The following is a 121,896-nucleotide window of genomic DNA, read 5'->3' on the forward strand; positions in this document are numbered from 1 at the left end:
GGGGACGTACACTTCCACACCAATGCTACAATAACCAGCTCTAATCGAGTCAGGAATCTTTGCTCGCGCGAACGTAAAGAGATAGGTGTTTGTTGGTTGAACAACATCGTCCTTTTTGAAGGTGAATCGTTTTACGGCTGTGACGGACTGCTGAGAGAGTTCCTCGACAATTTGATCTTCAGTCATGTCAGACAGGCATCGAGCTCTGTCCCGTACAATGCCTCTACACGAGTTAAGTGTTTTGTACGCTGAGACAGCGACCTTGATGTTGACAAATTCTTGTATTTTGTGGAGATTCAAGGATTGTTGTTTCCGGGTACATTCTATCAGGAGAGAGCCAGATCGGAGCTTTGTAACATTGGCAACCTCTCCGCAGATACTAGCGATACCTTTGGAGATTGCAAATGGGTTCAGTTGCAAAGGTTGCTTGTCACAAGCTTCAATGATCAGGAAGCGTGGCCAGTAGTCAGGTCGGAAGGGCGTACTCTCGTCAGACGAGGAGTTGTCAGTATCCATGTGTCTTCGTTTTGGGGTATTGGGGAGCCATGTCGTAAGTAACGTGGTTCTGCATCCCCTCTCCCCACCCACCGTGGAGTGTCAACAAGGACGATCTTATATTGCAGCGGATCTCCAAGCTGCAAAGACCGGGGATAAGGGGGTGTTATACTCCAGCGAATTTGACATGAAATGCTGTAGCTGCCTACCAGATTAAAGGTCAGGGTGGTTCTGTCCATGACAATCAATTGGAGACGTACAGAAATCGGAGGTCAGCATCACCAGATTGGCCCATGAGCCACCGCCTTCTGTGCATGGGTCTGCAAGGCTAATTTGTTTTGGAAGAATATCAGTTAACATTTTGAACATGGCCAAAAGTGTTTTATGATACCAAATTTTGTATAGACATTCCATACACAGGGCAAGGCGTGACCAGCCGATTAGTAGAATCGGGCCTATTCTACCACCCGCCTAGGCAAAGTTAGGGTCGAAGTGGTGTGTTGGATTATTGAACACTATTGCCGGTTCCGTCATCCTCAACCACCAGACTCCCTCCCTCTGCCGACACAGGGATGCAACCCACGGCAAACGGGTTGCCCAATTTGGTCGCCTCTTACAACCAGCAATGGGGTGCTGTGGACCTATTCGACCCCGGGTCCACACGGGGTTGAAGAGCCATTGGCGTTACCCAGCACCCACAACGAGGAGGTTGCTCTTCAAGGGTGCCCACAGGATTAAATATGTACAGGATTACATGTACATGTTTCAAAATATTCAATGAATTTTCAAGTTCACAAAACTTTAGCTAATAAACGTGGGAATGTGATCAAAACTTTCATGACATTGACCTCAAGCATACAAGATTTGATGTCAAGTTTGTACAATTCGACCAGTTCAGACGTTTTGAGCACACAGACTTGTTGGCTAACAAACTTCTTCAGTAAACACCTTAGGGGTTGTTGGTTTTACACAGTTTAACACAATAGAATGTTAATCCAGAAATGTTTACTTTTAATTTGAGGTATATTAAATTTTCTATCCCGGGTTATTCGGGAAACTAAAACGTCAACCGGGAAGAAGTCTGTAAAAGAACTATGCGTGAAACCAGCAAACGACAAGACATGTGCTGTAATATACAATTGTATTCTAAAATTGTCTGAGTTCATAAATCAATACAAATCCTTACATAGGTATCACTATGGCAGTACGCAATAGGGTTGCAATACAATATGACAAGAGCAGTGACGATAACAATAAAGGCAAGAGGGTCATATTCACCTCTCAGCAATAGTAGATTGTGTGTAGGTTGAGGTAGGGTATTTGGGCATTACACGCAATGCTTGTCTTCTGGTGACTTATAATGTAAGAAAGTGAAAGAGGTAATAGCTCCCCACACACACACACCGCACCCCCACCCCCACCCCCTCTCACATACACGAACACGAGTTGCAAGAAAATTCTACGTTGAAAGCTATGGAATTTTGTAAGGACATTCTCGTGATCTCGCATTCTCGACCTTTGGAAACAAACTAAAAATGCCATAAGTGCAAGAGTGCGAGATCACGAGAATGTCCCTTACAGTATTCCATATAAAGCAGATCTTTCTATACTATTCCATGCATCAAGGAGGGCTCTAGTAGAGTTAATTCCCTCTGTGAGGCAGATGAAATCTTGAAAAACACTGAATACAGCATTCCACTGTCCATGATGAATGTACACGTACAATGTATAAAAGTTGAAACATTGTTAAACAATGTACAACTCAGCCTCGTAACCTGATGCATGCACGCACTTACAATATATGCACACGTGTGTGATATGATCATCTACATTATTAGGTGGAAAGCAGTTCTCTCCAGAGAGATGCCTTCAAAAGAAACGAGACAAGAACAGCAAAGATGTTAACAACCAACTTCATGCTGCTTGCTGCGAGGGGGACATGTGCCAGGTGAGGAACATCTTGACAGAAGGAGATGTAGACATAAACAGTAGAACGGGAAAATTCAACAGGACGCCAGTGATGGTGGCAGCGTACGAAGGACATGGGCACGTCTTTGACTTTCTTGTGAAGAAAGGTTGTGATTTGTCTCATGTAGACACTAAGGGTAGCAACATTCTTCACATGGCATGTAACGGTGGAGATACAGCGACAGTGAGGTATATCCTATCACAGGACAACGTGGACGTCAACAGAAGAAGACTTGACAAGTGGACTCCTTTGATGAACGCTGCATACTTTGGACATAAAATTGTGTTTGAGTTACTCGTGGAGAGAGAAGGTAATGTTTCTCTAAGAGATGCTAATGGTGACAACATCCTTCATGTAGCCTGTTCTGGGGGACATTTTGAAATGGTAAAGTATGTCCTCTCTCATACCAAATTGGACATCAACAGTAGAGGACATGATAGAAGGACACCTTTGATGAAGGCAGCATACTTTGGACATAAAAATGTGGTTGAATTACTGGTGAATAGAGGAGGTAATGTTTCTCAAAGAGATACTAATGGTGACAACATCCTTCATGAAGCCTGTTCTGGAGGATGTTTTGAAACGGTAAAGTATGTCCTCTCACTAAACAAACTGGACATCAATAGCAGAGGACGTTATGGAAGGACACCTTTAATGAAGGCAGCATACTATGGACATTACAAAATCTTTGAGTTACTCCTGGGTAGAGGATCCGATGTTTCTCTAAAGGATGGTTCCGGTCATGACATAATCCAAATAGCCTGTTATGGTGGACATTTGGAAATGGTAAAGTACGTCCTCTCACAAGACACAAGATATGTCAACAGTAAGAGGACATTGGTGGACAGTTGTGAGTAAGTTACAGCTCAACATTGGATTGGTAATACCGCTGCCATTTATCAAAGAAACTTTTTGATGTTCGATAAATGGTAGACAAACGGGTGGTCAGTTAGCCTGATGCGGTTGACAACATGTCTTCATATTAACATTTGATGTCTGTCTGTTCTACTCTCGATTATATTCAAACTATAGATCCTGAATATTCAGTGAGTACGTATGGTTTTAGTCCCCAAAGTCGATTGTAATCATACTGAGGTTAGAACGTCAGCGATACTTCCGCCTAACAAGATTGAACACATTCAATGCTGAAAGTTGCCCACATTGTTGATGGCATCCGCGGTGGCCAACTTGGATGAGAAGTTGTACCTGTAACATCTAATGCAAAAGCCTTATTTATGTCAAAGGCATTTTCGGTGTAATGTGGGTGTCACATTAAGGCATTGAAAAGAGCTCAGTTACACACTGATGACATATTGGTGCTTGTCATCTAAAAGGGGTATACGAATAATACTCGAAATTGGGTTGTGCCTAAAAACTGGTTTCGATTTTCAGATGTTTAAATACTTGAAGACAAAACATTTTAATTTCTGTCAAATTGCGTGGTGTTGTTAGCCAATCAGTGCATTTGTAAATGAAATCTATAATATTTTCAATGTTACTGATTTCCTATATATGAAACAATTTTGTCTCTAATACCTGGATGTTTTGTTCACTCAAGATTCAACATTCTTTGCTTTTATTGTTTTTAGTCCTCTCGGCCCAGGGTACGATGTGTATGTAGGCCGAACATTATCGTCGTATGGTTGTTCAATGTGATATAATACAAAACATATTATCACTTTAATTTACCCGCATTTATTTTCAGTTGCTAAGCAACTGTTGGCTATGCTACGGACAATATTACTTTAAGAAGGGTGTGTATGGTAATATTATGAAATGAATGTATTTCTGTTATATATTTATAAAAACATTCATATTTTATAAAATACAACAGACAAAGAAAACTTAGTTTTCGTCTTCAAATTAAATTTACTGTAGACACACAAGACTTGATGTAAAGTTTCGTGTGAGAACCTTAATGTTTAAATTAGTATGCTTTTCAAATTTATGAGAAGAAAAGGTAAGTTTAATTTGATATTCATCCTCAACACATTAAGAAGCAGCTAAAGTGCATTAGTTTGGATTAATTGTAACTTGAACATTCTATCTATACTTCCCATCAAAAGACTCACTTAAAACACTCACCATATGTTATATGTATATATATATATATATATAGTTACATCGAAGATGGATTTCTCAACTAACTTGGACGAACCAACTGCAAACCTTACGCAGATGAATTGCACGAGGATCATGCATCAAATTGCTGACAAACATGTGCAAATTTCGTGCATGTGAACAGCTGCGTTTTGGTGTAAAATTGTGGTAAGAATTCGCCAATTTTCAGTAAACCATGCTTGTCGTAAGAGGCGACTAACGGGATCGGGTGGTCAGGCTCGCTGACTTGGTTGACACATGTCATGTTCAATCGATGCTCATGCTGTTGATCACTGGATTGTCTGGTCCAGACTCGATTATTTACAGACCGCCGCCATAAAGCTGTAATATTGCCGAGTGCGGCGTAAAACTTAACTCACTCACTACCTTAAATAGTATGGAATATTTGGCAAAGTTTAGTTTAGAACAGTTGCCTGAAGTAAGTGGCTATATTTACACTAGTGATAGTTTTGACGGGAAGTATATTTCACCTGGTTGATATACATCTGGCGCTGGCAATAACTTATGATGTGATATATCATTATGAATTGTGATGGGACAGGGCGGTGCGGTTTCCAATTGTTTGAAACTGTTTCTGTATCTTATTTCCACTCGTCTCATTAAACATAGCTATAAAACGCATGGTGTTTTCCCTAGATTTTGTAATGAAAGCCGATTGTGGGACGAGATATAGTCCGACTGACACATCATACTACGATCTGCGGATACCCCCTGATCTGGGGTTGTCAACCTTGAATATGTGGATTGTATCCAATCTTCAGACCCTTATCTTAATCGAGCGGTTAGTTTCGGTGACTTGGTTGATTCATGTCGTCTTATCCCATTTGGGGCGTAGAGGTAGCATGGTGGTTAAAGCGTTCTCTCGTTACACCGAAGACCTGGGTTCGATTCCGAACATGGGTGCAATGTGTGCATCCTATTTCTGTACCCCACTCCTTGATATTGCTGCAATATTGTTAAAACTATGTGAAATTCCCAAACTCTTATCCCAATTGTGTGGATTTTGCTCATGCTTTCAATAACTGGATTGTCTGGTCCAGAGTGAGTGAGTGAGTTTAGTTGTACGTCGCACTCAGCAATATTCCAGCTATATGGCGGCGGTCTGTAAATAATCGAGTCTGGACCAGACAATCCAGTGATCAACAGCATGAGCATCGATCTGCGCAATTGGGAACCTATGACATGTATCAACCAAGTCAGCGAGCCTGACCTAACGATCCCGTTATTCGCCTCTTACAACAAGCATGGGTTACTGAAGATCAATATTCTAACCCGGACCTTCACAGGTGTCTGGTCCGGATGTTAATAGGGCAGCATATATCGAATGTTTCAAGTAGCGTTTGGGAAGCTAGTGTATGATTAACAGCATTTTGTTAATAACATAATAACATATTTACTATATCGCAGAATTTCATGCTCTAGGCACCTGACCTTCAATTGTTATTAAATATAAATCTACATACATCTAAGACAATGTGACGTACAACAACCTTTTTAACCATCGAGTTATGTGTTATCAATTTATATCCTCTCAGAGTAGCAAATTGCTAGCATGACCTTCGTACTGTGTTCAGACTGAGGGATGACCGATCTAGCCAGTCGTGCAAATGAGACTGCCTCATTAAGAGTTGTTGGTTGTTTCATTAATGCAACGCCTAATATTGTCATCCTCCAGTCCCCAGACGAAGGAATGTATAAGCCACATGTCTGCCGTTTGGGCCTAATCTGCCAAATATGAATCTATAGTTTCAGTAGAGCATAGTTTTTTATCCTTAAAAGTTTCTAAAAGGACCAATCGGTCAGTCGGGTGAATGTATTTGACCTTAAACAATTTCGCAACCTCATTAAAAATAATAATTTCGTCCTCTGCCGATCACATCATATCTTTAAACCAGAAATACGCCGTGTCCTTTAGAAAGAGTGGGAAAACTTCAATTTTCCGAGCATCAATACACTTTTTAAAGTTTAAAGAACAAGTTATTCTACAAATGCCAAGCTGGTATTCAAGCTGGGAGTTCACCTGTCCATCAATTAATTAAAATATATCATCAAATATGCCAAGCTCTAGATGACAAGGACCAGTATTGTATGATCTTTTGTGATGTTTCGAAGGCTTTTGATCGTGTTTGGCACAGAGGGCTTCTACATAAATAGGAAATGTATGGTATTAAAGGTAGATTAGAGTGGTTATGTAATTACATATGTTATCGCTATCAAAAGGTCTTTGTTAATGGAGCCCTGTCTAAACCAAGCTTACTCCAAGCTGGCGTCCCACAGGGATCAGTTTTGGGTACGTTTTTATTCGTTGTTTATGTAAATGATATTGCTGAGGATTTAGATTCCATAACGCAACTGTTTGCAGATGACACATCATTAGGCAAGGCTTCTGGAAATCTTAACAGAATAGAAACCTCATTGAACGTAAATCCTATAAGGTTAAACGATCAGGCAAACAAGTGGTTGATATCATACAACCCACAGAATCAGTACTTTTCTCACTTAAAGAGGATATTTGCTCGATTAAGTTATTATTTAACGATAAGATTGTTAAAACAGCAAAAGATCATAATCATTTGGGAATAGTGAGTGAGTGAGTGAGTTAATATTTAACGTCACATCGGCAATATTTCAGCCATATCGTGACGAGAACATTTTACATTGTAATGGAATATGTATATATTATAAAACCTGTCATCGAAGGACAGTAAAGCAACTAGAGTATCACAGATACATTTGGGAATAAGACTCTCATCGAACGGTAAATGGTCCTCACATGTATGTAATATTGTTTCCAAAACCTCGAAAACGATTTACTCAATAAGAAAACTTAAATATCTTCTTAATAGAAATACGCTTCTAAATATTTATACAGTTTTTATAAGACCTCACTTTGAATACGCATGCGAAGTCTGGGATGGCTGCGGAAAAGAACTAAGTTTAAAACTGGAAAGGCTCCAGATGGAAGCTGCAAGAATTATAACAGGACTTCCCAAAATATTTAGGGCTCCTTGCCGCAAGGCAGGAGACGTATTGTTATTGTTAAAGTTTTTATTATTATTTATTATTCCGCCGTATTTTGTACCAGCCCTACAAAGAGCACCGCTGGACAGAATCGCTTGAGAAAAATCACCAAGGTGCCGATAGTGCTGAAGTTTATTGTGCAAAAATCTCAAGGCTCTAGGCCCAATAGCAAAGGGGTAGATAATTCAAAATTATTCAAAAATTTCAATTTCCAAAGCAATAATCTCCGAAACTACAAGTCCAATGACTACCACATTTCTGGACCAGCTCTGGAATTCGATTACCTTCAATTTCAACTGCAAGACCCATGGGGCTAGGACGCACCGTTTGGCCGCCATATTGGATTTAAGGAAATTTCACGTTTTTGACGGGTAGGCATTTCCACAATCCATAACTCTGAATGTGTGATGTCTACAGCTTTGCAAATTTGCACATATGAAGTATATACCTGAGATATGAATATCCTCGAGCTACGTTGCAATTTCTTGATTAGTTACGGATATCTAGATTTTTGCTTTTGCTGTTTATGTTTTACTAAAATGTACCTTTAAACAATCGCAGCGTCATTACTATTTCAACTACGCAGCTAGGATGTGGCATCATGCAGAAACTTAATGTGTTGAGCATTTTTTGTTCTTGGATGCATGTCAAAATGTGAATCGTTTGGCGGCCATATTGGATTTCGGCAGATGCTGGTGACACTACTCTAGAAACAACGTAACTGCTCAAATTCTGCACAGAAAGACATGAAAATGCGTACTATGCATAAGCGTACAATGCTTAACAGTTTTTGTTCTTGGATGCTTATAAAAAAATTGGCCGTTTGGCGGTCATATTGGATTGAAAATTGCACCGTTTGTTACGAGGGAGGAGTGCAGAGAAAGGAACAGCCAGGTGTTCAAGGCACGTTCACACACAAAGTTATTTATTCATTAACCTGTGCTGTGCCGTCTCCATCCGTTCTCGAACACCTGGCTGTCCCTTTCTCTGCACTCCTCCCTCGTAACAAATAGTGAACTGTGTCAATATTTTAATGATAGATTGTTAAACAACTTTTTTATTTTTAGGACAAAAATTCTGCAAAAACCTCAGAGTTGGTATGATGTTTTGATTATGATCAGCGTTTCATTGAGTATTTAATGTTTATTAGTTTTCAAGTTAGATTGCAATTCATCGGTCCGCTTTTGAGCCAAACGGACTATAAACGATACTGAAGTAACAAATTATTTGTGTAAGCACCCTATCTTTGGCTTATTGGAGATCTGGAATAATTGTTCGAAAGACATTATCGAATCATTCTTCCCTGATCATACAGTTTATACGAGCTACAGAGACTTTAACTGCTCTAGGGGGCGTGGCTGGCTGTGTCCACTCCTCATTGATATGCGGCTAACGTGGTGTTATTGTCGATTACACAGATATAATCTTTCTTGTGTTTGACAAGAGGACATTTAATTCTCAACGTGATATCATACTTGGTTTTGTCTATATCCATCCTAGCCTTGTGACCGATGATAGACTACATAAAGGAATTGAGTATTTAGAGAGAACACTATATGCTATGATATATGACCACCCTGATTGTGGCACAAGAGTTGTGTTAACAAACAGTTAAATGTGAATCACGACTTGTCAACTACATGTAACGGCATTTAATGCAGACCAAGAGTATAACAATGTTATGTTGGCACAGAGCTAATACCAATGTTAATAATAATAAGTAGATCTGTTATGTGCCAAAACACCCATAGCGCTACACAAAATTAAAATACAGTGCAGTAGAGGTGTTATATGTAATTCAATCTTTTGTAAGGGGTATGTTTTTAGGCAGCTTTTAAAGATTGTCAGTGAATGAGCGTTCCAGGTCATGGTAAAAGTTGTAGCTGTGGTCTAAGGGAGGTAACTCTGGTCTAGCTGAAGGAAGCGCTAGAAAAATATTTCAACAACCATCACTCGACGGCTTTGCAATGCCCGAAGAGTAATGCGCTTTTGCTAACAATTCGGTCTTCTGGAGTTTGCATGGATTTTAAACTTCACAGGTGACCTGTATCGAGGTGTAAAGTGTATTTCCACTATATATACCTGCTCTCGATTCACAAATTCAGTTCCAACAGCCCGAGTGTAACAGTGTAATGGATACTGATACAAACTACTGAAGTACCTTAATTGCTGTGAAATCACAAGTTCACTTGCGTGAGCGTGTCAGTGAGTGAGTGAGTGAGTTTAGTTTTACGACACACTCAGCAATACTTAAGCTGTATGGCCGCGGTCTGTAAATAATCGAGTCTGTACCAGACAATCCAGTGATTATCAGCATGAACATTGATCTGCGCAATTGGGGGAACCGATGACATGTGTCAACCAAGCTCAGCGTGAGAGAAACAGCGTTGTGGATATTGGTACATGCTACACAAATACAGAGTACGGGCGCTTCGTGTCACATTTCAACTTGGCTGTTGTTTATATTTAAATGGAAATGGTATCTACACTCACCCGAAAATAAACACCATAAACAACCACATAAACACTAAGTACCTATCCCACACCCACATCTACACAGACGCATCCATTAATACTTACAAAAACACAGGCATAGGCATACATGTACAACAAACTCACCCTTTAACAATAAAGTTACGCTATACTAACCATACTACCATCAACACTGCAGAACTGACAGCAATCCTCACTACACTCCACTTAATACCCTCTCTACAGCAAATACACTTCCTTATACTATCCACATCCTTCAGTCCTATTAGACAAATACACTATATGCACTCCAAATCACGTTCAGACATAATTAACAATATCACACTGCAAACCGACTCACTTTAACAAAAATATGCATTTGGACTGTAGTGTTACGGTAATGAATTTTAGCTGGAACTTGTATGAGTATTTTACGTTGGTTTTACACCAGTTGAACCACCAAAGTGAATGCTGTAAATGAATCTTACGTGCACTAACGTTCTATATCGAATTCGACTGGGTCCATTGTAATTTTTGTATTAGATCACTGGAAACGTTTGTTTTGTTGTTTGAGATAGAATTACTCCTTTAGTCATTTATTGTGAATCATAGTGAACTTTGCACCTTTTTCAGTTAAGGTTGCCAATTTTTTGGTTTTCTTGTCAATTTGATCAACGGCTTCTTCTGCCTTGAGATTCCTGTTTTACCCGAGACACCAAATGATATTCTTAAATCCAGATCCAGGAATGCAATTCAAGCTTTGCAAGCAAATTATCTAATTTTTCAGAATGTCCAGTAATTCCAGTTAAAATGTTTTCAAACAGCACCATCAATTTGTCAGAACTGGTGATGATGTCATCAATTCAGTAAAAAGAAATAAATTATTAGCAATTGAACGTGCATTATTCTTTTTTCTTCGAATTTCTAATCAAGCCAACAGCTGTTTCCAAAGCCATAAGTGCAATTACCCATACCATACAACACAATCCTTTGTATCTAACCCTCAAACATAAGAATTCAAAGTTTACTACTTAAGTATCTCTCATTACTGACAGTGATATGATCCATATCAGCTATAGCCTCTACTGCTTTCGACATCTGCATGACAGGTACCAAATGGCTAGAAATTATCCAAACCAAGGAGCTCTCATCGTTGCTTGCAACTTTCATCTTCTTTTATTTCACTTTATTTCGAAACAGACTTGGAAGCACTATCAGAGAGCTTTATTTCGAAAAAGACTTGGAAGCACTATCAGAGAGCTGAAGAATAAGAAAATTGTCTTTGTTCTATAATATTCAAAACAACAAAAGCCCATTCTACCTAAAAGAAATAATTCCTCAGTAAATGGGCTCCAGGAGTCATTATAATCTAAGAAATTCAGACAATATCTGCTTGCCAAGAACAAGCATAAAAGTTTCTCACGAGTCTTTCTTCCCATCGACTATTAGATTGTGGAACAATTTATCCATAGAGGTAAGAAATTGTACTTCACTTTCAAAATTTAAATCGAGCATAATAGCATCATATAAATCAGCTCCACTCTACTTTTCTTATGGTATTAGAAAATTTAAAGGTCACATGCAACCAAAAAATCAAACATAATTAAAACACAATTATCACTTATTCATGACATATAATATACATTGCTGGTTATGAAAAAACATATAAACAAAATTATAAGCGTACAATCGCAAATCAAAAGTGCAATATTGTGTACTTCGGTTTACTTCCCAAGAAACGAAGCAGCCGGGATACCGAACCCAGTCAGAGCGGGTGGGTGTGCACTCAAGTGTAACGGCTGGTTCATTTGCAGATGCTCATTGTGTGTGTATATATAGAGATGTTGGGTTTTGTAAATACATGCTCATTTTTTGTGTATAACATTTTGCAATCAACAGACATCATAACATGTCATGTGTTCAAGTGTCACACCTGCCTGTCAGTGTAATTACATAATGTGACAGAGACCGAACTCGGGCCATAAATCAATGCATTTTGTTTATGGTGTATAGCCTGATTGGTGTTAAGTTCAAATTGCATGTGGTCAGTGATAGCAGCTGTGTATTGAATATTGTCATCAGCAGACAGGCAGGCAGACACACAGGTCTCAATAAAACAAGACATTGAGTTTTGTCTGTGACAACGACATATCTATATCACAGTTAGAAATTCTGTCAACGCTAAATAATGACATTGCTTTTAAGTATCGAACTGAGAAAGTGACTCGGTAAGAAGAACGTGTGGTGAAATAGACAAATGAAATTATATAAACAGTTAATATACTGTCATAACATATAAAAAGCTCGCGCCTGTGAGATATCAACAAAACATTAGAAAAATAGCTCACACCAAAGCCTGCACCGAGTATTCACCGGACAACCCGCTCCCAAGTTGCGCAAACCTATTTCACTGCGCACATGTGACTTTTAACATATTACATACGCAAATACGTCATGAAGCTAGTAGATTAATTAAGTATATCATTTAACTTGCAATTTTCTTCATCAGTCCTTTCGAACATGTCGGCGGACGTAGCACCAGACAAGAACAACTAGCCAGCCTTCGTTGACTAGAGATTCCCTACAAGGGAAGGGACGTAACTCTGTGTAATCTGCCTGACTACAGTCTGTACAGAGTAGGGCTTATCACTGATACGGCAACCCATGCGAAAATGCTCTTCACTATTTCTTAGAATGTTCATTATACAATCAACATAGAAAGATCATGCTTAAAGCTATTCAACATGCATGTGGTAGTAATTCAGTGATTACACTATCTGTTGTTTTAAATGGCATTGCAAACCTGACAAATCATAAAAATGACATTATATTCAAAAATGTATATCAGTAAAATACTAAACGATTCCAGTAGTATTCTTTCTATACACCTTTTGTATTATAACAAAATATTCCTCTGAACTGTCAATCTTTTCTCTGTCTCTGTTTCTAGTAACTGTTTGTGATGTAATTAGTTATTGTAAGTATCTTTGGAGAGGGGTTTCATGAGCTGTATGGACTTGTCCCCGATCCTTTCCACATAGTGAATAAAATATGTTTAAACTAAACCTATATGAATGAAACTTTCAAGCTATTGTCTCCGCCTGAATCAGACGGGGGATTGCAATTGTGGTGAATTGATGACGAAATAGAAGGAATATCAGGGAGTACAGAAACGTGCCGATGTAACTGTTCCCCGTCCGTGGTGGAAAGATCAGAAATAGGGAGAGTAGGGCAGGGCAGGGGTAACTCGGACGGCAGTGGAGCTATGTCCAGTCGGGCTGCATGAGTAAAAACTGTAGAAGTGACGGGACGAAATGGTACCTGAATGACAACTGACTTAGCTGTACTTGAATCCTATGCACCAGACATTACAATTCCAAATACCTGAACATAACATATCCTAACTGCTAAAATGGAACCTACCGTCAAACATCAAAGCAAGTGAAATAATAGGTAGGAATGACTATATGAAACACAACGAAGGGATTCCTCTAAACATTTTGTTCAAGAAAATACCCTCAGGCTTCACCATCTTGTAACTGCGTTCTGGCGTCAGTAGACCCCACTACAGTTACCTACTAATAATGGCAGTTCCACATTGTCAGGGGAAGATGTGAGCTCAAACACGGTCCGTCGAGGGATGCTAAGTCCGGGAATGAGAGGTTGGACGAAGCTAACCACGTTACATTCATCTACTGGCACATATACATTCAAAGATGATCACAACACCAAGTTCCATACTCACATGGGTTTACTTTGCCTCAGCCCATCTCCCTGACTTCAGCTTCAACCCAAGAGAGGGATGGCTCATCTGATAGTGGGAAACTCATGAGTGACGGCGATTGGCTTCCGTCAAATGGAAAGCGTGCATCCCTCCACTCTTTTTACATGGGTCGAGCCTAAATTGATCTTGATTACATGTTCCAACATACCGTTTTGATTCGTTAACAGTTGCATCTGACTTTAAACTCATGTTTGTCGTAATTGGTACTGATGTAATTTTTTAATGGTTTAGGGATGCATTTTTACCTTACAAGACTCTTCACAGGTGAGTATCCTTTTACAACCAGCTCATTCATCATGTCGGGACCATTTAGAAACAAATGGAAAACGCAGTTTAATTAATTCATTTACTGACCCTGTTGGATAACAATGTTTTTATGAATATGTCATAATTAAGCCTATAAATTTAAATAAATTGGAATAGGTCGTTCAATTAATGGAAAATACATTTGATTATATAATAAAATTCAAAAACTATCAGGGTATGTTCAAAATGTTGATTAAATTATTAAGCTTCCTATATGAGCTGTTAACATATGTACATGCAAAGTTTTCGGTCACATGAACTGAAAGTTTTCATTGAAATCCAAGTACACATTTGGAAAAAAGAATTTACATAACTATATCATGAATGAAGTACGTTGACCATCATTCTGCTCCTTTATCCCTGCAGAAACCTTTTAACAAGTCTTTAGCAGTCAAATTACAGGCGATCGAGCGATGAGAAACGTTGCCCTCATAACAAACAAACAACAGTTTCCAGTCGAGTGGTTTTAGTCTCGTCATGTCTTCCATCTGCTGGCGGACACATGTATACGGCTAAACTCATCTTCGTTTTGAACTAGGATTGGAAGGAGCAATTCTCAAATAACATGCATTGTAGAGAATTTGTACACAATTTTTACCTAACATTATCGGTCTAACTTCGTTGTCTATTTTTGTGCAACCAGCAGGAGTGAAACATCTGAATTTATTTTTTCACATTTATGAAATTAAGACTCGGCCGGCTGCTAAACCAATTAGTACAATAGGTCTTCTGGAAGCCTGACGTGATGAGGTTCTGAAGTGCTCACCACTTTAAATAAAGAAGATGCGTATACTAGTAATGATTGTTGTCTAGGATTCGAATCCAGTCAGCCCTTGTTGTATCGCCTTTACACCGAGCACTGGACAGGATACCAAGAAGAACCATTTTTAACCATATGTTTTTGTAGGACGTAGTTGAGCAACGAACGTCTGACCTTCTCCAAAAGCAAATGCTCTCTCCAGTTGACCAACTGGCGGTCGAATTTATTAAACTCAATTACTCATGTGGCCAAAATATAGTTTAAAGCGTTTTTGTTCCCAATCCGAGCATAAATAAATCGAAATTTCTTGAAGAATGTGCCAGGTTGGGTTAAACCTAACTCACTTACACACCACAATGTTTATTCTGATAGTGATTTCGTGGTAAAATTTCATGAGCCCTTAAAAATATGCACAGAGTATTCGACTGCAATTGAAGCAGTGTATTCTCGTACAAAGTATGAAAAGACAAGGATGGCGGGGAAACGGTTGAGTAAACGGCGAGTCCACGATTCTATTCCACGATTTTATTAAATTGTACAACAGCCAATGATATGTTCAGCAACAGGCCCAGCCCACGTCTCATCTGGACTATCAACTCTGTGTCAACAATGAAAACATTTACATCGTTGAAGTCAAAGGAGGGCCGCCTTGCTCTCATCGTGAGCACAATATGCTTCATTGAAAGGTGACTATAATTAGCACGGTGTTATGCAATATAATTTAACGGCAGAAGTCTGACTGTAGAAAGGTCAAAGTCAAGTCAAGTGTGATATGTTTGTGCATTGCAGAGTGACTGACTATTAAATGTTGGGTGTGACGTGACAATGCAAAGGAGAATGTGAACTTACGTGAGTTATGCGTCAACAAGCGACTGAATCATTTCAATAACCATAAAACATCGCACACATAGTTTTGATGATGAATTCATTGTGCGTATACTGTAGGTGAAATATACTTTGTTAAAACCGTCACTTCCATGCTCCCTTCAACATTTAGTGAGTTTAGTTTTATGCCGCAGTCAGCAATATTACAGCTATTTGGCGGCGGTCTGTAAATATTCGAGTCTGGACCAGACAATCCACTATTCAACAGCATGAGGGTCAATCAACGTAACTGGGATACGATGGCATGTGCTAGCCAAGTCAGCGTATCTCACCGCCCTATCACTTTAGTCGCCTCGTATGGCAAATATGGGTTGCTGGAAAAGAGCTCTAACTCCGGATCTTCAAGGTCTCATCATCGGAAAACACGACGATTGGAGAGTTGTGCCAAACATGTGAGGTGGCAGTTTAGCCAAAGGATCATTGTCTGTACCTTTTTATTGAGGGTTAATGAGCTTTGAGAAGGGGATATCTTTCCGTTATGATTATTAAACACAACATTCACTCCATTGTATCAACTGATAATACATGAAAAAAGTCACAATTATTACATGTTGATATATATTTAATCAGTGCCAAGGTGTGTTTGTCGACGAACGCTGATTGCGAAGTTTATTCAATACAGAATATTAACTACGATCCCTAAACACATGTTCGTGATAAGCTCATCATCAAAGTCTGAATAGCAATAAACTGAATTAAATCAAGAAGAATTCATGCCTGCCTGATTTTTCATTTTTATGAAACATACTGTTGTTTTATACAGCCAGCTATGATTGTGCTGCATGTTAATTAATTTCAGTGTTTCAAATATTTCATCATTTTGTTGGTTAATGATAGCAAACGTAAAGCGTCAGTTCAAAAGTTCATGTAATACTTTCAGTTCATCTATTTCGTGTGTGGTCGAACTGAGACAGTTATATATCTAATCAACAACACCTGTGTTCAAAGCACATTACATACAACGTACTCAGGGGTTACTTTATATACTGAAAGGCAAATGAAACGTCGTAATATTAGACATCACATTTTAGTTTCAATGGAGTATTTGAAATGTTTTTAAAATATACACCGGAGGTCAAGTGTGAGGAAAACATGAATCGTGGTCGTATTGCCCAAGAAAGTATTGTTTGATACTGAGGTTTGAAATGATTTTTTTGTGGAAAGGGAAGCGTTCGCACAAACACAACATCGAGATGTACGTGCATCATGCATTCATTCAGCCATAAATTCCCGGCTTGAATGGCAATCGTTCCCTTGTTTTCTGAACACAACAGCTATGGCTAGGTTTACGAGAGATCGACGACAACAAGCCATTGGACGTCTAGACGCTGGTCAACGTGCTCGAGTCATTGCTAATGGCTTCAGCGTACGAACAATAGTACGTCTTAGACAGCGAAACAACACCACCAACAGCACTGATGACCGTCCACGTAGTGTAACAACATGTCGCTAGGACCGTCATTTCGTCCATCAACACCTCTCGTTGTTTGTTGTAAACATATCTTATTTACTGAGAAAAGGATTAGGAACAAGTTCTCCAAATTTGAATACCCTCTCCTTGGTATGTACATAGGTAATATACATTTCCGCAAATAAAGATGACAGATAGTGGACAAGAAAGTAAAATAAGTAAAAAGAGATAGAGCTTATACAGAATAATCTCAATATGCTATACAAATTGTAATGTCTCACTAACGAACGATTGCACTAACTTGAATACTTTTGCATTTTCACATGATGATAGGTCTGCACTTCCTTCTAACAAAAGTTTAAGGTCGACTGAAGTACCTGCTGATGAACAAATGCGCTTAACTGATAACATGAAGTTAACTCTTTGTTGTTTGTACAATGGACATTCAAACAGATAATGACACGAGTTCTCAATAAAATCACCACATATACAAATAGGATCAGTTTTCATTCCAACTCTGTACAAATCAAAGTTCAAACAACTGACAGAATAACGGAACTTGGTATGAATAATATTTAATTTTCTTTTACCACACGAATAATACTGAGGTGCATGTGCATGGTTATTGGTTATACATTATTTAAAAGTTAAAACACTTTTTGAATTACGAACGGTGGTTGGTAAGTTGTTCCAAGAGCATATTGTAGATGGAAAGAAGGATTCTTTCGAATGTTTAAGTCTTGGAATATGAATCGATATATTTAGAGAACTGGGTACATTATACTTTCATTTAGAACCAACATTCAAGGGAAGCAGTTCTTTTAGGTATGGAGGAGCCATTTCATTTTGAATTTTATTCATCAAACATAGTTTTCGTTTTCGATCTTGTAATATTTCCCATCCAGTTTCAAAATATTCTCGCTGCTTGTAATTGAATCTGTTCTAACTTATTCATTTGTTCAATAGTACACCCGTACCAGACTTCACATGCGTAATCAAGATGCGGCCGAATGACCATGGTATAGATCTTATTAAGAGTATCCCTACACAATAAATATTTTAATAGTCGCATGGAGGTAACTATTTTTGATATTTTTTGTATCATTGTGGGTAAGATTAACTCCAAGATGTTTATGATTATCAACAATTTTAATTTCAACACCATTAAAGTTAAGATATGTTATATTGATATCATTTTTCATCGAGAATAGGACAGCTTCCGTCTTTTCCGGGTTGTACTTAATTAGCCATCTTTTACCCCAAATATTTAACTTACATAAATTAGCATTTAGATTCATTTCAATAATCCTGTTATCTGGTGAAGAGTAACCCAAAGACGAGTCATCAGCAAATAGGCGCGTTAAGCAATCTAATTCATCTGCTATATCATTAACGTATACAATGAATAAAAAAGGTCCAAGCACTGACCCCTGTGGGACACCAGCGGTTAGAGTCCTCAGCTTGGAAGCTGACCTATTGACAAATACACTCTGATTGCGATTACTTATATAGCTAGCTAATCATCCCAACAGCTGTCCGCTTACACCATAGTTTTCAAGTTTCAACAGTAATCCTCTGTCCCAGACACGATCTAACGCTTTTGATATATCGGAAAATACCATACAAAAAAGTCTTTTTTGTCCAATGATTCACAAACCCGATGGTATATTTAAATTAATTGATGTACAGCGGAATGTCCTGGTTGAAAACCAGACTGATATTTATACAGGAGCTTGTCAGCATGAAAACAATGGAACAGGTGTTTGAAGACAACTCTTTCAAATACTTTACCAACACAACTTATAAGGGATATTGGTCTATAGTTGGAAGCTAAAGTTGAATCACCTTTCTTGAAGAGAGGCATGAACTTTCGATTCAGATGGATACACACATGTTTGCAAAGACATATTGAACAACAAATATAAAACGTTACTTATTTAGTATGCAATGTGTTTCAACAGTTGATGACATATTCTGTCACGACCGGACGCCTTTTGCACATGTAAACATTTAATTACATCTTCAATTTCAAATTTGGATATAGACGGGGTGTCAAAACTTGCGCCCATTCGTTTATTGAAATATGGTAGACAAACAGTCTTTTCATCCACTGATGAAATAGATTGGAAATACTCAGTCAGTCTTTCAGCTTTTTCACAGTCAGAGAAACAAGATGGACTTTCATGATCATCAGTATATTTAAGATGGGGTATGATTTAAGAGGGGAAATTTATGCCTGAATGCATGCATGATGCACGTGCATCTCGATGTTGTGTTTGTGCGAACTCTTCCCTTTCCACAAACAAAAACATTTCAAAACCTCAGTCTCAAACCATACTTTCTTGGGCAACACAGGCTATACGACCATGATTCATGTTTTCCTCAAACTTGACTTCCGGTGTATATTTAAAAAACAAAAGGTTCAAATGTCATTTCCAATATTACGACGTTTCTTTTGCCTTTCACTATATTTACATGCTATGTAATAAATAAAAGCGACATAGCCATTTCCAAATTTACATGAAACCTCTCCTAACAGCAGAGTCTATAATGATTTGACTGTACCATGAGCATGAGTTACTGAATACGCCCAAATAGTGACGATACCTGTCGTTTGCGAAACGTTGGGTGTATGCTGACCCGCCGGTGGCATCATCATAAACGCATGAGAATTGAATCAGGCATCATTATTGTCACAGATGCGTCAAGTTGGGAAAAGTCCTTTGCATGTCTACCGTTCATATCTACCATACAACATTTAAAAAGCATTACTCGGGCCTTGAAGTTGTAAACTTGTAACAACGTCTGGGCAAGACGCTCTTGTTAAAACAGCATGCTCCAAGATTATGAAATGTAAACACTAAAGCCTGGAGCTGTTGGAATATTGTGTGACCTAAAGGTAATGTTGAGTTTTGGGTGAGATTAGGATGGAAAGTGTCACATTCCCCGTTCCCTAAAGCGACTGTAATTCTACAAATGTCTTAAGTCCATGTTAAAATATGGATTTGCCATCCCTTAGCGCTACAATCTTTTTGTGGAACAAGACGTGTTTTGATGCATTTTTCCTGTTGTACTGATTGCCTCTGTGGAAGCACATGGGTGAGACGATATATTCGCTGAGAACCAACTCCGCCCAGTGGAAGTACATGGATGAGAATATCTATTCACTGAGAGCCGAAGCCGCCCATGAAGCCGCACTGATGACGTACAGGGCATCTACTATCGTCACAATTATATCTCCTACGTGATACCACTGGCTTTTTTAAGTAAGTAAAAGTCAGTACTTTATATTAAAGTTATTTGGCAGACTTGTTTTATGATTTTAAATCTATCTTTAAGGTATACTATCAAAAACCAATGCAGGAAAGATATATTTGATAATGAGTGAGAACGGTTTTACACCGTTTTTAAACTTCTGCAGCAGTATCTAGGCATACACGTTTCAGAAAAACGAAAGGGAAAACATAATGATTGTGCATGGTCATAAAAGCACCGTCTCTTAATCATGAGAAATCTAATGTTTTCGTCCGATTCCTTAAGCATGTGTGTGGCAGTCACTATCAAATAGTGACGATACTAGGTGTTTCAGAAATGTGTATAATTTGGAGTTCTTGAAATGTGCTTATTTGGTGTAATTCGTGCTGCTTTGTAGTACAGTGTGCCATTAAGTACCAAGGATGTCAATATAACATTTGAATCTGGCTTCTCCAGACTGACTGACTGACTGAGTTTAGTTTTACGCCGCTTTTAGCAATATTTCAGCAATATCATGGCGGGGGACACCAGAAATGGACTTAACACATTGTGCCCATGTGGGGAATCGAACCCGGGTCTTCGGCGTGACGAGCCAACGCTTTAACCACTAGGCTACCCCACCGCCCCGGCTTCTCCAGAAGAGCGAGGCTTTGTCTTAGCAATTGAAACATATTTCAGTACAAAACTATTGAAGATAAGATCAACTTTGGGTGGAATAAGGCTTGATATTCAAGGTACAGCAACCGTCACAAACCAGATATCCACTCAAACTGAATGTGAACTACCATCATTCCTTCCAGCAACTGAGACTGAAACTGTTACGATTGTGAAAAAGTGTCCAACGAAATCGTGTGTGTTTGATCCGATACCTACATGGCTCTTAAAACTGGGTATAAGTAACATTGCACCTGCTCTAACTAAGATTGTCAACCAATCTATGTCTGGAGGTGAATTTCCTAGTCTTCTCAGGGAAGCTTTGGTCACGCCAATTTTAAAGAAAACAAGTCTAGATTCGAATATCTTAAAGAATTACCGGCCCGTATCGAATCTACCCTTCCTCTCCAAGTTGATTGAACGTGTTGTGGCATCTCGCCTGCAGCATCGCCTGAAGCTCAACAACCTAAGGGAACCCATGCAATCTGCCTACAAACGTGGCCACAGCACGGAATCCGCTCTGCTCCGTGTACAGAACGACCTTCTCAGTGAAGTCGACTCCAAAGGCGAAGCAGTCCTGGTTCTTCTAGACCTATATGCGGCCTTTGATACCATCGACCATGGTATCCTCCTCTCCCTGCTTGAATCGCGCATTGGCATCCAAGGTAGAGCTCTAGCTTGGTTTAAGTCCTACCTCACGGGCCGATACCAGGCTGTGATTATACATGGCTCCAAATCAAGCCGTCGTCATCTGGAGTACGGAGTTCCTCAAGGTTCAGTCCTTGGACCTCTGTTGTTCACCATATACACTCTGCCAGTTGGAGATATCGCTAGGAGGCACAGTCTATCATTTCATCTGTACTCAGATCATACTCAGATTTATCTTGGATTTAGACCTCTTGTCCCCTCTTCAACCGCAGATGCTTTTCAATCAATCTCAACATGTATTGAGGATATTCGACACTGGATGGCTGAAAAATACTTGAAACTTAATGATGATAAGACAGAACTTCTCATCATCAGCTCCAGAAATATGATTCCTCGGTTACAAAGCCCAGGTCAACAAATCGGGAACTGTTTGGTCCAACGAAGTGAAAAAGCTAGGAATCTTGGCGTTCGTTAGTTATGGACGAACACACTGACGCTGTATGCAAAACCGCATACTTTCATCTTCGTAACATCGGGCAAATTCGGCGGTATATCGGCACTGAGGCAACAAAGACTCTAATCCATGCATTCGTTACCTCACGCATGGACTACTGCAATTCCTTGCTATATGGTTCCAGTCAAAAGTGCTTAGCCAAGCTACAACGAATTCAGAATTCGGCAGCTAGACTTATTTGTGGAACTAACAAGCATGAGTATATCACACCAATCTTGCAACACCTTCACTGGATTCCAGTTCAGTACCGCATTGAGTACAAGCTTCTCATGTTTGTGTTCAAAGCCATAACTCATCAAGCTCCATCATATCTTAAGGACCTTATCCACAAGTATGAACCAGCCAGATCGTTGAGGTCTTCAGCAACACTTCAACTGACAGTTCCGAGGACGCGGACAGTTCAATTTGGTGACAGGAGTTTCATCAAGGCGGGTCCCCACTCTGTGGAATAAGCTTCCGCAGAACTTTCAGACAATCACAGACTTTGAGACTTTTAAGCGAGAGATTAAGACCCTTTTATTCCAACGAGCCTATGGCCTGCGCCTCTGAGCAATTATTGCATTCAGTCGCATTACAAATCTATTCAATTACGTGGTGCCGTTCACATTACATTCATTAGAGCCGACTAACGGGATCGGATGGTCAGACTTGCTGATTTGGTTGACATGTCATCGTATCCCAATTGCGACGATCGATGCTGATGATGTTGATCACACTGAATTATCTGGTCCAGACTCGATTATTTATTTGAGTGCGGCTTTAAACAAACAAACCTGCCAAGAATATCATCAAACTATACGTTCTTTTCATCCAGTTTCCCAGTAGAATGCCAGCCTCAGTGCGCTGCTCAAAAGTCCTCCCAACAAAGTAAAAGGTACGGATAAGCTATGTCCAGTGCTGGGCCTGATATTCCAAGTAATGTACCTGGAAAGTAGATGAGCACAATACAACCATATTTATCTTTGTGAGACAGTGTGTTGGGTTTTGAACAGTTTTTCCATTTGCATGAAGACGTGTCAGCTTAATGTGGGAAAAAATACGCTTTCATTGTTTTGTGGAACCCAGGATTATACTTGTTTACAAACAACATCATACAGCTGTAATATTGCTGAAATAAATATGTGCTCATGATATAGCCACAATTGTACACTCGACTCTAGTTTTAGCAGAGATTTCTTATGGATGTGGAAAGGGTTTTGTCGCTTCTATTGGTAAGGAGCTGACAAATCAAGAATGATAATCAGGGAGGATAACTTTCTGCCACACATGACATGCAATTATATATTTTAGAAGTATTCTATCAATATCACGTCAGGAGGCACCAGAAATGGTCTTCACACATTGTAAACGTAATGCAAAGTTAACACACTTGCAACACGATACTGATATCCATATGAGGCATTACCATATGTTCAACATTTATGCTCAATATGAATGAATGAATGAGTTAATGAATATGTTTTGACTTTCAGACATAACCGTTCTTGTAAAACCATTTGAACTCAACAAATATTTGACAAGTGAACCATCCTTCTCAACACAGGAAGTTCCTGGCGCTTCACAAGGCCAATATGGTTGCCAGAGAACAAAGAACGGATCGTCACCAAGACTTCCTTTACGATCAGCAAAGGCTGTTTGAGACCGATACTAAGCTGGGACTTTAATAAAGAACACAGTTTGTTTCCGAAAAGAACCCGCTGCGTGAAGTCCTCAGCTAGCGCCCTGTCGTTGTATTGTTGGAATATTCCTTTGGTTGCAACTGTCTTACCTGCTTCTTGTTTTGTTGGAAATGGAATAGACATATTTGTGACCCGGAACGTGAACATTCCTGGTGTCACGTATAATGATCTTCTCTGTCGTATAATGATCTTCTCTGCCGTTGTACAAAGCAAACCTAGCGCTAAGACTGTCAATGTTAAAATAATGGAGTTTCTATCATCCCAATGTACAACGGCATGCTTGATATTTTCATTGGGCTATGATAACATTTCAGTTAACAAACATCGCATGATAAAAGTCCTTGTAACTCTAATCCACATTGATTAAATTACAGTTCACGATCCAAGCAAAGCGTGAAAAAATTATCAATGTTTGCATATCCTCCATTCATATCATTTAATTTAATTAGTAATATCTTTACACTTCACAGATAAGAGGCAACGTTTATTCAAAGAATCATCAATTTGTTTGATAAACAACATGTGTGTCCTGAAATACTAAAAGGTATAATACATAATGAGATGTCCCATGTTGGAACCTATTCATGATTCTCCAATCATATCGTGTTTGTCGTGCACGCTCTATTTGTAGCTATACAAACCTGACCATGCTTCCAGTCCACACGACTAATTAATATATGAGGAGTCCATATCTGTTTCTCTATATAATCATAGTGAATATTTCAATATCAGACATTTGGCAGTTGCTGAAGTGTAAGGTAGGAGCTAATGTCGAGATGGTGTAATGAACATGTTTGCACACTGTCAGAAGTTTTGATATATGTTTTGTAAATAGATAAGTTTTTATTATTGGTTTTAATCGTAGTATTTTTGTTCTTTAAATTTCGGCTAAACTATCCTACAATCGCCAGCGGCTGAAGGGATTGTGTAAATCCAGCTAGGCTCCATGCAGGTAGCGAAAGTAATGTAAGTCCCCATGGTTCCTAGTATGGTGATCTACCTGGCGATGCTGGCGATCTATAGCCCGTGTTTTATATTGTATTGTCTTCTTTAATTACACTGTTTTAGTTTTACCTGCTAGTTTTATGTTCATATCTGTGATACTCTAGTATTTTTACTGTCCATCGTCGACAGGTTTAACTCTTCACAATGTTTTCATTTTTTGAATTATATAAATTGTTTTCGTCACGATATGGCTTAGATATTGCCGATGTGACGTTAAATATTAACTCACTCACTCACTATGAGAATTTTTTGTTATTTAATGCCACGTTTAGCAACATCTATCGATCTGTAAATAATCTAGTCTGGACGAGAAAGCCCATGATGGACATCATTTTTAGCCTGTGTTAACCAAGTCAGCGATCCCGAATAGCTGAATCCGTTGGGCCCTTCCTAACCCGTATGTTAACGGGTACTATCAGACGTATTATTTATTCGTCTTGGTATTCTTGACGTACTAGACAGTTATACCAAATTGATGCAAATGTGTGCATAAAACAGACAATATTTTCAGCATTTTCATGTGGAGACGTTGCCTCTTGTCTAGTACATATGATATTATTATACAATTTGTTTTGATATTTTTTATTTGTGAAGAGGTGGCACCCATGTGAATGTGCCACTAAATGTCGTGATGTTTTACCAGGAAACATTCAAAATACCTCTGCGACTCAATGGAATTTCAACGAAAGACCCTTGAAGATTGATGATTCGTCTTCAGCAACCATCGCTTGTAGTACAAGGCGAATAACGGGATCGGGTGGTCAGGCTCGCTGACTGGGTTGATACATGTCATCGTATCCTAATTGCGTAGATCGATGCTCTTGCTGTTGATGACTTCATTGTCTAGTCCAGACTTTACAGACCGCCTCCATATGGCTGTAATATTGCTGAGTGCGGCGTACAAACTAAACTCATTCACGCATTCTCTTACTGCTGAAGGGACCATGCAACTGACGGTTTTAACAAAGTATATTTCACCAACAGCAAGCACACAATATATTCATTATCAAAACTATGAGTGCGATGTTTTTTGGTTATTGAAATGATTCTGTTTTACGCAAAACTCACGTACGTTCACATCCGTGAAGATTCGGGTCAGAAGTGATCTTCTTGGTTGACACATGTCATCGTATCCCAATTGCGTAGATTGATGCTCATGCTGTTGATCATTGAATTGCCTGGTCCGGAATTTACTGACAGCCGCCATGTAGCTGGAAAACTGCTGAATGCGGCATTACCAATGGAACGAAAGTCGATTGTAATTTTCTTTATAAGATGATGTCACTGTCATGGTCAACGTCAACGTCAACGACAACGATACTTCCAGGTCGGCCATCTAACCAGATTGCAACGATAATGAAGACATTCAGTGCCATATGCTGCCTGTTGCCCACTTTGCTGATGGCGTCCGCGGCGGCTAACCCAGATGAGAAGTTGTACCAATTGAAGTTCCGACTGACTCCAACAGTAGGCAGGAACCAAGCGCAGGACATTGGCACCATCAAAACACTTCTTAATGATATCCCTGGCATTGACGTCCTTCATCTTTTTAAGGTAATTGCACCCCGAAATAATTATTTCACCACTTATGTTTCGTATTAAGAGCTTTTTAGAAGGAGTTGAGGTTTAATTATTTTACCCACATGGAATAAAACTAGCTATATTTCTCTTAGTCTCCCATCCCCTCTACCCCTCACCCTTCTCTTTCACACCTCATGCTGTTGATCAATGGATTGTCCAACCAACCAACCAACCAACCAACCCCCTCTCTCTCTCTCTCTCTCTCTCTCTCTCTCTCTCTCTCTCTCTCTCTCTCTCTCTCTCTCTCTCTCTCTCTCTCTCACACACACACACACATACACACAGACTTTGATTTTACAATAGAAAGATCTAAGTTTAAAATTTTAGCTTAGTATGGAAAGATCTTTCAACATTTAAACATTGTACATTATTTTACTTTCAGGAGCTAGCCAATCCCTACATCCTTGCAGGTAAGACATTGTATTGGCTTTGTGTGGTAGATGCACCGATTTTCTTGAAAAACAACGTTGATTGCTATATTCTAAGAATGGTATCTCTACCGATCCCATCCAGCATGCATTTTATGTAGATCAATCGTGTTATTCCAGGACAAGCTGAATAGCGAAGGATATCATATTGGCGTATGAACATCAGAACTGCTTCATTCAAGAACGACAATTCTATTACTGAAGCGCTTGATAATAGCTGTTTTTAACAGAATTGAACCTGTTTTACACAATATTAATGATGATGATTTGTCGAAAACATATTCTAACTAATGTCAGGTGTTCACCTTCGATTTCATCATGTATATTTCTGAATATGGTTTAAGAATGGGATTTTGTTCCTGACTAGGCAATTAGAATAACATTGTATTTCAGCTTATATAAGTTCCAAAACATATCCCAAACTGAGAATTGGAGGAGGTTCCTGCAAAGCTATAGCTTACGCAGTGTCTGAACCTTGCTTTTGTGTCAATGAATATGCTGAAAACATATGAAGGACCCGAGGAGCGTCAGACGTAAATATCCCCAGTGAAGTGAAATGTAGGTGAGGTGAGGTGAAATTGGGTTTAACGTCGTGCTTGAGAATATTTCGCTCATATGACGACGTGCATGCGTGTGTATGTGTATGTTCGACTGCTAGTACTAGTCCAGACTTACGCTGGTTTTATAGTGCTAGCCCACTGAGATACCATGCCGCAGTGAAGCATGAATATCCCACTCAGACACATTATACTGACTCCGAGCCGACCAGTCCTTGTTGTACCCATTAATGCCGAGCGCCAGACAGGGACCATCAAGTACCATATTTTAACGTCTTTTGGTATGACGCGGTCGGGGATCGAACCCGCGACCTTCCGCTCTCCGGGCGGACACTCTAACCACTACACCACGGAGGCGGTCAAAGTGAAATGTAAGCCCATTGTTTAAGATTAAAGCTGATTAGTTATATATTATTATATTGTTTCGAAACTCGATGTCATTTAAAATTGCATTACCTTTAAATGTAATGCGCATGTAAAATCCTCAAACCAAGCCTACTTGCCAGCTTGTTGGAGAGTTGTTATGTTAACAAACGCACCTGTGTGTATTTGAAGCTCAAGCCGTTCATGTTCCTATCCTTTAAAAACATCAAATTAGGCAACACAATTCTATTATCTACGTTCTTTGTAATGTCAAACTGACAACATATATTTTTCACGATATTTTTAACAATAACAACAAAAGTCATAATCGATTTAAAAGTACTGTTTTTTGTTTTGTTTTCATAATTACCTCAATAGGATTTCTGATTGGATGCTCGTATTTTCGCATAGATAACGACAGGGGAACGAGTCTTCTTGGTTGTCACGGAAAGAGGCGAGTAGATCAGTAGCAGTCATTCGGCAAAACTCGGCGTTTTCTGCTACATACCTGAAACACTCGATCTCGTTGTATGGGCCGTAACATACGTGGGACGTTTTCGAAAATAAACAGGGTATTCCGTGCTTAACAATAATTAAGTAACCTATTTGATCGGATGACAAAACTGACCGGAAACAATCAGAATTTTAATACTTTTATGGTCAGATACACCGAACTTATTTCCGAATACGGAGGCCTAGGCCGAGGTCATATTGAACTAAGACATTGTACCACATAGTAAATATATAATGTCAAAGCCGGAGAATAATCAGATTGCACAAGGTGTAAAGGGCGCAGTATTGAAGTATCACTGAAAACAATAGAGGTAGCTCGGAGTCAGTATAATGTGTTTGAGTGGGGTATTCATGCTTCACTGCGGCATGGTATCTCAGTGGGCTAGCACTATAAAACCAGCTTAAGTCTGGGCTAGTACAAGCAGCCGCACATACACATATACACGCATGCACGTCGTCATATGAGCGAAATATTCTCAAGCACGACGTTAAACCCAATTTCACCTCACCTCACCTTTTTTATAATGGTAGCTACGCCCCTGGATACGATGAAATGTGTCAACCAAGTCAGCGAGCCGGACCAGCCCATCCCGTTAGTCACCTCTTACGACAAGCATACGTTACCGAAGACCACTTCTAAACCGGATCTTCACGGACAAAAAAATAACTCAGCAAATAACTCTAATCTTTTCAATTTCAGTATTTTTTATTTTCAATGGTATGGTTTCAGTTGTGGACGTGGAAGATGACTGCCGGTGGCCTGCACTGACCGATGTACTGTTCAGCATGGATGACCAGTTCTCAGCTGTACCACTCTATGGCTGTGACAACTTTGCCAAGGAACTGGGTGTGGAGCTGACCGGTTTGACCAGAAACTTCGGAAACGGGACGCTGCACGTCACAGAGATGCTTTTCTACCAAGCCGGTAATCACCACGAAAACAGTAAATTGTATCCCTATTTTGGTTTATATAAAATGTTATGGTGTTTGTTCCGAGTGACATTTGCCACGCCTTTCCGTTTGCTTATGATGCAGAATGCGCTCGTATGGCATGTCATTTTGTTCTGCATCAATTCCTCACTCGTCATAAAGACCTGAAACCTATAGCCACAATGTTTAGCTTGCAGACTCTAACTATCACCTGATGTATGTGTCCCATTCCATAAGGCAACCTTTGTGACCAAAAGCATATACCGACGCAAAATGAAACCAAATGATTAACTTGAACTCCAAGGACAAACGAACGATTTTAGAAGTAAATATGTGCACACATAACTATGACTGATGAATAGTGACATTCAACACCTGAACTTGAAATGAAGGAGGCAAGTGAGGCCGCCTCAACTGTTTCATATTTAGAAATGATTTAGGATGATTTCAACTTTACAGTAGTCAACTTCCCTTTCACGTCGAGCAATAGTCCAACAGCTCCAGCCTTTGGTGTTTACATTTCACTTTCGAGGTACAATTGAACGTGCTCTTTTTATCGGGATTTCAAAGAGCATCATGCCACTCTTGCTCAGAAGTTGTTTGATCAACATTCAAGGCCTCAGTAAAGCTTTCAAGAAGTTCTATGTAAGACATGTGGAGGAGATTTCCAAATTTGATGCATCAGTGACAAAAATGATTCCGATGCAATTCCCTATTTTGGTTTGTATAAAATGTTATCGTATTTGTTCCGAGTGACACTTGCCACGCCTTTACATGTGCTTGTAGGACAGAATGCGTTCATCTTTGCAAGAACACTTAGTATCATGACTACCTGATTCATATATGATCTACTTATGATAAACTGGCGGCAAAGGAACAGTTTTTCACTTGTTAAAAACGAAATTACAAAACATAACACAGAGCTGAAACTAAATCAGTGCTCTATACAGTAAGTGATACACTTCCATGGCACAGTAGGGTTGGTTGTTAAGAAAATGCGAAAAAAGGAACAACACTTGCTTCTTTGGCTGCTGAAAGTACACGAACAGTCTGAAAAAGTGTACATGATACGGGCAGCATGTGAGCCTCACACACTGACAAGAAAACACTACTGAAATCCCTGAATCTGTCACAGAAGGGAGCTGCTTAGGCCCACGTTTCTAGAACCTTTGGTTGTTCCCGCGTTGCTGTAACTAACCTGATGCAACGATAGAGACGGACCTGGCAGGCAGCAGACATGCCAAGGTCAAGAAGCCTCAGGTTAAATGAAGACCAGTACTTTGCATCTCCAGAATCTATTTCTGACAGTGCCTTCATCAGGACATCCGGTGAGTCGACAGACAGACAGGCAACCAGTGGCCGGCCCATATCATATAGAGGAAAGCTGTGGACTGCACAACACCGTTGTCAGAGACTAAGATGGAATCGGATTGTAGCGACGTGACTGGCAAAGGGTCGTCTTCACTGACGAAACCGTGTTTAGTCTGTTCAGAGCTGATGGAATACGCCATGTTGACCCCTAAAGGGGAGAACGAAAGAACGTAAGTTGGAAGGGGTGTTGGGATCAGATCAAAACATCACTGATCATTGCTGACCTAAACCTGACAGCGCAGCGTTTTACATGGATGACATTCTTCGTCCAATTGTCTGCCATCTTGACAATACTTACTACATTGTGTCCTTTGTGAGCATGGTAACGCCATACCCCAGCATGTTGCCGTGGTCTGCTCGGTCCCCTTGTTTCCGACAGAAAACCTCTGGGATGTCATGGATCGTCGTGTTCGGCAGCGACAACATCTTCGAAGTCTGATCCAGGTCCTCAAAGAAGAATGGCGGCATCGCGTCATCAGACATCTTACTTGCTCTGTGCGCTGGAGTGATTTGTAGCATGGGGTGGTCATGGACGCTATTAGTGTCACGTTGATTATTTAATTAACTATTACAGTGAAGCCTCGTTAATCCGGACGGTTGCGTTTCTCAGCAAATTCGTCCGGATTGCGAATAGTCCGGACTACTGAATCAAGACCCAACCCTTACTATTACAAAAACGACACGAATCTGGATAAAACAAATAAGCATTTAATGTAAAGCTTATAAAACAGTGAATAGCAAGCACAACAATAAAATATAGTAATAGCAAAAAGTCTTTCATTGTTGTTTGTGTTCAGCACGGGTGAGGTAATGTCTAACAAGCGGTTCGTGAACACGACTCACAGCGTCCGGACTGTGAAGCAATTTACTGTTTATTTTACTGATTGGTTACAGCTACTTACCGTCCGGTTCCGGAAACCGAATTTCCGGATTATCGAGGCAAATTAAATAGGCATAGATTGGTAACAAGCTAAAATCGTCCGGGAGGCGAGACATCCGGATTATCGGAGTCCGGACTAACGGGGCTTCACTGTATTTAATTGTCCATTTAGTTGAAAGTTTGTAGTTTCGTTTTCAACCCCACCTCAATTCGATGAAGTTGCCATGCCATTATCAATTACTGTATACTTGCCATTGTAAATGTTGATTTTGTGGAATCTTACTTAATGCAACTATGGGGGCGGAGGGGTAGCCTAGTGGTTAAAGGGTTGACTCGTCATGTTGAAGACCCGGGTTCGATTCCCCATATGGGTACAACGTGTGAAGCACATTTCTGGTTTCCTCTGCCTTGATATTGATGGAATATTGCTTAAAGCGGCATAAAACCACACTCCCATTACTCATGCAACTATGGCAAAGTTTCTTTCGGCCATCAGTTTATGAGTCGTACAATGAAATCAGGATTTCGGATGATTACATGTTTCACTTAAATTTACCATAGACATCGCTATGGGGTCGATTTGTGGAACAAAGATGTACGTTATGAACTGGTTATGAAGTATGCTACATGTATTTCTTTACCAAAGGGCACACGACCGATGAATACCTGGACATCCTGAAGGATCTGCTCACCACAACAAACAACGTGATTGGACATAACATTGCAAATATGACGTGTTTCAGAGTACTGTCCGACGTGCCAGTCAGGGTGAGTCGTGAAAAGATACCTGGTGTCCCGTGTGTGGTACTTCTTATCAGTTGAACATAGTATGTGGTGAGAGAGATGTCTAGGATCAGAGTGATGGTTAAGATGAGAGGGATGGTTAGGGTGAGAGTGATGTTGATCGCCAAGGCGAAACTAAGGGTAAGCATGAAGGCAAGGGTGTGGTTTTGCTGAGGAAAAGGGTTGTTGTTATGATTGGGGTGAGTGGTAGAATGTGGGTGAGTGAGGCTTCTAGAAACTTCCATACCTGGTCATGATACTATCAGTGGTAGTTCTAGTTTGTGTTTTATCTCTTTTCAGATGATCTATTTGAGCAACGTTCATCCATCTCAAAACGAAATGTTGATAAAACAGTTCAAGGTAGCAGAAAGAGCACAGGTCACCGTCAGAGCCTACGACAACCTGAATGATTACGTTTGCTAGAAATATGAAATATGTAGACTGTAAATAGCCCAGAGACAGAATACACGCGTTTCGTTTACTGCTATTTTAATATTTGCTTTGCACCACTATTAAACAGAATAATGTAAAACACAATTTATCAACACGAAATAAATAAAGAGAATTTTATAACATTAGTTGACGTCGTTGCGTCTTCGCTTGAAACGTCAACCTTGACCTCAGCTTAGCCAATCAGCTGGGTAGTGATCGCATTCTTAAATCGCGACAGCTACGCTTCCTGAGAACAAGATCGCCGTTGCGAAATGTCCCAATGTGATGAAGTGGTGGAAAAGGACAAATGAGAGGCTATCACATTTTTTGATTTTGTAACTTGTGAATGGATCGTTTGTTCACGTAATTAAGTGTACATAATAATCATATAAGTAATTTTATTATAGACTGACTGACAGAGTTTGGTTTTACGCCGCTTTTAGCAATATTCCAGCAACAGCACGGCGGGGGACACCAGAAATGGGCTTCACACATTGTACCCATGTGGTGATTCGAACCCGGGTCTTCGGCGTGACGAGCCAACGCTTTAACCACTAGGCTACCCCACCGCCCCCCTTTTATCATAGAAGTGATCCTAAGCCTATCTACCGCAATCAGGCAATTCAACATGCAGAATTGTGTCCCTTGCGGGTTTTAGGAGCCTACGATTGGAGTGCTTGTTTGTAAGCATAAAACACACATGGCTACAATGTGTGAAGCCCATGATATTGCTGGAATATTGTTATAAGCGGCGTAAAGACATACTCACTCACTGACCTAATATCTGAAATAATATACCCGGTAACAGAATCGTCTTGTTAGTTTCACTGGTGTGACAGCTAGTCTCAGTATAACGAGGACAGTTTTACTTCCTGTGTGAGTTTCAGTTTTCCAGTTTTTTATCATCTCGCATTAGGCATTATGTTCATGTTATGTTCATTAGGCATTGTGTTACCATGCGTGTCGCTCTTAATCTGCCCATTTTAATATGGAGTGGTGGGGTAGACGTAGCCTAGTGGTTTAAGCGTTCGCTCGTCACGCCGAAGACCCGGGTTCAATTCCCCACATGTGTAATGTGTGAAGCCCATTTTTTCTAACCCCCGCCGTGATATTGCTGGAATATTTCCAAAGCGTAAAAATATCTCAGTCAGTAAATACGAGCTGGAGAAATGCTAACATCTCATATTATACCTTTCGTATCCATATTACCACCACAGCATGATGATAGTGATGATAGCTATTGTTTATCAGCCTAACCTAGTCAACATCACTTATCACAGTTTGCATGTAAAGTATCCAATAGTCTGTCTCACAGTTCCTGCACCACGTTATTTCCCCTCCACTGAGCCCTCCCTGCAGTACTAAAGCCCGAAATGAAGTTAAGATTTCCTCAGCTTCAGGTTATGAATGTCCCAACTCAACTGATTTTCAATTTAAACGGAATTGCTTGTTCTATGAAAATAACATATATTCAGAGACTAAGCGTTAGTCTAGATATCCAAGTGTGTTAGCATCATGCAAGCCACATTATTTGGGTTCAGTACATGCACCCGCCTACAGTGTAAGCATATCGCTGTACAAATGTATTAATCCTGAATGCGACGTTAAAATGCCCCACCTTATATGTACATATAACGTTGTCATGACGTAATTATGTATAGTTTGTGTACGATGTATAATTACGTCAACACGGTGTTTATTCTTCACCGGTATGTACTGGATACTCAAAGTTCATTCATGAGACCAGTCAACAACTTGTTGTCGCCAGGCTCGCCGCTTATCTCGGGCAACGATAAAATCTCAAACACTTCCTTGTGGTTTGGCGAGCGCGAGGACAAAGAGTTATACACTTCGCTGGGGTCATACATGCCTGTGTGTGCAACAGTTATTTCACATTATGGACTGCAGAGCTGGCGTTGCATAATGGTGTTGTGATTCTTTCATGTAAGGGCAGTGTGTGAGTGTGAGTGAGTGAGTAAAATTTACAAATGATAGTGTATACTTATGAAGTCATCATGACTGTACGTTCAGACATGTACGGAATAACTGTAGGGGAATGTCTAGCCTTACGTGAAGAAAATATCGTAGCTGTCAGATGCAACAGGTTGTTGTGCAAGGCATGGCGGACATCAAGAAGGGGAATTTCTGGATTTACGTGACGAAAATATCATAGCTGTCGGATTCATATATCATCTTTATCAATATTGCAATATTCCAGCAATATCACGGCGAGGGACATAAGAAATGGATTTCACACATTGTACCCATGTGGGGAATCGAACCCGGGTGTTCAGCGTGACGAGCGAACACTTTAATCACTAGGCTAACCCACCTGCCCTGATAACCCGCGATGATGAATGGGTTCGATTATATGAATTGTATTGACAGTATACCCTGAATAATCCGGACATCACACCTCGGACACGCCGATTTCGGAAATGATTTGGTTTCTTTTATGCATACACACAAACAGCAGCAATACGTCATTTATAAGGACATTTGTTAATATGTTGAAAAGGATCACAGTATATATCCTCCTAAACATACACATTTCTATACACAATCATTAATACATCACTGTTCTACTGCAACCATGGAAAGGAAAATGTGTAAAGAACTACACACTATTAACGAAATGTATGTACATACGACTTTACATACTCACATAGCAGATAGGATTCGGGCTTAGATGTTGCTGGTAAAACTTGCATAGCTTGAGACACATGCACGCGCACACACACGCACACACACGCTCACACACATACATACATACACACACACACATACATACATACATACATACACACACACACATACGTACGTACGTACGTACATACATACATACATACATACATACATACATACATACATACATACATACATACATACATACATACATACATACAGACACACACATACATACATACATACATACATACATACATACATACATACATACATACATACATACATACGCGGCTCTGTGGTAATGCTACATGTCACGAATACCTATTTACGTCACACAGGAAAATGCGTCACTGTGTTTCAAACAGGTCACATGATACATACTGCTTCAAGGGCACCGTGGCTCGAGCATATCAGCATAAAATCAAGTCCGCTAAATTATTTGTAAAATCCCCTGTAATAATACATGTTCAAACAATGTTTAAATGCAGTTAATTTGAATGTAAAATACCAAATACTGAATTCACAGATGTCAAGGCAACAATCAATGCAAAACAACGCTTAGCCAATGACATACTTGTTTACATCACGTGACCCGTCTAGGCACGTCGACCTCGACCACATCATATGGAGATATATACAAAGCAGGACGCGGAGTAACAGTTGAAATTTTAAAAGTCTGAGTTATCCGTTGAAGAAAGAGAAATATGGCGATAGCTAACATGATGCACCATGGTAGCCCTACAGACAGTTTGCATAGATTGCCTTTCCGACTGGATCGCACTGACTGTTTGGACGATGATTTTGAGACGCTCGCTGAATGCACACGGGTCATGAAATATGAGAGAAATAGGCGGGAAACTTTCAAAACCTGGCCGGCGTGGAGTTGTCAAAGACTGGAGTGTTTGGCTAAAGCTGGGTTCTACTACACGAAGATCAGTGACAGAGTGCAGTGTCCATTTTGTCTCGGTGTCCTCAAGAAATGGGAGACTTGGGATGAACCAATGTCTGAGCACAGACGACATTTCCCGCATTGTAAATTCATCCAGGGTGAGGATGTTGGGAATGTGCCCATAGAAGACAATACAGGACTATTGCAGAAACAAATAGCACCTACTTGTATCGGAAGTGAAGCCACAGCTTACTTCAAAAAGGAAGTAAATCGGTTGGCATCATTTTCAAGATGGCCACCAAATTTAACTCAAACACCTGAAGTTCTGTCTAGAGCAGGATTCTACCACGTTCCGTGTGAGGAGAAACCGGACAGAGTGAGGTGTGCCTATTGCCAGGGGAAACTGTACAACTGGAAACCTGAAGACGACCCTTGGACTGAGCACGCAAAGTGTTTCCCGTCCTGCCCCTATATAACGCTGTGTGTGGGACAACATGTCACCAAGTCAATGTTCCGGGAACATGGAGTTGTCGAGTGAGTACTGCAGTTAAAATATTTAAGAGGCTGTAAGAGGTTATTGTAGCCCGGTTCGGAGGCACAGCAATTCGCTATGTAGCCAGTTGCGCACGTTCTGAATGCATTGTGATTGTGGGTTCGAACCCCGGCCGCCCTGTTTGTCAGCAGAGTTCTAATTGTTTAAGACCTGCATCAGTTTTGGCTTTTCTCACCTATCACGTTCACAAAATAATATTGAAATACTATTAAATCCAAATCACTCATAATTTCTTTTTTTTTCTTAGTACCCAGTTTGAACAGCAGTTTTATTCCTACAATGCAGTTATATATTAAAGTGCGGTGAATAAGTATTCAGTTTGGACAAGTGTATAAAAGCTATGATATTACTGCTCTAAATGTTTAAGATAATTCAGGAACATAATGCTCAACATAAGAGTGAATCAGGAAATAACTGTGATTGTCATGTTCAGTTAGCTTGGAGAATCCATAGGGCATAAAAGCCCAAAAGTAAAAATAGATAATAATAATAATAATAATAATAATAATAATAATTAGTCCATTTGTATTGCGCTAAATCCACACCGACAGCATGCTCATCAGATCTGATAAAGTCAGTGAGTGAGTTTAGATTTTAAGTCACAGCATTTCAGCCATATCGTGACTATATCAAGTTATATCTTTATAATAATTATAGGTAAAGTATAAAAACCTGCCAACTAAGGACAGTAAAACAACTAGACTATCGCAGATATAAATTTTAAAACTAGTAAGTGAAGTAAACATTGCAACCATACATGACGAGACAATATAGAAACAGGACATAGATTGCCAACAACTGAAGGTAGATCACCATACTAGGGACAGATGGGATAAAGTTTGGTGTAACTTTGTCAAAAACATAGTGACTGGGTTGGCTGCTTTGAAATATAAAGTGTCAAAGCCAAAGTGTCTCGATTATTTGTCGAAACAGATTCTATCGGCATCAATGTCAGAAGAATAGTAACAAAAGTAATCTAAAAACCCGTCAATTCCAAATCCTCAGGGAGTAGAATGTTGATGTGAATCAGTGTAAAAATATATGTTTCAGTCGAAGCACGTCAGCAGACTGCGAGACACAATGTCATGAAAAATCAAAGATCATAATCAAAGCAAAAGTAGGAATCGATCCCACGATCATATTAGGATCCTTGTATCTCAGAGGAACTATCCCAAACCATGCAAATCATGCATATGCCTTCTCATTGTATTTTGTATTACTAAGTGAAACATGAAAAATTAACATAATGAAAGGTGACAAGATAATTTTGTTGTAATGACTTTATCAAGTTAAATTTAATATGCTTTCATTTAGGGAGAAACACAATGCCGAAACTGGGAAAGATCAACAAAGCTCTGCTCAGGAAAATATTTCCTCACCTGAGGATAACATAACAAAACTCATGAAGTGTGAGGCAGTTCTAGCTGTGCTACAAATGGGGTTCTCCCAACATCTTGTTCGAGAGGTTTTGAAGAGCTACTGCAAATCAAGTAAAGGAAAATATTTCTCTGCACAAGACTTGGCGACTGATATTCTTGACATGGAAAAAGCTCTTGAGACAACAAACATCATTTCCAAAACTACTGCTTCTACAGAAAGGACACAATGTAACAGAACACAGACTTCTAAGACAGACACCAGAGGAATGTGTGGTCTGCAAAACAACTCAACATCAAACAATTCTCCTGTGCTGGAAAACATCATGGACGAGAACTCACGAATTAAGGACCGATACCTGTGTAAAATCTGTATGGAGAGCCCAGTGAGGGTGACCTTTATGCCCTGTGGTCATCTCGCATGTTGTGGGCCCTGTTCCATGGCAGTGTCCAGTTGTCCCATCTGTCGGACTCCAATACAACGATGTGTTCGGACTTACTTCTAAGACTGTTTATTATTTTTGTGTTAAATACTGCAGGTTTGGTCCCTGAATTGAAACTTGAGTGAGTGAGGTATTAACACAGTGTTCATTGTTATTTTGCTTTTTGCGACCGGTATCGATGCAGGTCATCCTCTGCTGTTAAAGGTTTATGTTTACAAAAAATGTTCAGCTTTTACATAATAAACTCTTTAATAAAACATAATTTCTCGATGTTATATGTTTACACCCTATACACTCAACGTGCATATGTAAGGTACACACAGCTGATCTCCTGGATGGTGCTGTACAACATATCACACATAATGGCATAGCAAGAGGTTACATACAGGTTGTAGGGTTTGATTAAGTTAAGGTTGGTAAAGTAACTGATATACGTCCTGCATGATAGCCAGTCAATAAGAAATACATCCCATAATTATTTTCCAGGTCATTCGAATATTTTCTCCTGCAATTTACAAAATCATTTCTAATGGAAATGGCAATAGAAATATCAGATTTCCAAATATTTCTCAATGATAAATTACTTGTTGATTTACGGATTTCTTTACATGAAAACCGTTCAGTGAATTTCTTAGACTTTGTACACATGACAAACACACACACACATACACACACGTAGTACTTCACACATTTGAGCTCCCTAGCTTACAGTGACAAGCTGGTTATGCATTGTGATTAAAGACTAAAACTCTGAAAACGGTATCGAAAGTTATTGATTTTAATATTTCCATCAAATGTTATATAAGCAAAGCCCACTTGAGGTACATGCAAATACTTCTTCAAAACCCCAGTTCATGGTCTGGATATCACAAAGGTGTGATCAAAACGAGGCTTGAATGTTTCTCTTGACGTGTAATGTAGGGAAGAAAGTGAGCGAGTTAAAATACAAAGTTTCATTGGCATTGTGTCAGGCATATATCGACACGTAACGGAAGAATGCAAAGGATTATCTTTACACTATAGTCCTTCAGGACAATGCAGTGTCAGTCGGGATATTTTATAGTGAAGCGATATGAAGAGTCTATGCTGTAATTGATGTTATTTGGCCTCATGTTGAGATATCTTGACTACAGGATGATTTAACAACAGTTATCTATTGACACTATTCACGTGTATAACTCACGGACAGTTTGCTTCAACATGATATTCTTTATCTTTAGGGACAAGAAAAAAGTGCATCATCATCAGATAATTTTTTTATTAAAACCCACTTTCATGAACTTGTACTACCAAACACCCTTACCATATCTCAGTGTCAGAATGTTGACATCTGTTTATTTTCGGAGATCTCGACAAATGCTACATATTCCGCCTAGAAGGGGAAATATATTTCTGAGAGGGAAAATACATTCCTAATACCCAAAAGAGCAAAAAGATGTTTGTTGATATTGTTGAACCTCAGCTGTCAAGGCGGGCTGTAAATAATCAGGTCTGGCACAGACAACCAGTGATTGATATTCTGACTAACATGTAACCGTCGGGGTACCATGGCACACTATCAGCCGGAAGCCTACCGATCCAGCTAGTCGTCTCGTACGACAAGTATGTGTAAGTACCGAGTTCAACCCTGAACCCCAGTCGGTATAAAAGACACCATGTACGTACATGTGTTTCCAATACGTGCACAATTTGACACAGCAAAAACTTTTAGCTGACACAACGAAATTAGCAAGCATATGAGTATATGTACCATGTTAGGTTCTAATGTATGGCAACTGCAGCAAGTATGCACAAGCTTCACTTTCAGAATTATATTAACGCTGTCTGATCATGATGTAACATTGCTAAATACATAGTTGTACTCCTCAAACCACTTATCCTATGTTAAAATATAACAGAACATAATCGATAACATAATTTAGCAGACAAATATGTAACGGTATTGCACCTGTTGATCCTTGAAGATGAGCGACAGTTTCGCCTGTGTATCTATTTGTCTCCGAGATGCGGCATTACTATGTATCATGGTCATTGAGCAGTGAAGAGCCTATCACACATCAAATTCCGCATACCCATTACTTCTACACTTACGTCATAATATGACCACAACATATACATATATATATATTTCCACAGTTTATCCAAATAAGGAGTTCATGTGTATTGAGCTTGTACGTGTTTGTGTGACACAGCGATTTGTTTACAGCGGGCAGCTGGTTAGGTCTAGCAGATACTAGAGCTATCTAGATCAGTGCGCTTCGGTCTAAAAATAGGAAAGTCGTATTATATAAATTTCATTGAGCGTATCTTTACTACAACCAGTCAGACTACTACGGCTTACGTTGCAGGCATGACTATGGCTAAAGGAGTAGGCAACTTAGCTGACACTCAGTCAGGTAATATATCTACACAGCTAGAATGTGTCGACTGCATGGACGATGATTTTGAAACGCTCGCTAAATGCTCACGGGTCATGAAATATGAGAGAAATAGGCGGGAAACTTTCAAAACCTGGCCGGCGTGGAGTTGTCAAAGACTGGAGTGTTTGGCTAAAGCTGGGTTCTACTACACGAAGATCAGTGACAGAGTGCAGTGTCCATTTTGTTTCGGTGTCCTCAAGAAATGGGAGACTTGGGATGAACCAATGTCTGAGCACAGACGACATTTCCCACATTGTAAATTCATCCAGGGTGAGGATGTTGGGAATGAGCCCTTAGAAGGCAATACAGGACTATTCCAGCACCCAGTAGCTCCGGTCTGTGTCGGAAGTGAAAACAGAGCGAACGTCGACTTTAGGAAAGAAGTCAATCGGTTGGCATCATTTTCAAGATGGCCACTAAATTTAAGTCAAACACCTGAAGTTCTGGCTAGAGCAGGATTCTACCACGTTCCGTGTGAGGAGAAACCGGACAGAGTGAGATGTGCCTATTGCCAGGGGAAACTGTATAACTGGAAACCTGAAGACGATCCTTGGATTGAGCATGCTAAGTGTTTCCCGTCCTGCCCATATGTAAAGCTGTGTATGGGACAAGATACTATTGTAGATATGCTGCATGAGCAACGAGTTGTCGAGTGAGTAATACAGTTGTATTTCATAATTTCATTTATTTAAACTCATTGTGACTAGCAAATGCTTGTAAATATGTTTCGGTATTAATGTTTGCACACATTTTAATGAGAGGAAATGAGGAGACGTAATACGAAGAAGTTGATTTTTAATATTAATTGGAAAAGGGGATCAGACACTTCAGCAAAGAAGTAGGCAGCTCCATAGGGCGAAGTATTGTGCTCCTTTTCTTACTGAAACGTTTCCTTGTGCATGTGGATCGTAATCTCTGCTTGGATTGTCAAAATGAAAACAAGTGAGTTTAACCAAGTTAAACTTGGTATATCAATGATCTGACAACGTTTAATAGCTGTAAAATAGCCAGTTCCTATCCACTGATTAACCTACCTGCACTACACATATGAAAAAATGTAACCTTTTTTATTACTTTTTTATTTATAATATGTCCAAGTAAATATTGAGTACGTTTTCTACAATATGACACTTTTTATTCAGGGGAGAAGAACACGCCAGAATCTCTAAAAGATCAACAAAGCTCTGCTCAGGAAAATATTTCCTCCCCTGAGGATAACATGACAGAACTCACGCGCAGTGAGGCAGTTCTAGCTGTGCTTCAGATGGGGTTCTCCCAACAACTTGTTCAAGAGGTTCTGAGGAACAATAGCAAATCAAGTAAAGGAAAGTGTTTCTCTGCACAAGAGTTGGCGACTGATATTCTTGACATGGAAAAAGCTCTTGAGACAACAAACATCAAATCCAAAACTTCTGCTTCTACAGAAAGGACACAATGTAACAGAACACAGCCTTCTAAGACAGACACCAGAGGAATGTGTGGTCTGCAAAACAACTCAACATCAAACAATTCTCCTGTGTTGGAAAACATCATGGACGAGAACTCACGAATTAAGGACCGGTACCTGTGTAAAATCTGTATGGAAAGCCCAGTGAGGGTGACCTTCATGCCCTGTGGTCATCTGGCCTGTTGTGGGCCCTGCTCCATGGCAGTGTCCAGTTGCCCCATCTGTCGGAATACAATACAAGGACGTGTTCGGACTTACTTCTAGGACTGAATAAACTCTTGCTGTTAAACACTGTTCATGATTCCGTCAGTGAAGCTCGAGTGAAATTACTTTCATTTACCACTTAATCATCACTGTCTCGTCTGTAGTGACAAGTCCAAATATACATTTATGCTATGTGTGCACAGTAAAATCGGTACCTTTCACATATGCAACCTGAAACAAAATATAGAGTTATAGTAAAAAATATTGCAGACAGCCATAAGCAAGTGAAGATCGAGGAAATACATATTTCAGAAGTGCGGATACAAGTGCGATTGCATGGTAGTGATTTTGGAGGAGGCGAGAGAGTTATTCTCATTTGTATGAGGGACATAGCAGAAGTTTGACTTGGCACTATATAACTTTTTTTCATATTTTATTTTATGCGCACATAAACAGTATTTAGAATGAGGCTGTGAGTGAAGCACTGGTCAAGAGAACAGATGGACGTTTCAAGCAATTGTCCATTTTACATAATATTTACATGCCTTTACTTTTCCAGACTTTCCATGTGGAGGTTGTATATTTACATCAAGTCTCCCACTTTTTGTTTATTTGTTTGTTATTATATATATATATATATGTTTACAATGCATTTTTACTTGTTACTAATAAAGTTTTGTTAATGATATAAGTTTCATTCATTTCTGACAGGCTACACTGTTAGATTTAAAACTCCCCAAAAGCGAATAACTATTTAGTAAACCTGTTTGTTGGATTACTGATGTATATCGGTGTAATTTATAGTTACAGACTGTCGCAAATGTATAACATTATTTTTGTTAAGATTCAATAGAATTTCATAACCTTGTGTTTTGTCTGTTGTGAGGAATGTACATTTGAGTGAGTATGGTTTTACGCTGCTTTTCGCAATATTCCAGCAATATCACGACGTGGGACGCCAGAAATGGGCTTCATACATTTTACCCATGTAGGGAACCGTACCCGGATCTTCCGCGCGACGAGCGGACGCTTTAACCTCTGGGTTACCCCCATGTACAATTGTCTAATGTAAAGTGATGTGAATGTTACTATATTCTATATTTTGATGATTTTGGAGTTCATAGGTCTCAGGATACATTTATATGTATTCACAATGACAAAAGCTATATGTATTCACAATGACAAAAGCTTTAACAGGGTGGTTTATGAATTGTTTGTATTGTTCAGTAACGTGTGGTAGTAGTGCTATGAACCGTTAATTTTATTTCGTGGATCTACGTGCCGTGAACGGCGTACTATTCTGTCTATAATGATTGAGTATGGTTTTACGCCGCTTTTAACAACATCCCAGCAATATCACAGCGGGAAACACAAGAAATGGACTTCACACATTGTACCCATGTAGGAAATCGAATTGCTTTAATCACTAGGCTACTCCACAGACCCCTTCTGCGAATAAAGGCATACTCATAGTGTTGTATGAGAGTCATGTCCCAAGCTTTCCTTTTGAGATAAATAGATATGTTTAAAATGAGTTCCATCACGCTGGTAGTTTTTACGAACCTGGGCCTCCTTTCACAAAGCACTAAGGTGATCGTAAGTAACTAGGTAACCTTAGTGCAATGTTAAAGAATGGGAGTTAAGGTTAACCTTAGTAAAGGTTGCTTCGTGAAAGAAGCTCCAGAAAGCTAAAACAAACTTGATTTTATCACTTTTGACGACTTTGTGTGGTAATTCAATTAACAACATTAAACATTTGTTACGGTCTTGCACAGATCAGTGGTTTTCTATTAGTGTGGTGGTGAAATGCAGATATGCAAAAAATACCACATAAAAAAGAAACATCCATTTTGTAACTGTTATCATACATGAACGTTATGTTACCCTTGAACGTTCCACAGAATCATTTGTCTAGATCCTTAAGTTTGCTGTACAACAATTACGTGCATTATAAACTACGCATTATGTATGCCATTATTTAATGCAAAAGTATAAAAATATGTTTTCTGGTGTTTTCCGTAATCACCGTTTAACTGTTGAGGATAACATCGAAATCTGTGTAATTTGACATAAGGCGTCGTGTCACGCCCTTGAAGAGATGTGGTGTCAAAATCAGTTCAGAGATTAAGTATCGTGTGTGTCCTCTATTGATGCAGGCTTGACAGCGACGACGCAGAGGACGACACTAAGCGATTGAGAAAGCTTAGGAATGTTGTTCTATATTTGAAATAACGCTTCTCCCAATTCTTCTACCATAAATGGTTGATTCTGGGCTTGACGCAAGAGGACCCTTCCCCACCCCAATACCATAACGAATCCGCCACCAAACTATGACGTCACGCGTAGACGGCCGATCCGAGGCAAATTTAAATAAGGTAGAAAACGTCTCCATAGAGATGGGATTGTGTTTGATGGACACCAAAATGTCTGGCCACTTCATTTGGGGCAATTCTCCAGCATAACCAAGACATGACGTACGCGCATTTTAAGTTGACATAAACGTGTGTTTTACAACATTCAAAGGTAAGAGAATAATTAACCGTTCTTCAGTTGTCTACATCATATGTGTGAACTTCGGGTGTAAAAAAACATACAAATAGTGAGTAAGATCATTGTGACATTGTCATCATCGCGCGACACGTGATATCAAATCTCATGCAAATTGCTTTGCTAAATGTATGGTTGGGTTATTTATATAACTTTTCAAATAACTTTTATTGAACAGTTTAATGTTGTGCACAGTACATCAACTCATGTATGTCTCATGTTCGCGTGTGTATCTTTAGGAAGTGTTTTCGTAGGTTCGAATCTCGGTTTCACCTGATTGTGTATACAGATCTCTGTTCGTCAGTTTATTTGTAAACGGTCAAGACCTGCTTGGTCTAACAGGCTGTGACAAAATGTACACATACAAAGCCTCTGTTTGTTGTTTTACGCCGCACTCATCAATATTCCAGCTATATGGTGGCAGTCTGTAAATAACAGAGTTTGGAACAGACAATCCACTGACCAACAACATGACCATGAATTTACACAGATATAGGATACGATGACATGAGATCACCTTTTATCCCGCATCTTAAGACAAGCATGGGTTGCTGGAAGATCAATTCTTAACGGGTGACACGACATAGCATTGTTAAACCACACAGAAGTTCACCGAGCCAGTCGCTATGAGAAACCACCTAATTGACACAATATCAACCTTTACAACATTTTCAACCGTTTGGTTGTGGTTTAACTCAAAACAACAGCTGTACGCGGCACTCCACTGCAAGGGCAAAGGCCCCTGTTCAGTCGTAAGATGCGACAAACGTGATCAGGCGACCACACTCGCGGTGGTTGATGCATATCACGGTATCAACGTTACGTAGATCAATGCCCTTGGTATCAGTCACTGGACTGACTGGCCGCGACTCGAATGTGTACAAACCACCGTCATAACGCTGAATTATTGCTGGAGTGGTGCGGTAAACAAAGAACGTATACATATATCATTTGACTGACTGACTGACTGAGTTTGGTTTTACGCCGCTTTTAGCAATATTCCAGCAACATCACGGCGGGGGACACCAGAAATGGCTTCACACATTGTACCCATGTGGGGATTCGAACCCGGGTCTTCGGCGTGACGAGCCAACGCTTTAACCATTAGGCTACCCCACCGCCCCTATATCATTTGAAACTGACAGTGTTGATTATCGGTGACAATTCAAATTACAGTTGCATTAAATAATAATATAAACAATTCCGAAGAATATTTTTCCAGAAATACAAGTAAATGAAGCAGATCTAACCAAGGCGAAGTTTGAGTGAGTGAATGAGTGTGGTTTTACGCCGTTTTTAGCAATATTCCAGCAATATCATGGCGGGGGACACCAGATTTGACTTCACACATTGTACCAATGTGGGGAATCGAATTCCCGGGTCTTCGGCGTGACGAGCGAAGCGAAGTTTGAACTGGACAAAACGAGCATAGTCCCAGAGTTACGTCCCTTCAATTTGTCATTTCACATCGAGTTGAGGCATTTTATATGAATGGTGATATCACGCCTCTTCAATCCACCTATGAAATGTGGCGAAAGACTGTTAACGCTTTTAAAACTTATTGAATTAAATGAAAAATAATTCACATGAATAAAATGTTCAATGACATTCGTTATATCAAAAGTGGTTTTAATCACTCTGTCGGGCGCTCGGCGCTAAATGAGTATCCTGAGAGGACGATTTCTACTTTGCTATTCATATCATGAAATTGAAATACACTCATATTACCATAAACACCCTTCTTGTTAATAAAGTGAAATTCTAATAGAAGTGATGTCAGAAGATGTATAAGCAAACGGCTGTATAAAAGTTACAGATGAAGGAGTTTTGACAAGATTGGGGTTATCTTGACCCTTTTACATAGATTAAGCATTAAATCACATTGATAGATATACAACACTGTTTGACTTAAAAAGTCATTGTCCCCAATACGAAAATAGAGAATATTGAATCTTTAATGTATATACTGAGAGTATAATATTTATAGACACAGTTTTCATCAATCAGCATAATCAAAATACAATGCATTTCATTGTAAAATGTACTGATTGGTTATCTACAATACGCCTTTGGACAGAATTTATGATTTTTAAAATATTAAAACTATGAAACCCGAAACCAGTTTTCAAAGCGCACTCAGAATATACTTGTCAATATTCCTAATACCATTTTGCATGACAACTTCAGATAGCAAGCTCCCATCTGTCATTAGTGTGTAAATCAGCTCTATGCAAGACGTTATCACGCACGCACGTCACATCAAGAGAGGGCAAAATACTTTGACGGAAATATATTGAAGCTACGATCGTTCATTTCACAATGTGTTTTATTGAACAAACTTTATTAATAGCAACTTGTAAGAACCGTCGCACTCACGAAATAAAGAAGTGATAATGCATAAAATCATAAATTTGTTCAATATTATACGTTCCAACTTCTAAAATGTCACTCAAACAAGTTAACAGAATGTTTTGGTATGTTAAATATTACCACATATTTCTTTTACATTCTTTGTTTCTGATCTTTGCAATTGGGATACAGTGACATGCATCTGCCGAATCAGGGAGACTGACCACCCAATCCCATTTAGTCCACCGTACTGTTGCATTGTACATCTATTAACTTCTTTGTTGATATCCCCATGCCTTGTAAGAGGAGATACTTTACCATTTTAGAATGTCTCCCCAGAACAAGCTATGTTAAGGATGTTGTTACCATTAGCATCCACTAAGGGAAACATCACCTCCTCTATCCACGAGTAACTCAACCACTTTTTACGTCCAGAGTATGCTTGCTTCCATCAAAGGTGTCCTTCCATAACATCCTTTGCTGTTGATGTCCAGTTTGTTTAGTGAGAGGACATACCTTACCATGTTAAGATGTCCACCAGCACAGGCTATATGAAGGATATTAAATCCTTTTGCATTAGTTAGAGAAAGATTAGCTCCTCTGTCCACCAGTAATTCAAACACCTTTTCTATGTCCATGCCATGCTGCCTTCATCAAAGGTGTCCTCCGGCAACTTTCTCTGCTGTTGATGTCTATGGTGGTTTGTGAAAGACATTCTTTACTATTTCAGTATGTCCTCCAGAACAGGCTATATGAAGCATATTATTTTTTCTAGAATCTATTTTAGAAATATCAGCTTCTCTATCCACGAGTAAATCAAAGACTTGTTTGTTTCCCGTCAGAGCCGCTATCATCAGAGGTGTTCTCCCATATTGTCCTCTGCTGTCAACGTCCACGTTGCCCTGTGATAGGATGTACCTCACTATCACTATATCTCCACCGTAACATGACATGTGAAGAATGTTGTCACCATTATCAGCTATTAGGGAAATATTACCTCCTCTATCCACAAGTAACTCAAACACTTTTCACGCAGAGTATGCAGCCTCCATCAAAGGTGTCCTTCCGTGACGTCCTCTGCTGTTGATGTCCAGCTTGCATTGTGAGAGGACATACTTTACCATTGCAAAAACGTCCCCAGAACAGGCAATATGAAGGATATTATCCCTTCTGAATCAGTCAGAGAAACATCACTCCCTCTATCCACCAGTAATTTAAACACTTTTCTATGACCATGTTGTGCTGCCCTCATCAGAGGTGTCCTCCGGCGACTTTCTCTGCTGTTGATGTCTATGGTGGTTTGTGAAAAGACATACTTTACTACTATTTCAGCATGTCCTCCAGAACAGGCTAAATGAAGCATGTTATTTCTTCTAGAATCTATTTTTGAAATATTACCTCCCCTATCCACGAGTAAATCAAAGACTTGTTTGTTTCCCGTCAAAGCCGCTATCATCAGAGGTGTTCTCCCTTTTTGTCCTCTGCTGTCGACGTCCACGTTGCCCTGGGAGAGGATGTACCTCACTGTCGCTATATCTCCACCATTACATGCCATGTGCAGAATGTTGTTACCCTTAGTGTCTACATGTAACAAATCGCAACCTTTTTACTCACAAGAAAGTCAAACACGTGCCCATGTCCTTCGTACGCTGCCTCCATCACTGGCGTCCTCTTTGTATCTTCCCGTTCTACTGTTTATGTACACCTTTCCTTCTGCCAAGATTCTCCTCACCTGGCACATGTCCTCGCAGCAGCATAAAGCTGCTTGTTTACATCTTCATTCTTCGTTGCCCCTTTTTGGCATCTCCCAGAAGAGAACTGCTTCCCGCCTAGAGATATACATAATTATAACAAGCACATATATCATGACATATTTTATCAATTACTCTTTCAACATTTAGCTCTTAATCAAGTAAGAAGTTAGTTGATTGGGCGAAACCAGAAATTCAGATTATTGACAGCCTCACAAAAAGAAAACACATATTTATTATCCTTTTTTTTGCGTCATATATAAAGTTAAGAAAACACTCCAAGCTCCAACAAATTACCTTTTACACAGATAGCTTTCCCGGACCGAGTCCTTAAACATTGTAAACCCAGAACGGCATGACATGGATTCACAGGCTCCGTAAAACCTGGAAGTAGAAATAATATTATATATTAATAATTTTGGTTGATGTGGAATTTACGCCATACACGGATACACGAACCGATCGCTTATAAATCATGTCTAACTTGTGTTTCTATTACGTGGTTAGACATAAACTTTATACAATTAATGAGGTTTACAGATCATTGCAGAATCATGCAGGGAAATAAAATGGCAAGATACAATAGAGTTGACGTGCAAAATTCAGTGGCAGTACAGTTACAAAGGCAACAAAATATGTAAAAGCAGTTATTAAAAGCAAGAAAGTATATAATATGCATATTGTATATTTTCGGGTTAATGTTAATATGTTGCGTAGTCTTATTCACTTATGTATGTACGCCATTAGGTTTGTACAGTTACAAATATATTTTATTCAGTCATGCATATTATCAAGTACGTATGCTGTCTACATTTTCATTTATTTACTGCATTGATCTATTGGTGTTGAATATATAACAATTATTCAGTTACTAGTATGCAAGCATTATCATTTGTTTGTTTTATCGACTGTTTGTAACACTAATCAATAATAAGATATGTACTACCATAGGTGAACCTTTGACTTTTAAACTGAATATAAAGTAATTATTTGCAGTCACATGGATTTATTACTTATTGAATGTACTTCTAATTATCAAAATCCATTATGATCCTTTCCTTATTAATACGTCTAGATGAATCAACACATTCTGCCCAATTTTTTTATTTTTTTTTATTCCACTTTTTTGTTGTACAGCAAATCATACATGTCATACATAATATGTCATTTTAAGATATGCTTCATTGAAAAACAGACTGTTTATGGCAACACGAGCAATGTCATCTATCGAGAAGCAGTTTCATCAAAAGAGTAACTGGATAAAATGGTTCAAACAACCTGCTTATGGCAACTGGACCAATGCCATACATCGAGAAACAAAGTTTCAGCAAAGAGTAATTAAATAGAGTGGTTCAAACATACCACTTATGGCGGCTGGACCAATGTCATACATCGATAGACAAAGTTTCATTGAAAAGGGTAATTGAATAGAGTGGTATAACCAATGTCATACATCGATACACAAAGATTCATTGAAAAGGGTAATTAAATAGAGTGGTTAAGAAACATACTGTGTATGGCAACTGGACCATACATCGAGAAACAAGGTTTCATCGAAAAGAGTAATTGAATAGAGTGGTTAAAGAGAGACAAACTGCTTTATGGCAACTGGACCATACATCAATAAACAAAGTTTCAGTTTAATAGTAATTGAATAAAGTTGTTCAAAACATACCACTTATAGCAGATGGACCAATGTCATACAATGATAAACCAAGTTTCATCGAAAAGGGTAATTGAATAGAGTGGTTCAAACAACCAAGTTATGGCAACTGGATCAATGTTGTGCATCGATAAAACGAAGTTTCATCGAAAAGAGTAGTTGAATATATTGGTCAAACAAACAACTTATGGCAACTGGACCAAAATTTAACAAATTTGTTGTAATCACAGTTAGAGTAAACTATGGCTTGTGTTATAGTAATTTGTTAACTCCCTCTGATCGAAGCAAAGGAAAGTTTTCCTCGTTTAACATAAACTTTGAAAATTGTGTTTTATTACGAGACAGATTACGTTTAAAGGGTCATTTCTTTTTTAGAAGGAAAGCCCAACAAAAGTGTTTCTTTAGTAAACTGTATACTGATTTCCGCCTTGCTGTTTACCCAGTTTTGGACTTCAATCCAGATTGAGTTCACAATTTCACAATTCCATAAAACATGACAATGGGTGAGTGGAGTGAGTGAGTTTAGATTTTACGCCGCACTCAGCAATATTCCAGCTATATGGCGGCGGTCTGTAAATAATCGAGTCTGGACCAGACAATCCAGTGATCAACAGCATGAGCATCGATCTGCGGAATTGGGAACCGATGACATTTGTCAACCAAGTCAGTGAAACTGACCACCTGATCCCGTTAGTCGCCTCTTACGACAAGATAGTCGCCTTGTTATGGCAAGCACATGGGTTGCTGAAGACCTATTCTACCCCGGATCTTCACGGGTCCATAAAGCATGACAAATATCTGCTATAAACTTATGACAAGTTGTACAGATAGGAGAGTTTTGGTATCCAATCTTAAACAAATATTTTCCAACTGGAAGGATTCGGTTAATAATTTTATATTGAAACCACCGTAATTGAACACTATCAGTTGATCGAAATGGAATTTCATTAATATTCCTCCATTCCATATCTGTATATTGTTTTACTATTTCTTTCTCCCATTGTTGATTGGCTGAAGTCTTCTGGAACTTGGATCCTAATAACACATTATAGTAATATTTTGAGCCCTTTTGGTATTCAGGAGCAAAAAGAATGTTAAATGGTAATAATGGTGCTGTTAATGGTTCATTATCGTCATAATCAAGCTCGTTTAAATATTTATTCAAAGCCTTTTTTACCCCGTGAAATGTTAAATAATTGGAGGAAATATTGTACTTATTTTTGAAATCTAGGTATGAAAGAGTTTGACCATCCTGATCTATCAAATCATTGATATATTTTACTCCGGCTGTCTCCCATTGTTTAATAAATATGCATTTTTTATCAATCTTAAGATTATCATTATACCATATATACTGTGAGTACGCATCTTTTCGTGTTTTCTTATGCTTATTCAGGAATAGATCCCAGGATGATAAAACATCTCGCCAGAAGGGTATTTGATTCGTAAAGAAATAATTGATGTATTGTGTTCGAGAAGGTAAATCGTCTAAGACATGAAATCTTTTGAGAAGCAATTACATCCCTTACAAAATGGAGTATTGAACCCGTCCGGAATATTGCATATTACCCTGTTCCTTTTAATCTTATCGGGTTTTCGTTCCAAATAAATCGAAAGCAATTTGCTTGGAAATTTTGTATTACAGTTTCTGGTGGTGTAGGAACGGTAGAAAATAAGAGATTAAGTTTTGGTAACAATAAGGATTTCAGCACTGTGTTACGTCCAAACGGCGTTAACGTTCTACATTTCCACATTTTCATTAAATTTTCAATTTCTTTAAATGTTTCGTTGTAATTAGCATCTACCATATTTTCAAGATCAATGTCAAATTTGATACCCAGTAACTTAAACGTTTCAGTCCAGTCCATTTTACAGTTCTTCAATAGTTTCATTCGGCTACGTTTTTTGGAACCGATCCAAATCAACTTTGTTTTATCAATGTTAATTTTTAAACCAGAAAAACGTGCAAAAAAGGTTAATGTATTCACGACTGCTTGCAAGCTCCTTTCAGTACCATCTAACATTAAGGAAGTATCATCTGCGAACTGCGCTAATAATTGTTCATTAGATCGAATCTTTAATCCTCTGATAGATTTATTGCTTTTAAGTAATCTGGTTAATATTTCAGTGCATACTATGAAAATATATGGAGAGATTAGGTCTCCTTGGCGACAACCTCGACTTAGTTTGAAAAAGGGACTAGCAAAACCATTTACTAATACACAAGATTCAGAATTTTTATAGAGCAGTTTTATCCATTTTCGAATAGAAGGGCCGAAATTAAAAAAGCGAAAACGTTTTGAATAAATCGCCGTCTAAAGAATCGAAAGCCTTTTCGAAATCAATAAGCATTAACAAGCCTGGAATCTGATAGGTATCCACATATTCCATTACGTCATACACTTGTCTTGTAACCTCTCCCATATATCTACCCTTTATGAAGCCTTTTTTGTTCCTCACTGATCAATGTGGTTAAAGTCGGTTTTATTCTCTTTGCTAATAGCTGCAGAGGCAAGTTTGTTCACAATATTAAGTAATGAAATGGGTCTCCAGTTCTTTAGAAACTTTTTAGGTCTGCCTTCTTTTGAATACAAGTGATGATACCCTGAACTTGTGTATCTGATAGAGCTCCGTTTCTGTAAGCACAATTTAGCGATTTTATAAGATACACATTTAAATCCCGCCAAAAAAAATTGAAAAATTCTGCAGTGAAACGATCAGGGCCCGGGCTTTTTTCATTTTTCACACGCTTCAAAGCATTAAGAACCGTATGTTAATTCGCCTTCTAATGTTTCTGCCAATTCATCACTAACCTTGTGGCTATTCGGAAATAAATCTTCGAGATCTATTTGAGAAGTTTCCTTTTCACAGTAGAGATTTTGATAAAACGTTTTAGTTTCAATTAAAATGTCTGAAATATTAGAGATTATTTCTCCGGATTTTGTTTCAAGTTCAGCAATAGATTTATTTTAAAAATTCCTCGATTCCAACTTTAAGAAAAAAATTGTTGGTTTTTCACCTTTTCTATCCATTTAGACTTTGCCCTTATAAAACTACCTTTTGCTTTAATTTCGCTAATTTCTTCTAATTCGGAGTTTATTTCATTTATATGATGCAGTAATTCTTCTTTTTCTTCAGTATTTGTCGATTCATCTAACTCTATTGTCAAAATTGCGAGTTTTTCAGATAATTTCTTTTCGTTTTTTTCTCTGTCCTTTTTTTTACTACACGAATATAGTATGGTTTTACCCCTAACCATACATAATATCATTTCCCATAAAAGTTGATCTGAAACTCCAAAACCTTCGGGGTTTTCGTATTCCTCACAAGTTTCGTGTAATGTATTTTTTACTAGTTTTACATATTCAGGATCATTTAATAAAGAATTATTAAACTTCCAATAACTCTTACCTCGTTTGACCTCATTTGAGTGCAAACTTATCTCTACGAGAGAATGATCAGTTCTAAAACCTGGATCTATGCTGGTATATTCTACTGAAGAGAGGAGATTGTGAGAAACAAGGAAATAATCAAGACGTGATTGTTTTAAAGGGGTAGGCTGACGCCAGGTATACCGCCTTTCAGTTGAGTTATGTAGTCTCCAAGGGTCTTTCAAATCCTATAACTCTATAATATCCTTTATGTTGGCTCTGTTTTTAGGGTTATTTTCATTTTTATAATTAAATTGATCAAGAATAGGATTTAAGGCACAGTTCCAATATCCACAAAGAATAAAGAATTCCGAGTCAGATTCATTTAGATTGTTGATAATTTGTTCATAAAATTCAGGCGTATCTTCGTTTGGGCCGTATACATTTATAAGCAGATATGTCTTATTTTCAATTTCAATATCAATGGCTTTAAAATTTCCACGTTCTGCATCAGGATATTCTTTACTAACATAAAATTCAAAATTATTGTTGAAAAGAATTGCCGTTCCTCTCGCCTTTGATTTGAATGAGTTAAAATAACATTCCGAGTAACCCCATTGTTGTTTGATAAACTGCTCTTGTTGTTTTGTAAAATGAACATCTTGTAAAACAATATATGGACGCTTTTTCTTTTTGAGAAATCTAAATACTTGTTTTCTCTTAAGACTATCGCCAATGCCTCTACAATTCATGGATTTTTTTTTTGACTCTTTCGAAACCCATTATTTATTATTCATGATTCGCAATTGATATGATATGAATAAGATGGTAAAGCTTGAGATGCTGACATTTTGATGACTTCCAGAATTTGTGTATTTTTCACAGGTTAACAAAACGTAGTGGAATTATAGTTAATAAGAAACCAACAAATAATAAAACATGCTTCATCGGAAGCTGTCGTTTGGGTGGTCAACCCGTACCCGCAACAAAGTTCAAAGTATAATTAGCGATTACTATGGTGTTATAAAAAATAGAAAAGGAGCCGTGCACTTTACATTACAGTACTTTAGCGCATAAATCAGGTTAATTTACACTGAAAGTGACTCTTTGGAAAACAAATCTAACAAGTTACATGTAGTAGCTTCGGCCCCCGTGTGCAAGCAGTGATAACCATGGTTTGCACGGGCTGCTTGTGAACTCTTATATAACATTGCTTCAACGGGTATACATGGCAGATTAAGAGATAACCAATGCACAAACCACTACTACTAAAAAACAAGGAGGTGTAGCTGGTGTAAATGAAACGAAGGCACAATGTTCCCTTGTTTGTGCTATCTTGTTACACGGGGACCAGATTAGTGTCAAATATCAATCATAACACGTCTGATAAAATGTGACTTGTCACTGTTAAAATGTCTAGTCAGTGATTGGATTACTAAAGGCTACTAAAGGCTGACCAATTATTACTTACTTGCGTCTGATCCTTAAGGAAAAACCTAGATCCAGATTCCTTCGTAATATTTGTATTACATCTTGGTAGTCGACAGATTAAGCTTTTGAAATTGTATTCAAAACTCACACAACCACCTTGCTCAACACATCGAGCTTGACACACTTTTATGCCAATATTCGTAGTAGTGATATAGCGACCTGCTTCCCGATCACGTTGTGTCGAACTGCAAAATGCAAACATCAAGTACAGTGCTAAGATCAGAAACAGGTTCCCGAAGTCACGTAAACGTAGCAGTGCCATCTTGCTGTATTCACAGAGGAGCAGCGGACGGCCTTTATATATAACAAATGCCGAATGAATCAATATGTATTGATTTTCGCCGTATCAGCACTTTTCCAGCTATTCGCTGGACGTCTTTCCTGATAAACAGTCAGCTTGAGTTAGTTAAATGGCGTTCTTTTACATACACATTAAACTTAATCATACACTCAGGTATGAAAGTTTCAAATGGCTTTTTTGTTGTTTTTCCCAAATTACTCTAAACATATCCGATGAAGTATATCTGACAACATCATTGCATAGCAAACAGGGTATTATACCACACAGGATATAAAATTAACATACCAATTAGTGACATTAAGGGTGGCAAAAGAGTTGTATCTAAGTGCTCATTACGAGACATATTGAGATATACTATCTATCAAAAGTTTAGACTCACTAAAGCACTCACTATATGTTATGGAGGTATATATAGTTACATCGAAGATGAAGTTCTCTACTAACTTAGGGTAACCAACTGCAAATCTTATGCAGATGAATTGCACAAGGTTCATGCATCAAAATGCTGTAAAGAATGTTCAAATATCGGGCATGTGAACAGCTGCATTTTGATGTAAAGTTTTGTTGAGAGTTCGCCAATTTTCAAGTTTCATCATTTATTGAAGTCATGACAATCATCTTTTCAACGTTACGAATTTGTTTTACAATACATCAGTTCATGTGTAAACAATACCTTTAAACAGTATGGAATATTTTGCAAAATCTAGTTTAGAACAGTTGACTGAAATACGTGGCTACATTTACACTAGTGAGTCTAAACTTTTGATGGGTAGTATAGTTATGCCGAAGTATACTATCGAAATAAAGAAACGCATATGCGTTTTGTATTTTTTTAAATCTATTAATTACCTGCTGTGTTCATACAATCGTCAAAATATGTAACAAAAGTGTTGATAACGTGATTTTACACAATTGCACAAGTAAAATAGCAATGTTTGATTTTGATGAGATTTTTTACAAGGATGAAAAAAGCATGCACTGTCTGGCAAAAAACATCCAGATTACTTTCGGAAATCGTCATTCGTTTTGAAGGAGTTTCAAGGTCAAATCACTACACCACATCTTGACGCTGCGGCACGGAACATTGTCATTGAAAGAATCCACGCTGGAGATTACCAATCTTCTGTTGCCAGGCGTCTGAATGTTAGTCTGAGCACGATATCACGGCTTGCACCTCGTTACAACCAAACTGACCATCCACGTACAGGCAGACCTCGAGTCACCACTGCAGCCCAAGATCGGTACATCCGGGTAGTACATTTGCGTGATTGTACTGCCACGGGTGAGAGCACAGCAGCCAGGGTGCAGACTTCGGAGGATATCCGGTCAGACTGTACGGAACAGGTTGAGAGAGATTGGAGAGCCAGGAGATCCGACGTCGGGACCGTGCTACGTCGTCACCATTGCGCTCAACGTCTCCGTTATCTAAATTTATCCACTTGGTTGTATAGACATTTCCTTCTTCTAAACTGATGTAAAAGTTCACGTACTAAAAGTCTATTTGTGGACGAGTTATACATGTGTCTGTGTTCTGCGTTTCTTTCCTTTTTGAATAGTATATACACTCGGTAGAAGTTATGCAACAAGAATAACATCTGACACGGTAATTGTATTGATACAAGTGATGCATCATGTTTGCATCGACCTTTTGATGGTTGGTGCATTTGGCGATTCACCTCACTTTGTTGTTTCTTTTACTGACAGACCAGTAAAGATCCTGGTTAAATTGATCTTCAGTAACCCTTGCTTGCTCAAAGAGGCGACTAACGGGATCGGGTGGTCAGGCTCGCTGACTTGGTTGACACATGTCATCGTATCGCAATTGCGTAGGTCGATGCTAAAAGTGTTGATCAATGGCTTGTCTGGCCCGGACTCGATTATTTACGGCACCCGTGAAGAGCCACCTCCTCGTGGTGGGTGCTGGGTAACGCTAAGCGCTCTTCAACCCCCCGTTGTGGACCCGGGGGTATATTTGGTCCACCAACCCGTTTGCCGTGGGATGCGCCCTCTGCCGGTGGAGGAAGGAGTCTGGTGGTTGAGGGCACTGGTTCCAGGTACAGTGTTCCTTTGCTCAACACACCACTTCGCCCCTGACTTCACCTAGACGGGTGGGAGAACTGGCCCGGTTCTATCAATGGGCTGGTCACGCCAAGCCCTGTGCTACATCTATGCACTATTGCACAAAATGTTTGAGAATTATTCCATGGTATTTTTAAGTCTTGGCGAATTTTTTAACACAAATTTTAAATATACAGTTTCATGTATTTTTTTGCCTAGAGTCGTATGCCCAGAAGGCGGTGGCTCATGGGCCAATCTGGTGGAATCATTAATCTTTTAATTTTTCTGCTGGAGTATATCATCCGGGTATCCTTGGTCCTGCAAGTCGGAGATCCGCTTGTTTTTAGCATTGTCCTTGTGATACTCCGTGGTTGGTGGGGAGCTCGGATGACGAACTTTGAAAAATTAACCATGGCTTACGAAACCACCCTAAAAAAAGAAACGTCCACTAGACACTGATCCAGTTGATAATGATAAAAGAATGTCCATGTCCATTGAATACTGGCCACGATTTCTTGTTATTGAAACTGTTGACAAGACTCCATTGAAGTTGAACCCTTTTGCCATATCTAAGGGTATACAGGGCATTGCTGGTGATGTCAAGAATATTAAACGTTTACGGTTCGGTGCTCTGTTGGTTGAGTGTGGGAAAAGGCAACAAGCCACCAACCTTATGAGTACAGAATCACCGTCACGGCTCATAAAACATTAAACACGAGCAAGGGAATCATCAGAGACCGTGATCGATTGTTTGCTGATATGTCGGAAGTTGACATCGTCTCTGAGATGAAAGATCAAGGCGCACTCTATGTCAAACGTTTCACAACCCGGAAAAACGATGCTGTTATAAAAACAAATACCTACCTGTTTTCATTTTCGTCACCAAATGCTCCAAAATATCGCAGGATATTGTAACATCAATGTTGACACGTACATTCCGAACCCTCTAAGGTGCTTCAAATGTCAAAAGTTCGGTCATGGCGTAAATACTTGCACATTGTCTGTTGTATGTGCTCACTGTGGTGAAAAGATACATATAACAGAAGATTGTGACAGTAATGTCAAAAATGTACCAACTGTGAAGGGATCATCCATCTTACTCTAAAACTGTCCTGTTTGGAAACATCAAATGGAGATAAATAGAATCAAATTTACCCAAAACATTAGTTTTGCCGATGCCAAAAACTAGTTCAAAGCTCAGAGCATAAGGAGAGCTATGCTTCTATCACCATCTATCTGCATGCTGTCAGACAAACTTGACCTGGGTTAAATCCGAATCACCTCTGATATTCTCACCTGCAATATCTACCCAAACAACAGAATCAGTTCCTACGTCTCAAAGCCAATGTGAAACAACCTCTTATCTTGACGCATCATCTAAGTCGACATCAAAGTCTACACAGCCCCTTAAAGACAAAAGTAAGAAGCCAGATTCTTTGAAAAAACTCAGTGGCAGAGCCCCAAAAGGGTCAGAAAATCAAATCAACTTATACAACAAATATGGTTCCCTTGAGGACATGGATGAATCCGAAACTGTCCGTTCTAGGGCGCACAGCTTGTCGCCCATCAAAAAAGTACGGGGAAGTTTCCCAATAAATCCTCCCAAAAGATAGTTTATCACAATCATATTATACAGTGGAATTGTAGAGGACTGAGGACTAAATTCAGTGAATTACAACTTTTAGTCCAGGTTTTAACACCATCAGCGTTCTGTCTGCAGGAGACCTATTTAAAACAGACAGATTCTTTTATCCTGCGTTCTTTCAATGAATACCATTGTTTTTCACCTCTGGGTGACAGGGCCACTGGAGGATCTTCCATCCTAGTCAAACAGAACGTTATCCATAGCCCTGTTACACTACTAATCTTCAGGCTGTTGCAGTGCGACTAACTTTGGACGTTGCGTTTATGCTCTCTCTATATATCTCCGTCTTCAACGTTTCCCAAAACCGATCTTCAAGCTCTATATGACCAACTCCCTAAGTCCCGTATTATTATGGGAGATTTAAATGGGCACAACCCACTCTGGGGTAGTGCAAATACAAACGCTAAAGGTAAATTACTAGAGGAGTTTTGTTCAGATAATGATTTATGTATTTATAATGATGGTTCCAACACATATTTACACCCTGGCACAGGAACATATTCTGCTCTCGACTTGTCAGTCACAAATTCAGAACTACTAAATGAGAGAGAGAGAGAGAGAGAGAGGTTTATTCAAGTAAAGGGGCCACAGGCCCATTATACAAATGTACAAAGTGCAAGGTCTAACAAGCGCCATAAAATATTCAATATTAGCACAAGTGCTAATCAGCAGATACAAGAGGCTGTAGGGGTACTATACACTCAAGAATGCATTACGCTTCTTTAAAGCTAGATACACAAATTTTCCAAGATTATTAATAAGAAGTATATTCTTCGTCGTGAACAACTGAGACAGTTTCTGTTGTGACGGGAAATTGTAATAATAATTTGGAATTGTCATTTCTTTAAGATTATTATAAAATGGACATTCTAGGCAAAAATGAAATTCGCTTTCTACAGTAGGAATAATACACAATGGACACAAGCGTTCATTTCGCTTTAGACCAAGGCGTCTACCATATTCAATCATTAACATATGACTGGAGCTTCTAATTCTACTTAAGGCAATACGAAATACTTTGCATTGAACGTGATTAATGTAGAACTCTAAGCAAACTTTGTTTTTGATATTACTCAGAAAATCAAGTTTAGAAAAACACAGCATATCACCTTTCCATGATTGGTTATGAACGTCAATACATCTTTGTTTGAACAGAGATATGAAAGTAGTGACATTCCCAACATTCTGGTAAAACCAGGCATATCCAAAACCATATTGATTTAGAAGTCTTTTTACACTTAGTGCCCAACATGGGCGTCCTTTCTCTGCAGTTCGATATTGATATTCATACACTTTCTTTAAAATAACATTATCAGCTTGAGATACCAGTCTTATCCAATATTTAATAATTTTACAGTAAATATTAACTTTAAGGGAGTGTCTACCAAGCTCGGCATGAGCGAATATATTCGGGGTGCTTCTTGGAAGATTGAGAACTTGTTTGCAAAATTGGTCATGGATATTAATAACATTAGGTGCTGTGTGAAATCCCCATACTTCGCTGCCATACAGTAAGATTGGGAGAATTTTAACATCAAATATTTTGAACAAAACATGAATGGGGAGATTTGAGAAATTAGGTATTGATGATCTGAGTATACCAAGAACTTTCCATGCTTGTTCTATGAGGGTTTTTGAGTTATATACCACGAGCCTGAGCTGGATAAATGAACCCCTAAGTACTTATAGGATGAGACAGTATCAATAACATTATTTTTTAGATAAAATCGTTCGCATTTCTTAAGTCTGCCACCCTTTCTAAACACAATAATTTTACTCTTTGCTACATTGATTTTTAGTTTCCAACGGTCACAATAACCAACTAATTTGTCTAATCTCTTTTTGGAGACCACCAACAGAAAAGTCAAAGATTACAATGTCGTCAGCAAATAGTAATATAAACAATTCAATTAGTTCCAGATTCACACCCCTCTGGTTATCTAATGCTAGGCTCTCTACAATATCATTTACAAAAAATGAGAACAAGAAAGGGGATAGTTGGCAACCCTGGCGGACGCCATTTTGGCACTCAAAAAATGCTGTATATCCTTCATTTGTAGAGACACATGATCTTACAGATGTGTACATGTTTTTCAATAATCTGAATAATTTCCCCTTTAACATTTCCCAACCACAGTTTATAGAAGAGACTGTTCCTGTCAACCGAATCAAACGCAGCTTTCAAGTCAATAAAAGCACAGTATAATCTTCCTTTATACAGAGAGAGGTATCTTTGAACGATCGAATTCAATATAAATATATTATCATGGGTTTGGAATCCATGTCTAAAGCCTGCCTGTTCTGGGGCAAGGAAACTTTCCCGCTCAGCCCAGAGAGTTAGTCTAGTACTTATAATTTTTGAAAATATTTTGCCAGATACTTCAAGTAAGGTTATAGGCCGGTAGTTGGCTGGATCATTGACATTACCCTTCTTGAAAATAGGAATAATTACTCCTACTGTCCACTCAGTCGGATAGATACCCGTAGATAGGACACCGTTAAATAAAGATTTCAACATGTCTATGCATTCTCTTGGGGCGCTTTTGAAGAATTCAATAGCAATACCACTTATACCTGGGGATTTGCCACATTGCATACTGTTTATGGCATCTACAATTTCCTGATAACTTATTTCGTTGTCTAGATCATCATAATTTGCAGATTGTTCAATAAATTCTTCACTGATAGACAAAACAAATTGATTCACCTCATTATAGAATTCCTCATACTCCACTGAGAAATGCAGACCTTGGAAGAGATCATGAAAGTGTAAGTTCCAGTCTATAGGTTTTATCTTATTTTTTGTAAATTGTGATTTAGGTTTGACAGTTTTCCAAAACAATTTATTATCTTTAGTACATAGTGCACTGCATAGTTTATCAGTAAAGTCTGCCAAAGATGCTGACTGCTTAGATGCACATAGCTGTTTATAGGAGGACCACGAATCGATGTACCGTTGTCGGTCACAAGAACCGTTACTGGCATGGAAGGCACGGAGTAAGCGTCGAGCTACATTTCGTGCTGCAAGGCATTCATCATCGTACCAGTTGTCTCCCTTGTGTATATGTGATCCGACCAGTTGGCGTTGCTTACAGTGTTCGGCGCATGACTCGACAGTGGCATGAAACAAAGAGGAAGCACTGTTGATATCATTGTTTTCAATATGGCTATTAAAAATTTCCATAACATTTGGCTCTAATGATTGCCAATTAGTAGCGTATTCAGACAGAGATTCTCCCTTTAAAGAGAATTTGATCTTTGGTGTTAGATTATACAACTTAGTGGTAGTGTTTACACCCATATCAAACAGCAATGAGAATGTCACTGGTAAATGAGTCAATTCTACTTCTTCAGATATTTCAAAATCATTGAACAATGAAAAGGCATTATCAGAGCATAAAACATAATCCACGACACTCTGGCCACTATTAGCAAAACATGTAATTTTTCCAATATTGCTATCTTTAAAGAACCTACCATTGCATATTCTAAGCCCAGTGTTGATACAGAAGTCTAGGAGGGCGTGGCCACGTCTATTGATAACAGCATCCTGGGATACCCGTTGTGGGATGTCGTCGTCAGGGACATAGTTGATGTCCTCGTCTATAGGCAGATGTGTTGGGTCATCGTTGTAGATATAGTCTTTGTATGAACCATCGCCTGTCCGTGCATTGAGATCGCCCTGGACTATAACTCTGCAAAGTGGATCTGAAGACCGGAAATTGCTGATTTCTTCCTCAAGTATATCAAACACTGCCTCATCAGCATATCTGCTAGAATTAACTGGAGAGTAATACACAACACCGAAATATAATGTTAGAGCCTGATTAGGAGGCTTTATATGAAGCCAGGAAATGTTTTCACTACAGCTGGGTATGAAGGAAACAAACTTTGAAATCGTGTCCGATACCATGATTACAATGCCACCGGAGTTCCTGAATGCTTGTTCCTGTTTCTGTCGTGTTGTGTTGTAGATAGTGTAGCCAGGAAAGGAAAAGACGTCAGAGGGATTGGACCAGGTTTCAACTAAGGAGATGATATCATAATTTTTCCAACAGCTAGTAAATATCGATTTACCAAACTTGTTTTTGATGCCCTCTATATTCCAGAATAGACACTTGCATGTGGTATCCCCTGGGCCTTGGCCACACCCCTAATGGGTAGAGTTCGGGTCTGCAATCCCTGTTCTAGGCTTGAAGGTTTTGATCAGGACGATATTGTCTTGAGTTTCATTAAGACGATAAAGTTTATTTTCAATTTGTAGCTTGTCTGATTTAAGAGTTGCAAATTTACCTTCTTTTTTTTTGCATCAATCATGTAACTTTTCAGGATTTTCCTGGCAGCCCGTACTCTCTGTGTGAAGTCCTGGGATACAGACACGCCGTGGCCCTTGAGATGCTTGGTTGCCTGGAGGATGCTATTCCTCTCTTTCAGATTCCTGCAGGTGACGAGAACTGGCCTGGCTCCAAGAGCCCGGGATGGGAGGCGGGTAACACGGTCAAGCTCTGTGATATCAGTCATGTGCATAATATCATGTAACAGTTCAATTACTTTCTTTTCAGTATCCTCGTTTGATTCACCTGATGTTTCTTCCAGATTGTAGAAAATGAGATTGTTTTGCTTCGAGATATTTTCCAAATATTCTAATTTATTAGTAAGTGACGTGATAGTTGATTTCATTTGGTAATTCTCCTCAGATATAGATAGCATTTCCTGTTCAAGACGTTCAATTTTGTTATTTAGTTTCATGAAGTTTTCATTCATTTCCATCCTCATCTCCTTAAATTCTTTTAATAGTTCGTATGAACATACCTCTCCCTCTATCGTCGTTTGTCGTGTTTTAGGTGGACCGGGATTTGTCTCCACATCGTTGCACAGGAGCAGTAGTAGAGACAGCAGCAAACTTAGCTTGATACAGGTGTGTGCTCCTGTCGGCACGTGCAGCACGTGGACACGCTTGGCGGCTTGTCGCGCACGTTTGGACATGAATGTGATAAAAACTAACTGGAAGCAGCCAATTCTGGCTCTAAATGCTACATTATCACATCCCATATCTTACTTCTAGGCCCAGATATTAAACCGCTCTGTGCTGCTGTGTGCAAGTTGCTGTGCTGCTCACTATCTTCGTTAGCTAGTGCAAGATTTCGCGGAGCTCGACTCGTATGCGTGCGACCCCTTCAACTCCTAGGTGGCGCTAAATGAATTTGAATGGTCAGTCCTCGATGACCTCTGTGGAAGTGACCATTTTCCTACTATACTAAAACCTGTAACTCCATCTGATGTACCTCCATCATCAAGGCGGAATTTTAAGAAGGCTAACTGGGCTTTATATAAAACACTGTGTGCTACAAAACTGAAACCTGAACTTTTTATTGACGTTCTTGATGCTATCAACTGTTTTTCTGATGAACTGAATACCATAGCTGATGAATGTTCACTACTAACCCACAAGTACTTAGCCCTACAATTATTGCTGGTGTCTCTTAGAGATGTCTCTACCCTGCTTAGCATGCGTTTGTATTCATATGAAGTATGTAAACTGAGAGCCAACACTATTAATTCATAAGCAGTTAGTCTTGCAGATATTACTGGTACACTGTATTGTCTCTATCCATGCATAGTATACGTATGTGTTTATACAAAGTATGGAAACTTTGACTCAATACTATTAACCCAAAGCATTTAGCCCTTCAGTTATTTCTGGTACACAGTAAGGCTCATCATTTAAAACCAACAATTTATAAATGCATTTTGTTGTCCATATGATAATTGTTACAAATTTGCATACCTATGCCTGCTCTGCAGCTATATTCTCACCCACTTGTTGTCCATATAATATAATATTTATTACAAATTTGCATACCTGTGCCTGCTCTGCAGCTATATTCTCACCCAAATTATTATAGATATCACCAAGAAAGCATGTATCATAGGCCCAAGGCCTCTTTATTGAATAAATCTGTCTGTCTGAATGTATACCACAGTCCTCTGCAAATCCACATATCCGAAAACCATGGTTCAACGATGAGTGCAAACAAGCTAGGAAGGCAAGGAAAAAAGCAGAACATTATTTCCGTCGCCATCCTATGGTGCATAATTTAAATAAATTTAAAATGTTAAATGCGAAAGCGCGGCGTTCCTTTAAACAGAATAAACGCCAATCTTAGCAAAATTATGTATCCAAAATAAATTCTCAAACGCCCATGTCCAAGGTATTGTGTTGATCTGTCTCTTGTTTGTGCACATCTACCCTTTTCAAACTAGAGTTATGAAACGTATGAAGATAGTGTAAAATGCATATTCGACACTGTGGATGAGCTCCCTTACACTGGTGTAACGCTATTGTGTGGAGATTTGAATACGGACATTTTCAACAAGCCGAATTCACGACGTTCAGTGTTATTGAAAAGGTATCTATCAGATCGCAATATGATTCCAACATACCAGGATATGAACAATATACCATCAACATGGCGAAACAAATCTAACACACAGAGTTCAACTGTAAGCTACATCTTCATTCCAGAATCGATACAGTCATCACTGCTAGAGACCGTCACCAATTACACTATTCAATATGATGTATCCGATCATGTTCCAGTGATGGTCACATTTATGAATGATTCATTTCTCACTGGAACAAAATCATGGAAATGTAGTTCTCTCAAGTGGAGTAAGGCCAACACGACAGATGTAAAGATGTATGAGTCTAAAGTGGCTATACAGTTGGGTCGGATACTGTTATTGACAACTATCCGGATACCATCACAACATGTCTACACTCAGCAGTAGCTGCCTATATACCCCGTGGTGTGTAAAACTATACCTTAAACCCTACTTGAAAGGATCAAACCTGGACTATTACCACTTCCAGATGATACAAGCAAAGCGCCACTGGGTATCCAAGGGGAAACCAAGACAAGAATAGTCTTACATAGACTATCAAGACTCAAAGAGAGAGTTCAGACAACAGATGAGGAAAGCGGAGCGAAAATGGAACAGAGAGAAATATGTTGAAATTAACACAGCTAGTGAAGTTGATATTGCCGAGTTTTACAGAACTGTTAAGAAACAGAGAAGGAGAGTTGCATCAAATGTACAGAGCAGCATTAAGTATAAAGATAAATGTGCCTCTACTCCCTCTGAAGTATGCGACCTGTGGTCGGAGTATTACTGTGACCTACTTTCGCCATACAAAAGCAAAAACTTCGATGCTGACCATTTTGAATCTATGAACAATGCGGTCGAAGAGATAGAACGTTCTGATGTCCCATCGTGTGACCCAATATTGGAAAATGGTGTCTCTATATCTGACACTCAAACTGTAGTGAAATCACTAAAGTTGAAGAAAGCGCCAGGACCAGACCTTATTACTAATGAACATATCCGATTTGCAGGTCCATGTCTGTATGGTCATCTGGCTCGCTGTTTAACCTCATAATTGAGATGTGTTACATACCCAAGTCAATGCGGATAGGAACTATTCTCCCGTTATATAAAGGTAACAGGGACAAGACTGACCCAGCAAGTTATAGGGGGATCACGTTAACTTCAGCCTTCATTAAACTGTTTGAAAAGATATTGTTAGACAAAGTTGAAAATCATGTACAAGTAACTAATCCTGAATTTCCAAACAAACTTCAGTGTGGATTTAGAAAAGAACACTGGGCAACCATAGCTGTTCACATACTGAAAGAGACAATAGCGTATTACATGGAGAGAGAATCGAATATTTATGTTGGATTCTTGGACAATGAAAAGGCATTCGACAGGATTTGGCATAATGGACTTTTATTCACATTGTTTGATATGGGCGCTAACGGACGGGCGTGGCATTTGATTAGACACTCGTACAAAGGAGCGTCTGCTTGTGTTCAATACAACGGCATCACGAGTTGTACTTTCCCAATCAGACAAGGAGTGGGGCAAGGAAGAGTGTTGTCTGCATGGATGTTCCTCCTTTACATCAATGATCTGATCACACAACTCGACAACTTTAAACGGGGAGCGTTGATTGGACAACATCATATGCCTTCAGTGGTGCTAGCAGACGACACGACCCTGATAAGTACAACTAATCATGGACTGCAGGTTTCACTCAACAATGTACATGATTACTCGTGTCTGTGGAGGTTGTGCTACAATCCAGCCAAGAGTTGCGTTCTTGTGTTCAAGGGCGGAGAGAAGTATATCAAGGAACCTTACTTTAAACTGAATAACATCCACGTGCCTGTAATAAATAGTACAATATACGCAGGATCTTTAGTTCATACCAAAAGCCAAAGTGAGTGAACGAGTCGAGCCTGTTCTTCTGCTAGACGGATAACAGCATCTCTCAAAGACGTTGGTCTTAGCGCAGGAGGGTTGAACCCAGTATTCTGTGCTAAGACCTGGCAGCGTATTATCTTAGCAAGTGCCCTGTATTCATGCGAACTGTGGGCTAACATCACAAGACCAGAAATAGAAGAATTAGAGAGGTTGCAGAGATACTTTGCACGAATCATTCAAGGATTCCATGTGCGGTCTCCAACTGCTGCTACCACACAGACTCTCGGACTCTGCTGTATGGAGGCCACGATTGACAAAAGGAAATTGAGCTACCTCGGCAGAATATGTCGAGCAAGCTCAACCCAAATGATCAAGCTACTGTTTTATTTCAGATGTGGACTGTTCTTAAGTGGTAACTTCAACAAAAACTCTGTTATTCATGACTTGATTACTATATGTGCGAAGTATGAACTGTATGAATATCTGCTTCATTACATAGATAATGGATTGTTTCCATCAAAATATGAGTGGAAAACTATATGTAATAAAGCAGTGTTTACCAGAGAGACGTCAGTATGGAGAAAGCAGTTATCCATGCAGCCCGACTTACAACGGTTTACTGCTATACACACGGGATATTTCCTATCGTGGTAAAAATATGCATACTATTGAACGGCAACTGCAGTTGTGTTTAAACAAGATAAATAAATGGTGTCTTGAAAAGGGCTTTAAATTTTCTCAATCCAAAACTAATTGTATACATTTCTGCCGTAAATACAAACCGCATAAAGACCCTGAACTATCTCTAAATGGCACACCCATCAAAGTTGTGAAGGAGGCCAAGTTCTTGTGTATTATTTTTGACTCACACTTAACGTTTCTACCACATATTAAATCCCTTTAAAACTAAATGCCTGAAGGCACTTGACTTGTTGAAAGTCGTTTCCAGTTCTGAGTAGGGAAGGGATCAAGCTCCCCTCCTACATCTATATCGATCACTGGTACGTTCCAAACTTGATTATGGTTCCATCGTTTATGGTGGAGCCTGCAAAAGCAACCTCAAACTATTAGATTCTGTCCACCACCAAGGTCTAAGACTTTGTCTTGGGTCCTTTAGAACTTCTCCTGTTGACAGTCTCTACGTCGAGGCCGATGAGCCATCTCTTACACAACACCGTATAAAATTATTCTGGCAGTATGTAACAAAACTATATTCTAATGAGTCAAATCCTGCATTTAACTGTGTTTTTAATCCTCTTTATGAGGATCCGTACAACAAAAAGCCTTCTCTTGTTCCGCCTCTTGGTTTGAGAATTAAACCATTCATTTCTGCTGCTGGCATTCAGCTGGAAAATATTTCTCCTTCCTGTCTTCTTTCTTCTCTTCCTTGGCAACTTATGAGGCCTGAAGTTGACCTAACTCTGACAAAGTTTAAGAAATCTGTAACTAATGAATTACAATATAAACAAGAATATAATCAATTAAAAAATAAATATAATACATACAAATCCTTATTTACATATGGGTCCAGGGATGGTGGCGCGGTGGCATGTACCACTGTCATTGGATCCAGAACAATATATTCTCGACTACCAAATAACAGCTCTATTTTCACAGCAGAAGCTAACGCCATATTAACAGCTCTTAAATATATTAATAAACACCGTACATATAAACAATACATAATATTTTCCGATTCTCTTTCGTGTCTTCAGCCTATTAAAAATCTTTCTTGTAAACATCCACTTTTATTAGAAATTATTGAATTGTATAATGAGCTTGTTACTTGCCAATGCGACATCGTCTTTTGTTGGTTACCCAGCCACGTTGGCATTTCTGGGAACACAATGGCCGATCTTGCTGCTAAGGCAACACTCAACAAATCTGTGACACCACCTCTGATCCCAAACTCTGATTACAAAGCTGCTATTAGATCTTATATCCGTGATCTGAGGCAAAAGAAGTGGGACACCCAAGTAGGTATCAATAAATTACATGCAATAAAACCAACTATCGGTTACACCTACTTGGGTTGTCAGTCCTGATTTGAAGAGGTCATCATACGACGATGTCGTATTGGCCACACAAGATATACTCATGAGTACCTATTAAAAGCTGAGGATCCTCCGTATTGTATCCCTTATGATGAAAGAATCACGGTCAAGAATGTCCTATCACAAGGGATATCTATTTCAAAGTCAAAACTATGAAGGATCTTTTTAGTACTATAAGTTCTCATCTAATTATTGTATTTTTAAAAGAATTAGACTTGTTAACTGATTTGTAAATAGATACATATTTTATTATTGGTAGTTTAGATTAGTAACTGAGATTGTTAGTGGTTGTACCCTCAAAGGGGGTTGAAGTATCGTAAAATTATTCTCCTCCTGAGTAAGTCCCGAAACATTCAAAGGAAATTTAAATTTACCAGCTGTTTTAAATGTAGTATTTTTGTCATTTTAAGTTTGGCTAAATTTGACTTCAATCGCAAGCGGCTGAACGGATGATATAAATCCATCTAGGGTCCATGCAGGTAGCAAAATTACTGTAAGTCCCCATGGTCCCTAGTTTGGTGATCTACCTTCAGTTGTTGGCGATCTATAGCCAGTTTTTATATTATATTGTCCAAATAGTGCTATTAGTTTTAATTTTCCACACTAGTTTTAGTTGTTATTGTTATATTCTAGTTGTTTTACTGTCCTTCGTCGACAGGTTGCTATACTATACATCTATTCCATTTCAATGTCACATATGTTCTCGTCACGATCCTCCAAATGTTTTGACTTTTCATTGTATAAATTGTTCTTGTCACGATATGGCTGAGATATCGTCGATGTGACGTTAAATATTAACTCACTCACTCACTCATTCGATTATTTACAGACCGCCGCCATATACATGTTGCTGGAATATTGCTGAGTGCGGCGCAAAAAAACCTCACTTACTCTTTACCTGATATACTACTTTTGTGAGTCTTGTTCACTGTGGTATTCCTACTGTTGCATATGAGTTATTTAAGGGCAGCATTTTTATTATTTTTTTGTGCTTGTCATCGCCCGCCCGAGCCTTCTAGGTTTAGAACCCCCGACCCCCTATAAAAAAAACACTTTTTTTTTCATTCCAACAACCCCGCCACAAGTCCAAAGAACGCGAGAAATTGTGATAAGAATTACAATAAATGAGAATGAAGAACATTCTTCAGATAATTTTGTCTTTATTAATTTTTTTTAGTTTTTTTTCCCCGACCGACCGACCGACCCATGTTCAGAATTTGGTGGCTACGTAAAACACGTAAAACAAATGATGCCCTAATCGTTTTGTTCAGATTTAATAACATTGTTTAATCTTTTGAGGGGTAACGCATACAACAAGAATTCTCCCATTGAACGCATGAGCAGTTTCGTTGTTAACTTACACGGTGTTCTTTTATGGTTAGGAGTGGTAGGGTAGCCTAGTGGTTATAGCGTTGGCTCGTCACGCCGAAGACCCGGGTTCGAATCCCCATATGGGTACAATGTGTGAAGCCCATTTCTGGTGTCCCCCGCCGTGATATTGCTGGAATATTGCTAAAAGCGGCGTAAAACCTGGTTAGAGTGACAGGGGAACAGACACATCATACTAGGCACTGTGAATAGTAGTGAATGAACAAATAAGATGGGCTAAACGCTGCTTTGAACAGTGTTCCAGTTGTATCACGACTTCTAGGCCTAATGCGTGAGGAAAGGCGGAGTGAGTGAGTTTACTTTTACGCTTCCTTTAGCAATATTCCAGCAATATCACGGAGGGGGGCAATAGAATTGGGCCTCACACATTGTACCCATTTGGAAATCGGACCGGGTCTTTGGAGTGACGAGCGAATGCTTTAACCGCTAGGCTACTCCAACACCCAAAGAGGAAAGACTGAAGTGATGCAAGTCACAGGCATAGCCAAGTTATTATGATGTTAAGGACATCTTCAACAGATGTACCACTAGTGTTTGTTTGTTTCTTGTACCCTTTTCTACATTGAGTGGTGTGTGACCTCTGTGTGTGTGTGTGTGTGTGTGTGTGTCTCTGTGTGTGTGAGTGTGTGTGTGTGTGTGTGTGAGAATGTGTGTGTGTGTGTGTGTGTGTGTGTGTGTGTGTGTGTGTGTGTGAAAATGTGTGTCTGTGTCTATCTAACCACTTGTGGCTGAGTATGTGTCTCTGCTCGTGTGTGACTGTGTTTGTATTTGTTTCAATGTGGTTCTGTATGGGTCTGTTTATAGGTGTGTATCTGTGCTCTCTGTCTGTGCAACGTATATTGGGCCGCTGGTTTCATGTATCGCATATGTTAATCAGCTTAACAGCCGAGCAAGTATCATGGCTAGAAGTGAGGAAAGCATGCTAGAAACTTGATCGGAGTTTAAGTGGTCTTCCTCAAATCATGCATGTCGTAAGATGTCGCTTACTTGGTTGAGGCATGGCATCGTATCCAAAATGCGTAGTTCGATTCATTGAGCATTGAGTATATATTACACTCTCTCTGTCAAGCAATTGTTCAAATGACAAGTTTTTAATCCTCACACACAGAGATGTTTTATGGAGATTATGGAGTCTACTTTGATCGGTCTTGTCAGACTGGTCACAATTGTAACATGGTTTCTTAGCAACAGGCTCCATAATATCTTAAATAAACTTCAAATACTTTTTCAGATAATATACAGGTAAGACGCAGTTACCCCCCTTACTTGTCCGACTTGCTCAGCCGTGCATAGACACGGCCTCGGTGTTTGCGAAGTCACGACGACCCAAACACCCTTGGGACGGGTATATCGCCTTGACACTCGGACAGTACATACAGGTGACAGTGGCACCTAACTTAACTGTTGGTGTCTAGGAGTCTTCTATATCTATATATTTGTCCTTAACCAGGAAGTGATATAGTCAGACCTTAATCGGGTAGGTTACAACATGCCGATTGTATGCCGAGTCAAGTCTTGCAGAACTGGCCTACTTATTATCAAGTGAAGCATTACATGTTAAAATAGAATTCGGTCTGCATTTTGTATTCACTACAGGATATATTTTATGCTTTTAGCTAAATGCAGATGTTCGAGTGTGTGTGTGTGTGTTTGTGTGTGTGTGTGTGTGTGTGTGTGTGTGTGTGTGTGTGTGTGTGTGTGTGTGTGTGTCCTCGTGTGTTTGTCCTTTCGTCTGTCTGTGTGTGTGTGTGTGTGTGTGTGTTTAACCTCTCGGGGTGTGTGTGTTCCTCTCGGGTGTGTGTCCTCTGTGTGTGTGTATGTGTGTGTGAATGTGTGTGTGAATGTGTGTCTGTGTCTATCTAACCACTTGTGGCTGAGTATGTGTCTCTGCTCGTGTGTGACTGTGTTTGTATTTGTTTCAATGTGGTTCTGTATGGGTCTGTTTATAGGTGTGTATCTGTGCTCTCTGTCTGTGCAACGTATATATTGGGCCGTTGGTTTCATGTATCGCATATGTTAATCAGTTTAACAGCCGAGCAACAGAAAGCATACACTTGAAGTTTGGAACAACAATTAACACTTATCAGAGGGGTAAACAAAGTCCGCAGTCTAGACTACCAGTTTTCCGACTTCCATTTTTATGGAAGTCGCGGTGGCTGAGCGGGTTAGGCGGCTGACTTTGTTTGTGTGCTGGTGATATCGGGCCTGACTCTTGAGGGTGTGGGTTCGAATCCCGGATGGGACTCAACCCAAAAAAGTACTAGAATGTGTACTTTACTAAGAAAGTGTAATCCCAAATATAACATATGTAACAATTTCAAGTGTTACTTGTCTGAAAGGAGTGGGATTTTGGACGAGCGAGTGAGTGAGTGAGTGAGTGAGGTTTACACCGCTTTTACAATATTACAGCAATACCAAGCAAGGGGCACAAGGAAATGGTCTTTACAAAGCGTACACATACAGGGAATCGAACCCAGGTCTTCGACGTGGCGAGCAAAAGCTTTAACCACTAGGCTACCCCACCGCCCCACACGTGCACTAGTGCTTCGTATGGTTCATGGTAATGGGTTATGGTATGGTATCGCATGTTGTGTTGTACAACAACGCCTAAGTTTCCAAAATATCGAAAACCCATTCGCGCCCTTATTGCAGTCAACCACTTTCATTTGCCGAATGCACGGTTGTCTCGATCTACAAACTTAGGCCCTCTGCATCTTTACTCATAGTTTCTGTTGTGTCGAACATCGGGTAACTCGAAGTATTTACGCTGGTCTCTTCAACTGCGACTGTATATTATAACTATTATTTCCGCCTCTTCTAGGACAGACAGACAAACAGATGTTTCATAGTAATTTGACTTTGGGCATCTGGAAATGCATGCATAAAATATTCACCCATCACTATTAAAGTGGCTTCGCGCGCCAGTTGTTTAACAGCGTTGGAAAACCTATTATATCTCAAGTATACACATCACATTATTCCTCCATAATACGCATATTACAGGTTGCTGTTCAACCGCTTCCTCCCACCAACCACAAGCATGCTTCTTTCAACACCAACACTGCTGCTGATCGTTGCCGTCATGCAGCCCGTGGACAGAACGTCCAGGAACGTCAACCCCCTTCACGGCATCGCTTACGTCTCCGTGACGACGGACAACCTGACGGCGTCCACTCAGTTCTACACGCAGGTGAGCATGGTCATGTACTACGTTAAACATACTAATGATTTGAACCCTAAAGTTTTAGTTTAAGGTCCTTAAAATGCTAGTTGTTACATTACGCGGAAAATGCCATAATACGATGTTATTGTATGAAAATATGAAGTTTGTGCTCCGAAAAATGAAACTATTGCAATCTTTTTTCAATATCAGTAATTAAAATGTCATCCAAGAGGAGCCTCCTTTTCTGTTGTTCTAACATACGACTAACAAGTAAATATATTCTGCTACCGTTGTAGGCACATTCCATTTGACATATTTGTAGAGATTTCGTCAATAAGGGATGATAGCAATGCTAAGTCATCATGCTACGTTAATAAGAGACTGGATTGTTTAATAATACTCTTAAAAAAGTAAGGGAATTTCATTTAAATTTAAGACTGAAAAAATTGGGAGACAATCAATGTTAACATTCGGAGACAATCAATGTTAACATTGGGAGACAATCAATTTTGACATGATAATATGAATGTTTTGAGAGTGCATCACCACATGCAGTTCATTATGACCATAGCTGTTTGTATAGTATTCGCTCTTGTAAGATTATTAGTGTATGGCTTGATATTTGCATTTTTACGATTTTAATTTTCAAAAAAAAAAACTGGCTAGAAACAAACACTTAACAACTGTGTGATGCATAATGATTGTCAAAATTAATGGTCTACAGTTATTTATCGACATCCTTGAAAACCGTCAAAATCAAGACACCCCATGCACGTGTATGGGTTTACTGCGTTGTGCACGTGCATCCCATGCGTTGTGTTTAGGGGTGGTGATATAGAGAAATGGTGGCGCGTTCATAAGATATCTGTGTTTGAAAAGTTTGTTAACGCTTATACTTCCTATCCAAATTGAAAGTTCAGGTTGCCCTATTTTTGTAACGAGTATTTTATGTTTCATCCACTACCAAAACTAGATTTGTGCTATGATCATTTCAACGTGGAATAAACTTATTTATCATTGCACGCAGGTGCTGGGAGGGATGCTGGTGCCAGAGTTGACCTTCACCTTCAGCGGAGATTCTCACTACTACCGGATGTTCCAGAAGGAGATCCTCGACGCCAGATCACAAGGGGTTGACCCTGCCCAGCTGGGAGTACCGGATATAAAGGATAACGGCACTTACGAGGTCAGTACATAAGGGGACGGGATTCAAGAGGTTTGTGTGTAAGTCATAATAATACTGCCCAGGTCAGTATATAGGCTATTGCGATACACACGAGGTCAGTAAATAGGGGATAACTGCACATCAGAATGTAGGTTGATCGGCAATGACACTCCTGGGGGTGAGTGAGTTGAGGTTTACGCCGCTGTTAGCAACATTCCAGCAATATCACGGCGGGGGACACCAGAAATGGGCTTCACACATTGTACCCATGTGGGAAATTGTACTCGGGTCTTCAGCGTGACGACCACAAGGCTACCCAACCGCCACTTTTACATAGGAACCACGCATAATGATAACTTACGTGCAAATGGAAATGCTGATAGCTTCAATGACAACAATAACATCCTGTGTAATTCCGTATTTTCACTTTTATCATAATTATGCTCTTAATTGATCAGGTGAATAATTGATTAGACTTTGCATTTGTTTATGATGGGTACCATAGACAGAGGAGATACGCTCGCCATTTTCGCAAACACCTGGGATCATCACTATTTGACAGTGCATGTTTCAATAATGAGAAACTTATAATCGATTCTGCTTTTTACAGCGATTTTATGAGTGATTTAGGGAACTGTAGTGTACACTTTTGACTACAGGTGCGCGGAAACTTCATCGTCTTTGACAACGGCATCATCCAACTTGTGACGTATGCGCTCAAATCATCATCATCTGATATTGTCTTCGACATCCGTGATCGTCGCACCAGCGCTTGCTACATCGCAGCCCCACATATATGTTTCTGGGTCAAGGACGACGTGGATTTCAACCATTACATTGCAGAACTAGAACGGAACTCACGTGATCTTGGGTTTCATCAGGTCAAGGTCAACAGACCAGTGAAAATTCACAACGAAGCTGAGAGACTAGCCGTTCCCGAAAACCAGCTTGGTATAACTTTTGACAGTGGAGACTTTGCTGGTTTATCATTCGCTTACTTTAAAGGTCCGAGAGGTGAGCAACTAGAACTGGGCCGGATTACAAACCAAACACGGTACCACCTTGGCAGTGATTACTGCCGACGGAAGGGTGTAGCTACAGCCTTCTTGGACAATCACCCTGACAACAAATGGAAGAAAGCTGCGAGAGTCAGTGGTCAGCTTTATGGGTTCTTCCATTTCGGGACAAGAACAGATGACCTTTTGAAGTCCATGAACTTCTACTCACATGTCCTCGGTTCAGAGCTGGTTGCAGAACCTCTACAGGGGATGAGCCTTGGAGGAGATGAACTTGAAAATATGATGTTTCAGAAAGAGATTCTTGAAGCATCATCCTGGGGAATTGATCCTCGAGATCTGGGGATTGCAAATGTTTCCCTGGCAGGAAATGACAGACTTCATCTTACTTTTAACCTGTTTGATAACTACGCAGTTGAAACTCTGGTGTATACAGCAGGAGGATCTCTGTCAGATCCCAAGTTTAATCCCAGATACAACTGGAGCAGTCCTGCCTACATCAACAACATGAACATGGCCTTCTTCGTCGATTCCAACGTTGATCTGAACAACTTCCTACATAGTGTAGAACTGAAGGCTGCCAGGAAAAAATTCTCTCAGTTTAAACTGAATAGGGCGGTTGATGTGCCGACATTAGGGGCTAGCGTTCCTGCAGCACAGTACAGTGAAGAGTTCACTGATGGAGCTCTGAAAGGTTTCAACTACGTGTATGCTAAGGGTCCAGCAGGGGAACAGATATCCTTTGTTCAGTTCAAGGGTCCAGTGGAAGCCAAACTGAAGTCAGCCCTGTTGCGGTATTCTGCTGTCAACACTGCCTTCAAGGAGACGAATCCGTGGGCCAGAAAAGAATATGACTCGTTTTGTTCTAAATATCCAGGAAGCCCTATTTTCGGCTAAAGTATAATTCAGAATCAAAGCTGGTTTATCAAATATCAGATGAACTGAAATATTTCAATAGAAGTTAAGCAGGGACATTTACTGGACAAGATGAAGTCATTGCCTTTATGTGCTTCAATCATTTTTACAGCCCTACAATCCTGGGACTCAAAGCCGATGGCCCTTGCTTTTACTTACAATTGATCATCATGAAGATCTGGGACAGAATGTATCATAAGTAACCCACGTTTGTTGTTGGAGGTGACTTACACATAATTTGGAAAACAAAAGGGTTTGGAGCGTTATCCTCTCAGACAAAATCATTTTGACCACAATAGAAGATGCCTCTTGTGTCCACCACTATAGCAGGCGCCAAATGTGTCCACCACTATAGTAGATGCTGAATGTGTCCACCACTATAGTAGATGCTGAATGCGTCCACCACTATAGTAGATGCTGAATGCGTCCACCACTATAGTAGATGCTGAAGTCCATCACTATAGTAGATGCGTCCACCACTATAGTAGATGCTGAATGCGTCCACCACTATAGTAGATGCTGAATGCGTCCACCACTATAGTAGATGCTGAATGCGTCCACCACTATAGTAGATGCTGAATGCGTCCACCACTATAGTAGATGCTGAATGCGTCCACCACTATAGTAGATGCTGAATGTGTCCACCACTATAGTAGATGCTGAATGCGTCCACCACTATAGTAGATGCTGAATGCGTCCACCACTATAGTACATGCTGAATGCGTCCACCACTATAGTAGATGCTGAATGCGTCCACCACTATAGTAGATGCTGAATGCGTCCACCACTATAGTAGATGCTGAATGCGTCCACCACTATAGTAGATGCTGAATGCGTCCACCACTATAGTAGATGCTGCATGTGTCCACCACTGTAGTAGATGCTGCATGTGTCCACCACTATAGTAGATGCTGAATGCGTCCACCACTATAGTAGATGCTGAATGCGTCCACCACTTTAGTAGATGCTGAATGCGTCCACCACTATAGTAGATGCTGAATGCGTCCACCACTATAGTAGATGCTGAATGTGTCCACCACTATAGTACATGCTGAATGCGTCCACCACTATAGTAGATGCTGAATGCGTCCACCACTATAGTAGATGCTGAATGTGTCCACCACTATAGTAGATGCTGAATGCGTCCACCACTATAGTAGATGCTGAATGCGTCCACCACTATAGTAGATGCTGCATGTGTCCACCACTGTAGTAGATGCTGCATGTGTCCACCACTATAGTAGATGCTGAATGCGTCCACCACTATAGTAGATGCTGAATGCGTCCACCACTTTAGTAGATGCTGAATGCGTCCACCACTTTAGTAGATGCTGAATGCGTCCACCACTATAGTACATGCTGAATGCGTCCACCACTATAGTAGATGCTGAATGCGTCCACCACTATAGTAGATGCTGAATGCGTCCACCACTATAGTAGATGCTGAATGCGTCCATCACTATAGACACGCGAAGAATCAGATTCTTCGGATCCCTCCCCGATAGAGCATGTTTGGGACGAGATGGGTCGACGTCTACGCCGTTTTCCTCATCCGCCAGATAACCTCCTTGACCTTGCAACAGAACTTGAGAGAATCTGGCGTGACATCCCACAAGCCTTCCTTGCACGTTTGATAGGCTCTATGCGTCGTCGATGCACTGCTGTTCTCAATGCCGATGGTGGACAAACCCGGTATTGAGCTTGTGACATGGTCGTTTGACCCCTGTCCCGCTTGTGGACGTCATTGTGACTGACTTTTCAATTGAAATTCTCCCGACTTGTTATGGTCTCATGATCCCTCCATTAAAGTTTATATGTACCTTTGACATTGTTCTCGTACTTATCAACTGGGATAATATTTTGACAATGCACAGTTTCTTTATGTGGCTAGTATATGTGTGGTTACTTCGAAGATAAATTTCTCCACTATCTTGAGGAACCAACCGCAAACTTTATGTAGATGAATTGTACGAGGATCATGCATCAAATTGCTCAAAGGCATGTGCAAATATCGTCCATGTGAACAGCTGCGTTTTTGTGTAAAGTTTTGTTAAGAATAAGCCAATTTTCACTGATTTTCATCATTTACTGAACTCATAATAATAATCTTTTCAACGTTACGAATTTGTTTTACAATACATCAGTTCATGTGTAAACAGTACCTTTAAACTGAATGGAATATTTTGCAAAATCAAGTTTAGAACAGGTGACTAAATTAAGTGGCTACATTTACACTAGCAAGTCTAAACTTTTGATGGGTAGTATATATGATCTTGTTTTTGTACTTGCGATGAAGTGTTCACCATCAAGTGTATTCTGCTTAAATGTGCGGACTTTTAATTGCAAGGGATTCGCAGTATAAAGCGACAAATCTGAAAGATCTGTTTTCCCGCGTGAGCGGGCAGCTCATTGTTAACTACCTGTAGGAAGTTGAACTGTATCCTAAACTGTAGCTACACATGTATGCAATGTGAATGACGAATTGCTTGTTTTTTTAATTTGGTGCTATATTATTTTCTGTTTGTAAATAATAATGTAATGATTATATATGGGGTTTTTAAAAGTCATTTGGACTTTGTACTTAAACTTTGTATGAATGTAGACTTGATCTCGTCACTATATGGCTGGAATAAAGCCTCGAGCCCAACTCAATTCTGATCTAATGTTTGTAGGTGACGTATCATCTTTTCCTGATACACCTCTAAATCCACAGCATGTTTTTGTTTTATTTTGACAGATTATTTGACAACCTTCAAAAATCATGGTGTAGTTTTGTCAACAGTTTATCTGATTCCTTCTTTTATAAGCACTTTAAACCCTTGTTAAATTTAGAAAAGTATCTTACACTCCCCATCCCTGTACATCAGATATTATGCATGAGATATTAAAAGGTTTAATCTTGAAGTTGGTTTGGGGAGATATACAAGTGTCCCATATACGGACCGACTGTGTAAATATTGTATAAAAAGGAGGAAATCTTTTACTGAAGATGAATTTCATATTTTGCTTGTATGTGGGCGTTGCTCAACCGTAAGACATATGCATCTTTAACAGTATATCAAGTCCATAGTTTATCGACATTATTTCATTTGAAAACTTAAATGTTGTATATTACATATGTCTTCATATATTTAAGTCCAAAAGCTTAGAGAAACAATTACTTCACTGACATGCGTGATTCATGCCACCGAACATGACTGTATTATGGACGTATGGCCTCTTAACTAAAGACACTATTTGTGTATTAATATATGGAAAGCATGACAAATGTCTTACATGAATATGTCATGAGGGTGTTCAAAGTATAGATTGAATATAGCTGTCCTGCGTCACTTTTTGTACTGCTGGATATAAGTGCTGGATTGAAAACATTGTTGGGGACACAAATACTTGTACAGTGTCACGGTAGAGGTCCCCCATAGCCTAGCAGCATCTCCAGATGAAGAAGTAAAGACAAACATACCAAACAACATTCATTCAGCCAGAAGTATGACCTTTATGAACACAGGCCTACAATTTATGACAATTAATGGAAGAGTTTACTGAATATCCTGAGTGTGAACAACATTCATACACATTTGCATGTCATGACAACTCGCATACATGTCGAACAAACTTGATACAACCATATGGCCATTGGGGCGACTCATCACAGCATCAGCTGGCAACATTCCACCAGCCTGGCTAACCACAGTGAGTGAGTGAATGAGTGAGTAATATTTTTAGCAATATTCCAGAAATATCACACACCAGAAATCTGCATCACACATTGTACCCATGTGGGGAATCGAACCCTCGTCTTCGGCATGACGAGCGAACGCTTGAAAACTAGGCTACCCCATCGCCCCGGCAGCGGTTCAGATGCTTTCTCATAATGTTTACAAGAAAAAAGGATGAGATCGTTCGTAAAATCGAATATGCTTTCAGAAATATATATACTCTCCCAAAAAAGGAACGCATTGTGAAAATAGCAGTTTCATGTAGCAATGAATTAAAACGTGATTCATTTAACAAAAGGTTTTGCTCTGTTTATGAGTCCTATGGTGTTTATGTTTTGAAACATCACAACAAAACGCACCATCCGTAAAATACCCGTATTTAACAGCATGATTTTCAATTTCGGCGTGTAGTGTCACAGAATACACAATTCACATGCAATGCATGTGAAAGTTGGGGATCAGATAGTCTCAATGATGGGTATAAAAGGTTGATCGCTGTCTGTCGATTATTCACTGTATTTGGAATATTGTTGACGAACGCAAGATGCCACGTCTAAGTGAAGCCAACCGTCATATCGACATTGGTTTGCTTGAAGCTGGCAAGTCTCAACGTGCAGTTGCCCGACGCATGAATGTTCACCAAAGCACCAAAGCACCATTTCACGGCTCTGGGAGAGGCGCAGGATCGCTACATCCGGGTACATCACCTGCGTCATCGAACAGCTACGGCGACCAGTACCGCTCGACAAATACCCGGATTGAGGTGGCTTTCTGCACAGACCGTCAGGAACAGGTTGAAAGAGGCTTGTTTACGTGCCAGAAGACCTTATTTTGACCATGTGCTTCGACAACAACAGCGTCGACATCGAGTTCAATGGTGCACCAACGTTCAGGCCTGGAACCTACCGAATTGGAGTAGAATCTGGTTCAGTGCTGAATCACGATTTCTATCGGAACGACGCGATGGAAGAATGCGGGTGTACAGACGTCGACGTGAACGTTTCGCCGACGCTTGCGTTCCCCAGGTGGACAGATTCGGCCGGGGAAGTGTTATGATGTGGGGAGCGATCACCTGCGGTAGGAGAAGTGATTTGGTGATGATCCAGGGCAACCTGACAGCTCAACGGTACTGTGACGAAATCCTACGCCCACACCTCCTTCCAGTCATTGATCGCAAGAGGGAGTTGTTTCAACAGGACAATGCCAGGCCCCACACAGTACGTTACACTAGAGACTTCCTCCAGAACCACAACATCAATGTGCTCCCCTGGCCCTCAAGATCACCGGACTTAAACCCGATCGAACATCTGTGGGATGCCCTGGACAGACGGGTGCGACGCCGTAACCCTCAGCCCCAGACACTTCAGCAACTCGCACAGGCACTACAGGCAGAGTGGGCTGCGATTGGGCAACATGAGATTCTGAGACTTATTCGTTCGATGCCGAGGCGATGCCGTGCAGTTCTGGATGCCCACGGTGGTCACACGAGGTATTGACTTCAGCGCCACCACACGTCTCCATGTGACACTCAAACTGACTTTCCTCGAGTTGGTGCCAAAGACGGATATGTCTGCATTCCCAGTGTGCAATTTCGCTATATTTCATTGACTCATAAAGCCTACAAGATGTTTCAAAATAAACATAAACATACAGTTGAAATTCCTATATGCGTTTCTTTTTTGGGAGAGTATATATAATGAATATATTTAAATAACGTCAAATTTAAATTGCACAGGATATTAGTTTCTATACGGCTTAACAGTCATTTCGAGCAAATGGAAATTGTTGGTTAGATTGATGCATCAGTGACAAAAATCATGTCTGATGCAATTCCCTATTTTGACTTATACCATACGTTCCCGAATTATTTCAGGTGAACAAATGACTTGACTTAGCATATGTTTATGACGGGTACCACCGGTGGGGCAGGATACACTCACCTTTTCGCGTACCCATGGTATCATCACTATTTCATACTGATTCATAAACACATGCTGTCATCGTATCGCATGGTGACAATCACTAGATTGCTGTGCAATCGACTCGGCTTTTAGCAGATACTTCTATGGGTGTGGAAAGGGTTTTGTCGCTTCTAATGTTACTAGTATATTCTCTATTTTCATGCTGATGGGAAGTTGCGACACATTACAAATGATGACCTTGTTAAACTGCCATCCAGGGCCCCGTTTCACAAAGCTATTGCAGCGCTACGACTGTTATAAGTATATGTTACATTATATGAGGTACGACAGTCGTAGCGCTAGTTTAGCTTTGTGAAACGGGGCCCTGGGTCGTTTCAACCAATGCCAATAGAGTGACCAGTGTTGTACAGTTTGAACACGAATTTAGTCGTGAGAGTCTTCATATTTCTAGAATTGAGAATCTTCGATTTAACTAAGATATGAATATGCTGTTGCTCAGCCAGAGACAGAAGCGATTCCGACTTAACAGGCAGTTTGGGAGACACTGACAGAGGTAAACACTATGCATCTACTTTAATGGAAGAAATGGCTTCGTGGGGTATGAGGCAAAAATGATCACAGGCCTTGTTCACCAATGGCATTCAGACACTGCAATTAAATGTGAATCTGAATGTGAGAGGGAGACATGGGTCAGGTTAAAATGAACCCCGAATACACAATTACAAAACAGTGACTCCTGATACTAAATATCGCAACCCTTCTGTGTTCTACAATGGCAAAATGCCATGTTACTCTGTTAAGATTGTTTACTGAGAAAGAGAAGATAACCAATGGTAAGATAAAGAACCCACGAAGCTGACAGAAAGGAATATGTTTGATTTCAAAAGAATTTAGGATAAGAGAAGTATAGCAACCGTGGTCATTTGATTGTAGGTTGCAGTTATCGTGAACCAGCTCATAGAAACCCATTTTAAATAATATTTTAAAAAGCTGACAGGTAAATCTATTTATTTACTACAGTTGAAAACATATGATTCCTATGCTAATTCACAATCTGCCAGTGGTTAACGCGTCCGCTCCTCACGCTGAAGACACGGGTTCGATTTGTGTGAAGCCCTTTTCTGGTGTCCCCTGCCGTGACATTGCTGGAATATTGATAAAAGCGGAGTAGAAACCCAACCCACTCACACAACCTGCCTGAGTATGGCTTGATGACGAAGGAGCTAGAACTTTGTTTGACAAAATTTGCATATCCTTTTCTGTACATAGACTTCTTGCAAGTTTTATACACGACTGTAAAACCACGATGGTATACTTGAATAGTGATCACTGGAAAGTTTATCCTTGTGGTTTTAAGTGGCTTTTTTCTTGTCTGGAATATTTCTTCAGTATCCATAAATATACACAGAAAATATTATGCCTTTAATTTATAATCTGTGTGCGATCAATATCATCTGTTCGTGCAAAATGATATTCTGCTTTTGGCTGATGCTGGTTTTTTTAGACGTTTAGGAATACTGTTGGCAATTAGATCCAATGGTAAGTTGGAAACTTGGCAGACAAATGAGGTCTGGAACATTTTGATAGGTTTGATTTCAGAAAGATAAGATCGACAGTAATAATAAGGAGATATTTCTCGTGAGATGTATTGTATGTTGAATAAAAAAGAGAAACAGTCTTCAAGAAGAGAATACGTTCTTTGATCACCACCCACCACCATCCACCACCCACACCACCACCCACCACCCAGGATGACGTACCAGTGGGTCCATTCCAAATCCCAAGAAAGAAAAAGCGAGACAGTTTTTACTACCAGGTGTCATTCCGCCTGTGTGTTGATTACACCATTAGCATAGAGTTCCTCATGCCTGGACATATAATACCATTTTCTGACTGTCAGAAACTGGGAAGGTGTTTAATTCTGCAAACTCTGGTATATTTATATACTTAGACATTTAAAAACACAATCATGTTTCAAATTTTCATTAATTTTCAAATTTTCATTTATTTTCAAATTTTCATTAATTTTATCTTTTAGACATTCCCTCATAATCGGATTGGATGATAAGGTGACCTTGGGAGTTTCATGAAACAGCGTGTTTGACACACCTCATGTCATTGTCGTGAGAAGTGAAATCGTCTATCTTTACACCCTTGTACATGGCCGGGTCAATGGTCACAACATTACATGATAAGATTGAAGAAAACATATTTATTCAGACATGTAATATTACAAAACTTTATTCTCTTTGGGCCATAGATAAATGTCAGATAGCAGACAATTTTTGTCGCGTGAGTGCATGTTCAATGGATAACGGTTCTCAAATTACAGGTGCCAAAATCCTGGTGACAAACTATATACCACCGAGCATTCAAATCTGCAGTCACCTCAGTGTTTAACTCTTACCCAAGTCCTCTGAATGGCTTCATCTGGAGCAGGTCACTTCAAAATGTAATGAAATCCGATATAATATTTCTCACTCTAATTGAAAATGGGATCTTTAGATCTTTAATTCGTAGATCTTTAGTTCTGCAAAATTAAATTTGACTTATGCTCTCTTGCCTGCAGTACTTCTCTCTACTACAGCTACGTATGGAACATTCTATTCATAAGTGCCGAGACAGACTTCTTACGTTCAGCCTTAATCTCTCGCAAATTATTTGCAAACTTTTTATATGATTACAGTTAGATGAACGTGCATATTCGCTACAGCGCAGATATGAAACTGAGGGTCGGGTAATTTCATGGATAGAACCTGTGGCAACCAAAGGCCCGTGCTCATTATGAATAATACACCTCCAGTAAGTCTACCAAGAGTATTTTTCTATAGATTACTTAAATTTGGCAATTATAGCATGATGACAGCGTGGTAACCAATTTGTCCATATTTATCACCAGCGAATATCTTATTACTTTCATTTAAATGTTATATTTCTCTTTGTTTGCCTTTGTATTGATATATTTCGTTTATATCAAATCCTCGTTTGAAATGCTGTTGTTTACCTGTAGACGTAATGTGGTTTAGGGTCGCTTTCTTGACAAATGACTGTTAGGAGCAAAATTGTTATCTCCTTAATTATGACATATTTTCTTAGTGTTTCATAACTTGCCCTGGATATTGCGATTTTGACAAGAATGTAGAGGAAAATCTGGCTGAATTCATGGTACTGGATTGTGAAGACTGCGCAGAGAGTGGCTAATGCACTGAGATACTATCAGTACAGAAGACATAGGGCGTTCAGGAAAGGCCAAATTTAGACGCCATTACAACTGAAGCAATATATATTTTAGTTGATATTTTACCACCATAAAATATGACATACTTAAACAGGTTAATGCACAAATGCATGGAATGAAGGGGTTATTATAATACTATTTAAACAGGGAAGCAAGGACAATCCACATAATTACAGAGGGTTTAACCTGTTTTAATATGTCGGGCAAAATGTTTAGTTCCATAGTCAGTGCCAGTCTAAAATCTGGCAAACCCTATCGGTATTTCCACTATATTCAAGGGATTAGGGGCGGTGGGGTAGCCTAATGGTTAAAACGTTGGCTCGTAACGCCGAAGACTCGGGTTCGAATCCCCACATGGGTACAATGTGTGAAGCCCATTTCTGGTGTCCCCCGCCGTGATGTTGCTGGAATATTGCTAAAAGCGGCGTAAAACCAAACTCAGTCAGTCAGTCAGTCAAGGGATTAAAGAATCTTCTGAAGTCCTTTTACTCATATACGTAAGGGGAGCTGACTCTTGCCTCGCATCTCACATTACATCCAAACTTTTAACCAGCAAATGTCTGGAGATCATTTTACCCTGGAAACTCAGACAACTTGACCATTGATGGAGGGAGATGAATATTAACATATCTGTCTTTTGTTATAATCACTGCTTTTATATTACTGAACTGGTACTGACACTGTAATGCCTTTTAGTTATTGCTATAAATTTGCAAACTAAGTTAATGTTAGAATACAACTGTGAATTATATGACATTGCTTTTTTGTTTGTTCGTTTCACTCAGAGTTCTTTTAAGGAGTGAGCGAGTATTGTTTTACGCCGCTTTTAGCAATATTTCATCAATATCAAGGCGAGGGACACCAGAAGTGGACTTCGCACATTGTACCCATGTGGAGAATCTAACCCGGGTCTTTGGCGTGACGACTGAACGCTTTAACCACTAGGCTACCCCACTCCCCTGTAAAAGCAGACTCTCGGTTAACGTTTGGTTTCAACTTGAAAACATGTACATTTATGTCAAACCATGCGGTAGATATACACCATACATAAGTACGAATGTGTTCTCTACCTCTAGAAATGTTAAACAAGGACGCATGCATGTCACGAAATTTATTAGTCATGTAGCTTGAATTAGCTAATTGAAGAATTAGCTTCAGATATTGTTAAACATTATCACAAAGTATTTTTTTCCCTATTGAAGAAATTGCCCTTTTACTATTTGCTGATAATGTCATAGTGTTTAGTGATACAGTTGTTAATCTTCAACGAATTGTATCAGAGGAATATTACAAGTCGTGGGGTTATCTATGCTGTGTGAACTACCGAAGAACTATTTGGTTCGAGACATCAAAGCAAGCTTCCACTATGTTGTAAAAAACAAATGTTTCCAAAGCGTTTTCGTTACTTGTAAAGATGACCCGTGAAGATCCGGCTTAGAATTGGTCTTCAGCAAACCAATGCTTGTCATAAGAGGAGACTAACATAAGAGACATAAGGACCACTCAGGGAATCTTGACCCAGATCAATTATTTTGCCGAAAGAAGTGCCACAGTGGGCATAAACCAACGGGATCGGGTGGTCAGGCTCGCTGACTTGGTTGACACATGTCATCGTATACCAATTGCGTTGATCGATGCTCATGACCCTCGCCATATGGTTGGAATATTGCTGGGTGCGGCGTTAAACAACAAACAAACAAATTTGTAAACATAACTAAGGACAGTCAAAACTTGGTATTCTATGGCACTGGCGTTGTATAATTAATATTATTACCTTCGAGGGCGAACATATCGGGGTTCATATTTTTCATACGATGCCCTAGGTCAAAATACACTTTGTCATTGTGACGTGACGTCATGAACACTGCTATGACATCACGTTTCTTCTGTGACGTTGCGTTCTACATGCGGCGACGGCGGGTAGCCAGTCTATGTTTGAAAGTAGATTTGGGTTTATTTTCCACAATTTGACCACTTCGGTAATAAACAGAATATTATATTCGTGCCCATATCATACTATGTTTACGACACTCGTGCCTAAATATCGGTATACCCCTCGCTCTCGCTCGGGAAATACCAACATTCAGGCACTCGTGTCGTAAACATAGTAGAACATGGGCACTCATGTAATATCCTCTATATACATTCAGAAAAGACAAAAACTATTATTTTCAAAAGAAGACGCTAATGATTTTAAAACGAAGAGTGAGTCCTATCAAGTAAACCAATAAAAGTCGTCTCCAATTACAAATACCAACATTTCATATTTTCAGTTGCTTGTGAAACCCTGGCTAAAAGGGCTGAAAATCCTGTGCCAGAAAAAGAAATAATTCATAGATATGAAAATTTGGATGTTAACACTTGTTTTGATATTTTGGATTGAAATATTCACCCCATACTAATGTAGGACAAAGAAGTATGGGCCATGAAAGAAAGTAAAGATATTGAAATTCTGTAAATACGTATTACGAGTAGCAACTCAGCAGCACTAGGATAATGTAGACGTCATTCTATATTTATACATTAGCAGCACTAGGATAATGTAGACGTCATTATATATTTATACATTAGCAACACTAGGATAATGTAGACGTCATTATATATTTATACATTAGCAACTGAGAGTAATTGACTTTTGGGTTAAAATAAAAAATATGAATTGCAACAGATATGTTAAACATTGTTGTTGTCTTCTGAACTTACATGATGACCTTGAGTACGTAAATTGGGCATCTGCAGTGAGAGTATTCTTATTTCCCCATGGTTTTGGTTTTGTCTAACTATCATCTAAACGGCGGTTGTTAGATGCATTCATCTGCAGTGAGAGTATTCTTATTTCCCCATGGTTTTGGTTTTGTCTAACTATCATCTAAACAACGGTTGTTAGATGCATTCATCTGCAGTGGGAGTATTCTTATTTCCCCATGGTTTTGGTTTTGTCTAACTATCATCTAAACAACGGTTGTTAGATGCATTCATCTGCAGTGAGAGTATTCTTATTTCCCCATGGTTTTGGTTTTGTCTAACTATCATCTAAACGACGGTTGTTAGATGCATTCATCTGCAGTGAGAGTATTCTTATTTCCCCATGGTTTTGGTTTTGTCTAACTATCATCTAAACAACGGTTGTTAGATGCATTGAGAGTATTCTTATTTCATGGCAGTGACGGTTGTTAGATGCATTCATCTGCAGTGGGAGTATTCTTATTGTCTAACTATCATCTAAACGACGGTTGTTAGATGCATTCATCTGCAGTGAGAGTATTCTTATTTCCCCATGGTTTTGGTTTTGTCTAACTATCATCTAAACAACGGTTGTTAGATGCATTCATCTGCAGTGAGAGTATTCTTATTTCCCCATGGTTTTGGTTCTGTCTAACTATCATCTAAACGACGGTTGTTAGATGCATTCATCTGCAGTGAGAGTATTCTTATTTCCCCATGGTTTTGGTTATTCCCCATGGTTTTGGTATTCTTATTTTTGTGTCTAACTATCAACTATCATCTGCAGTGAGGCGGTTTTGGTTGTCTAACTATCATTCATCTGCAGTGCATTCATCTGAGAGTATTCTTATTTCCCCATGGTTTGGTTATCATCCGGTTTGTTAGATGCCATGGTTTTGGTTTTGGTCTAACTATCATCTAAAACGACGATGTTGTTGCAGTGAGAGATGCATTCATCTGCGGTTGTGAGAGTATTCATCTCTTATTCTTACCCCATGGTTTTGGTTTTGTCTAACTATCATCTAACCAACGGTTGTTAGATGCATTCATTTAAGACAGCATCATGATCTTATCTTTGTCCGCATAGTGTTCATTCAAATCATTGTTGAATACTGAATATATTAGATTTGTCCGGATAAGAAGAGCTTTAACCAAGTTGAGATGCTGTTCAAACAACTTTATAATTAAGGAATGTAAAAACACGTAGAAAATTATAATCCGTTAGACCAGCTATGTCTATGTTATGCAGAAGGATGACTATTATGTGTTGTTTTTTATGCCCACGTTATGCTGATATTCAAAAGCAGTATTTGAATATGTGCCTAACAAGCACTTATCAATCTGTTAACAAAGACAAAAATTAATACTATATTCCGTTTAACTGTATTTGTGCATAAAGTATTTACATTGGAGCTTAGTTATATATATACGTATAAAATATGAAAACAGTGTTGTGGCCTCCTGGCTCTGAAATACAACAAACTTCTGTTCTGTTTTATATGTGTGCACAGATAAATGCAAAAGTTGTATATACGAATATTTCACCAGAAACACATTTTCGTATAGCAGTGTATTCTGTAATCCAGCATTTCTATATCTGAATTGATTTCCTGATGATATTGGTTTTCGTAAAGCATGAGCTCAGATTTTCGCTAACACCGAGTGTCGTCAATATTTGATAGAGACTCACAAACACATCCTCATGGTATAGTCGGAATCGTACAAAGACTCTGCTCTTGGGAGATAGGGGCGGTGGAATAGCCTAGTGGTTAAAGCGTTCGCTCGTCACGCCGGTTCGATTTACCATTTGGGTACAATGCGTGAAGGCCATTTCTGGTGTCCCCCGCTGTGATATTACTGGAATATTGCCCAAAATGGGCGTAAAACTAAACTCCTCACTCACTCTTGGCAGATATTTCTTACGGATGAGGAATATGGAAATGGTTTTGTCATTTATACGGTCATTCAAAATTTACTTTTTCCTACAACCTATGTCAGTTGACAAACGTTTGAATTTGGTATAAATAATATCTTATAAATTTAATATTAAATAGTATAGCCACCGAAACTCTGTTACAGATTCTTATCGCCTGAAATATGGCACATTCTCAAAGTTCTTACTAACGCGCTTGAGCATTGCATAATTGTCATTGTCTTCACCATCCCCAGAGTTACAGCCTGTTGTGCTATCTTATCTCCTTAAACATGACACACTCTCACAGCTATGAATGAGTCAACAGATTTCTTTTCACATTTCGTCATCAGGCTAACATATATAAATAAATGTCAATCATCTTCTTCAAATCAACCAGAACAATGCTGCTGTCAACACCAACATTGCTTCTGGTCCTTGCTTACATGCAACTTGCGCTGTCCAGCAACCAAAACTCCCTCCATGGCATCGCCTACATCTCCGTGACGACAGACAACATGACGGCGTCTACGCAGTTCTACACCCAGGTTATGGGAGGGATGCTGGTGCCAGATTTGGCCTTCACCTTCAGCGGAGATTCTCACTACTACCGGATGTTCCAGAAGGAGATTCTGGACGCCAGAACACAAGGGGTTGACCCTGCCCAGCTGGGAGTACCGGATATAAGGGATAAGGGTACTTATGAGGTCAGTACATTGGCAATGGAGGTATTCATGAGGTCAGTACATTGGCAATGGAGGTATTCATGAGGTCAGTACATTGGCAATGGAGGTATTCATGAGGTCAGTACATTGGCAATGGAGGTATTCATGAGGTCAGTACATTGGCAATGGAGGTATTCATGAGTGAGTGAGTGAGTTAATATTTAACGTCACATCGGCAATATTTCAGCCATATCGTGACGAGGAGGTATTCATGAGGTCGGTACATTGGCAATGGAGGTATTTAAGAGGTCAGTACATTGGCAATGGAGGTATTCATGAGGTCAGTACATTGACAATGGAGGTATTCATGAGGTCAGTACATTGGCAATGGAGGTATTCATGAGGTCAGTACATTGACAATGGAGGTATTCATAAGGTCAGTACATTGGCAATGGAGGTATTCATGAGGTCAGTACATTGACAATGGAGGTATTCATAAGGTCAGTACATTGGCAATGGAGGTATTCATAAGGTCAGTACATTGAGAATGGAGGTATTCATAAGGTGAGTACATTGACAATGGAGGTATTCATAAGGTCAGTACATTGGCAATGGAGGTATTCATGAGGTCAGTACATTGACAATGGAGGTATTCATAAGGTCAGTACATTGACAATGGAGGTATTCATGAGGTCAGTACATTGACAATGGAGGTATTCATAAGGTGAGTACATTGACAATGGAGGTATTCATAAGGTCAGTACATTGGCAATGGAGGTATTCATGAGGTCAGTACATTGACAAAGGAGGTATTCATAAGGTCAGTACATTGACAATGGAGGTATTCATAAGGTCAGTACATTGAGAATGGAGGTATTCATAAGGTCAGTACATTGACAATGGAGGTATTCATGAGGTCAGTACATTGACAATGGAGGTATTCATAAGGTCAGTACATTGGCAATGGAGGTATTCATGAGGTCAGTACATTGACAATGGAGGTATTCATGAGGTCAGTACATTGACAATGGAGGTATTCATAAGGTCAGTACATTGAGAATGGAGGTATTCATAAGGTGAGTACATTGACAATGGAGGTATTCATGAGGTCAGTACATTGGCAATGGAGGTATTAATGAGGTCAGTACATTGACAATGGAGGTATTCATGAGATCAGTACATTGACAATGGAGGTATTCATGAGGTCAGTACATTGACAATGGAGTCAGTATTCATGAGGTCAGTACATTGTACACAATGGAGGTATTCATGAGGTCAGTACATTGACAATGGAGGTATTCATGAGGTCAGTACATTGACAATGGAGGTATTCATGAGGTCAGTACATTGACAATGGAGGTATTCATGAGGTCAGTACATTGGCAATGGAGGTATCCATGAGGTCAGTACATTGACAATGGAGGTATTCATAAGGTCAGTAAATTGAGCAGTTGATTTCAGGCTCTACAGGATTGCTCGACTCGGTAATGATGTCTCAACCGTCAAATGACTGTAAATGGGGTGACTTTGTCTCCCATGTCTACGGCTGTGGATACTGCTTTTACTTTTCCCATTTCAATCGATGTTGGAGGTGTGCCAGTTGAATCTGTCAAGCTGTTGCAAGGGGAGGTTGTTCTGATGGCGGGGATGCGTTGTACTTCCTGTTTGCTGAATGGACTGTGGAGTCCCTCCCTCGGGCAGCTCATGAGCATGCTCTCATTCCTGTAAACTCGTGGCATTGTCTTAAATCGCCGGTGTCCGCTTGATGCCCATGTATTTTCATTTTGAAGAACAGTTTGTTCTGGTAATTTCAATGAGGGAAGACGTGTTTTCGTGTTTTTGTCCACTTCCAGAAACACCAGCACTCGTCTTTATGTTGTATTTCAAGTGTTTACCAGTTCATAAATATCTGTTCATGTCTAAAGACATTATCCTGACAAAAACTCTTAAATATCTCAAAGATATTCTTTTGTTAAATTGTGCCAATAACTTGCACTAATCTGATTTTTCGATTAGTTGTGTACAAATCAGAAATAACTGTTTTTTATACCATAAATACATGCATAGATATTTGCCGAATAACTATTCGATGACCTTTTACGTACATGTCGCTGTAGTCTTAAGCAAAAACACTTTTAATATTAAATATAAACAGGAGATGATGTCGTGTCATCAAAACGTCTTACCAGTTAAGAACGTTCCCTCGGTGTGTTGGGAGATTATGATATTTTAAATTGAAATAATATCTATACACATTAAAATATAAAGATATTGTATCAGTGACTCGGTGTAAATGTATATGTATTTGTATTTGAAGGTGCGGGGGAACTTCATCATCTTTGATAACAGCATTATCCAGCTGGTAGAGTATGTTGAAAAATCAACGTCGTCTGTGTTCGACATGCGTGACCGTCGCACCAGCTCCGCCTACATTGGAGCCGCAATGGCATGCTTCTGGGTCAAGGACGACGTGGATTTCAACCACTACATCGCTGAACTGGAAAGAAGATCACGTAATTTGGGTTTTGATCAGGTTAAGGTCAACAGACCAGTCACAGTTCACAATGAGGCTGAACGACTAGCCGTACCTGAGAAACAACTTGGCATTACTTTCGACAGTGGACCCTTTGACGGTTTATCAATGGCATTTTTTAAAGGTCCTAGGGGAGAGCGACTGGAACTGAACCGAATTACAAAAACATACAAGTATTATCTTGGCAGTGAATACTGCCAACGCCAAGGGGTGGCGACAGCCCTCTTGAACAATCACCCTGACAATCGATGGAAAAAAGCTGCCGGAGTCAGTGGTCAGACTTATGGGATATTCGAGTTTGCTGTAAGAACAGATGATCTTCAAAAGTCCGTCGACTTCTACACACAGGTCCTTGGTACAGACCTGGTTCGTAAACCTCTGGTGGGAGTCGGTCTTCAAGGAGATGATGTTGAAAACATGTTGTTCCAGAAAGAGATCCTTGATGCCGAATCTTGGGGAGTTGACATTGGACAAATAGGGGTTCCAAACATTTCTCTGGCAGGATCTGGCAGAAGTGATCTTAGGTTTAACCTGTTTGATAATCACGTAGTGAAGAATGTCGAGTATACTGCTGGAAAATCTTTGTCAGATCCCAAGTTCAATCCCAGATACAACTGGAGCAGTCCCGCCTACATCAACAACATGCACGTCGCCTTCTTCGTTGACTCCAACGTTGATCTAAACAAATTCCTACAGAACGCAGAGCAAAAGGCTGCCAGGAATAAGTTCACGGAGTTTAAGATCAATAGAGCAGTTGATGTGCAGACATTAGGAGCTAGCGTTCCTGCAGCACAGTACAGTGAAGAGTTCACTGATGGACCTCTGAAAGGTTTCAACTACGTGTATGCTAAGGGCCCAGCAGGGGAACAGCAATCCTTTGTTCAGTTCAAGGGTCCAGCGGAAGCCAAACTGAAGTCAGCCCTGTTAAAGTATTCGGCAGTCAACACAGCCTTCAAGGAGACGAATCCGTGGTTGAAAAAAGAATACGACGCGTATTGTTCTAAATATTCTAGCAAACCCGTTGTTGGCTAAACTTTCATTCAGAAATAAAGTTGATCAATTAGATGCAATGACGTGTTTGTATTTTAACATTGTCACTTGGTGAGGTATAACCTCGGGCTGGTTTGTATACCCAACAATCTTGGGTGGAATAATCCCATTTCCTGGCATGAACTGACAAAACTATCGAGCCACCTGTTTCTATGCATCCAGCAGAAATGGATCCCCAGCACTTCCGTCTTTTCAAGTACTCGACCAAATGTATTCTGTTGGACATGCTTCTTGTTTTGTGCGTCAGGTTACCCTGACAAATCCTGTATAATACACGTGCTTTCAAATGAATTTATTTGGTGCTTAGTACATTTTGTCTTCAAGAAACTGCTTCTGCACATGTAAAAGCAGTGTGTGTTGAACATTGTCAATTAGCCATGAAACAAAGCCACAATCACCAACTTATTTTGTTAAGTTGCAGAAATTCTATACCTGGAAGATCTATGTCTGGTAATTGGTTCAGGACATCTGAAGTTTCTCGCTATGATCCCTTTGGTGACATTGTGGGGTCACTCACATTGCCGAACAGATTGCAGTTGCAATGAAAATGTGTTAACACTCAGACGGCGGCTGCTTTACAGGAAAAGATTTAGCACAAAGTCAAATATTCTTGCCTTCTTTCCCAAGGACACATGTCTCTGTTCAGATGAAGAATCTGTGATATATATAGCTATTCATAACATCCTTTCCTGGTTGGCTGGGTGTTCTTGAACCTGGAGGTTAGGTGTTCATGATCCTTGTGGGTAGGTGTTCATGGGCATCGTTGGCTGGATGTCCTTCTGTCTCATGGTTACGTGTTCATGGGTCTCGTTTACTGAGTGTCCTCGAGTCTGGTGGCTAGGTGGTCTCGGGCCTCGTTGGCTGGGTGTCCTTGAGCCTGGTGGTTGAGACTGGTGTCTATGGATTGTGTTGTAGTATTATGTACGTGGTTTGGTGTGGTGTGTGTGCATGTTGGGTAGAAGAGTGCGCATGTGTAGTTGTGTGGTAGTGTGTGATGGAGTGAGTATGTGTGTGGTCCGTTTTGATAACATACACTATTGGACAAGGATGCACCAATCAGGTGCATGAGCCGACGAGCACCCATACACACGTATATATTTGTGGATGCTTCTCAAAGACACAGACATGCACACACAGAGACATATACATAAGGATACATACTACATGCTCTAAAGAGAAAATACCCTATATTATTAACAGTGAACTGGATCCTGGGTAAGTGAGTTGGGTTTTACGCCGCTTTTAGTAATATTCCAGCATTATTATAGTGGTGGACACAAGAAATGAGCTTCGCATATTACAAATGCTGTAACCACTAGAGTACCACCTCCCAATCATAATCTTGAAAAACTGTGGTAAAGTACATATGTGTTGTTTGGGATCACTTGGATTCACTGTTACGTTTCTGTGATGAAGTCAAGTCTTTATTTCAAACTGTACATCGCATTGTTACCTTCAGCATCTTTACATTGTAATGATAACATTTAGATTAGGGCGAAAAAAGCAGTGAAAGTTACATTGTTTTACGACTGACTGAGTTTGGCTTTACGCCGCTTTTAGCAATATTCCAGCAACATCACGGCGGGGGACACCACAAATGGGCTTCACACGTTGTACCCATGTGGGGATTCGAACCCGCTTTAACCACTAGACTACCCCACCGCCCCCATTGTTTTACGAATAGAAAAAGCATAATAATGTTTAGGCATACTACGTTATAGATAGTAACTGATATATCATGTCTACGAACACAATCATTTGGAAGCTATCACATTGTAAAAGTTTCAAGCATTTATGGACGCTAATCACATTTCAGCACAGTATCACACTTCAAAGACATAACTGCAAAATGTGCAATGTTGTTTATGTCATTTACACACAATGTGAAACCCAAGTGAGTTTAATAACTGATGCAGCTTTGAAAAACTAGTCAAATTATGTATGGTAATTCCAAGATGGTTTGAAATATATGGTCATTCTTTAGTGGCAAGACTTCAAGATAGTATGCAATGTAGTGTATCTTTCTTTAGCTGACATATCTCTCATGGCCAAAAAATCTGTCGGGACACATTACCATGAATGAACGTTTAACAGGTCCGGTGAAACATCTTATAGCTTGTCCAGTTGTAAGTATCCTAAAAATCCTAACAATGCCAGCTGCTTGTGTATTTGTTAGATCCCTAGTGCTATCGAAGTTGGATTATTGCAACAATGCCTACTACGGATTGTCAGAAACACTCATCTTAAAACTACAAAGAGTAGAGCAGCTCGCATTGTCAATTGTCCAAAAGAGAACATATCTCTCCAACACCCTGGAACAAGCTGCCACTCGAACTCAGACTATCAACATCCCTTGACTCCTTCAAATGTGACTTTCCCCCGCCGTGATATTGCTGGAATATTGCTAAAAGTCAGTCAGTCAAATGTGACTTGAAAATATTCCTCTTCAGAAAATATGACAGTGTTTAAGAAACATATCCTGAAAAGTTTCAACCTTTTTATGTACAAATGTTTTATGTGTTGTAGCACTCCAATCACCTTTATATGTAGCGCTTTGAGCATACAGTTTTGTATGGAATCCAGCGAGGTATAAATACACATATCATTATTATGTGGTGACCATGATCATAGGTGATGCACTGATACACTTGAATTATTGATAGAAGACAGTAGATTTCTGCACATTCCTCTGACTTTGGTACAATACAAGTTCACGTGTTGTTGACGTGGCTGGACAAACTGTGGCTTTGGAGATCTCAGGAAATATAACAAGTGTAATTTAAGATAGGTGTAGATGTCATCCCGTTGGTATTCTTAAAGCATTCATATTGGCATGATCATACTGTGCTTTCTCTACCTTATACACACATTTGTTATACTGCTGGTAATATGAGGGACGGAAAGAAAACTCACTAAACATGCACTAGGTATGGCTGACCTATTTTAATTCACTAAACATGCACTAGGTATGGCTGACCTATTTTAATTCACTAAACATGCACTAGGTATAGCTGACCTATTTTCTATGCAATTTCTGTCATCTTTATTCTCTGATCATTGTCAGACAAAGTTCCATCCTTCACCAAGTAAGTTGTAGCACTCTTTCACAATTCCTTGCCTAGGCAAATTGCCTATCAACTTATTTTGGAAACGTGACCATTGCTGTAGTGACATACTACCATCATCGTCTGTATCGCTATAATCACGCCTTGGTATTATACTGCTATTTGTACTGACACTCTGTTTTGTACTACTACTGTAATACCTTTGCAGTGATTTATATTAATATAGTTCATTTTTGAATACAGTTGTTAATTACATCCCATCTCTTTGTAGTTTATTGGTTTCACACCAAGTTATCTTAGTGACCGTACCAGTTTCAACTAGAAATCAACACGTAACAGCATGCTCTTACCAGTTAGCCACTGCTTAACTGCTTTTACATAGATTTGTATCTGGTTGTTTCACTGGAGAAGACTTGAATTTGATGATGTGCTTGGCACCTGATTGATGTTTCGTGCAGACGTATGCTGCATGATTGTGCAGTGGTTGTGTAGGTGTGTGTGTTTGTTTAACGCCGCACTCAGCAATATTCCAGCTATATGGCGGCGGTCTGTAAATAATCCAGTCTGGGCCAGACAATCCAGTGATCTACAGCATGAGCAACGATCTAGGCAATTAGGATACGATGGCATGTGTCAACCAAGTCATCGAGCCTGACCACCAGATCCCGTTAGTCGCTTCTTACGACAAGCATGGGTTACTGAAGACCAATTCTAATCCGGGTCTTCATGGGATGGTTCTATGAGTATGGATATAGTAAACTGAATACACGCAAACTGTTACACCTGTGCTATACATCCTTTGCCAAAGAGCATCCAATCTGTTCATATATTTTATAGATGTTAAAAATTTCTTTGATGTGGTATTTTTCTGGTTATAACGGACGAGTGTGGTAGGACATATGAAAGAAATTATTCACAAAATGAACTTTATAGTATCAATCAAACCCTTTGTCCTACCACATACTTATATTGTCATAAGTATTAATTTTGTACTCTTACTAAATTTCAAGATGAAAACGTAAAGTCATTGACACGTTGTATTACACTTTCTGCTTCTACCTTTATCAGCTTAAACATGGCAGATTCCCACATTTTTTCATAACAAGCCGTAATATAGCATTTGTCTACATCTCGTGTGTTACAATCCACCATCTTATCGCCTAAAATATGCTACTTTCTCACAGTCTTCATGACGATTCAACAATCGTTCCGTTTTTCGTCACCAGGCCAACATATATAAGTGAATGTCAATCATCTGCCTCACATCAACTAGAATAATGCTGCTGTCAACACCAATAGTGCTGCTGGTCGTTGCTTACATGCAACTTGCTCTGTCCAGCAACCAAAATTCCCTCCATGGCATCGCCTACATCTCCGTGACGACGGACAACATGACGGCGTCAACGCAGTTCTACACTCAGGTTCTGGGAGGGATGCTGGTGCCAGAGTTGACCTTCACCTTCAGCGGAGATTCTCACTACTACCGGATGTTCCAGAAGGAGATCCTGGACGCCAGAACACAAGGGGTTGACCCTGCCCAGCTGGGAGTACCGGATATAAGGGATAACGGTACTCACGAGGTCAGTACATATGCGATAACGGTACCCATAAGGTCAGTAAATAGACGATAACTGCAGTCATGAGGTTGATATATAAGCAAACAGCAAAAATGAGGTTATTGTATAGTGTTAACGGTACTCACTTCGTCGGCATAGTAGGAGTGACGTTACTGATGGGTTCTGTAAAGAGAGAGTAACAGTATTGAAGAAGTCAGAGTGTAACGACAACGGTAGACAGGAGGTCAGTGTGTAACGACACCGGTACACATGAGGTCAGTGTGAAAAGACAACGGTACACAAGAGGCCAGTATGTAACGGCAACGGTAGACAGGTCAGTGTGTAACGACAACGGTACACAAGAGGTCAGTGTGTAACGACAACGATACACAAGAGGTCAGTGTGTAACGACAACGGTACACAAGAGGTCAGTGTGTAACAACAACGATACACAAGAGGTCAGTGTGTAACGACAACTGTACCCAAGAGGTCAGTGTGTAACGACAACGATACACAAGAGGTCAGTGAGTAACGACTACGGTACACAAGAGGCCAGTGTGTAACGACAACAGTACACAATAAGGAGGTCAGTGTGTAACGACACAAGTACACATGAGGTCAGTGTGTAACGACAACGGTATACAAGAGGTCAGTGTGAAACGACAACGGTACACAAGGTGTCAGTGTGTAATGACAACGGTACACATGAGGTCAGTGTGAAGCGACAACGGTACACTAGAGGTCAGTGTGTAACGACAACGGTACACAAGAGGTCAGTGTGTAACAACAACGGTACACAAGAGGCCAGTGTGTAATGACAACGGTACACAAGAGGTCAGTGTGAAACGACAACGGTACACAAGAGGTCAGTGTGTAACGACAACAGTACACTTGAGGTCAGTGTGGAACGACAACGGTACACAAGAGGCCAGTGTGTAACGACAACGGTACACAAGGTGTCAGTGTGTAACGACAACTGTACCCAAGAGGTCAGTGTGTATCGACAACGGTAGACAAGCGATCAGTGTGTAACGACAACGGTACACAAGAGGTCAGTGTGTAACGACAACGGTACACAAGAGGTCAGTGTGTAACGACAACGATACAAGAGGTCAGTATGTGAAACGACAAAGGGTACACAAGAGATCAGTGTGTAACGACAACGGTACACAAGAGGTCAGTGTGTAACGACAACGGTACACAAGAGGTCAGTGTGAAACGACAACGGTACACAAGAGGTCAGTGTGTAACGACAACGGTATACAAGAGGTCAGTGTGTAACGACAACGGTACACAAGAGGTCAGTGTGTAACGACAAAGGTACACAAGAGGTCAGTGTGTAACGACAACGGTACACAAGAGGCCAGTGTGTAACGAAAACGGTACACAAGAGGCCAGTGTGTCACAATAACGGTACACAAAGTGTCAGTCTGTAATGACAATGGTACACAAGAGGCCAGTGTGTAACGACAACGGTACACAAGAGGCCAGTGTGTAACGACAACGGTACACATGTGGTCAGTGTGAAACGACAACGGTACACTTGAGGTCATTGTGAAATGACAACGGTACACTAGATGTCAGTGTGAAACGACAACGGTCCACAAGGTGCTAGTGTGTAATGACAACGGTACACAAGAGGTCAGTGTGAAACGACAACGGTACACATGAGGTCAGTGTGAAACGGCAACGATACACATGAGGTCAGTGTGTAACGACAACGGTATACAAGAGGTCAGTGTGTAACGACAACGGTACACAAGAGGCCAGTGTGTAACGGCAACGGTACACAAGAGGTCAGTGTGTAACGACAACGGTATACAAGAGGTCAGTGTGAAACGACAACGGTATGCAAGAGGTCAATGTGTAACGACAACGGTACATATGGGGTCAGTGTATAACGATAACTTTAACGATATCCATTAGGTCTCTGTGTTGTGTCATACTCCATACTATTACTCCAAAGGTCAGTATGTAAAGTACAATAAGACCCATGTACTGAGAAATAGGAAATCACGGTATTGATACTAGGATATAACAGTACTCACGAGGGATAACGGTTGGGACATAACGGTACACGTGATGTAATGGTACACATAAGGTAAGCAGATAGGGCTTAACAGGTCAGGATTGTTAGCAGATGATATCAATATAGGGCTTAACATGTCAGCATTGTTAGCAGATGATATCAATATATAGATATACCTGTCATCGAGACGTCCGTGTTAATGTGATATGCAAACTACCGGGCAAAAGAAAGCTATCGCCTTTTAAATAATTTATAGAAAACCAAAAAGGCTGGTGCAGTTTCCAGCCCAAGCAGAAAACATTCGCCAAAACGCAACATGGTCCCGATAACAACGCAGCTGTCCGACAAGTTCGTACGAATCGTGCATTTTTTAATTATGTGAAAAGCGTAATCGTGGGACATTGGCCTAAATGACAAAGCAAGCATGCAGCAACAAAAAACACACCACGAATATGCCAAGACTTAGGCAAGCGCATCGAGACAGGGCGGTCGAGATGGTCAATATGAGGGCTTCACAACGTCAACTGGCAAGAACCTTCAACTGCAGCCAGGCCAGCGTCAGCAAATTGATAAACTGCTACCAGCAAACAGGCCAGGCCCAAGACAACCCAAGATCGAGACCAAGTATCACAACACCGGCCGAAGACAGCTACATCTGGCAGATCCACCTCTGGAACAGATTCGTGATGGCGACGTCAACGGAGGCGACAGCACTAGGACACGCCACCAGCAGACGAACAGCCCTTCGAGTGAGTGAGTGAATATTACTTAACGCCGCATCAGCGACGTTGCAGCTATTCGCGGCGAGACAGTCCTTTGGGGACGACTTGGTATGGCTGGTATACGAGCCTTCCGCCCCTTCTCTGGAATGGCCTTGGCCCGTCTACACGGTCAACGCAGACTGCAATGGGTACGAACTGTACGTCGGTGGCAGCGATGGACTGGGAGAGAGTGCTCTTTACGGGTGGAAGTCGGTTCAGTCGGCATAGTTCGAATGTTTCGACGTAGAGGAGAGCGACTGGCGCCAAACTGCGTTCAAGAAGTTCAACCGTTCGATGGAAGAGGTGTCAAGGTGTGGGGCGGCATTTGTCGCCAGACAACAAGACGACTGGTTATCATCCGAGGAAATCTGAATGGCCAGCGATACAGGGATGAAGTGTTGAGACATCTTGTGGTGCCCTTTATTCAACAACATTACTTTTTGAACGGCATTCTAGAAGTTGGTGAGTCAAAAATGAAGCATACAACTTTATGGATGACACCTTCTTGTTTATTGCATATATACCATCGGCCTATGAAGAATTAGTCAAACTATAGACTATCAAAGTACCCTGTCTATTTGTTGTTACTTCTTAATCCCCCATGTTTACTGACTTCATCTCTGGTGTTATTTGTTGTTTTTAGTTCCCTACTGGCCTCTTCCAATTATGTACCACTTGTTATTCTATTACATGCTGTTGTTAATGTTAATCTGCTGTTTGTCACAACACACCATGTATATATGCTTCTCACCATTTCGTTGTAGTCACTTTTAGCTTGATAACGATGTAAGAACCTACATCGAAACGTTGCTTAACGCAAATAAACAAGAAATTGTCATCCATAAAGTTGTATGTTTCATTTTTATTCTACAACAGCCAAGAAGAGTAATTTTGCAGCTCTACAACGCAAGGCCTCTCACGATAGAACTGTTCCAGAATACCCGCACCACGTTGACGTCAACGTATTGCCTTGGCCACAGCATTCTCCAGACATGAACCCCATTGAACATCTCTGGGATCATCTTGATCGTTAGTTGAGACAGCGTGTTCCTTCTCCAGCGGGACCGACAGGAGCTCAAACATACTCTCTTGGACTTTTGGGACAGGATTCCTGCTGACGTCATCATGACGACGTGGCTGCCCAGGGTGGTCACAATCGCTATTGATGACGTGTCCCCTGATTCCAGTCTTATTATGTGACTCATTATGTACTTTTTGAAAATTTTAATTTTGACCCCTTGGCTCTTTCTTTATGAAGTGCGGCAAATGCAAGGCCATCGCTACGATGATGTTTCAGTCAAAGTATTGAAAAATTATCATCATTTATCTCACATACGTCTTTCTTTCTACTTTGTATCAAGTGAAGTCGGTGATAACTTTCTTTTGTCCGGTAGTTTATATTGTGAACACCGGTATTCATGAATCATTATAAGGGCATAATGGTATTCATGGTGTCAGTATATAAGGGATAAACATACGCATGCGCTGGGTATTAAGAGGATAACAGTACTCGTGATTTCAGTAAAACAGTAAAATACGTCAGTAAAAAAGTAAGATACGTCTATAACGAACTGTCAGATGAAACGAAATGTTTATGGGATCCCTGGCACTTACTATTTCTTTAGTTTAAGTACGTATAACGAACTACGGAGAAAACGAACAAAAAAATAGTGGCCCATTTGAGTTTGTTTTAACCGTAGTTCACTGTAGAAGATAACGATATTCAGGAAGTCAGTATATAGGGGGTAACCCACGGGTTGGTATGTATGCTATAAAGGGGAATATGACGTCAGTAAATAGGAAATTATAGTACCAATGGGGTCTGTTTATCGGCATAACTGAAATCAGGGGGGGCAATGTATAGGGAATAATTCTTTTCATGAGGCCAGTATATGGGTGGTGGTGGTGGAATTGGTTTAACGGCGTGCTTGAGAATATTTCGCTCATATGACGACGTGCATGCGTGTGTATGTGTATGTGCGGTTGCTTGTACTAGCCCAGACTGAAGCTGGTTTTATAGTGCTAGCTCACTGTGATACCATGCCGCAGTGAAGCATGAATACCCCACTCAGACACATTATACTGACTCCGAGCCGACCAGTCCTTGTTGTACCCATTAATGCCGAGCGCCAGGCAGGGACCAACAAGTACCATATTTTAACGTCTTTTGGTATGATGCAGTCGGGGATCGAACCCGCGACCTTCCGCCTCCGGGCGAACGCTCTAACCACTACACGGCGGAGGCGGTCCGCCAGTATATGGGAGTGAAGGGATTCAAGACTTCTTCACAAGTAACAACAGCTTGAGCATTGATATACTTGATATTAACGAAATTTCCCTATTCTGTTTCCATTGGTTGTGTACAGAAATACGCATTTTTTATATACCACAAATAGAAGCACAGCTATTTGACCAATAACATGTACCATTCCATAACCTCCGACTATTCAAGTACCCATCATCCCCAGATCGCATTTTGTATCTTTAAACTTTTTTCTTTATTCTATTTATAGTTTTTTAGTTATTTATAGTAAAGACAGGTATCAGTCACACAATACGTTTACATAAACAGCAAATGACAAAGAATTTGTAAAACATATAGACTCTATTTGATATTTCAGTTGTAGTAACATTATAATAATCACGGTCTTTGTATATTAATGTTTGGAAGGTTGGCAATCGTTTCTGTTTATTATCAAATATAGTCTTTTTGAAAATCAAGATGATTATATTTAGTGGATCATTGTTTCTCTCTGGAAAACCAATGAGTATCCTTTCTTTATAAAAGTGAATATCTATATGAGCTCTTTCTTTATAAAAGTGAATCTCTATATGAGCTCTTTCTTTCAGCCAACCTTCCAGTTTGGTCCACAGGCGCCTTACATGATCACATTCCCAAAATATTTGTTGCAATGTATCTGTTTTGAAGGAACAAAAGTCTCATGTATCTGATTGGGTATAGCCCATTGTTAGTAAACGGATATTAGTTGGTAGGATATGGAGTGGGATTTTGTACTGGAACCACTTGATGTTTGAATGGGTGGTGCATGTTATATTTGGTCTATGTTTGCAACAGGGATGTTACATTGCAACTATACTAGGCACATAAAGAAACTGTGCATACAAAAATTTAAAATCTAAATTTATCAAACCTGTGTAGACACATAAGGATTTAAACTCAGAGATTAGTGACATGTATCCAACATGCATGCACTTGCCACGTTCCGTGACGTCAGTGGGTTCATCCTGGAGACGTGCAATACGTTGTTGCACGTGCATTCCGGGAATGGGAAACAGAGCAAATGAATGCCACACAATACTGTCACTTTGGAAAGCTCAACCCCTGCCCTTGCGATCGTTCAAAAAATTAAACGGCTATTGAAACGCATAGCATGCCAAGGCTCACGTCTGCACAACGTCATGAGGCCATTGGGATGGTCCGTGGGGGAATGTCTCAACGACAAGTGGCTGCACATTTCCACTGCCACCGGAACACCATTTCTGCACTAGTGAGACGCTACCAGAACACAAATGACGTCATCGATCGGCCACGTTCTGGACGTCCACGTGTAACAACGCCAAGACTGGACATATGGATAAGGGTGACCCATCTTCGCCAAAGGTTTCAGACTGCAGTGATGACTGCCCGAACCATCCCAGGACTTCGCCGTACCCACCCCAACACAGTTCGACAACGTTTACGTCATTACGGGATCAGACCACGACGTCCCGCCATAGGCCTATCCTGACACAACGTCATCGACAAGCTCGCCGAATGTGGTGCCGAAATCATGTCCGCAGACCCTTGTTTTGGTGGAGAAATGTTGTTTTTACAGATGAGTCCAGGTTTAGCATTTCCCATAGTGATGAACGTCAACGTGCCTATAGACGCGTGGGAGAATGTTATGCACAGGCCTGTGTCTTGGCGAGGTACCGCTTTGGTGGTGGTTCCGTGATGATTTGGGGTGGAATAACAGCACGCCAAAGAACTCCTTTGGTGATTGTTCAGGGCAACTTAACTGGTGTGGGCTACAGGGATCAGATTCTTCGACCTGTCGCAATTCCTTTCCTGCAACGTCATGGTCCTGGGTTAACATTCCAACAGGGCAGTGCCCGTCCTCATACGGCAAGGGTTGTTATGGATTTCTTGCAACACCACAACGTTGACTTACTGCCTTGGCCTGCAAATTCACCGGATCTCTCCCCGATAGAGCATGTTTGGGACGAGATGGATCGACGTCTACGCCGTCTTCCTCATCCGCCAGATAACGTCCTTGACCTTGCAACAGGACTTGAGAGAATCTGGCGTGACATCCCACAAGCCTTCTTGCACGTTTGATAGGCTCTATGCGTCGTCGATGCACTGCTGTTCTCAATGCCGATGGTGGACATACCCGTATTTGAGCTTGTGACATGGTCGTTTGACCCCTGTCCCGCTTGTGGACTCGTGACGTCATTATGATTGACTTTTCAATTGAAATTCTCCCGACTTGTTATGGTCTCATGAACCCTCCATTAAAGTTTATATGTACCTTTGACATTGTTACCGTACTTATCAACTGGGATAATATTTTGACAATGCACAGTTTCTTTATGTGGCTAGTGTATCTTTAAACTTAACACATAAAAGGGATGTTGGGACGTCATCAAAAGCAGTTTCTGGATATTCCCCTCGTAGTGTAAGGAGATTCTGATGTTCAAATTTAAATAATATCCATAAAACATATGACATAAGATCGTTTGAATGACATGGATAGAACTGTAATACGTGTTTGTTTCTGCAGGTGCATGGTAACTTCATCATCTTTGACAACGGAATCATCCAACTAGTGGAGTATGTGCTTAAAGCATCAACTGACACCATCTTTGACATGCGTGACCGTCGCTCCTGCTCCGCCTACATTGGAGCCCAAATGGTATGTTTCTGGGTCAAGGACGACGTGGATTTTAACCACTACATTGCTGAAATGGAAAGAAAATCACGTGATCTTGGTTTAGATCAGATTAAGGTCAACAGACCAGTGACGGTTCACAACGAAGCTGAACGACTAGCCGTCCCTGAAAACGAGCTTGATGTTACTTTTAACACTGGTGTCTTTGATGGCTTATCGATGGCTTACTTTAAAGGGCCATCGGGAGAGCGACTGGAACTGAACCAAATTGTAAGACGTTACAAATACTATCTTGGCAGTGAGTTCTGCCGGCGGCGTGCGGTGACCACAGCCTTCTTGGACCACCACCCTGACAACAAATGGAAGAAAGCTGCCGGAGTCAGTGGTCAGCTTTACGGGATATACGAGCTGGCCACAAGAACAGATGATCTTTTGATGTCCAATGACTTCTACACTCAGGTCCTTGGTGCAGACCTAGTTCCTAAACCACTGGTGGGAGTGGACTTCCGAGGAGATGATGTTGAAAACATGGTGTTCCAGAAAGAGATTCTTGATGCAGAATCTTGGGGAGTTGACCCGAAACAAATAGGGGTTCCAAACATTTCTATGGCAGGAGATGACAGACGTGATCTTAATTTTAACCTGTTTGATAACTACGTAGTGAAGACAGTGCAGTATACTGCAGGAAGATCTCTGTCAGACCCCAGGTTTAATCCCAGATACAACTGGAGCAGTCCTGCCTACATCAACAACATGAATATGGCCTTCTTCGTTGACTCCAACGTTGATCTGAACAACTTCCTACAGAGCGCGGAGAAAAAGGCTGCCGGGAAAAGGTTCCCTCAGTTTAAACTGAATAGAGCAGTTGATGTGCAGACATTAGGAGCTAGCGTTCCTGCAGCTCAGTACAGTGAAGAGTTCACTGATGGACCTCTGAAAGGTTTCAACTACGTGTATGCTAAGGGTCCAGCAGGGGAACAGATATCCTTTGTTCAGTTCAAGGGTCCAGCGGAAGCCAAACTGAAGTCAGCCCTGTTAAAGTATTCGGCAGTCAACACAGCCTTCAAGGAGACGAATCCGTGGGTCAGGAAAGAATATGACTCGTTTTGTTCTAAATATTCCACTGACCCCAATATTGGATAAACGGGTTTACCTTCAGAAATAAAACTGATTTATCAGGTAGCTGAATGTAGTATTTCAAACAGGGACTTCGACGAGATGACTACGTTGTGTGATATGTGTTCCAGTCACTTATTAGCTTAAGACTTCCGGTTGTATAACCCTCCCATTCGTGTTAAAGAATCGCATTATCTTTGCCTTTACTGACAATAAATTGAAAAAAACTGTCTCAGTGAACGCAGAAGGAATGGGTCGCCAGCATTCCCTTGCTTGTGAAAATACTCTACAAAATGCATTCTGCTGGTCAGGTTTCCTGGTTCATTACACATAACTGTACCTTGACGGAGTTGTTCGTTATGGTATCAACCACTAGTTTGTCTGGCCAAATTTCGAAAAATATATTCAGGCCACTGTGGTATATATGGAACATTATCTCGTCTCGAATAGAACAGCACACTACCCAAACTCATACGACTACCTAATCTTGCCACCACACTCGGCCGTAAAATCACAAATATTAGCAGAAACAAATACAGGTTAACATTCATTCTGTCCTCACTTCTTGCCTTCATTATGCAGCCCGTCCATCAACTGTCATTTATTCCTATGGTACACTACGTTTATAACGAGGTTATGACAAAATGGTCTGATGAGCTCTATACTTTAGCCACAATATGATTATGAAATAAGCTCTTTGTGATATAAAGAGTATGCTTTCGAAAGGTAGGAATCTGACGGTGCCAAGAAAGGTTCAAAATTGGACGAAATTGGTGAAGAAATAACGATTAGAAAATTCTACCGCGACACTATTATATATTGTGTTTGAAATATATTGTAATCATAATATATAAATTGATATGTGATTGCAAAAGTCTAGATTTATATTTTTTTAAATGATTGTCCAAACAGTGATTCGACCCCCTGTGCTGTGGGATGTCTCTCATCAACCCATCAATGTGCTGTAGGTATTCTATGCAGGATACGCTCACCTGTTCGCTAACGCCTAGCATTAATGTCACATATGTTATATTTGACCACTTTCTATATGGCTATATGTATTCATAGCCTTCGGTCGTGTGACCCAATTTAGACTTGTTAGAGGGGTACACAAAGTTTCATTTTCATGTTTGTGGAAGGACATCAAGCAGAGAGTGTCTGGGGACAGTTGGGTATGTCTGAATAAATCCAAAATGGATCGGTTACAGCAGGCTGCTACTGCTACTATTGCCATTTGCTGCCTCAAAGGGTGAGTTTCTGGGCAGATTGTTCTTTCTCCTCGTGCTTTTGTAAATGTCATAGCTCTTGGGTGGTTTGGCCGCAACTTAACTTTATGGCGAGTCATTGGCTTGTTAGTAGGTTGGTGTGATTTTACTTGTGCATCTGTCCATTTTGTTAGCTTGAAGATTTATGTTTAAACCTGGTCTTATAGACCAGAGTGTCATGCTGCTGTAGGTGACGCTGTCGCTGTGTCTGTCAAAAAACATCCCAACCGGATAAACTTGATGAGGCATGAAGTCTTAAAGAAGGAATTTTCAATTCTGTTATCACTAACTGATTTGGATTTGTGAAACGTTGGTTTCACACTAAATTCTTCTGCATACAGTTTGACTTTCGAAATCGACACGAAACATTGGTAGCTATGTTATTATTTACATATTATGTACTAGAGTATTGAAGTGGACATTTCTGTGAACAGTGAACATATTTGCTAACTTTAACGTTTTGGCTCATAATTTGACTATGCAAATGATTTCTCCCTCTTATGTAAGGAGCTTGTTTACAGTTATCGGCATAGGGCTATCTTATCTCCTTAAACATGGCATACTTCCACACATTTAAGACTCAAAACAACTGTCCATATTTTATCACAAAGGTTTCAAACTATATAAGAGACTGTCAACCATTTCATTCACGTCAACTAGAATAATGCTGCTGTCAACGCCAACATTGTTGCTGGTCGTTGCTTACATGTAACTTGTCCTGTCAAGCAACCAAAGGTCCCTCCATGGCATCGCCTACGTCTCCGTGACGACTGACAACATGACGGCGTCCACGCAGTTCTACACTCAGGTTCTGGGAGGGATGCTGGTGCCAGAGTTGACCTTCACCTTCAGTGGAGATTCTCACTACTACCGGATGTTCCAGAAGGAGATCCTGGACGCCAGAACACAAGGGGTTAACCCTGCCCAGCTGGGAAGACCGGATATATGGGATAACGGTACTCACGAGGTCAGTACATATGCAATAACGGTGCTCATAAAGTCAGTATGTTTGAAATAACGGTACACATTAGGTTGGTATAAATGGGATAACGGAACTCATGAGGTCAGTACGTATGGGATTACAGTACATATAATAATAATAGTCCATTAATATTGCGCGTTTATCCATGCACATTGCATGCTCAAAGCGCTGACATACCCGAAAACATATAAAGTTGGTATATTCACGAGGCCAGTACATAGGTAATTAAGGTGTTCCCAACACCAGTAAATGGCAATGGTCACTATATTGGCTATAGCAACACTCATACGGTCGGTATATTAGAAGAAACGAGTAAAGTAATTAATCTACTCACGATGATTTAAGTAGAGATTTTCACATGATTATGAAGATAATTTTGCCCCTCTCTATCTGAATGACTTCAATAAACTTGTAGAACTGCCAAATGGCCGTGGCCTAACCCTCCCTTTAACCTTAAACACGTTGCTTATTTAACTACAACTGGATCAAGATAGAAACTTCTTATTTTATCCGAAAAAATGTTTCTTTCTGTACAAGTGAGTAATTCGTCATATTCTATCGGTAACTCATGATGAATGATAATATGCATTTGTTTCTGTAGGTGCGAGGTAACTTCATCGTTTTTGACAACGGCATCATCCAACTTGTAGAGTATGTGCTGAAATCTGACATTGTCTTCGACATCCATGAACGTCGCACCAGCCCCTGTTATATCGCAGCCCCACATATATGCTTCTGGGTCAAGGACGACGTGCATTTCAACCATTACATTGCAGAACTAGAAAGAAGGTCACATGAAAGAAGGTCATTTCATCAGGTCAAGGTCAACAGACCCAAAACAGTTCACAACGAAGCTGAACGACCAGCCGTTCCCAAAAACAGCTTGGTCTTACTTTTACCAGTGGAGACCTTGCTGGTTTATCATTTGCATACTGGAAAGGCCCCAGAGGCGAGCAACTGGAACTATACCAAATAACAAATCAATCCTGGTACCATCTTGGCAGTGATTATTGCCGACGACAGGGCGTAGCCACAGCCTTCTTGGACAATCAGTCTGACAACCAATGGAAGAAAGCTGCTGGAGTCAGTGGTCAGCTTTACGGGATGTTCCAGTTTGGAACAAGAACCGATGACCTTTTTAAATCCGTGAACAGGCAGTGAACGTTCGAGGAGACGATGTTGAAAACATATTGTTCCAGAAAGAGATTCTTGGTGCATTTTCGTGGGGAGCTGAGCCCAGAGATATAGGGGTTGCAAATATTTCCCTAGCATGTTCCGACTGACTTGACCTTACATTTAACCTTTTTGATAACTATGTGGTGGAGACTCTGGTGTATACTGCAGGAAAATCTCTGTCAGATTCCAAGTTCAATCCCAGATACAACTGGAGTAGTCCTGCCTCCATCACAACATGCACGTTGCCTTCTTCGTTGACTCCAGCGTCGATCTGAACAACTTCATTCAAAAGGCAGAGCTGAAGGCTGCCAGGAATATGTTCCCTCAGTTTAAACTGAATAGAATTGTTGATGTGCCGACATTAGGGGCTAGCGTTCCTGTATCACAGTACAGTGAAGAGTTCACTGATGGACCTCTGAAAGGTTTCAACTACGTGTTTGCTAAAGGTCCAGCAGGGGAACAGCAATCCTTTGTTGAGATCAAGGGTCCAGCGGAAGCCAAACTGAAGTCATCCCTGTTGCGGTATTCGGCTGTCACCACAGCCTTCAAGGAGACGAATCCGTGGGCCAGAAAAGAATATGACTCGTTTTGTTCGAAATATTCCAGTAACCCTGTTATAGGCTGAAATAATATCCGAAAATAAAGCTCATTTATTGAACAGTACAGATATGTCAAATGGAAAGACAAATCCGTGTGTCAGAAAAGAATTTGACTCCTGTTGTTCTAGATATTCCAGCAATCTCATCGTTTATTCAGAAATAAATGAAGTATTTTATGCTGATCAGGTCTCGTCTTCTGTGACATGTATTCGTTGCCTGCTGTGTGTGCCAGTCACTTAGTAGCTTAAGATTCCTGGTTGATTTGACCTTGGAGTTAAGAATCGCAGTATATTTGCCTTTCCCGACAATGAATTCGTGCAAGCTGTTTCTGTGAACCCAAAAGAATTGGGCAGCCAATACTCTTTGACCAAATGCGCTCTGCTGGTCAGGTCTCCTAACTACGTAGATTGTGGATCACGGTACTGCCTCGGTGATTCCTTGTGATAATAAAAACTTCTTGGCAAAAATTGTAATATTTTTAGGATTCTGTGATAAAGCAGGAACATGTCTCTGTTACGCCTTGCGGAGAATCTTCAGTGGTTCAAAGAGTAGTTTGCAAAGTTTACATCCTCTAGATTGTCAGTGGCCCCGAATTACATTATGTAAAATGTAACTGATGTTATTTATCATCACCAAAGTAGTATATTCTACCTCATGTGATAATGAAGAATACAATTTGCAGTAACACTATCCTCTATCAATGGAATTTAACTTCAGTTCAAGGGAGAAATTGAGTGGTCAGGTTTATAGCCAATCCTCGTAACAAAATAATGTCTTCACAGACAAGAAAATAGTCCAGTCTACTTCGTTTGGTAGGATTGTCTCCGAGCGCATATGTCTTTGTCTAGATTACATATTCTTAAAGGGTCAACCAAATACAATTTATCTTTCAAAATTTCTATATTCTTCATATGTCCGATAGTCAAGCTATATTTTAGTTATTTGTTGTCAACATTCCAGTCTCCTTCCCATACAATTGGACACGGATACAAATTCAACTGTATTGCAAGAAGCTAAGTGAACCACTGTTTGGGTCACATATGTTTAAAATCGAGAATCTAAAATAGTGATATCTAAAATTACAAAGCGGCCATGATCGTCGACAATAATGATTTTCAAAGTCATTGTTTCTGAGGATCATGAGTGTATTTTCAGAGTTTCGTGCAGCAAGACATGGGAAGCGAAAACTGTGATGGCCTATTTTTGACGATATCTAGAACGATCTCCGTCGCTCTCTTATATTATAAGGGTCTAATTGTCGTACTTTGGAAGGTTTATGCTTTTTACTTGCATATGTTTGTACTCTCACGAAACAATCTGACGATTAAATCCTCACACCCCAGAACCAGGACTAAAGAGGAAGAAAGAAGTTTTTAAAGAAACCATTAGAATGTACAGTAGTTGATTCTTTCTAATCTGTACAAAGACGACCTAAACGATCTAGATTTCCTCTTGCCTCAACACGAGGCTTAGTCGCTTTTGTGTCTGTTTTGTTATAATAACTAGGCATGTGTACTCAGTTGGTACAAATTCAACACCTCTGGTTTCTGGTCTGACATTGTTTGCAGATGAAACTTCGAGGTATTGACCACCTACTGGGCTGTTTTGGCACTGAACGGGAGACCTGTGGCAAATCTGTATTCTTACTTCCTGCTCTCTCGGAGCGTGTCTCCTCATCCGAATTTGAAGGCAGTTCATCTCCTTCCAGCTCTGCGACTACTGCCCAACAAACTGCAGATCTTCCTGCACGTCTAACGCACTTGTTTTTTATACTTATGGAGCTAGTTTCCCTGAAAAGATGCACACAGTCTTTTGTGCTATCCTGATCCAAAATACCGATGTTGAAAATATATTTAAGTTTTAACTTACAGACTGACATATACATGTACTGAAATTACACACTTGAAATTTCATTGACTAAAATATTATAAACGTTATCAAAACGTTACTGGGCTGAATACATTCGCCGAAACTGTTTTACGTTTCAAAGTCTTTAACATTTCAAGCATATATATTGTGTAAAAGGTTGAAAGGTCGCAAATCCTTCCACAGAATTCTGAGCTCTGTGGGTTTGACAATGATCATGTAGATGTGCAACAGTGAGTGAGTGAAAATTTAAAGTCACTTTGGCAATATTTCAGCCATATCGTGACTAAAACAGTAAATACTTTATAAATGTATTTTATAAAGTCTGCCGCCAAACGACAGTAAAACAACTAGTATATCACAATCTAACTCGAAAACTAATAAATATATAATACTCAATGAAACGCTGATCATAATCAAAACATCAGACCAACTCTGTGAGCTTTTTGCAGAATTTATGTCCAAAAATAGAAAGGTTGTTTAACAAACAATCATTAAAATTTTGACACAGTTCACTATTTTTTACGAGGAAGGATTTCAAAGAGAAGAACAGCGAAAAGCACCCGAACAAGTGCCGACAAAGTTGTTGATTCATTTACCTGTGTTGTGACTTCGCCATCCTTCCCCGCACACCTGGCTGTTCCTCTCTCTGCATCCATCCCTCGTAACAAATAGTGAAGTGTGTAAATGTGGTCAGTTCAAATTTACTTTGCAAGTTTGGGGACTTACGTACCCTCTCAGGAGGACAATACTTTTACAGTACTTTAACCCCCTTTGAAGGTACAATCTCAGTTGCTAATTTAAACTACCAATTACAAAAATACATCTATGTACAAAACGTATGACTCAAAATGTATCAATCAATTCTATTTCTTTTAAAAATTCGATAATAAATTATCAAACAGATCCTTAACAGTTTTAACACTGAAATACGTATCCCTCGTGATGGAAATGCAACAGAATAAAAAATTTCCTGCTGTGATGTCTCTAAGGAAACGAGAGAGAAACAACGACCGCTCGCTTGTGTGACGCGAAGGCTTGAGTGGTCCCACGCACTCCTTGATCTCTGCATTACACAACCGCACCACGTGACATCAATAACTTCACGTGGAAAACGTTTCAAATAACAGTCGTTACCGTATTTACCATAGTAACCATAAGTGGTCATGGCAGGATCTGCATATTGCGGTTCGCTGATGAGTGCTGATGTTACGTACTTTATGCGGTTTAGCATTGTCGTGTTGGAAAATGCTGGTTACAAATAGGAACAAAGCGGCTGCAGTATTTCATCACAAGGTTGCCATTAAGTTGCACTTGCATCAGGTTTGTTGGGAGATTGCCACCAGCACCATTACGTTGCCATTCCTAATTCATTGAGTGCATGTAAAATAGACACCTCCGGGGACACAAATGAAGGGAGGGAGGTTTTATTTTGACCAATTTATTAGGGAGAAATCATACCTAGATATTTCAGACATAAAAACGTCCTTTTCAATACATGTACCCCTCTCGCTTAGAAGTTGTTTGTTCAAGGTTTAAACATTAAAGGGCGCAGTAAAGATTTCAAAGCTTAAAAGCAACTATGTGGTGGACATTTCCAAATTTGACGCACCAATGACAAAATTATGACTGATCCAAATTCCTTATTTTCACTTGTACCATCAGTTCCCGTGCGTGTGTTTTTTCAGCTGAACAACTAACTAGCCTTGCATTTGTTCATAACTGGAGCCACCATTGGGACAGTAGAGGTTCCCCACACGTTTGACCCAGTGTATTGTCTTCAGCGAGTTTACGCCTAACCCAGTATCTGCCAACATAACCTGTGAATTGTTCATTGGGACAGTAGAGGTTCCCCACACATTTGACCAGTGTATTGTCTTCAGCGAGTATATGCCTAACCCCGTATCTGTCAATAAAATCTGTTGTTTGTTCATTGATCTTCTGTGGTTATTTACCTACTTTTTTCGATTTAGTTCAGCATGAATGAATTCTGTGTTACCCTTCGCTTTTCCAAGTTGAAATCAACACGTAACAATTTGCATACATTTGAATTTTACAGTTTATATGATAATCAAGGAGCATACGTGACGTTGCAACCGAACCCATGTGCTACAGTTTGTCGTACTATCTTATCTTCGTAAATATGACACATTCCCACAAATTGATGACTCGACAGAATTCGACAGAAACATATATAGGTAGCTGTCAACCATTTCACCCACGTCAACAAGAATAATGTTGCTATTAACACCAATATTGTTGCTGGTCGTTGCTTTCTTGCAACTTGTCCTGTCCAGTAACCAAAACTCCCTCCATGGCATCGCCTACGTCTCCGTGACGACTGACAATTTGACCGCTTCAACGCATTTCTACACTCAAGTACTCGGGGGTATGCTGGTGCCAGAGTTGGCCTTCACCTTCAGCGGAGACTCTCACTATTACCGGATGTTCCAGAAGGAGATCATGGACGCCAGAACACAAGGGGTTGACCCTGCCCAGCTGGGAATACCGGATATACGTGATAACGGTACACACGAGGTCAGTGAATATGCAATAACGATACTCGTAAGGTCAGTATGTGTGGAATAACGGTACACTTTAAGTTAGTATGAATGGATAATGATACTCATGAAGTAAGTGCAGAGGGGTTAATGTACTCACGAGATCAGTATATAGGGCATAATAGTACTCGTGACGTCACTAGTTTGGTGATCGAGGTATTCATGACATCAGTAAATATCGATATAATTATTTCAGGTCACTATATTGGATATAGTAGTACTTGTGGGTTATATAAGAAGTACCTACTCACGAGGTTACATAGCGAGGTACTCACGAGGTCAGACAAATATAACTACTGTCTAAGAAGATTATAGAAAGCGTCGTGCTCAAATGTTGTTTCGTCGAGATTCCAAATGTAAAGGCCTCGGTTTTCAAAAGCATCATAGTAGCGTGTTAAAGACGTGTGTTGTTTTAAATTTGATGCATCAGTGACAAAAGCATCATAGAAGCCCTGTGCAGGTTTCCCAACCAGGTAGTCGCTTTGATTCGATGGTGCATGAATACATGCTTAAGATATAGTCGGACGTGTGCACTGGATCTTGATTCAAATAGAGATTTGTTATGAATATGAAAATGTTTTTTCGATTTTGATTTAATGACGTAAGTAAACTTGTGGGGCTGCAGATTGGTCCAAACCTAACCTTTTTCTCAACTACAACCCGAAACATGAGTCTCATTAACCTATTCAGACAATGACCTACTTTTCAGCCGATCCGAATTTTCTCGTGTGAAAGTGAAAATAGACATCACAAACAACTATGGTTACACTGAATTCCAATTCCTAGTTTCATAAGAAAATGGTATTTACAAATGAATTTAATTTTAATTTTAAACTTTAACAACATCGTATTTCTATATTTTATGGCGAGGTCACAGACTGCCGCTGTTTGATGAGGTCGTAAAATGATTCACAATGCATCTGGCTCACTGGTTACACCTGTTATGTGTTTCTTTTGCGCTTATTCAGTGTAGTTCTGTAACGCACAATGTGATTGATATAATATCAGTTCCGTACCAGACGCCAAACGTTTTGAGATTTCCACGATTTCCAGGTTTCCGTTTGTCAGAGCTCGCTGTACGACAGAGCACGCTGCACGACGTGTTTGCAAGGATTAGAAGGAGCGTAGTGTTGCAATATACAAGTGCTTAGATGTATCACATAATACTGATTAATATTTATGTATCCAGCTAAATGAATTGGTCTTAAAATTCTGAACTGGTTATTGTACTAAGTTGCGCAATAGGACGGGACCCAGTCAACAGGAAACGAGATTGTTGTGTAATCAATGTTTTGACTTGCCCACTCTACCCACCCACTCCTCAGATATACATATTCAACAGTTACTGGATCACTGAAAGAAATAGTTTTCTGCATAAATAATGTATCTTCCTAACATTTCTGCACAAGTCATTTATACGTCGTGTTTCCTATTATACATGATAGGAAACGGTTCCTCGGTGTTTGCTGGCTTGTTGTTTAACGCCGCACTCAGCAATATTCCGGTTACATGAGGGCGGTCAGTTAATAATCGAGTCTTGACCAGACAATCCAGTAATCAACAGCATACCATGACCCATGGATAATGCGCGCCCCTCTGGGGGATTCAGTATTTTAGAGAAAACATGATCCGATTATTATGCGCAGACGGAAAACTACAGCTTATCTCTTCACCTAATCCAGGAACTACAGCTTATCTCTTCACCTAATCCAGGTATTAAGGGACTCGTATTAACAAACTTGGTCAATAAAGTTTTAAAATTTGAGATTAAACGCCAATAGACACAATTATTTACCATTTACATTATATCTGTTTTGCTATGCATTTGTTTTGGCAGGTGCGAGGTAACTTCATCGTTTTTGACAACGGCATCATCCAACTGGTAGAGTATGTGCTGAAATCATCTTCTGACATTGTCTTCGACATCCGTGAACGTCGCACCAGCCCCTGCTACATCGCAGCCCCACATATATGTTTCTGGGTCAAGGACGACGTGGATTTCAACCATTACATTGCGGAACTAGAAAGAAGGTCACATGATCTTGGATTTCATCAGGTCAAGGTCAACAGACCAGTAACGGTTCACAACGAAGCTGAACGACTAGCCGTTCCCAAAAACCAGCTTGGTCTTACTTTTACCAGTGGAGACTTTGCTGGTTTATCATTCGCATACTGGAAAGGCCCCAGAGGCGAGCAACTGGAACTATACCAAATTACAAATCAATCCAGGTACCACCTTGGCAGTGATTATTGCCGACGACAGGGCGTAGCCACAGCCTTCTTGGACAATCAGTCTGACAACCAATGGAAGAAAGCTGCTGGAGTCAGTGGTCAGCTTTACGGGATGTTCCAGTTTGGAACAAGAACCGATGACCTTTTCAAATCCGTCAGCTTTTACACACAGGTCCTCGGTTCAGAGCTGGTTCATAAACCACTACAGGCAGTGAACGTTCGAGGAGACGATGTTGAAAACATGTTGTTCCAGAAAGAAATTCTTGATGCGTTCTCTTGGGGAACTAAGCCCCGAGATATAGGGATTGCAAATATTTCTATGGCAGGAAATGACAGACTTGACCATAGATTTAACCTTTTTGATAACTATGTAGTGGAAACTCTGTTATACACTGCAGGAAGATCTCTGTCAGATCCCAAGTTCAATCCCAGATACAACTGGAGCAGTCCTGCCTACATCAACAACATGCACGTCGCCTTCTTCGTTGACTCCAACGTTGATCTGAACAACTTCCTACAGAACGCGGAGAAAAAGGCTGCCAAGAATAAGTTCCCTGAGTTTAAGATCAATAGAGCAGTTGATGTGCAGACGTTAGGGGCTAGTGTTCCTGCAGCACAGTACAGTGAAGAGTTCACTGATGGACCTCTGAAAGGTTTCAACTACGTGTATGCTAAGGGTCCAGCAGGGGAACAGCAATCCTTTGTTCAGTTCAAGGGTCCAGTGGAAGCCAAACTGAAGTCAGCCCTGTTAAAGTATTCGGCAGTCAACACAGCCTTCAAGGAGACGAATCCGTGGGTCAGGAAAGAATATGACTCCTTTTGTTCTAAATATACCAGTAATCCTGTTATTGGCTGAAATAGTATCCAGAAATAAATCTCATTCATCGAACAGTAGCGGTTTTACATTGTAGCAAAGATACGTTTTAGTATGCTGCTTGTTTGTAAGACCTCTGGTTTAAAAGTTCGTATTAAGAGTCGTATTTATGATACAATGGGTAGGTTTCTCAACAAGATAAAGCCAACGGATAAAGACAGTATTTGTAGACAAACTTCCGCATGCATTAATTTATAAACCATAACCATAACCCAAATGTGTCGAGATACTTCTTGGCATTGCCATCCCTGTAAAACATTTAACATGTGTAGGTGGTTGCTATTCTGAATACATGTAGTGGCGCCACGGTTTAAGAAACAGGTTTTAGTATGGGAACTATATCGACTTGTCACTGTCCGAGTGACGGTTCCCTGCTGTAATGTATATTAATGCTCACAGTACAGGAAAACCTGCACTATTTATAGCCACTGTTTGTTAGGGATGAGAAGGGCGGTTGGGTAGCCTAGTGGTTAAGGCGTTCGCTCGTCACGCCGAACACCCGGATTCGATTCCCAACATGGGCACAATGTGTGAAGCTCATTTCTGGTGTTCCCCGCCGTGATGTTGCTGGAATATTGCTAAAAGCGGCGTAAAACTAAACTAAACTAAACTCACTCACTAGAACAGGTATTCCGTCCATTTTGTGTTTTTGTTTGTTTCTTCCTTAAGTGGCATTTAGAAGCTGGTATGATGAAGTGGAACACTTTTTATGGATAGACAACTTCTTTGTTGCGGTAGTAGTTGCGACGTTTCGGTGTAGATCCTAACACCGTTATCAAGCAAATGATACACAACATTTGCACAAGGAGAAATATATACATAGCGGGCATTGGTTTATACAATAGAAGAGGTTGATGTACGGTGTGTTGACGTAAGACTTGTTGTGATAGGAATGATTGAAGCCAGTAGTTGAACGTCGCAACTACTACTGCAACAAAGAAGTTGTCTATCCATAAAAAGTGTTCCACTTTTTGTTTGTTGTTCAACACCGCACGCAATGGTGTAGATACGGTGCGTCATGGCCACCCGATCCCGTTAAGTCGCCACAGTATATCTATTGGTGTTTTGATTGTGATTATCTCCTGGTGATAATCAGCAACATGTCTTTTTCCATTAAGACAGTAGCAACAACCATGACCCCACTCTCTTTCTTGTCGAAATACTGGACTTCGTTCG

General features: G+C 40.0%; 8 protein-coding genes and 1 long non-coding RNA gene across 9 annotated transcripts; 8 read left to right on the top strand and 1 right to left on the bottom strand.

The window, feature by feature from the left end:
• Positions 1-24,655: 24,655 nt before the first annotated feature.
• Positions 24,656-32,808, top strand: LOC124292017. The gene is made up of 6 exons (XM_046729089.1): positions 24,656-24,732; positions 26,307-26,533; positions 26,943-26,970; positions 29,152-29,346; positions 32,249-32,370; positions 32,686-32,808. Exons 2-6 carry the CDS (start codon positions 26,336-26,338, stop codon positions 32,806-32,808), a joined length of 666 nt encoding a protein of 221 aa, XP_046585045.1. The 5' UTR covers positions 24,656-24,732; positions 26,307-26,335.
• Positions 32,809-36,002: 3,194 nt separating this feature from the next.
• LOC124292026 (baculoviral IAP repeat-containing protein 3-like) lies at positions 36,003-39,036 on the top strand. The gene is made up of 2 exons (XM_046729098.1): positions 36,003-36,928; positions 38,262-39,036. Exons 1-2 carry the CDS (start codon positions 36,210-36,212, stop codon positions 38,827-38,829), a joined length of 1,287 nt encoding a protein of 428 aa, XP_046585054.1. The 5' UTR covers positions 36,003-36,209; the 3' UTR covers positions 38,830-39,036.
• A 2,027-nt stretch (positions 39,037-41,063) lies between these two features.
• LOC124292018 (baculoviral IAP repeat-containing protein 3-like) lies at positions 41,064-43,523 on the top strand. Its single transcript, XM_046729090.1, has 3 exons — positions 41,064-41,838; positions 42,183-42,196; positions 42,329-43,523. The coding sequence occupies exons 1-3, from the start codon at positions 41,117-41,119 to the stop codon at positions 42,895-42,897; spliced, it is 1,305 nt and encodes a 434-aa protein (XP_046585046.1). The 5' UTR covers positions 41,064-41,116; the 3' UTR covers positions 42,898-43,523.
• Positions 43,524-57,370: 13,847 nt separating this feature from the next.
• On the bottom strand, positions 57,371-71,585 carry LOC124292034. Its single transcript, XR_006902345.1, has 3 exons — positions 71,573-71,585; positions 70,710-70,712; positions 57,371-57,499 (listed from the first exon to the last, which is right to left on the bottom strand). It is a non-coding gene; the product is annotated as an uncharacterized LOC124292034 (long non-coding RNA).
• Positions 71,586-73,004: 1,419 nt separating this feature from the next.
• Positions 73,005-78,217, top strand: LOC124292025. The gene is made up of 4 exons (XM_046729096.1): positions 73,005-73,201; positions 74,728-74,914; positions 75,915-76,073; positions 76,712-78,217. The coding sequence occupies exons 2-4, from the start codon at positions 74,765-74,767 to the stop codon at positions 77,963-77,965; spliced, it is 1,563 nt and encodes a 520-aa protein (XP_046585052.1). The 5' UTR covers positions 73,005-73,201; positions 74,728-74,764; the 3' UTR covers positions 77,966-78,217.
• Positions 78,218-91,902: 13,685 nt separating this feature from the next.
• Positions 91,903-95,766, top strand: LOC124292036. Its single transcript, XM_046729109.1, has 2 exons — positions 91,903-92,205; positions 94,481-95,766. Exons 1-2 carry the CDS (start codon positions 91,903-91,905, stop codon positions 95,726-95,728), a joined length of 1,551 nt encoding a protein of 516 aa, XP_046585065.1. The 3' UTR covers positions 95,729-95,766.
• Positions 95,767-100,007: 4,241 nt separating this feature from the next.
• LOC124292035 lies at positions 100,008-109,231 on the top strand. The gene is made up of 2 exons (XM_046729108.1): positions 100,008-100,391; positions 107,942-109,231. Exons 1-2 carry the CDS (start codon positions 100,056-100,058, stop codon positions 109,190-109,192), a joined length of 1,587 nt encoding a protein of 528 aa, XP_046585064.1. The 5' UTR covers positions 100,008-100,055; the 3' UTR covers positions 109,193-109,231.
• Positions 109,232-111,100: 1,869 nt separating this feature from the next.
• LOC124292016 lies at positions 111,101-113,318 on the top strand. Its single transcript, XM_046729088.1, has 2 exons — positions 111,101-111,397; positions 112,014-113,318. Exons 1-2 carry the CDS (start codon positions 111,209-111,211, stop codon positions 112,386-112,388), a joined length of 564 nt encoding a protein of 187 aa, XP_046585044.1. The 5' UTR covers positions 111,101-111,208; the 3' UTR covers positions 112,389-113,318.
• Positions 113,319-117,230: 3,912 nt separating this feature from the next.
• On the top strand, positions 117,231-120,735 carry LOC124292031. Its single transcript, XM_046729105.1, has 2 exons — positions 117,231-117,591; positions 119,452-120,735. The coding sequence occupies exons 1-2, from the start codon at positions 117,289-117,291 to the stop codon at positions 120,700-120,702; spliced, it is 1,554 nt and encodes a 517-aa protein (XP_046585061.1). The 5' UTR covers positions 117,231-117,288; the 3' UTR covers positions 120,703-120,735.
• Positions 120,736-121,896: the final 1,161 nt, after the last annotated feature.

This window comes from Haliotis rubra, unplaced genomic scaffold, assembly GCF_003918875.1.
Source record: "Haliotis rubra isolate DU_JTF1 unplaced genomic scaffold, ASM391887v1 Scf505, whole genome shotgun sequence".
In the NCBI taxonomy this organism is placed as follows: domain Eukaryota; kingdom Metazoa; phylum Mollusca; class Gastropoda; order Lepetellida; family Haliotidae; genus Haliotis; species Haliotis rubra.

What these genes read in the sequence shown, in the direction of transcription:
- LOC124292017 (XM_046729089.1), top strand. Translation starts at nt 26,336, where the DNA reads ATGAAGACATTCAGTGCCATATGCTGCCTGTTGCCCACTTTGCTGATG. An exon ending in ACGTCCTTCATCTTTTTAAG is followed by an intron (nt 26,534 to 26,942) that starts GTAATTGCACCC and finishes TTTTACTTTCAG; the next exon opens with GAGCTAGCCAATCCCTACAT. An exon ending in CAATCCCTACATCCTTGCAG is followed by an intron (nt 26,971 to 29,151) that starts GTAAGACATTGT and finishes GTATGGTTTCAG; the next exon opens with TTGTGGACGTGGAAGATGAC.
- LOC124292026 (XM_046729098.1), top strand. Translation starts at nt 36,210, where the DNA reads ATGGCGATAGCTAACATGATGCACCATGGTAGCCCTACAGACAGTTTG. An exon ending in CGGGAACATGGAGTTGTCGA is followed by an intron (nt 36,929 to 38,261) that starts GTGAGTACTGCA and finishes GCTTTCATTTAG; the next exon opens with GGAGAAACACAATGCCGAAA.
- LOC124292018 (XM_046729090.1), top strand. Translation starts at nt 41,117, where the DNA reads ATGACTATGGCTAAAGGAGTAGGCAACTTAGCTGACACTCAGTCAGGT.
- LOC124292025 (XM_046729096.1), top strand. Translation starts at nt 74,765, where the DNA reads ATGCTTCTTTCAACACCAACACTGCTGCTGATCGTTGCCGTCATGCAG. An exon ending in CCACTCAGTTCTACACGCAG is followed by an intron (nt 74,915 to 75,914) that starts GTGAGCATGGTC and finishes CATTGCACGCAG; the next exon opens with GTGCTGGGAGGGATGCTGGT. An exon ending in AGGATAACGGCACTTACGAG is followed by an intron (nt 76,074 to 76,711) that starts GTCAGTACATAA and finishes TTTTGACTACAG; the next exon opens with GTGCGCGGAAACTTCATCGT.
- LOC124292036 (XM_046729109.1), top strand. Translation starts at nt 91,903, where the DNA reads ATGCTGCTGTCAACACCAACATTGCTTCTGGTCCTTGCTTACATGCAA. An exon ending in GGGATAAGGGTACTTATGAG is followed by an intron (nt 92,206 to 94,480) that starts GTCAGTACATTG and finishes TTGTATTTGAAG; the next exon opens with GTGCGGGGGAACTTCATCAT.
- LOC124292035 (XM_046729108.1), top strand. Translation starts at nt 100,056, where the DNA reads ATGTCAATCATCTGCCTCACATCAACTAGAATAATGCTGCTGTCAACA. An exon ending in GGGATAACGGTACTCACGAG is followed by an intron (nt 100,392 to 107,941) that starts GTCAGTACATAT and finishes TTGTTTCTGCAG; the next exon opens with GTGCATGGTAACTTCATCAT.
- LOC124292016 (XM_046729088.1), top strand. Translation starts at nt 111,209, where the DNA reads ATGACGGCGTCCACGCAGTTCTACACTCAGGTTCTGGGAGGGATGCTG. An exon ending in GGGATAACGGTACTCACGAG is followed by an intron (nt 111,398 to 112,013) that starts GTCAGTACATAT and finishes TTGTTTCTGTAG; the next exon opens with GTGCGAGGTAACTTCATCGT.
- LOC124292031 (XM_046729105.1), top strand. Translation starts at nt 117,289, where the DNA reads ATGTTGCTATTAACACCAATATTGTTGCTGGTCGTTGCTTTCTTGCAA. An exon ending in GTGATAACGGTACACACGAG is followed by an intron (nt 117,592 to 119,451) that starts GTCAGTGAATAT and finishes TTGTTTTGGCAG; the next exon opens with GTGCGAGGTAACTTCATCGT.